At 38.5% G+C, this 135949-nt stretch overlaps 2 protein-coding genes and 1 long non-coding RNA gene across 4 annotated transcripts; all 3 read left to right on the top strand.

Annotated features, from left to right (window-relative positions):
• The first annotated feature begins 18018 nt into the window (after positions 1 to 18018).
• Positions 18019 to 71361, top strand: LOC123944606 (calcium-activated chloride channel regulator 2-like). Of its 2 annotated transcripts, none has more exons than XM_046009875.1 (14): positions 18019 to 18623; positions 19511 to 19648; positions 22251 to 22401; positions 24900 to 25008; positions 26077 to 26236; positions 28258 to 28485; positions 32299 to 32529; positions 33414 to 33591; positions 34610 to 34716; positions 37020 to 37244; positions 39977 to 40247; positions 43505 to 43675; positions 47425 to 47658; positions 71186 to 71361. In XM_046009875.1, the coding sequence occupies exons 1-14, from the start codon at positions 18438 to 18440 to the stop codon at positions 71308 to 71310; spliced, it is 2514 nt and encodes an 837-aa protein (XP_045865831.1). In that variant the 5' UTR covers positions 18019 to 18437; the 3' UTR covers positions 71311 to 71361. The 2 variants fall into 2 exon arrangements, with proteins under 2 accessions (XP_045865831.1, XP_045865822.1); XM_046009866.1 differs by lacking the exon at positions 71186 to 71361 and adding an exon at positions 56907 to 58067.
• Positions 71362 to 78468: 7107 nt separating this feature from the next.
• LOC123944619 (calcium-activated chloride channel regulator 1-like) lies at positions 78469 to 108540 on the top strand. Its single transcript, XM_046009888.1, has 14 exons — positions 78469 to 78674; positions 83500 to 83640; positions 84381 to 84528; positions 86881 to 86986; positions 90653 to 90830; positions 94233 to 94451; positions 95002 to 95229; positions 97863 to 98037; positions 99896 to 100002; positions 102228 to 102443; positions 103011 to 103272; positions 104336 to 104506; positions 106752 to 106991; positions 108048 to 108540. Exons 1-14 carry the CDS (start codon positions 78513 to 78515, stop codon positions 108422 to 108424), a joined length of 2730 nt encoding a protein of 909 aa, XP_045865844.1. The 5' UTR covers positions 78469 to 78512; the 3' UTR covers positions 108425 to 108540.
• A 270-nt stretch (positions 108541 to 108810) lies between these two features.
• On the top strand, positions 108811 to 109858 carry LOC123944665. The gene is made up of 2 exons (XR_006818827.1): positions 108811 to 108961; positions 109570 to 109858. It is a non-coding gene; the product is annotated as an uncharacterized LOC123944665 (long non-coding RNA).
• Positions 109859 to 135949: the final 26091 nt, after the last annotated feature.

Raw genomic sequence — 135949 nt, 5'->3', positions numbered from 1 at the left:
ACTAAGTCCTCCTTCACCCTATCCATGTGGCTCTGCAGGTGGCCAACTTGAGCTTTTGTTCATGGCAGGTATGTCCTAAGAGTGAGCGTCCCCAGTAGCAAAGGAAGAAGCTGCAGATGTAACGCCACCCAAATTACACAGAACCACTACTGCTGCTTTTTGCTATCTAAAATATATCAGAAAGCCAGCCCAAGTAGAAGAGAAAAAGTAAAAGATTCCATCTCTTGTTGGGATAGTGTCAAAGTCACATTGCGTCTATGGAAACACAATTTACTACACAAGACATTGAGGTATGTGCCATTTTCTGATCATCAGGTTCTGTCAGCACAATTAATGCATTAGATAAAAGTGATGTCCCATAAGGCGATGAAATGATCATGGTCTCTGCACACTATAGTATAACAGAGAACTAAAGAACTAACATACCTCTTACATAAAGCAATAAATTCTCTCACGTTTTCTCACTTCCAGGTTAAAAAAACAAGTTCAGTTGTTCTACACATATTAGGGTGAATAAAAGACATTTGCCAGAGCGATATCTGCATAGTAGATGGTAGGAATTGTACTTACTCACCTGATAAAAAGACTACATCCGGATCCACATATTAGATGACCCATTCATCTTTTACCCAGGGCAGACAGGTTAAAAGGGAGTGCGGTGAGAATCACTACCTTTGCATCTTTCAAGTCTTTAATGGTGGCATTAATCACTAGAATTCCTCTAGAAATATGGTATGAGACTTAGGTTAACTCTTTCAGTAGAAAAGAGCCATTCCATGGCCTACCAGTTGATCTTCCTATTATAATAGCCATGAATTAAGAAGCAAGGTCAAGGTGCTATAAATCTCCACTAAGGTAGTGAAGTTCCTGATATCTATCAGATCCAGCAATTTTTCATTATTATAGATCAAGTAAGATCTTAGTAGGTTGTCCATCCATTTCAATTACAGGAACACCATAATCACTTCTGCACCGCTAAAGATCCCTCCCAGTCAGACAACTATGATTACTGTTCTGGCCCTGCTGCCTATTATGGTAATCTGTTATCTCATCCCTGATAGTTTAGTGCTATCACTTGGCTTCTGCCATTTTGAGATCCTATTCTTTCCATTAGGGAATTAGAGGTCCTATTCAATTGCAGCACCTTCTAACTCATCCCCGAGCTTAGAGGACAGCAATTTCCTCTCCCAATATTTTCCCAACGCATTAGCAAAGAGAAGGTCCTCCAGACCTTCTCAGGATACAGTTGGAGATAGGTGACGGAGTCACACATGATAAATCCATTCTAACATCCTACCTCCCTAAGTCTTTTAAGTCAATCCTCTAAAATATATCATGGGATTTCTAGCATCTCAACTTTATATCGTGCAGAACACCATTGGATCTGGGTTTCAACTGACCAAGTAAACTTTGAACCACTTCCAGGTGCTTAGGCAAGCACAAAGTGTCCCTTATCTTTGATAAATATATCCATATTGATCATTTCAATCTCATCAAAAATTGTATTCCTTTGTCCCTGGTGTAACATTTCTGGAATTCATTGTCATATTCCATAGTTTTCTGTCAATAAAAATCAGCAAAATCACGCACACTTTTTAGTATGAAAGACTTCTCCAAAGTCGGAATTTTTACTTGTACCCTGGAATATATGGGATCAAACTCAATAGATATATAGATTTTGTAATACTGGCATCTAGTAGGTAGAGGTCAGGAATGCTGCTGAACATTCTATAATGCACAGAATAGCCCCTACAACAAAAAATATTCAGTCCAAATGTTAACAATTCTAACAATAAATTCTCGTCCAATATAGAGAATGTAAAGGCCACTAGCCACCTATAGCTACTGAACATTTAAAATACAAGTAGTCTTCGGACATCTGGGTGGCTCAGTTGGCTAAGCGTCCACCTTCAGCTCAGGTCATGGTCTTGGGGTCCTGGGATCGAGCACCATGTCAGGTTCCCCACTCAGCAGAGAGCCTGCTTCTCCCTCTCCATCTGCCACGCCCCCTGCTTGTGTTCTCTCTCTCTCAAATAAATAAAATCTTTAAAAATAAAGTGTGAGTAGTATTAACTGAGACATGTTTTGTGGGTAAAACAAACACTGAATTTGCATATGAAAAAAGAACAAAGTTAATTTTTATAATAATCATTTGTTGAAATGATAATATTTTGGGCATGTTGAGTTAAATAAGACATTTAAAAATTTAAATTGAGCTCTTTTTTAATTTAGTTTTTAACTTTGCTACTAAAATTCTATTTCTACTGGTGGTGCTAGCCTAGAAATATAAAGAAATGATAGCAGTGAGTTATGAGAAGAATCATGAACTCCTCACAAGGTAAATTCCCCAGATGAAGTCACTTCAGAATTTTCAAAGAAGACAAGACCGGCCTTGTAAGACAAGAAAGAAGATTTTTTCAGAAAGCAAAGGGCTCTGTAGGGTCTGTCTATCAAAATGATAGAATGATGCAAATTGACCCAAAGATTCTGCACTTCTCAAAATTCAACTACTCAATCAATGCCTTAATTTTTTAAGACCAGAAAGACCTGGTGAGTCTGTTTATTCAACTTACCTTGTAGTTTAACCTTTCACAGCATTAATCCTTGATTTGGATGTGTCATTCTAGCAACTCAGAGAGATACATTTTTTTTAAAGATTTTATTTATTTGACAGAGAGAGAGATCACAAGTAGGCAGAGAGGCAGGCGGGGGGCGGGGGTCGGGGGAGGAGGCTCTCCGCCGAGCAGAGAGCCCGATGTGGGGCTCGATTCCAGGACCCTGGGATCATGACCCGAGCTGAAGGCAGAGGCTTAAACCACTGAGCCACCCAAGTACCCCAGAGAGATACATTTTTAAGGCAATCATAGGAGCTCTCTGAACTTCTGAGCTTATCACATTTTTCTTTAAGCGTTTTAGTGCAGTTATAAATAGCAAACCCACCCCACCATCTTTTATTCTTTTTTCTGCCATTCGCATCAAAGACTTCCTTCAATAATTACTTAATTCCTGAAGCCTACAGGCCACTTTTAAATTGAGGTATAATTTACATTCAATAAAGTGCACAGATATTAAATGTTCAGAATATGAGTTTTGATAATTATACAACCCACAAAGCTACTACCTACAACAAGACCTAGAACATTTACATGAACCCAGAAAGTTTATTTGCATTTCTTTCCAGCCCGTTAACCAAAACTACCTTCATTCTTCACACATGCACTCTCCAAGACAACCACTTTCTAATTTCTGTCATTAGAGATAAATGTACTTATTCTTGATCTTCATATAAATGCAGAGCTACAATATATATTCCTTTACATCTGCCTCCCTTTGCTCAATATATATGTTTTTTAAATGGATTTATGTTGTTGCATATTTTAGTAGTTTATTCCTTCTTATTGTGGAGTAGTATTATTCAGTTATCTGAATATATCAATGCGTTTATCAGTTCTCCTGTTGACAGATATTTAGTTGTTTGCAGTTTTGGGTTATCATGAATAAGGCTGCAATGAACATTCTTGTAAAAGGCATTTTCTTTTAAAGTTTTATTTATTTATTTATTTGAGAGAGATAGAGAGAACACAAGCAGGAAGGAGGGGCAAAGGGGGAGAGAGAAGCAGACCCTCTCCCACTCACTGAGCAGGGAGCCCGATGTGGGGCTCAATCACAGAACCCTGGGATTATGAGCGGAGCCAAAGGAAGATGCTTAACCGACTGAGCCACCCAGCCACCAAGGTGCCCATTTTATAAATGGCATTTTATGAATATACATTTTCATTTTCTTATCTCGGAGTAGAATTGCTGGGTCATGAGATATACTTGTGTTTAACTTCTAAGAAAATGCTATATCCATCTTGAAAATGGGTACCCGTAGTGTATGTGGGGTTCAATTGCTTTAGACCCTTGCCAACATTGATTATAGCCACTTTTTAAAAAATTTTAGCTGTTCTAATAAATGTGAAATGGCATCTCATTTTGGTATTATTTACATTTTCCTGATGACTAATGACGTTGAGCACCTTTTTAATAGTTATGAACAGTAAGTGTATCTTTTATGAAGTGCTGCTCAGTCTTTTGCCCTTTTTATATTGGGTTGTCCTTTTACTACTGGTTTGTAGTCCTTTATATTTTCTGAAAAAATCTTTTATGAAATATATATATGATGAATATTTTCTCCCACTCTGTATCTTGACCATTTATTTCCTTAGTGATACCTTTTGGTGAGCAGAAATTTTAAATTTTGATACAATCTAATATCTTTATCCATTTTTCCTTTTATAGTTTTGTGAAGATAATTGTATTTTTTAGACTTTTTATGATTCTAAGCTTTTATATTTAAATGTATGATCAATTTTTTAAAAAAAGATTAATTATTTACTTATTTGAGAGAGAGAGCATGAGCAGAGGAAGAGGCAGAGGGAGAAGCAGACTCCCCGCTGAGCAGGAACCTGATGTGGGACTAAATCCCGTGACCCTGAGATCCTCACCTGAGCTGAAGGCAGACAATTAATTGACTGTGCCACCCAGGCACGCCCTGTAAGATCTACCCATCCTGCATTCATTTTTTTTTTTGTAAGGAATGAAGCAGGTATTAAGGTTTACTTCATTTTATATAGATATCCAGTCGTTCTATTATCATTTATTTGAAAGACTTTTTCTTTCACATTGAATTAACTTATTGCTTTTGCTGAAAATGATTAGACCATTCCTGAATGGATCTACTTCTGGACCATCCATTCTGTTCTAATAATGGATAATCTAAACACATGCCAGTGTCATAGTCTCTCTTTTTAAATTATGTTCAGTTAGCCAACATCTTAATTACTGTGGTTTTATGTAAGTCTTACAATTAGATAGACTCCATTTATTGTAAGCGTGGTTGTCCACAGGGTAAGTAAAAGACTGAGAAAAGTCTTGTGGAACAGAAAGGCATCACTTTCCCTAGAGAGTAATTCAGGCTGCTATGATAAAAGTACCATTAACTGGGTGACTTAAACAAAGGAAAGTTATTGCTCACAGTTCTGGAGTCAGGAAGTCCAAGATCAAGATAAGCTCTCTCATGTCTCTTCTTATAAGGTCACTAATCCCATAATGAGGGCTCCACTTTCATGACCTAATTACCTCCCACAGACCCCACCTTCAAAGGCCATCACAACAGAGATTAGGGTTTTAAAATATGAATTTGGGGAGAACATAAACATTTAGTCTATAGAAGCAGGCAACATGTTACCTGTTGTTGAAAGTGGTCCTTACCAGGAACCACTGAGACAGGCAACTACTCCAGTTCTGCACTATCTAAATCACTATAGGTTGGGCTGAGCATAAGTGTGGGGTGAGGTTGAAATGGGTTGTTATAATAACAGTGGTTAAGAACAAGGGCTTTGGGACCATACCAACCAGTATATATGTTTTCTAGCTACAAGTCTTGGGCAAGTTACTCTGCTTCTCTACGTTGTGTTTTTCTCAAAAAAAAAAAAGGAAAAAAAGTTAAGAATACTACTATCTGATAGGATTGTTGTGATCACTGAGGTCATGTCTACAGAACACATAGTCTTATAGGTGGTAGTATTGGTACACACTGGTTGCTCTAAAGTGTAAAGCACATGATAAAAAATCAAGAATGATTATCTCTTGCTTTTTTTTTAACATTTTTTTTTTTTAGAAAAGTTTTAGGTTCACAGCTAAATTGGGGGAAAGATTCAAAGACATGCTATATATTCCCTGTCCATACACATACACACATACATAGTCTCCTCACTATCAACATCTCCCACCAGACAGAACATGTGTTACAACTGATGAAGCTGGTTTGACACATCATTATCACCCCGAGTCCCTAGTTTACATTAGGGTTCACTCTTGGTGTTGCACATGCTATGAATTTCGGCAAGTGCGTAATGATGTTGTATTCACTATTACAACATCATAAGGAGTATTTTCACTGCCCTAAACATTCTCTGTGCTCTGCCTTCTCATCTCTCCCTGTCCCCAAACCCTTAGCAATCGTTGATCTTTTTGCTGTCTCTATAGTTTTGCCGTTGACAGCATGTCATATAATTGAAATCATACAGTATGTGTCCTTTGCAGATTGATTTCTTTTACTTGGTAACATGCATTTAAGTTTCCTCCATGTTTTCCATGGCTTGATATCTCATTTCCACGATGTTCCATTGTCTGGATGTACCATAGTTATTTATGCATTCACCTACCAAAGAACATCTCATTTGCTTCCAAACTGTGGCTAACATGAATAAAGCTGCTATAAACATTTGCATGGAGGTTTTTGTGTGGGCATATGTTTTCAATTCTTTTAGGTAAATACCAAGGAATGGGATTGCTGGATCTGATTATCTCTTTTCACCCTGATATTTTACATAGAATTTGAGGCTTCAGACATGAGCCTTAAAAACAAAAACAAAACAGAACAAAACAAAAAAACACAGTAAGCATATGTGAATCTACTTTTCCTTCTAAACTATAAGTGATTCCAGTAATTACCACAAACTGCAAAATTCTAGTATGTTTGACCAGTTAAATAAACTCTGTCAAATACAGCCCAAGTTGCAGCATATGCTCAATATTTACTCTCAGTAGAATTATTTCATGTATGGAACATTTAATATATTATACAGGTAATTTTTAAATAAAAAATTTGTTTTACTATCATGCAGAAAATAACACTGCTTGTCTTTATGTTGTAAGCTAGGTATTCTATCCTACAGATGTTACCATTTCTTTGACTGACCAAGGGAAAATGATACATGATTATGAAGTTTCCCTTGTAAAATATATTATTGTTTGGCTCTGATTATGTAGTAAAGGCTTTAAGAATAAATGTAAGCAATTTAGGTGTCATGGCATAAAGATATTGTGTGGTCATAGAGAGTATAGACACTATTTTATTATTCTTGTATTGTTTGAAAATCTATAATATAATTAGATAATATATAATATAATTAGAAGGTTATTTGAGAGTGCGTTAACTATTTAAAGAACACTCATAACTGCATAGCAAAGGAAACCATAAATAACAACAACAAAACAAGCAGTCTAGTGAATGAGAAAAGATATTTGTAAATGATATAGCCAATAAGGGGTTAATATTCAAAATATACAAAGAACTTACACAACTCAACACCAAAAACCGAACAATCTGATTTAAAAATGGGCAGAAGAACTGAATAAACATTTTGAAAGAAGATATGCAAATGGCCAATAGATAAATGAAGAGATGCTCAAAATCACTAGTCATCAGGGAAATCAAAACCATGATGAGCTATCACCTTATAGTTGTCAGAATGGCTACTATCAGAAAGACAAGAAATAGGTGTTGGAAAGGATATGGAGAAAAGGGAACCCTTTGTACACTGCTGGTGGGGATGCAAATTGGTGCAACCACTATGTAAAACAGTATGAAGTTTTCTCAAAAAATTAAAAATGGAAATACCATATGGTACTACCATATGGTAGTAATTCTACTACTAAGCATTTACCCAGAGAAAATGAAAACAGCCAGTCAAAAAGATACATCCATCCCTATGTTTATTGCAGCATTATTTGCAGTAGCCAAGATATGGAGGCAACACCAGTGTTCATCAATAGATGGATGGACAAAGAAGTGCTACACACACACACACACACACACACACACACACAGGAGTATTACTCAGCTATAAAAAAGAATGAGATCTTGTCATAAGTAACAACATGGATGGACCTCAGTGAAATAAGTCAGACAGAGAAAGGCAAATACCATATCATTTCACTTACATGTGAAATCTAAAAAATAAAGGAAACAAACAAAGGAGAAAACAGAGAACATTTGTCCTATTTGTCCTGGAGAACAAACTGGTGGTTGCCTGAGAGGTGGTAGGTGGGGGATGGATGAAATAGATAAAGGGGATTAAGTGGTTCAAACTTCCAGCTATAAAACAAATAACTCACAGAGATTAAAAGCACAGCATAGGGAAATAGTCAATAATATTGTAATAATGGTATGATGACAGATGGTGACTACACTTAAGAAGATTGAGTAATGTATAGAATTGTCAAAACAATAACCTGAAACTACACCTGAAACTACACCTGAAACTGATGTAGTATTGTATGTGAGTTATATTTCAATAATACATTAAAACAGAAAAAAAAAGTAAAAACATTCTGAAAATGAAGAACTCCTAGGTGTCAATTATGAAGAAAAAATATTCACAAGAAACAGAATGTGTTCCTTTGGAAATAGAATATTAATAATGCAGGGAAATAATATGAAATTGGTACAGTTAGCAGATTATGGTCTGGTATACATTTTAAGAAAATCGTAAGAAAGCTGAAAGATTAGCTTTGTTGTTTGCTTTTTTTTTTAATATTTATTTATTGGGGTGCCTGGGTGGCTCAGTGAGTTAAGCGTACGACTCTTGATTTCCAATCCAGTCATGATATCTCAGCATTGCTTGTCCCTCTCCCTCTGCTCCTTCCCCCTACTTGCTCTCTCTCCCTCTCAAATGAATAAATAAAATCTTTTAAAAATTTTTATTTATTTATTTATTTATTTGAGAGAGAGAGAGAGAGAAAGGATGAGCAGGAGTGGCAGAGAGAGGGAGAGAGAGAATCTCAAGCACACTCCTTGCTCAGCGCGGAGCCTGACACAGGGTTTAATCCCAGGACCCTGAGATTGTGACCAGAGCAGAAACCAAGAGTTTCTGATGCTCAACCAACTGAACCACCCAGGCATCCCTGTTGTTTGCTTTTTAAAAATTCTTTTTAACTGAACATAATAAGAATTTTTTTTTAATTAAAATTATTTTCTTTTCGGGGTGCCTGGGTGGCTCAGTCTGTTGAGTGGCCAACTCTTGATATCGGCGCAGGTCATGATCTCGCAGCTGTGGGATCAAGCCCCGCCTCCAGCTCTGCGCTCAGCACAGAGTCTGCTTCAGACTCTCTCTCCCTCTCCCTCCAACTTGCACTGTCTCTTTCTCTCCCTCAAATAAATAAATAAAATATTAAAGAAAATTATTTTCTTTAAAGCTTCTCTACTTTGGATGGGCTTTTTTCAATAGGTCTGTGTCCTCTGGTTTATGGAAGTTCAGCTTGACCCTTTTGTATGGAAGAGCAAACTACTTGGCCAAAATTTTATCTAGGAGATTAATATTATTTTTTTCCTCAAAATATCATACAACTTACATGTTGAACCACTTTATATACATGTTTCCAAAATTGATCAGCACTTTTTAGAAATGATCAATGCTATTTTTTGAAGTGTCTTTATCAGTTTGATAACATTTTGGGCTGAAAGTAACAGAATAGCTAACAGCTGCTTAAAAATACATCCTACTTCACACAGGAAGGTGTCTGGGGTTAGGCACTCTCCAGGCTGGCACAGCTGCCACCATGTCATCACGGACACGGGGCTCTTTCTTTCAGCTCTACTAACTTTCACTTTCTGGCTACCCTCCTCACCTTCCACCTAAGGGCCGCAGAGTCTCCCTCAGCTCCCGCACTCTTGTAGGAAAGAAGGGTGGGATTTTCCTAGGTATTTCTCTCTCTCTCTCTCTCTCTCTTTTTACAGGAAGGAAAATATTATCTATAAACAATCTCAACATCACCATCTCCTCCACCTCCCTCCTCTAGCAGACTGGTTATCAGCTTGAGTCAGGTCACAGTCATGCCCCAGTATAAGGGAGGCTTGGAAAAATGAGCATCAGACAAGTTTGACCTCTGTCACAGAAGATGGGTTCTGCCTGCAAGAAAGAGAAGGAGGCAAGCCTCTAGCTGGGCAATCAACAGTGCCTAAGCAGGTGCCAAGCACACCAAAGAACAGCCATAAATTAACATGGATTAATATTAATTAAACTCTTACTGTGACCTAAACAAAGTTGTAATCACCACATGTACTATTTAAATTTTATACCAATTTTACAAATGCTGAAAGTCAGACATGGAGATGTTGAATAACTTACCTAACGCCACATGGTTGGTAAAAGCCAGAGCTGGGATGTCAGTCTCATTAGCCTAACGTTCAAAGCCAAAAACTTTATCATTTAATCACTGCTTATACATGATTATTATAATACAAGAATGCCAACAAGAGTGTGTATAATTGAAAACAGACGTGGCAGAAAATTTTATTCTTACACTCTGGAATTTTACTCTTTTGGCTTTATCTCCTGCTCAGTAAGCAATTTACAGTGTGTGACTCACTGCAATAATTTGTATTATGATAACTCATCCAAGTGGAGATAAAACATGTATATGATATAATGACACTTAGGATAAATTATGACACTAAAAAATTGATCCTTCTATTCTTCTTTGAAAAAGACAAAATGCTTCCCAAAAAATTTCTTTTAAAAAATTTGTCACTTCTTATAACCACTGTTTTTAAAATACTCTTCATATTTTTATACTATGAACATCTGATCTTAGCTAAAATATATCATCCATTGTACATTTTTAGTTTTTAAGATGATTGTATTTTTCTGGGTATGTACCCTAAAGATGCAAATGTAGTGATCCGAAGGGGCATGTGCACCCGAATGTTTATAGCAGCAATGTGTACAGTAGCCAAACTATGGAAAGAACCTATATGTCCATCAATAGATGAATGGATAAAGAAGATGTGGTATATATATATATATATGTATATATATATATATATACACACACACACACACACATTCACACACACACACAGTGGAATACTATGCAGCCATCAAAAACCAAAATCTTGCAATGATGTGGATGGAACTAGAGGGTATTATGCTAAACAAAATAAGTCAATCAGAAAAAGACATATGATCTCTCTGATATGAGGAATTTGAGAGGCAGGGTGGAGGGTTGTGGGGGGTAGGGAGGGAAAAAACGAAACAAGATGGGACCAGGGAGGGAGACAAACCATAAAAGACTCTTAATCTCAGGAAACAAATGGAGGGTTGCTGGGGGGTGGTGGGGAGGGATGGGGTGGCTGGGTTATGGACATTGGGGAGGGTATGTGCTATGGGAGTACTGTGAAATGTCTAAGCCTGTACCCCTGGGGCAAATAATATATCATATGTTAATAAAATTTTTTTAAAAAGATTATTGTATTTTTAGTAACCAATTATGGCATTATATTAAAGAATTGATTGATTTTTCCTTTTTCCTAGTTTTGTGACTCTAAAGAGACCTTACTAAAAAAAAATTACTTTCTAATAGAGAAAAAAAAACAGCTATGTAGTAAAAGACATATACTGCTCTAATCATTTTGTTAAAAGTTGCTCCCTATTCTTTTTGGAGGAGAACAGGAAAAGGCAGGAGAGAAAAATACTCAAATGGGGGACAAAAAAGGAAAAAGAAAGGAGATCAAAGATGGTCTCAGTTCAAGCAGAGCATTTATTGGGATTGTCAAACAAGTCACAGCCAAAACTCTTGATACAAATATGCAGGTTAGTCAAGGAAACTGGGATCCAAGTAGGGAGCTAGCAGCTATGGGATATGAGAAGAACTCTGAGATCTTAGCTAGGCCCAATGAGTTAAAAGGAAAATAGCAACTTTCGAGAATGGAAATGACATGTTACAAGAAAAAGAATGGTAGATGAATAAATATTTTAACTTCCAGTTTAGAGAAAAAATAGAAATGAGCTGAAGTGAATTTTGAAGACATTTGGGAAGATGAGTGACTAAGCCATTTGGGAAGATGAGTGACTAAGCCAGAAGAGTCTTTAAAAACCCCCGTTGGCCAGAATTCCTCCTGGGGGGAACACTTTATTACTGTCTGAGGTTGAAGGAGAGCCCTTCCAATCTTCCCCTGCTGCTTTGTTTCTGAGTGGTGTTGAGGACTCTGAGGAATGGTGCACTGGCTGCATATGGGGCCAGGCAGGGATTTTGTCGGTGGTAGTTAGTTGGTCCTTTCACTGTTGAAAGTAAGGAGAAAGGAGAAAGGAGGAGAAACTAAGATTCCTCGGGATAGAAAGACACTGAGACAACAGGGGGCCAAGGATGCTCCACATTTGTGGAAAATTATTTCCAGAAGGCTGATGCTTTTGGTGATTGAGAAGTGCTTTGTTTTATTTTTCTGTGACACAAATCCTTCTCTAGTTCCACCTATTAACCCTTCAATAAAGTCTAAATTGTTCACAAACACGATATGTACATGTTTCTTTGGAACAGTCATAACACTGTATTTGGGACAATATAGCAAAGCACGGGAGCAGCTCGTGTGGAACTAGGAAATGGGAATTTTAAGGAGCCAAGCGTGCAGGTAGTTGGAGAAATCGAAGAGGGGGACTTGTTTTCCACAGGTCATGGAATTGACATTGATAAAAACCAACTGTATGGAGGTCTCTGAGGAACAAGGGGGTCCCAGCTGACAACAGAAGATAACTAAATTCATAATAACAGTAGTTACTATTTATGGAGCATCTGTGGACAAAACACCAAGAACCACAGCTTTCTGTTATAAGCTCGGACTATATTTTCATGTCATTTGTCTATGACAAACCTCAGATTATTTTCATGTCACTGCTGCTCATTTTATGTCCTCTACTGTCAGTCAGCATTATGCTCCACATTCCTGGACAAGCAAAACAGTCCTTGAGTCCTCTCTTAATAAGCTTCCAAGCTGAAGGGCTTTTTATTTCACCTTAACAGCAAAAAATATTCGATGGAGAGGAGAAAGGAAACTGCTAGAAAGCTGAAGGAAGGCTAAAGGAACACAAGCAAGAGTGTCATCTGAGCTCTGTCCACTCCATTGCCTCACCTGTGTTCAGCAATAGCCCTCACTGGCTCCCGCCTCCACACTTGGCCTCCTCACAGAAAGGAAATTTGAGAGTCAGATTGTATCACTCTTCTGCATCCATCACTGACTTCCCGTTTCACAGATAAACTGCAGTCTTTTCCATGATCTACCAGCCTGTGTGGTCGTACACAGGACATGGCCTCCACGCCACAGACCCCCAGCCCAGGGACCTGTCCCCAGAGTCTCTCACTTCAGGCCCCCTCCAGCCACTTGCCCTTCTCTCTGCCTGAACCATCTCTCTCTCAGATGCTTGCTTGCTTTCTTCCCTACTCCTGGTAATCTTACCTGTGAGGCCTTCCCCCAGCACCCGATACAAAATAACAGATCTCACCTTCCACCCTTTTATTGTTTCCTCCCCTTTACCTCATTTCCTATTTTCCATATACTTTCATTAGATATCCCATTATGTTTGCCTGCTGTCTCTCTCCCTTTTCTCAAATATAAACTTCATTAGGACAGAATGTAAATTCCATTTCGTTCACCCATATCCAGCACCTAGAATGGTGCCGAGTATCTAGCAGAAACACGATTTTATGTTCTTAACAGCATCGTTGAGGTGTATCTGACAGTTTTATTTTTGAATAAATAACTGATTGAAAAAAGAAAACTTAAAAGTTAAGGAAGCGATCCCCTGTTTAAATAAGGTCCATCCTTGGCAATGACTTGATTGGTGCTACATTTTGGAGATCATTAAAATAATCTTACCACGGCTCACAGAATGATCCCTAAGAAAAGAGATTAAATTTAAGGCAGGGGCTCTGATCATAGAAAGGTGATTTTGACTTTCAAGAATCTAAAACCTACACACCTGTGCTGTTGGTTTTTAAATTTTAACTCTGAACTTCATAGCTGTTTCTTTACAAAGAATATTTAAACAATAGTGTCACCACAAAAATGCATAATTAATGCAATGCTTTTCTCCTGAGATCTGAGGAAAGCAGAGGCCTTTCCCATTATAAAGTAAAAAAATATCTGTAAAGACTACATACACGGTCTCTTTGTCCTGTAGGAGCTGTAATCAGAAAGTAAAGCCCGGGATATGCCCCAGGAGACCACTCCAAGCGTGGATCAAGGACCAGCAGCCTCAGCATCAACTGGGAGCCTGTTACACTTGCAGAATCAAGCTTGGCCTCCCCTTGACCTACAGAGTTGGAGTTTAATTTGAACAGGTGATTCTTAGGTACATTAAACTTGGAAAAGTATTACTGTAAATAACATTTTTGTGCTCTGTACAGGTCAATTCTGCTTGCTGAGAGTTTTATCTGGAGATTCAGAGTCCCAGGTACCTGACCTGCCTCCTGAGAACAGAAGGGGGAGCCCTAATCTCCCAAATTCAAGGTCTTTCAACTGGTTGGAGCTGCTCCTTTTCTTTGCAGGGCTGGCAGAGTGAAATGGAGTATTAGAAGCAGCACAAGGAGAGGGAGGAAGACGGAAAGACCTGCTGCCCTTTGCTGGGATTGGAGGCAGCAAGGGAATCTGGCAGAGCCTTAGAGGTTCACAGATGGACAGACTCAGAGCAGAAAGGAAACAGAATGGGAGACTAGGAAGAACTATGTGGTCTTTGTGCTTCTACTTTCATTTATTGTCCTCTGAGTCTCCCTGGTTACTTTTCATCTCTTTAAAAAATTTCCACTACATATCTGCTTTCTCTTCTTGTTCTTCCCTGGAGCATAATGATAATAATAACGATAATATCTTACATCCACATGACGCTATATACTATCTGGTACATAATAGATATGAGTATTTTATAGAGCACAATTTTATGCCCATTTTGCAAATGAGAAATATTCTGTACACTTTCTCCCATGTTCTTTATTAGGTTATCATTAAAAGTAGTTGTTTTCCGTTCATTTTGGCAAATTTTAGAGGTTTTTTTGTTTTTTCAGGCATGAAGTCATCTGCAGGGTTCTTGGCACAGTGAGGATGGGGAGGAGGCTTAACAGCAAGCCTCGGGGTGAAAGACTGCATCACGAGAATTGAAAGAAGTAGAAGTGTAAGTGCTTCAAGTTCTGACACGGTGGTGACTCAGCAAAACTCCAGTGACTTCCCGGACTCTATCTGGACCACCCACTTCACTCACTTGCTTCGAAAATGAATGTAAGTTTGAAGAAAATGGGATAAGGGAGCCATGATATGTGCCGTCCGAGTCCTTGGCAAACTGTGCTCTATTCAGTTTCTTTCTCTTTACAATTTGTCTCACTTCCATTTTGATTTATCTCGTAAATGTTGCAAAACTAAAGTGATCCACGGGCTTTGTAGCCCTGCCCCATCGTGAGCTTTCCTGTTCTCAACAGGATTGCTAAAGAGACAAAACAAAAGCCTGAGAAGAAATCACTCGAAACTTCTTTGGACTCTTCAAGACGTCAGATCCCCTGACTTCTCCGATACCATGTTTCGCTCACTCTGTGGGTCTCTGCCTGCAGACTCCCTGAAAACAGAGAGGCCTTCTGGGGCCAGGAAGAGCTGCAAATTCAGACAATGCACAAAGATGTGCTCTAGATTCTTCAGTTACTGAAATAGAATAACTCTTATTTTCTTGAAAGCAGATAAAAGCAGAGCAGATTCCTAGAATTACTACAACTTGAAATAAATGCTTGAACATTGCATTCCCATTTTTCTTCACTTTGGGTATATTTCACTTTTTAGATATCGTAAAATACTATAGATATGAGTGGTGAATATTTTTGGAATGAAAGGATAAATTGTGGGATTTTGGGTTACAAAGTCACACTTTATCAGAAATGGACACTCACCTCAGGAATGACTTTTAAGTCCCTTAGCCAAGTCAATTTTAAGACTTTTGTCTCCTGTCAGGATGGCCAGGTCAAAGCAGAAGGCAGAAAAGAGATCTTTAGCTGGCCTAGCCCCAGGCCTAGTTGCTGAGGGCAAAACAGAAGTGGGAGAAAAGGCTTTCAGGAGTGAATGTGACACCCCCGACAAGGTCAGAGAATGGGTCAGTGACTAGAATCTGCTAGGGACAGATGAGGAAAGTGGATGCCAGTCGAGTGGCCAGATCCAGGCATTGGATTCTAAACCCAAAGATGCAAAAAGCAGGTAGACAAAAATGGACATAACTCGACCTTCAGTCTAGGAGGAGCAAAACCTGAGTGCACTTGTTCAGATGAAATGGGACAAGATTGCTCCCTGTAGCCGCTCTTTATAAAGCAGCATGCCATCCCAAGCCAACATTCTGCTCCTCGTGCTACAGCGGTCATTGTAACTATTGTCACGAACAAGTGGAGAGAGGGCTCTGTGCCAGTCCTCAGCAGCCCCTCAGCCAGAGAACGACTCACACAAGTGTGCACAGTGGCAAGAAGAAACGCTTCTCTCATCGTTGATGGAAAGCTACGCTCTGTACCGCTTCTGGCTTTCATTTTTAAGCATATGGTTTTACTGATGCCAATAATGTTTTTCTGAAAAGCACAAGAGACTGGCATAAGAAAATAAACTGTCAAGAAAAGTTGGAAATAAAGTTCATTGTTCTGTTCAACGAATCACAGTTATAGGAAGAGCCTTCAGCGTCCCCACATCTCTGGGCTTCTGTTCTGCCGTTCTGTCGCGTGGTGAGAGAGGGAAAGAATCCCCCAGGGCTGGGAACCAGCCCCCAGAGATGAAAAAGCTAAGCTGACCTGAAAGCTGACAGAGTGAGAGCCTATGGCAGTCACGCAGTTACCAGAGACGTCTCATTCTCCTACACACCCAGGGGGAGCACCAATACCCCAGGGCCTTCTGACAAGACAGAGCAAGAAGAAAACTGCTTCGGAACAGAAGAGATGCCTTCTAGAAGAGATACTTTGAAAGCTGGGGGGAACAGGGATGCCTGGCTGGCTCAGTCGGTTAGCATCTGCTTTTGGCTCAGGTCATGATCCCAGGATCCTGGGATTCAGCCCTCCATCTGCTCCCTGCTCGTCATGGAGTCTGCTTCTCCCTCTGCCTCTCCTCCCCACCCCCGCTTGTGCTCTCTCTCACTCACTCTCTCGCTCACAAATTAAAAAAAAAAAAAAAAAAACTTAAAAAAATAAAGTTGGGGGGAGCATTTCCACACTATAATCCAGGGTTCTTCCGTAACTAGCTTTTATTTCCTTCTCCTCGCTTCATTTATTCATTCATTCAACAAATATTTATTGAGAGTTTCCTGAGCTAGGTGCTAAGGAGGTAGTGATAAAAACACACAGGGTAGAGTCCCTCGTCTCATATGCCCTTCATGGGAAGCAGAAAACCAATTACACAAAATGAATGTGAAACCGTAACCATGATCATAGTTCAAAGGAGAGGTATGTGATGCTATGAAAGCATGAAAGAGGGGATTTGACCTAGTTAGGAAGCTCAGCTCAGGCTCCAGACCAGAACTGGAATTTGAAAGAAAAACAAGTGAAAAGAAGTCAGAGGAGAGGTTCCAAGCAGAGGGATAGCAAGAGGAAAATTTCCATCACTGTCGCTCAACGTTGAAGCTCTATATTTCTAATAAAGCTCACTTTATTTCCAGTTCCCTGGGAAAACAAGACAATGTGAAATCGTGAAAAACAATGGAAATGGGAACCTATGGGTCTCATTCTAGCATTATGATGATGCTCGCACAAGCCTGAAGAAGTTACTTAGATTTTCTGAGCCTTAGTTTTGTCACCCATAAAATAAGCATGATAATAATCATCACGCAATAGTTCCTTTCACCGTTGGCTCATTTTCAGTCTTCCTGAGACTCAGTGGCTTCATTGAAAAAGAGAAGAGTTATGCCCGCATCATAGAACTGACATTTAAATGGGGTCCTTTGTAAACTCTAAAGCATTAGGTAGTTATCAGGTAGTATTATAGCTCCTAAAATATTTGTGAGGCCTACTGTGTACCAGACCCTGTGATAGGTCCTTGGAAAATGGAAGGTAGACTGAGGCACAGCCTTGCCCTCAGGAGAGAGGTGCTGAAATAGAAATTTATTCTTTCCTCTGGTCTAACAAGAAGAGACAGTGAGAGCAGAGGGAAAGGCATCTGTGGTCTGCCCAGGCATCTAAGTTCCTGGCACTTGGCCCTTCCTGGGGGACATGTGATACCTTCCCCTCCGCCATCAGCTGAGAGTTTGCCCAGATGACCTGACCCAAGGGCCCCAGGGACAGGGCTGCAGGATAGATTTCCAAATATTCCGAAAAAGCAGACAAGGGAATCTTACAACAAACAAAAAATGATGTGGGTGAAGTAGAAAAGCAGTAGAAGTCAGAGTGCAGCTGACTGATGGAGGATGTTGTCAAGGATGAGGAGAGAAGAGTCACAACAGATTTCTGTCTTTCCGCTGAAAGTGGAGTGAACAATCCAGATTCTCTGATTTTTCAGCCCAGCCAGCCAGGCCTCCCTCTTTCAAGCTCCTTTTGTCTTATTTCCCTCCTCCTTCTGAAAAGATATACTGAATAAGGAGTAATTTCTTGCTCAACCGTGATTCAAAAGGAAGCTCAGCCACAGAACAGGCAAGTGCGGTGTTGCCTAGAGGAAAAGGACATGTAGAGGCAGGTCTCAGAGAGATCCACCCAGGTTTTGCAAAAAAAAAAGGCACCTCCTTCACCACAAGGTCTAAGACCTTCCAAGTTCAGGAAGAAAGTATCAGCTCCCCCATGAACAAACTGGTGCAATGTACCCAGTAGGACAAGTGTGAGTGAACTGGAGGCTTCTCTACAACATGACCCATATGGACAACATGGGTCCCCTTGGCAGCCTGAAGTTTGTGACTCTCCTGGTGGCCCTAATTCCAGAACTCCTATTCCTGGGAGCCGGAGTGCAGCTTCAAGACAATGGGTATGATGGATTACTCGTTGCAATCAATCCTCAGGTATCGGAAGATCAGAACCTCATCCCAAACATTAAGGTAAGTGACGGGTGTGAAATCAATACCATTATCCCATTAGAACAGGATTGTAGCCTTCTTTAAAGAGCTAACAACCTTACCTGGTCTGTGTTTGGATAGTAAAGAGATCAGCATTTCTTTTAAGCACCAAAAATTATAATTATGGCCCAGCCAGTTTGTTCACTTAATTATTCGTAGTCTTGGCTCAGAGTGTTGAGCTAGCCCTCCTTGATTTGTTCTTGCCGGTTACTACCACTTTTAGCTTTTTTTGTTTTCCTAACATGACTGTTTTTGGGATAGCAACTTAAAAAAAAATAACCTATTGTGGTAACAAAGACCGGATGTTTGACTGATGAATAAGCACAATTGTGCTTATTAAAATCAAGTTGTTGAATTCCATCCTGAGGCTGAGAATTCTCAGACAGAAAGAGAGTCTGGGTGGAGTGCGGAAGAGCAAAATTCTTTTCACCTGAATGTTCTATAAAGTAATTGACTATTTTCCCCTCATTATGGTGGAAGAGGGTCATAGCTCCCTTACTTAAGATCCTCCCATTGGTATTGCCTTAGAGAAATCAGTGTCATCATAAGGTGTGGTCTTGAACATGTCCACAGGAGTGATATGAAAGGGATTTCTTCGGTAAAAGCTTAAAAGTCTTTCACAAAACTGGGAAAAATTACATAGGCAAATCCAGACTCACTGTTAGTGTCCTAAAATCTCTTCCTGTTAACCATTTGAGGTTTGTTTTACTCCCAAGTTTTCCCATAGTCTAAGGCCATCTCTAAAGTAAATGGGCTGCTTTAAAATATTTTCATTATTCTTTACTGCTACTTACTCAAGTATAATCAGAAAACCAAAACATGAAAGATATAAAAGTGCCAAGATAAGCTTTTCTTCCATTTGATTATAGGAAATGATAACTGAAGCTTCTTTTTACCTATTCAATGCTACCAAGAGAAGAGTGTTTTTCAGAAATGTAAAGATTTTAATACCTGCCACATGGAAAGCTAATAATTACAGCAAAGTAAAACAAGAATTATATGAAAAGGTAAGAATTCAGGGTTTTCTTAAATGAGCTTAACTCCAGAAAAAAACAACCAAGATATGCTCTGTTTAAACTTTAACTGTGAGAACTTAAGCAAAAACAAGTCATTGATATTAACACACAACTAATATTGGGAAGATTGTTATCACAAGATACATGGAAATATAATAAATGAGTACAAATAATGGAACAAAAAATAAGTGAAATGTCATTGTCTAAGTAGCCTCTCAGAAGGCCTCTTTCCTTTGTAAGTCCTTTCTGAAATGTTTCCTTAACAACCAAAAGCTGGTTTTATCCTACTGCATATGAACTGTGCAGGGAACAATTCCAATTATGACTACCTTCTCCCATCCTGTCAGGGGCAGTAGACATGCATGTCCAGACAGAAATGTAAGCTATAAAATATGACTGACTTCTCCCGCCAGAGTGTAAATTAGAAGAATTTCACAGGAGCCCATGTCCAGGACACGGTTTTTGAGGAGTATGGTGATAAGAAGGAAGGCAGAAAGGGGGAAGAGGAGGAGTGGCTGCTTTTTCTTTTCCAATCAAAAAGAACTTAACCTTCAAAGGACTCTCATAAGCTGCAGGTCATAGTTAAGCATCCATGATTATGTCTGTATGCTATAAACAAATGTCAAATACATTTGGCACACGACTGTTTGACGTTACTGTGAACAAGAAACCGGGAAGCTAGCAGAAGGGGCAGGAGCAGACTGGAATCTCCACGCGGGGACTCAGTCTCAGACCCTGAGATCATGACCTGAGCCAAGTCAGATGTTTAGTGGACTGAGCCACCTTGGCACCCATAGAGAGAGCCAGTGTTTAAGCTTCCACTTAACACCAGGTGGTCTCCATATATTGTTTAGTTCTTATGCACCTTAAAATTAGTGGCTATCACAAATTATTACCATAAGTTAGGAAACAGAAGCTCAAATAAAGTAAGGATTTTGTCCCAAACAGTTAGTAAATTACAGAGCCACAATTTTGATCTATGCATATTTCCTTCCCAAACCCATGGTCCTTTGCACCAAGCTATGCCGTCTCTAGTTATCTATGTAGATAGTATTAATCAATTTGACCGTCCATGAAACAAAGATGTATTGGAGACAACTAGCCTCAAAACCAGGTCATACTCCTGATCCTAATGGAGGGCTGAGAAATGAATAATTAAAATAAAAATGAGAATATTACTGAACTGAAAGATTAAAAGAAAGAATAGTCATTGAGTGATATTTTTATACCTGTTGGATAGTGATTTCTTTAGCCTCAGATGTTAATTAAGCAAACAGTGAACTATCATTATCTACAGGGGCCATGCTAGGCACTGTAGAGAACCCAAGGACAAGCAAGGTGGCTCCTGTCCCTGTGAATCCACAGTCAAATGCAGGTAGGAAGCAGGAGAGGGGAAGGAGAGGTAGAAAAAGTGGGTAAGAGCTGTATTACTATGGTCTATAACAGAATGAAGCCCCAAAGAGCCTCTGAGTACTCCATCCCCAGCAAAGCTCTCCTTGCTTTTAGCTTCAGGACAAATTTCCAGACAGAGAAATGAAGTTTTGTCCGTGTGAAAACTATCCAAGGGCATGCCATTTGTAGCCCTTTTGTAGGTGTTGCTTTGCAAAGCCCCAGACTTGAATTCTTATCTTTCGAAACCTAAATGTTAATTATTATAAAAGTAATTCATGCTCATTGCAAAAACAAATCAAACACTGCAGAAATAATGGAAAATAAATATGAGAACATTTCCTTCCTCTACTCTGGGGTGTGCACGTACACACACATAAAACAATACACATATGGTACAGATAGTGATCGTGTGATGTCTTTATAGGATCATATTAGGTCTATAATTCTAAAATCATCTCTGTTTAAAAAAAAGTTAAGGACATAACTTCTAATGGTAAGTCTTGAAACAACATGTTTGTTTCTTCCTAGAAATAAAAGAAACAATGTTGTATATAAAATTGTATTCTCTAGATGGTTATTTGAATAGGTATTTTCTTTAGTTTTGGTAATAATAATTGAAATGGTCAGGGTACAAGATGAAATATAACTTCATTCCAATGATTGTACTGCTGATCTAATTGATAATGGGAATGAAAGGATACGGCTTAAAACAAATACAATTTATTGTCCCATACTGGTGAAGTAACCTACAGAAAGCTGATCACAACAGGCTGTAACACTTTACAGAACAGTCTGAATGACATTCATTGCCCTTAACATTTACTCAAGTATTTTTATTATATTTTATAGGGTTTTATAATGTCAGAATTTCACAGTGTGGACTTTTGAGAAAATCCTAATCTGGAAGATGGGAAGGTCAAATGGAAATAATCAAACTCCATGAAAAGTTACCAAGCTTTTAAAATATATATATTTTTGAAAGTGCCAAATAATTTTACCGATATTTAGTTGTGCATGCATTTTAACCCCACTTATAAGACATACCTTTTAAAAATATGTTATCAAATTGGAATACAATTAATACAGTAAAATGCAAAGATCACAAGAGTACAGTTTAAAGTGTTTTAACAAATGTATATGTCTATGTCACCAACACCACAGTTGGGATATGGAGTATTATAAAGCATTTCTTTTCATTTAGGCAAATGTCATAGTAACTGACGGGTATGGGGCACATGGAGATGACCCATACACACTACAATACAGAGGTTGTGGAGAAGAGGGAAAATACATCCATTTCACATCTAACTTTCTCCTAAATGATGACTTAATAGCTGGCTATGGACCACGAGGTAAGTGTGATCAATCCAGAAGCAGACATAGGACAATACTATTTACAATATTCTGTGCTTGGTGCTGAAAAGCAACTCAAAGAACCTGAAACTTGCTCAGGACTTACCATCTGGATGGGGAGAGAGAGACAGGATACATGTCCATGAAAAGATAAGAAACAAAGTGAGCCAGAAAAAAGTTGGACACCAGTATAGTGGCCCAGACGAGGAGTGCTATAAGAATTCAGCAGAAGGAGAGAACCTTTTGCACTAAGGGTGCTCAGAAAGGGCCCCACAAAGGAGAGACGCTCCAAGGTTAATGTCATGTTGGTAAATGGAAACACGAGAGAGAACGGGGCAAAGAGTATGAATAAACAGTGGCAGCAGAAGAATCCAGAGCATGTTTGAGGGACAGGAGCAGTAGCCACTCTAATGGTGCAGAGTGACTGTGAGTAGTGAAGTAGTGGAAGAAACAGCTGAAATGCATGGGGGATAGGGGATAGGGAATGGGGAGTCTCGACAGCCCAAGTTAGCCCTTCACTACTGAAGGTTTATGAGCACAGGAGTGAAATCAACATAAAAGTGTTTTCAGAAGACGAATCTGGCTGTATAATAATGATAATCTGGCTCCCTCAAATAATGAGAGGGAAAGTGAATATCATGAGAATAATTGGAAGTCCAGGCAGGAAACATAGACTTGAATAAGAATAGGAGCAGTGAGGTGACGATAGGAAAGAGTATTAAGAACAACAAGAACTTTCTATGTGCCGGGTGCTGTGCTATTTGTTTTTCAAATGTTGTTTTATTTAATCCTAACAACTCTAAGTGATGGGAGATATTCCAGAGGGGAAAAAAGAGAAATAGAGGTCTGACTGCTACAGAGTGAAAGGCAAGTTGATTGAGGGGAGCAGCAGATTGTCCTGGCAGAAAGATCCAGCTCGTGGTGGATTTGGATGGCTGGAGTTTTGAAGAGAACGCAGGGTTGTAGATTTAGGGACTGGTGTTTAGTGGATGAAATCTGAGGGGAAAACTGTCCAGAGAACAGATCAACAGGTCCAGGGCTAACTATCCCAGGCTTAATTTTTTGTTTCTGATTTTAACAGAAGTAATGCCTTTCAAATGATGTTTTCACTTAACTCCATTTAAATCTAAATAGATGTTGTTATCCTCTGTATGACTGGCAGGAACTGGGGCAACACTCTGTATAAAGCACACTTTAAAAAAAAATCTTTTCCCCCGGAACTATGAGGTGCTGATAATCTCTTCACCAGCACTTACAAATTCCCTGAGTAGGCACAAACTTTGCCTTAATTCCTTCCGCTTAGCTCCCTCCCTTCCTTTGTCCCCAAACTTGGGCAACACCTGCAGCCTCAGTCCCTCTGCAAACACTTCCTGGTTCCCAGAACTTAAAAGAATTCAGAAAAAAGGAAAAATGCACTTCTGGCAAAGAATTAGTCCAAAAAGCTTCTCCTGGGGAGTAGTTTTGATTGGAACACTGAAGGAAATCCAAGATTTAGAGAAGTAGAGATAAAGATATAAAGGATTTGATGCTGAGGATGGGCGTTTCCGTGAGCCAAGAGTTGGAGACAAATACAATCATGAGAATCAGAGATAAAATAAAAGAGAACTGACTGTCCAGGCTGGAGTGGAGGCCTATGATCTTTTTTACTCCTTCATCCTTCTCTGGCCCCAGGGTTTCAGTCACTGCTCTAGAGAGGAGGATTACTTACAAGGAAAAAGTAGGTGTGCTTGGATGACACAGACTAAAGAAGAGGAAAACTTTATTTGCTTGTTTGGTATCTCTGTCTGTTTGGGCTGCTATAACAATACTGCAGATTGAGTGCCTTATATACCACAGAAACTTATTTCGCACAGTTCTGGAGGCTGGGAAGTCCAAGATTGAGGTACTGGCAGATTTGGGGTCTAGTACCCACTTCCTGGTACATGGACAACCATCTCCTCTCTGCATCCTTACTTGATAGGAAGAGGAGGGAGCTCCGGGAGGTCTCTTTTATAAGGACACTAATCGCATTCATGAGGGCTCGACCTCTGTGACCTAATCTCTTCTCAAAGGCCCCATTTCCTAATACTATCACGTGAGGCATCAGGATTTCAACACAGGAATTTGGGCGGCGGAGAGGGGTAATAAGCATTCAGTCCACTGACTTAGATAAGCTTCTTTCTTTTCCCACAGTCCTAAAATGGTAGGCCTGTAAGAAGCTAAACAGAAATGTGTTAGGCAGCTTCACTGGGGAAATGAGACAATGTGGGGCTCATCACTAGTTTCAGATATTTACATTTACAGGACTAAATATATTTTCAGAGTGCCTCATTTAGTAGGGTAGAGGGTAAAGCAGGAGATGGGAATGGAAGGTGAGGAAGCGAAAAGTCGGAGAGAATTACACTTCAAGCCTTTGTAGTGAGTATATATATAGTCAAGTGATGTTACATCTTCACTAGTCAGCAAAGCCCACTGCTGAGATTTCAGGAACACAAAACCAAAGCTCTCTCTTCCACAGGTAGAGTATTTGTCCATGAATGGGCCCATCTCCGTTGGGGTGTGTTCGATGAATACAATGATGAGAAACCTTTCTACATAAATGGGCAAAATCAAATTAAAGTAACAAGGTTGGTACATTTCCTCGTGTTTAAAATTCATTGTTTATTTTTTTTTACTCTAAAATGAAGTTGATAATGGTAGCTAAAACCTAACTGACAAGGAAGAGATCCTTTCATTTTTAAACTTTTAAATTTTATTCCATTTTTTAAAAAGTTGGTAAATATTTGTGGTTCAAATATGAGAAGAATATAAAAAGTTATACTCTAAGATATTTTTTCCCACGTTTGTCTTTACCCTGTTCCTCTCATGCCCTCTAGGTAACCATTTTTATTAGTTTCTTGTTTATTTTTTAAGTATTTCTTCAGGCAAATCCAAATAAGTGTGTATACTTTTTTCATTCTTTTTTTCTTAAAAATAATTGCTTAGTGTCCCACTGTGTGGATGTACCATCTCACTCATTTTCAACCAGTCTCCTATTGTTGGACAAGTGGGGAGTTACCAGTTTTTTTATTACCAATAACACTGCAGGTCATAATGCTATATGTTATTTTTCATGTATGCAGGCAGATCTATATATCTATTGAATAACTTCCAAGAATTACTGGGTCAAAATGTACCCACAGCTATAATTTTGGTAGATACTGAACAATTATCAGTTGATCATCAATTGGAAGATACTTCTCTTCTAAAGGTTGTATAGTCCTTCATTCCCATTAGTAGGATTTGAGTTTGCTTATTTAGGAAAGAAACCCTTTAAATATCATCATTATATGTTCATCCTCTTCTGCTCTGATATCCAATGGCAATGAGCTCAAAGAAGCTGTGACTCAGGATACTGTCACTCATGCTCCTCCTGGGGACTCCAAAAGTTCCTGCTGATTTCCTGGCATCTTTTCCTTTGACCCTGTTTAGCTGGTAAAACCCTTGGCAATAGAGAATTCCTCATACAGATCAAATGCTTTAAAATACAATGGAGTGCATATCTAAATTAATGAACTTTCTTAACAGAGTAGTTTTTAAAATGTTTTAATGTGTATCTAGCAAGCTACAAGCCTTGGAACAAATTATTATATGAGCCAATGAAGAAGAAACAGAAGTATTTCTGAAATAGACCCAACTTCTCTTTCTATTTTTAGGTGCTCCTCTGACATCGCAGGCATTTTTGTATGTGAAAAAGGCCCTTGCCCCCAAGAAAACTGTATTATTAGTAAACTTTTCAAAGAAGGATGTATGTTCATATACAACAGCACCCAAAATTCAACTGCATCAATAATGTTCATGCAAAGTTTATCTTCTGTAAGTATGGCCTTGGAATGACAAACTCCTACAACATGCCATCTCTTCCCTAGATGGACTGATACATGTGAAGTATTTAAACAAAAAGGCAATTAAGATTCACTGAATTTTAGAGCTTGGGGAACTTAGAGTTCATCTAGTTTTTATTTCACAGATAAAACAAAGAAAGCCTCAAAAGATGATCACCCCCCCCCAAAAAAAAATTCCTTTAGAAAAATGGTTATTTGCTTTCTAGGGAAGGTGATTTAACAAGACAGCTCCGGAGACTTCAAAATAAATTGCTTATCTGGTAGTACTGAGGAAAAATATATTGAGTTACTAAGAGTGATGTAATACATGATTATATTTCTCCATTTGAAGTAGCAAACCATTTCCCAGCATCTCCACCAAAAAGAAAAAAGAAGAACAAGTAGCAAACCACTTTTATTTTAATTGTGTTTCCTAATTCTCTTTCCCTTGTTTTGCATCGTACAGAAATTAAAAAGGAAAACCAGGTGTTACCAAGAGAAATCAACTAACCCTTAGCTTTGCAGGTTCAGAAACTCAGCCTTGTCAGTATTCTGCATTAGCAAGAGACTAGTGTATGGATCTAGAACACCACTTTTTACATTATTATCTAAAAATCTTACTCTGTCATGGGGATCCAACACGTGCATTCTCTAGCCAGTTCATTTTTTCTCTGAAGGAAGCACCATGAAAAAGCCAAATTCTCACCAGAAGCCTGCTTGGAGGGAATGGAATCAGAAAGGAGGAAGACTGGTGATACAGAGGCTTACTGGCATCAGTCTTCATGACCTGATCTATCCATCCGTTCTCACAAAGACCTAAAACTCATGTCTGTGCATCATCTCCCCTCCACGGTGTTGGGAGCACATGAACACATGCCTCTGAAGTTTTCTGTTTCCATGGCTGACCAAAGTCCCTTAGATCGATGCATTCTTTTCTTTAAATACCTTTTTTTCTTCAGTCTGGTTTAGTCAAGGCTATGAGTCATTCTGTCATTTTAAAGTGATTTTTCATATTTGTCTGATCCATTATGTTTTTAATTTCTAGCTTTAATATTGGAAGCCAACTTAATTCCACGTATTTCATCCACACTGTGCACGATCCTTTGAAAGACCTGATCATTAATATCCTGTCAAAAAAATTTCACAGTCCTCTAACCATAGTCACAAAAGAGAGAAAAGAGTCAAAAACAAACAAATAACAAAGCCCGAAAATGGGTTATATTCTCATCTCCCCATGCTACTGAGAAAACCATGTCCTTGAGCAAGTATCACACTTCTGGAGCTTTAGCTTCCCTTTCTATCACGTTAGAGATGGGACTGGCAAGGTTTGTTCTAGCTCTAAGCTCCCATGGCTCTGCTAGCAGGAAGTACCTACTCCGCAGGAATACAGCCACTGAGAATAGGCAGTAACTTATTACTTTGCAATGCAAACCAAACTTTTAAAAAGGTGGCATATGTTTGGTATTATTAATTGAATTATATCTCTATTTCCAAATGGGGAGATCAGGAAGTAGGTTTAAGTTGGGTTTTTTCCCCTTATCCTATTCTTACAGAGATCAATATTTGAACTAGATCGATTTATGTTGACTGATCAATAAATAAAGGCACAGGTGGGCCATTAACTATGGTTCCAAGGAATAGGCTGACCCAGATAACATCTTGTAGAGTGTTTTCTTTAACACACTATCATACTAACAGAGGTGGAAGATTGTTTTGTTTTCTTAAGACTAAGATATATATACACGGTCTGCTCTCTGTTTTCCAAGTGCAAACAGACTAGAATTTAGATTGATCCCAAGTACCACAAGGGTGCCAATGTTTCAAGCAAAGGGTGTGAAGGTATATTTGTAAACTCACTGTCATTCTTGAAGTAATAAAGGACTGCTATAGCACTGCTGATATCTCATGTTTCAGCTTACCGTGCCTGTTTAACTTCAGTTGCTTGAGAAGGAAAATTATGTCTAATATGAGAGGAGTGCCTTTATTCTCTGATAGGCTTTATTCTTTTTCTAGGTGGTTGAATTCTGTAACTCACGTACCCACAACCAAGAAGCTCCAAACCTACAGAACCAAATGTGCAGCCTTAGAAGTGTGTGGGATGTAATCACAGACTCTGCTGACTTTAACCATAGCTTTCCCATGAATGGGACTGAGCTTCCGCCTCCTCCCGTGTTCTCCCTTGCTCAGGCTGGTGACAAAGTGGTGTGTCTAGTCCTAGATGTGTCCAGTAAGATGGCAGAGGTAATAATTTGAACCAAATGACTGCAAGCCATTCTTTTTTTTTTTTTTTTAAGTCTTTAATTCTTTTCATTTTCAGAGGTTAAGGGCAGAGGAGGAGAGGCCAAAGGTATGGAATCATCATGTATTTCATCTTTTCTTGGGGACAGGAGGAACAAATTTAGAATGTAGGTCAGAAATTGAGCTTTTTTGCTACTAATTGCAACTTTTTTCCAACTAAGACCCTTTTCCAAAACTCTGACATGTAAGAGAATCTCTTGTCTGGCCATATTTCGCTCACTGGTACACAACCCTTGCTGAGGTAAGAGATGGTGAGTTTGCAAAGAGTTTGAATATCCACTGTGTGTGTATTTTCCATGTCACCATGAATAGAAAACCATACCTCAGTCATGCAGGAAGCTCACAGCCTTCCAGAAACCCACTCCTGAAAACCCAGCACTCTCAGATAATGGTTAAAATTTTAGTCTCTCCTGGCTTCTTCACTTGCTGTCTATAATCAGGAGCAAAATAATCTTCCTGAACTGTTCTCTCATCTGTAAAATAGGGAGTATAATACCCACTTTTAGTGTTGTGACAGAATCAGCTTATACTAGTTCACTGGAGTCAACTGTTAAATTTTAGGAAATTTGCAAGCCAGTAGCTAAATATAGCCATTATTAAAAATTAAACTCTGGGGGCACCTGGGTGGCTCAGTTGGTTAAAGCCTCTGCCCATGGCTCAGGTCGTGGGATCTAGCCCCGTGTCTCGGGCTTTCTGCTCAGCAGGGAGCCTGCTTCCTCCTCTCTCTCTGCCTGCCTCTCTGCTTACTTGTGATCTCTCTGTGTCAAATAAATAAGTAAAACCTTTAAAAAAAAATTAAACTCTGTAGATTTAGAATTAAGTAAAGTATATTTTTTAAAAAACATAATACATGCTTAAAACTCATTACTTCCTGATTATTTTCCTACGATTTTCTACTGTTATCTATGACCAGAGTCAGTAAATAACAGTTCATGGGCCAAATTTGGCCCACCGCCTGTTTTTGGATAGCCCGTAGGCTAAAAATGGATTTACCCTTTAAGTGGCTTAGAAAAAAAAATCAAGAGAATAATAATATTTCATGATATGTGAAAAAATTACATGAATTTCAAATTTCAGTGTCCACCAATAAAACTGTATTGGAACACAGCAACACTCATTTATTTTCATCTTATCTCTGGCCACTTCAATGCAGAGTTGAGTAGTTGCAACAGAGACCATATGGCCCACCAAGCCTTAAACGTTTAACTTTCTGGCCCTTTTCTGAAAATGTCTGGTGATCTCTGATCTATGCTCTTAAGATTATTTCTGGTCTGTTGTATATGTATGGCCTACTACTACACATCTCTTCCCCAACTCTGACTTCAGTGATGTCACAGTGACAGCTTGAAATCAGCCATGGTGGGAATATTTGCCCCACAGAAATTGTCAACAAAGTCTCTCTCTTCTCTCTTTCTTTTGCCAGAAATCCAGTTTTTTAAAATACATTTTCCAGCATACCACCATCTACTTCATAAAGCTGTTGAGGGGGAATAAATGAGAAAATGAATATGAAGGTTTTGGTTCAGAAATGGTAGTTATTATTTTATTATAGTACTTATCCCAAGGAAGAGTTTATCCTCTTGTATTCTCTAGATCAACAGTCCCAGAAAATTTGCCTTTCTTGGCTTGTTTCTGAAATATTAGGAGCTCCAATAATACATTCAGCATCTGGATAATTTTGTAATCTTGCTTGCCTGCAGTTGACTAGGATATGATCTTCTAAAATATGGTCTCAGGGTAATTTATATTGGCTAGCTGCCTCTATTGAGGAACAGTAAGTGCAGTGAAAGTGATCATTTTATTTGAGAGAAGACATAATGGAAGCAGAAGAGAAATAAGCCTAAAGTAACACTCATAGCAAAACAAGATTCCTTCCCTTTTCCTGCCAATATTTTCCTTGAACCATCATGGCCATTCATTCATTAGGTGCCTGTACTGTTCTGGCTTGGGGGATGCAAAGATGACAGAACATAGTCTCTGCTTCAAAATGCTCACAGTCTGGGGCACCTGGGTGGCTCATCTGGTTAAGCGTCTGACTGTTGATTTCGGCTCAGGTCATGATCTTGGGGTCATCAGATGGAGCCCCACAACAGGCTCCATGCTCATCAGGGAGTCTGCTTGAGATTCTTTCCCTCTGCCCCCACCCCACTCTCTCTCTCAAATAAATAAGTCTTTAAAAAATGCTCACAATCTCATGATGGATCCACAACGTGCACATGTGAATAAATATAATACAATGTGACAAGACTCCAAAGAGGTGTGAGTTGCTGTGGGAACACTGATGACACAGTATCTAGCGCCACAGAAGAAAGTGACTGAGAAAGACTTCATTGAGAGGATGAACTTGGAGTTAATCTTGAAGAATGAGGAGGTACTTGCTAGGTTAGATAATGTGAAGGAGAAAATGTGAGGAAGGCCAGGGAAGGGATGAATTTGTGCAGTGGCTAACAGGCAAAATTAGAAAAATGTGTTTGGGGGAAGTTCATCTGCTAGTGTGGTTATAACTAACATTGGATGTGTCTAAGGAAATGGCAGATAAGTTGGAGGGATAATATGAACTTGAGAGAAATTTAAGACAGTGAGCTGATAGGACTTGTTTGAGAATATGGGGGCTGATAACAGAGGGGTAATAAAAGGCAGCTCCAGGCTTTTAACTTAACTAGTTGTGAGTGGAAATCCTATTAATAAGGGTGAATTAATTATAAAAAAGAATGATGACTTGATGACATGCTCAGCAAATAGGTGCTATTTACTGAGTGCTGACTATAAATCCGTTTTGCAGATGAGAAAACTGAAGCTACAAAAGATGAGCGATTTCTCTATGGTCACATAATTAGCAAAAGTTGAAGGCGGGAGTCAAAGTTCTTGCTTCATCCACTCTACCAACTTCTTTCCCAATACTGTAAGAGAAACAGCATTTGGGAAGGGAGGCAATGAATTCAAAGTGTGTCAAGTTTGAGACACCTGTGGGATGTTAAATTGGTGATGTTTCCTAAGCAATGTGAAATGTAGATCCAGATACTAAGGGAGATGTCTGGGTTGGAGACAGAGACTACAGTGATCCCTGAGTTGGTGGTCACTGCAGCTCAGCTTGCTGCTCTCACAGCCTTCAGAACAAGTGACCCTGCTGAACATCAGGATTATCACCTGCCCAAACCTGGTCGTTAATACTACTCTGTAACTGGTTAACACTTCGAAGTATTACTGTACTGCCATATATGTATCTCAGTTGATCCTCATAGCAATTCTATTTTCATAAATAAGAAAAATATTATTATGCCCACTTTACAGATGAAGTGCCCAGCCTAAGATGACCATAGTAACAGAGCATAGTTCCAACACACATATCCTAACTGCTACTTCTCTCTACTATCAGGTCTCTTTGTGGTGTTTCCTGTTACTCAGACTGGATTTTAAAAGAAGCAATTACAAATATGGTTTTAACTGGTTTCATAGGTCTTGAATTCTGAGTTGGAGAGAAAGAGTGGGATGATGTGTTCTTAGATAGTGGCAAATATAAACAGCTTATTAGGGGCAGCGTTCTAAACCACACCCCCTCCTTGAAAAGCATTTATTTTTTGCAATTAATCAAACAAGATTTCAGCATTGCATCACACTTTACAGCTCAAAAAATTACAATCTGACATTGCTAAATGATTCACATAAATATTTGCTGATGGAGTTGTTTAGTCATAATTTCATCTACAACCAAATGTTACTATTTTTCTTTCTTTTTTTTTTCTTTTTGGGACATAGGCTGACAGACTCCTTCAACTGCAACAAGCAGCAGAATTCTACTTGATGCATATTGCTGAAATCCTTACCTTTGTGGGCATTGTCAGTTTCAACAGCAAAGGGGAGATCAGAGCCCATCTACACCAAATTAACAGCGATGATGACCGAAAGCTGTTGGTTTCACATCTGCCTATGACTGTGTCAGCAGAAGCAGAAACCAGCATTTGCTCAGGGCTGAAGAAGGGATTTGAGGTACAGTAGAGCACTCCATGCCTCAAATCACCATCACTTTCTTTCCTTCATTTTGTGGTTATCTGTTTTGGGGGTATCTGTTCTGATAACAGATTCTGATTTGGGGTTATCTGTTACAGTGTGGTCTGGGGTTATCTGTTACAGTGTGGTCATAACATAACAGCCTTAACTGTAAGAGAGTAGTGACGGATTATTTTAAGGTCAGGAACCATATCTTATTTAGCATTAAGCCCTAAGTTAGCATTAAGCTAGGTACTTCTAGCAGAGTACCTGTCACGTAACAGTTGTTCAATAAATGCTTATTGAAGGAATGAGTAAATAAATAATAAATACAATGGTCAAGACTGGGGGACTTCAACATCATCTGGACAATTTCTAACACTGTCCCTATCCATTCTGGGACTGTCCCAACTGTAGCCATTTTTACTCGGGTTTTCCAGTCAAAATCAGCTTGTCTGTCTTCTGTGTGTAGTCATTCTAGACCTATCGAATTCTAATGCATAGCCAAGGTTGAGAACCACTGCTCTAAGTCCTCTTAGTAGTCATTCACTGGACATCAGAGGCAGTGATAACACATAAGAATGTGCCCCCATATCCTCTATCATGGACCCTATTCTAAACCAGGGGCATGCTGTGATGATTCGAGCAGGAAGAGTCCCTCTCTACAAGCAAACCAGTAATGGCATGTAGGGTGACAAATCCTGTGTCCTGGAATGGAGTGAGTTGAGGACAGAATGGGGATGGGCATGGAGAGCAGCAAGCCACAGAAGACCTCAAAGAGGCATATGCCTCACAGGTGGGGAATCTGGAATGAGTTAATTCTTCTGTTCAATAAGACGATTTGAATTGTATTTCCTTCCAAATGACTGATACTCTGTGTTCAGGTGGTTGAAAAACTGAATGGAAAAGCCTATGGCTCTGTGATGATATTAGTGACTAGTGGAGATGATGAGCATATTGGCAACTGCTTACTCACCGTGCTCAGCAGTGGTTCAACCGTTCACTCCATTGCCCTGGGTTCATCTGTGGTTGAAAATCTAGAGGAATTATCACATCGTACAGGTAAAGATATTTCTACAAACTTATAGTTTAGAGCACTTCCTTCTAACTTGAATATTTAAAGCACAATCATGAAGCTCAGATTATGTCAATAAAATGTGTGGCCTAAGTGAAAAAAAATAGAAACAGTTATCTTAAGGAAAACAACACAGAGATCATTGTTAAAATCTGCCAAAATTTTGCAGACTTTTTTTTTTTTTAAGAGAGGGAGAGAGAGAAGGGGGTGGGGAACGTGTAGAAGGAGAGGAAGAGAGAGAAGAGAGAATCCCAAGCAGATTCCACTTCCAGTGGACTATCTCAAGACCCTGAGATCATGACCTGAGCCAAAATCAGGAGTTGGATACCCAACCAACTGAGCCACCAAAGTGCCCCAAATTTTCCTGACTTTTAAACATTTTCCGTAGAAGGTGCCAATTATATAGATCCAATGAAAATACAATTTTATCATTTCTTTGTTAAACCAATCTGAACACGTATGATCACAGAGGTAAAAATATGTTTAAGATTAAATGCACTAACTTCCATGATAAGGACACATACCATATTCTAAGATACATATTTTTTTGTTCCAAATGAGGCATGGAATAATTTTATCTTCTATTCCTTATAATTAATAAAAATCACTATTGCTGACTTAAAAACTGAAATCTGGATTTTATTGAATTATTATTGAAAGCAATGTTTTTAGAATATAAACAAAAATGTAAATATGTAGCAATGATAGATAGCAATTACCCTAGGCTGTCTAGAAATTACCTTAATTAATAAATATCTATCTTATACAAGATAGAGGCTTAGACCTTGACATTACAGTTGTGAAAAAAAAAAAAAAACAGATAAAACCACTCACCTCTGCTGCTTACCAAGTGGCCCGTAGGATACCATGCAAAGCAAGTCAAGCCCAACTCCTTCCCCACAACTAACCCTCTTCCACAGAAAGGTTGTTGAAATAGACCTAACATGTTATTTTTTGTTTTATTTTATACATTTTAATAGTTAACATCCTAATCATGTATTTCAGGAGGTTTAAAGTTCTTTGTTCCAGATAACTCAAACTCCAACAGCATGATTGATGCTTTCAGTAGAATTTCCTCTGGAACCGGAGACATTTTTCAACAACATTTTCAGGTCAGGTTTTGCTTGGTGTTACACCTACAGATTGGGCTGGAAGGGCAGGGAGGAGGAAGCAAGAAAAATAGATGAATTGTGCAAACTGCCTCAGTAATCTTATCTGAATACATAATAATTCTTGCACAGAAGGCTTTCTTTATTTTAAGATTTTATTTATTTATTTGACAGAGAGAGAGATCACAAGCAGGCAGAGAGGGAGAGGCAGGCAGAGAGAGAGGGGAAAGCAGGCTCCCTGTTGAGCAGAGAGCCTGATCGGGGGCCCTGATCCCAGGACCCTGAAATCACTGACCCTGCAATCCCTGAGCCAAAGGCAGAGGCTCAACCCACTGAGCCACACAGGCACCCGGACAGAAGGCTTTTAATGAGCTTCTTGGTCTCACCAAAGCCCGGATTCACTTTTACCTGATGTCTGTTCTTCTTCACTCTAGGAGTAATCTCCAATTGCTATCTCAGCCTTTTAAGGTCTGGAAGCAGAACGTGCTCCTTCCTAGAAGCTCAAAATGAGGGTAGAGGTGGGGTGGAAGTAAGGCCAAGAAGAAAAGTAAGAAACCGTGTCTTCAGTTTTAGTTCTATAATAACTTTCATCAGTCATAATCTTTAACCATTTTTGGCTTCTTTAAAAACTTCTCTGGAGCTCCTCCCTCATATTAACAGTATCAACTATTTCATTAAATTCTAAAAAAAATTTAAATATCTCTTTGACTACTGCAATTTACTAGACTTTGCTCACAAAGGCTTCCTCGAATCAAGCCATTTTCAAAGGGCCAGAGTTTTTCTAGGTGCTTTAAAGATATTTTGAACCTAACTGAGGGTTTGGACAACATTTTATCTGCTGTTTCCTTACAGATGGTAAGTGAACCTGCCAAGTTAATGACTTGATGTGAACAACAGAGGCAGTTAAATTATTCTTAGAAAATATTTAACATGAAGATTATGTGTACACTGTAAGGCACATAACCACAATTCCATCATTAGAAGTGAGATAAGGTGAACCATAAATAAGAACATATATTATAAATTAGATGCAATGGGCTCTTCCAAATAATCTACCATGTAATTTCTTCTTTAATAATGTGAAATAAAAACAAATGTTCAAAAAAGTTTTTTTAAAAAATTTAACAAAATATTATTCATATGGCTCAAACTAGTCTCGTGTTCCCAAACTTGGCCACCTCTCCCCAGTTGTAGGTCATTAGTCTCACTAGACCTTGGGCAGAAACTATACCTAAATCCCCTTCAACAGCTCAGGCCCAGCACAGAATGTGTCCTGGTAGTCAGCAGTCCACAAACACTTGTAAAAGAGACTTGAACAAATAATCCACAGTGTTTTTGCTGTCATCTACCAAAAATTTTACATGCTTTCAAGTTTGAGCAATATTACAGAACATTAAACAGTGTGTTTATTTAATAAATAAAAAATTTCCAAGTTATTTACTGACTTGTGTCTGTTGTGACTACACAGTGATTAAATGTGGGGTCTCTGATGTCAGCTTGCCTGGGCTCTATCCCAGTGCCAGCTCATGTGACAACTGGACACATGACTTCTCTAAGCTGCGATCTTCTCATCTGTGGATGTGGATAACAACAGTACTCACCTCAGTGGGTTTCCATGAGGGTTAAGTGAGATAATATATGTAAAGCATTTTGCACAGTGCTGTCATGGGCTTGCACTCTGTATGTGTTGTATGCATACACACGCGTGTGTGCACGTGGCTTATTGTGAATGGTTAAGTAATTATTTTAACGTACCCAAGCCCCATGAAACTCTGTGTTTTATTCTTTATTAAAATATATAAAAGTAGGGGTGCCCAGGCGGCTCAGTCATTGAGAGTTGACTCGATCTCAGCTCAGGTCTTGATTTCAGAGTCATGAGTTTAAGCCTCCCACTAGGCTCCGTGCCCATAAAAGTATCTGAAGAGATAATGTATAAATTAAACCCTTCAACATATTCACAAACAAAAAAATTTTTAGAAGCTTGTTATTATAATTGCTGATCTGAGGCTAATGTTGATTTGGATGAGAATTAGTATGAGAACAGCTGAAATCTCTCCATAAAAAATAATGAAGAGACACTTGTATTAACTGTAATATAATATTTTATATCTTCTGTACTCCTATAGTATACAATATTTTGCTTTGGCGAGGTGTTTTTATGAAAAGCAATTTATCTAAATATAGTACATGTCAATAAATTATTTTTATTTTTGCTCACTTATTTGTTTGCCCAGAAATAAAGAAAAAGATGAAAAGTTTATGCCTACACTAGAAACTTTCACATATATGTGTATTTTCTCAAACAGCTCCAAAGTACAGGTGAAAATGTTAAACCTCACCATCAATTGAAAGACGCCGTGACTGTGGATAACAGTGTGGGCAATGATACTACCTTTCTAGTCACATGGCAGACCAGTGACCCCCCCGAGATTTTATTAGTTGATCCTAATGGAAGAAAATACTACACAAATAATTTTATTACCAACCCAGCTTTGCAGACTGCTCGTCTCTGTGTTCCAGGAACTGCTGAGGTAGGTACTGTGAGCATGTTCATAATGATGACTCGTAGTTAAGTACATAACTTTCAGCTGAATCACGTAATTAAGTGCACTGTATAAAGAAATCCTATTCTGATCAAAATTTTACTTTAAATTCATACAAACGCATTTTGTGAATGTTAAAAATTTAAGAGAAACAACTAAGGTATGTTAAAAACATCAAATAATGGATATCAAAATCTTCTCTCTTCAACAGTGGAAATTAACATGTGCATAGTTCAAATAATTGTTTTGCTTACTTTCTTCTTTGCAAAATTCACACAGTTATCTATATGCTTAGCAAAAAAAAACTATACCTAGAATTTATAATATGAATATATGCAATACATGTTTTTGAGAATCTGCTATGTGCTGGGTCTTGTTCTGGGTTCTTTACAGTAAAATACCCTGGTGGGAATGAGAACAGCATACTCAGCATACAGGAATGATGCACAGGCTTCGGGGGAAGGTGACTGCTTCCTGAAGTAGAAACATCAAAATGGAAATATGAAGGATGAAGAGGCCAGAGGTTCAACGACATTCTCGGCAAAGGAAATAGCACATAGAAAGGCTCAGAAAAAAGAGAATATAGCTCTTCATAGAAGTACAAGTAGGTCAACATGGATGAACTACACAGCAGCATGGAAGGTGGAGATTTAGGGGAAAGAAAGAGAGGAAGTGATGAGGTTAGGCACAAACAGGAGCCATGTCAGCAAGGGCTCTGTATGCCCATAAAGGCAAGAAGAGCTTGAGTCCTAAAGCAAAACAGAACCACTAGTGGTTCTCAGCAGGGTGGTGAATTAATGAGGTCCATTCGTACACTGCCCGAGTGCAGTCCTTCCTCAGCACCATCGGCTCTCTTGGGTCCCAGACCCCTGTTGCAGCCTTTGCTGGGGCTTCCCTGTGTCTGGGCTTCACCTCTACCCCACTGATTCTTCTGAAGCATGAATCTGATCAAACCTATCTCCTATTCAAAACTCATTGGTGGTCTCTGGATAAAATCCATGTGGTTACTGTTATATAACAGGCCGTTTATGTTCTGACTTTTGCCCAAGTTTATTTCTTAACCCTCCTTCCAAATACCTTCTGCTCTGCTCCTCCTTACTTTTCTCTCAACTCATCATGTTCTTTCCACATCATGTTCTTTGTATAAAAGCCAAGAACACTTTACCTATTCTTTTTTTTTTTTTTTTTTAAAGATTTTATTTATTTATTTGACAGCGAGAGAGAGATCACAAATAGGCAGAGAGAGAGAGAGAGGGAAGCAGGCTCCCTGCTGAGCAGAGATCCCAATATGGGACTCGATCCCAGGACTCTGAGATCATGACCCGAGCCGAAGGCAGCGGCTTAACCCACTGAGCCACCCAGGCGCCCCCACTTTACCTATTCTTTTGCCTTTGCCTGACCTCTTAGTCTGCATTAGGTGCCCTGTAGCAAAGCACACATTACAACCAAAGAGAAGGTTTTGATATGGAGATTTGTATTAAGTGTCTGTTACTGATGTTATGATTACAAAAAAAAAAAAAGAATAAATAGAGGATCTTGATACTTGAATTATGACCTCACAGGAAAATGGCCAAGCACATGAATCCCAATGAAGAAGGCTGGGTAGGATGTGGTGGCATCTTTACTTTCCACACCGAGTCACAACTTAACCATTTGCTGCTTTCTTTTTCCACTCAAGCTCTACTGTGTTCCTCCTGTTACTTCTAGGGTTTAATAAGAAGCAAGAGTGGGGTGTGTGGGTGGCTCACTCAGTTGGGCCACCAAGTCTCGGTTTAGGCTCAGGTCATGATCATGGTTGTGAGATAGAACCCTGCATTGGGCTCCATGCTGAGCGTGGAGCCTGCTTGAGAGTCTCTCTCTCCTCCCTCCTCACCATGTGCCCCTCCCCCCACTTGTGCATGCTCACACTCTCTCTCTCTCTCTAAAAATTAGAAAGAAAAAAAAAAGCAACAGCAAGAATGGGAAAAAAAGGATATTTATATTAATCTTACCCAAAGAACAAATTTCTGTGATTTGTAGTTTAAGCTTTTTTTTTCTTTCTTTCTGATATTCTTTTGCAGGTTTCCCCCAGGCAGCCTAGATAGGTAAAAACAATGGTAGTTAGAAATATTTCTATATATTCCTCAACACAGACATTGTAGAATCCTGACTTATTAAAAAACTCTGTTCCATTTCTTGGTCTGCAGTAGTGTATGCGGGTTTTGTTGCTTGAGATTTCTGGATATTCAGGGTGGGGGTTGAAGGACATGAAAGGAAGGAAGGATACTATTGCTTTTTAATCCAATTATTCACATAAATCATAATAATCAACTTAGTTTGCTATAATTTTCTCAATTGTAGAAAAGGAATAAAAACATTGAAATTTCTTTTGGGTGAAGGGGCTCAAATTAATATTTACAAAATACTTTAAAGCCAGACACTTATCATTATTTTCTAAAAATGTGAATTAAAATATGTCTTCCCCAAAAAGAAGTTCATGGTATAATTCCCTAAAGAGTTACCTAACAATAAAAGTGGGTTGTTTTGTGAAAGCCATGTAAACAGTGAATTGTTATCCCTTAACAGATATTACTTTTCCTGACATTCTTCTGTAGTTATTTCAGAAGATACAGCATCAACAAAATAAGATTAAAACCCGTAGGAGCTTAGACTTGTGCGCTAAAATTAAGGGTTGGTTTTTCCCTTCACATGTGACAAAACAAAAAGACTTTGTTTTGCAGGCTGGGCTCTGGACCTACACGCTGAACAATACCCACCATTCTCATCAAGCCTTGAAAGTGACAGTGACCTCTCGTGCCTCCAGCTCAGCCATGCCCCCTGCTACTGTGGAAGCCTTTGTGGAAAGAGATAGCACCCGTTTCCCCCATCCAGTGATGATTTATGCAAATGTGAGAAAGGGGATTTATCCCATTCTTAATGCTACTGTTACCGCTATAATTGAGCCAGAGGCTGCAGACCCTGTTGCACTGGACCTTTTTGACAATGGAGCAGGTAACTAGGAATGTCATGTCGTTTTTGTCTTTTTTCGCGTTCTCAAGAGCTGTTGTTGTGTTATAATGCTGCCATATCAATCTTAAACTTATCTGTAAAAGTCCTTCCGTTCGATGATTTTTCTCATTGAATCATTTGAGATTTTAAAATTCTGAAGAGAGTCACTGACATACTGAGTAGTTATGGGTCCCAACTGCACAAGGAAAGAGAATGTGAACTTGGGAAGTGTCCTTCAGGTTCCTCGGTGTGGCTGTGGGGTGAACAAAAGGGTGGGAGGAAGTAGCTTGACACCTAGGTCTTAGTTTTTATTTGGCCAGTGACACTAGCAGCTCATCGAGGTCACAGAGAATAGGATTTCATGTCCTCGGGACATGCCCATATTCCTCTAAGATGTGCCAGCTGTATTATTCACTGAAATAACAAGATTGGACAATTAAAATAGCAAATGAAAACCCAAGAAGTAAGATGCAGTGGTGGTCTCCTCAGGCCCAGAAGTGAAGGAAAAATTGGAAACTGCTTGTATGACCCAGGAGATAACCCCAGACTATTTTTTTTAAAGATTTTATTTATTCATTTGACAGACAGAGATCACAAGTAGGCATAGAAGCAGACAGAGAGAGAGGAGGAAGCAGGCTCCCTGCTGAGCAGAGAGCCCCATGCAGGGCTCGATGTGGGGCTCGATCCCAGGACCCTGGGATCACGACCTGAGCGGAAGGCAGAGGCTTTAGCCCACTGAGCCACCCAGGCGCCCCCCCTCCCCAGACTATTCTTTAGCCAAGCAGCAGGGACGATAAGAGGGAAGAGCCAGTGTGTTTATGTGTTTACACATGTGATTTGTTCACAAGATGATCAGGCCAGCAAGCCTAGTGGAATCATGCTGGAGGTTTTCCCACCACTGGGAAAACAAAGTCAAAGAAAAAAAAAAACCCTACTTCAAGCACTCATTCTGCACATGGAGTTCAGAGCCTCGTCATCACACCTCACAGACAGCACAGCATCAGGCCAGGAAATAGCAGCTTCTAGGTTCTTTCTGACTCTTTTCGACTTAAAAACCAACTCCTTTGTCGTTTTATCCTTTCTGTTCTGTTCTTTACCTAAATTAAATTCTCAGAAGGACAACAGACCTCAGAATCTATGTGGGTAGCCACAAGTGTTTGATATCCTAATAAACCATACTCCTGCACTCTGATGTGTGAAAGATAATGATTTTTCAAGAGTCTTAGTTTTGGCAAGCCGTTAGCATCTTGCTATGGCAATCCCCTATGACGTCTGTGAGACAAAAGTTCATTCAAAGGATTTTAGCTCAAATCTACCTCAGAGGAACAGCAGAGAAGTCCTCTCATTTTGCCTGTTGGAATGGATCCAAATGAATGACTCGTGCTCTGATTGCTTATCCATGGCCACACCTTTTATTTGCTGTATATAGTCCAAAAATACACTTTGCAGAATGCTTTTCCTTTGCTTCAGCCTGCGGGCTGGCCTGGAGAATAGATCCTGTTCTCTGAGGAGAGATCACCTGAATCAGCTCAGTAGCTTTTTGTATTTATTTCCTGGAACCATTTCATTTATTTGATGTCTAAATTTATATTCTAGGGGTGCCTGGTGGCTCAGTTGATTTAAGTGTCAGACTCTTGATTGTGGCTCAGGTAGTGATCTCAGCATGATGAGATCGAGCCCAGTGCTGGGCTCTGCATTGGGCATGGAGCCTATTTAAGATTCTCTCTCCCCCTCTCCCTCTGTCTCTCCCCCTGCTCACACTCTTTCACTCAAAAAAAAAAAAAAAAAAATTATACTCTAATGAAAGAAACAATGGAAAGTATTGCCTAGGCACCAAAGTATAAATTTAGGTTTGTTTTTTTTTCCCCCAATACTTAACACATAGCTAAAAACTCATTTTTATAATGGAAGTAGCATTTATATGCTGTCAGATTCATGAACAATAATAAAATGCACACTTATGAAGTGCCTTATACTTTAAAATGTGCTTTCTCATGAACACTCTGAGATAAAAAATGCAACAGTCTTTTGAGATAAGTTGTCCCTGCTTTATAGATGTAGAAACTGCGAGTCAGAGAGATTATTTCACAGCTACTAAGTCGTGAATCCAGACCTTAAAACCAAGTCCCACGACCTTCAAGCTAGTGTTCTTTACTATTTCTTTCCAAATCAGGGATTAAAAGAGGTGGATGTAGTAACTGTGGCTTAGAGAGATTTTCCTTTATCATTTCTTAAAAAATAGGTTGACATAATTAACCAGTAAACCACTAAATACCAAGATTTTATTTCTTTCCAATAGGTAAAAAATTTTTAGACCTATTATGAGAATAAGTTGCTCAGCACTTTTTATTTTAATTCAATATACTCCTACTTTTCTCACGTTAAGGAGTAGCCCTGCCTCTGCAGTGGGGAGTTGAGAGCACTTTAGTAGTGATACAGAGCTAGGGGCCAAGGCTGAGTATGTGGTGTGAATTGACTCCAAGATAGGACAAGCCATTTGCCTGGGGGGGCCAACTGCACTTGAAGAGTGAATGTGTTCTGCACCTGGGCTAAACTATACTTTGCACAGCAATCCTGAAGTCTGGGCCTCCCCACCATTTAGTCATGGACTTGGTTTGGAATTGAACTGCTCTTCAAGGAAAGTCTAGCACTGGCCAAGCTTTCCAAATGCCTCCTGAAGCAAAGCACAGTGGATGGAACCAAAGCCTGTCAAACCCCAAGCCGGCAAACCCCTCAGAATCTACAACAACAGTTGCATGTATCCTCTGATGAGGAAATCAATTTCACATTACCTTTTCAACTACCAGATTTTTTTTTCATCAGGGCTGTAGGATATTTATAAATCCCTTGAAATTATATGAAATGTGTATATATGCATCTATATTTATTTCCTGGAATCGAATAGCTTTTATCTTAAAGAGTCTATAATCATAAACAAAAAGAATATGCTTGATTTCCATAAGAAACTAGTATTTTCAATGGTAAGAAGGAGAGCTCTAAAGGTGATTATTAAATGTTTTACTAGCACTGAAGCCCAACTCATTCACCTTCAGAAAATAACTTTTTAGAGGTTAAGGAATCACAGGGAGAAGTTAAGTAACTGTTGGATTTTAATATTAAAAGTAGTTATGACCATGACTGGATTTGCTAAAATGGGAAGAAAGAAGGGAGTAAAGCTTATTATTTAATGATTTAATCAAATATTAGTAATCAACTGTGATGACAAGTGGTGACATTGAGCTTTCTTTTTATATATGCAGGTGCTGATATTATAAAAAATGATGGAATTTACTCGAGGTATTTTTTCTCCTTTGCTGCAAATGGTAGATATAGCTTGAAAGTGCATGTCAGTCACTCTCCCAGCCTAAGCGGCCTAGCCTACTCTATTCCAGGGAGTCGTGCTATGTACGTACCAGGTTACATAGCAAATGGTAAGAATCGTGAGCACCATTATTTGAGTAACATCATTTAATATATATATTTCTGGTGTGTGTGTGTGTGTGTGTGTGTGTGTGTGTGTGTGTGTATGAGAGAGAAAGAAGAGAATGAGAAAGAGAGATGGAATTTCAAAACCCTTTATGCTTGGGGCACCTGGGTGGCTCAGTGGGCTAAGCCTTTGCCTTTGGCTCAGGTCATGATCTCAGGGTCCTGGGATCGAGCCCCACATGGGGCTCTCTGCTCAGCAGGGAGCCTGCTTCCTCCTCTATTTCTGCCTGCCTCTCTGCCTACTTGTGATCTCTCTCTCTCTATTAAATAAATTTTTAAAAAACCCTTTATGCTCAAGTCAATATATAATTTGTGCTATCTCTTCAATCCTCAGTGATTCAAAGTAGTCAATCAGGAAGGCAATAGATAATTCCCACAGATATTTGGTATATTCATTTTAGTCATCATTTTGACCTCTTTCTTGTGGCTGTTTCATCAGAACTATTGACAGTTAAAAGAGATGTATTGTTTTTTTTTTCTCAGTCATAGCTCCTGTATTTCCTCTGTAGAGGTTTAGGCAAGAAAAAGAGGCAAAAGTTGATAGTAGTTGAAAGAAGGAAGCAAACAGCCCAAACAATCCATACAAAAATGAGTTCCTGAATAAATATGAATTTGGATGTCACAGACAACTGACTGATTCCTGAAGATGTGCTGTCTTCCTTTAAGGGAAAAGCACCAAATAAATAGAAGATTACATCTTTTCTTAACACCATTTTTATAGTTCCTGAAGGGAAGCAGTGGTTGAAGTATTTAGTGGCATGAAAACAGAGCAGCTCCCATTATTTAATGAAGTGTGTGAAGAATGAAGACAAACAAAAATACTCTATAATCATTTTAAACAATCTCAGAAAACATTTTTTATCATTCTTATTTCCAAAACTGTGGAATCTTTATGAACACTTTTCATGAATTTTAGCAGCTTATAACTAATCATAACTATTCCATAACATGATTCTATATTTTTGGTTTTTAAGTACTCTTAAGTAGAAAATAATCAAGATGTTCCAGTGAATTTGCATCTCCTGATAATTTTAGTTTTGCCTAAAATATAATTTACTCTCTTGTGTATTCACTCTGGTTTATATTGAAACCAGTGTAAATCAAATTGCAAGGTAATATGGCTTTACAGCGTGGATATGATTTCCCATATATACATAATACTTTAGTTATAAATAAATATTCCTTCTTTCATTTATACCTGAAACATTTTTGAAGGCTTACTAGGTGATAGGCTTAGTCCTAGGAACTTGGGATGGCCAGCAGAATAAGACTTAATTCCTACTGAAGAGCTTGAAGGCTTCTATTTTGTCTAGTATCTTTCTAAAATCTATGAGTTTGAAGGATACACATATCAGCATCTAGTATATAGTGAGACTGGAAAAGTAATATTCAACTGTCTTTTATCTCCGTATTTTGTGGAGGCTCTTAGCAGCACAGAAAGAAAAAGGTAGGCTTCCCTAGGCATGTCTACTAAACATAACATTCACTTTATCAGCTCACTTTTAGAAGACCACTTTGAGCACACACTTCATGAAATAATGGGAGCTGCTCTATTTTCATGCCACCAAATCTCCAGACACAAGAGTGCACCCTTCTCCTCTCCAAAGGCCAGTGTCTCTGCTGGATCTGCTCTGGATCCCATCCATAGGCCTTGAGAGCTCACCCTTTCATGGTCCCACTCTACCGACCCCTCTGAGCAGCATTCAAGCATGAATTATCATCCTATATTTTTAAAAAAATTTATTGTTTGTCTCCCTTCAGATACTGTCCACCTCCCCGTCATCAACTTCCCTGACATTAGTCTCAACCTGCTGCCTACATTTTCTCACCTCCAATTTTGACTTTGTTCACTGCAATCTGATTTCCACCCAAACCACCCCACTGGAATGGCTCTGGCCCTAGTCACCAGTGACCACTCTGCTGTTAAGTCCAAAGAATATATGTCAGTCCACAGCAGTGTCTTACACAACTGATTGATTTTTGTCTTTGTCATCTCTTGGCTTCTACAATTACCCCTTATGCTCTGGACTTTTTTTGGGGGGTAGGGGGGAGTCAGGCTCCTTTTCTGGCTTCTCCTTTTCTATCAAGCCTTTAAGTGTTGGCAGTTCTCAGAGCTCAGGTCTAAACTTCTTACCCTATCACCTGGAGCCACTCTGCCTGGGTTTGGAACCTCGCTCCTCCATCTACTGCTATCTGTGTGACTTTGGGCAAGTTATTTAGTTTCTGTTTGCTTCAGTTGCATCATCTTGAAAAGGGGGGCTGTAATAACTGTACGCTCTTCTAGCATTGCTAGGAAAATTAAATAGTCGATACATGTAAGATAAATAAGTACCTGGCAAGTAGTGAGCCAGGGACTCAATAAATGCTATTGATCGTTACAGTTGAAATTGTTATTAGGTAACCTCATTAACCTGTATGGGTATAATAATATCTATAGGCTTATACCTTCCCAATTCATAAGCTTAAAATTATTAAATCTAAATACAACCTCTTTTTTGAGCTAGAAATCCATGTCTAACTGGCTCCGTGTCATCTTCAAATAGATATTTTAAAGGAATCACAAACCAGTCTCCTTCCCTTTAGCTTGCTTCTCCTCCCAAGTTGCTCATTTTAGAAACCTGGGAGCGTTTCTTTTTCTTTTATTTCTTTTTTTTTTTTTCCTACCAACTTTCTCTCCTTCACCATTCCATACTCAAACCTATAACCAGCTTTTATTGATTTTATTTCCAAATCACATCTCAAACTGCCTACATCTGTCCTCCTCCCCACTGCTGTCACCCAGCCCACCCTGCCATGTTACCCTGTCTAGACTGTTGCAGTGGCTGTCTCAACAGCCCGGTGTTTGCCCATTCTCTAATGAGAGCAGCCACAGTGACCTGTTAGGAAGAAATAGGGTCATGTCACTGCCCTGCTTCCCCACAGCTTGTAAGATTAAACTCTAAAATCATTAGAGTAGGCTGCAAGGGCCTCTATGAGCCCCTATGAGTCTTCTCTGGTCTTATCTCAAACTACTTGCCTCCTTGCTTTAAATTTTTTCTAATTTTCAAGGCTCTTTAGGACCTCAGAGTTTTTACACAACCTGTTCCCTCTGCCTGAGATATTATTACCTCCACTCTGCCTGGCTGACTCCTACTCACCCTTTAGGATGCCTTTAAATGTTACTTCCTTGATAACACTATAAATTATGTACCCATGTTATTTTTCTTCACAGCACCCTGTCTTTTTTTCTTATGTTTATCACGACTTATAAACATAGTTTTATTAGTATGACTATAAATTCTAAGAGGGATACTCTTTTTTTTTTTTTTACGATTTTATTTATTTATTTGAGAGAGAGAGAGCATGAGAGTAGAGAGGTCAGCAGGAGAAGCAGACTCCCTGCCAAGCAGGGAGCCCGATGTGGGACTCGACCCTGGGACTCCAGGATCATGACCTGAGCCAAAGGTAGTTGCTCAACCAACTGAGCCACCCAGGCGCCCAAGGGATACTCTTTTATCTGTGATTATTACCCTCAAAGTATTTATTTAGTGAAAGGATGGATGAATGAATGAATGAATTGTGGGAAAAAAAATTCAATTATTCTAAGGATGTCGTAAAGAAAAAAGTTTTTAAAATGTCTCTCCAGAATCTCTCAAAAACAAGCTATTTGGGAAAGGGTCATTTGTTGTTTTGGCCATTCTTTTCTTGGTCACAGGCAACATTCAGATGAATGCCCCAAGAAAATCAGCAGGCAGGAGTGAGGAGGAGCAAAAATGGGGCTTTAGCCGAATAAGTTCCGGAGGCTCCTTTTCTGTGCTAGGAGTTCCAGCCAGCCCCCATCCTGATGTGTTTCCACCATGCAAAATCACTGACCTGCACGCTGTCAAAGTGGAAGAGGAGGTGACTTTATCTTGGACAGCACCTGGAGAAGATTATGACCAAGGCCAGGGTAGGTTTCTTGTCTCACTCCCTGTGTTTCTACCAGGTGGCATTTCTAATAATTATGTCAGTGGTTTGTTGCGTAAAAATAGCTTTGGAGGCTTCGAGCCAACCAAGCTGCAGAGGGTTGTTATGAAAAGCTTTGAGCTGTTGATAGGGCCTTATATGCTGGAGTGTAGGAACGGGAGCTTGTCAGCTCCCCCAGAACTGAGAAGGCCCTGGTAACAGAACTGACACTGATCATCTAGCAATCTTGACTGGAAACATAAATGAATATGTAAGAGTAGTGTAGTCAGCAGAAATGGGTTCTACATTACAGAGCACGGGCTTCTAAATACTGGAGGTTAGTTTTCTGAGGATTAGATAATGGATAGTGAATTCAAAGATTTACAAGTCACAGGGGAATAATTCCCATAAGTCATGCAAAACTTGGTCCATTTTCCACCCCATCACTTCTGGCCATCACTTTTGTTAGGGAGACTAGACCCGGTTCTGTTAGGTGGGCTTTCTTACCCTTGTGTGTGTGAACACTGATGAAGTTCTTTCTCAACATTCCTTTTTCCAAGGTCTACACTAGGTTCAGGCTTCCAGCATCATTTCTTGATCCCTGTAGCCAACTCAACAAAATAACTTTCCTTAGAGAATAATTTTTCTAACAGCTTTGCCATCACCAAAACATGGTTATCATTGATTATACATTAGATACTTTCTTTCCTGTTGCCTCTGATTGAGATGCCTGTAGGAACCAACCTTCTCTATTGAAAACTTACTTTTCCAATATCAGTCAAAGTGACCACCGTGGGCCTTTGCCAGTCTTTTTCCAACTTGGGTCATCTTTGTTTGGCTTACAATTCTTTACCCATTTACTACATTCACCGGAAAGCATCTCAGTTACAAATAATTCTGTGCTCCTGAGGAACATCTCTATTGTAGCTTTGTCTTCCTGCTCTTTTATCCAAAATCTATCTCTTCTGGTCAGAGAAGAAAGAAGTGAAATACTTTACACTCTGAATTAAGGATTCTCCTAATTTAAAAATTGGAGATGTGCAATGATTGAAACTCTGGGATGGGTATGTCCTTTGTATAAAGGAAAAAGCTGTAATTTACATGTCAGGAAAAAAATTGTTCCCACTCTGGCTTTCAGTCCAGCTCTTTGATCTTTGGCTAGTTGCTTAGCCTCTACTGGCTTCAGTTTCCTCACACAGAAAATAGGACTATAGGTGCGCCTGGGTGGCTCAGTGGGTTAAAGCCTCTGCCTTCGGCTCAGGTCATGATCCCAGGGTCCTGGGATAGAGCCCTGCATCAGGCTCTCTGCTCAGCAGGGAGCCTGCTTCCTCCTCTCTCTCTGCCTACTTGTGATCTTTGTCTGTCAAATAAATAAAATCTTTTAAAAAAAAAAAGAAAGAAAATAGGACTACAAATATTTATTTCATAAGGTATCGTAAAGAGGAAACGAAGTGACACATATAAAATCAGAGAGGGAAAAGAAGTATGCCAAGTTTCCTGGGCCGCTGGTTTGTTGCTACTGCCTTCTATCTAGCTTTTTATTTAGATTTAAGGAGCCACAAGCGCTCCCATGTATTTAAAGGTAAGAGTGGTGCCACCTAGTGGCACCTAGTGAGAACCTAGCGTTCTCACTCTTGCCTCTGCCTCCCTCAAACACCTAGTGTACTGAAAGAGACAAATGTGAATTCAGTCTCCCATTACTACTGGAAACTGTTCCTTTCAAGAGCCCTAGGAATTTCAACTACACTGCTGAATTAAAAGAGGAGAAAGTGTGCAGTGGTAGTGGTTTTTAACGTCTTGAAAAGAAGAAATACGATATGGGACTTTAGAATTGGTATCACAAATGGCATTAATCAAGGGAATAGAGAGATCTTCATGCCTCTTCACTGATGAGCGGGATGATTGAAGTAGACCTGGCTTGTTATAATATAAAAACCATAAACCACAAAAGATAAGGGGGGGGGAGGATGCCTGGATGTGAATTAAGTTGCTAAAATCATTGTCATTACTAATTTGATGACTCAGCAATGGCAAAATTGACCAATTAGTCATGAACAGACCAACTAACAAAGAGGTACCTGTTTAATCCATAAACATGTGCTTTCATTGCCTATTTCCCCTTCAAGTTATTATCTAGAAAGGCGTTCTCACCTTTATGATCAGACTTAAAAATAAGGGGGGTATGTCTCTGGCTTCACAATTATAAAAAACGTGACTATTCTTAGGAACCCTGTTAGCAATAAATGAATATCTCATATATGGACAAGTATATCAGTATTTATCCAGGTAGCAGCCCTTTACCATACACAATATCCTAGAAAAGATGACCCGTTGTATGGAATAAACAAAACATTTTCAGATCGCCATTATGTATACAAACTAGGCATTATGGAAATGGGTTACCTCATTGGGTTTTCATTAAAAGTCTGGGGTAAAATAATTGCTAAAACTGAGTACCAAGCATTTCTGCATCTCCTTTGTATTTCTTTTTTAGAAATTAGGGACACCTGGGTGGCTCAGTCTATAAAGCATCCACCTTTGGCTCAGGTCACCATCCCAGAGTCCTGGCATCGAGTCCTGCATCGGTCTCCCTGCTCAGCAAGGAGCCTGCTTCTCCCTCTGCCTGCTGCTCCCCCTGCTTGTGCTTTCTCTCTCTTTCTCTCTGACAAACAAATAAATAAAATCTTTTAAAAAGAAATTAAAGTGAAAATATATTTATTAAGCTACTATTCATGCCCACCACAGCACTAAACATTATAATTATATAACAACATAATTGAAGATGGTCATTGCAATCTAAGAATTTATAACCATACGCTGAGAAAAAAAGGCATAAAATGGTCAAAACCCACAGTTTAACACAGTACCATTTGTATGGCTTGGAAGCCACAGAAATTAAAAGGCTGTAGAGATCAGGGTGGGTGGGAGCAGAGGAGAAGCCAGGTTCTTACACCAGAGCCCAAGCAGAGCCCTTGGAGTGGGGCCAGACTCCAAAAAGTGCCAATCTTGTACCTCCTTCCCTGCACTGACTACCTTCCCTACGTGCCTAACAGCCTACATTCACACTCTTCCTCTGACATCGTTTCACCATGTTCTTATGTAACCATTGCTACAACTTACTATCTTTAAAAATCGTTGAAAATGTGCTGCTTCTGAAGAAGCTCTTCCATGACAGCAATTGTTGTTTCCACTAGCCCTCCTCTATCCCTCAAGCTGGAAGAAGACTTAATGTAGGAGAGACACAAAATAATCCTCAGGGGATGAACTGGATTTCAAACGAAGAGAGGAAGTTAGCAACTGTTAATAGTTGAGAGAGCTCCCTGAGGATGGGACCAAGTCTTCAGCTTCCTGTCCCAGACCACAGTCCAAGCTCAGAGCTTTCCCTATTAGGAACTTACTGATAAAGATGCTAATGGAGATGTAAGCCTCAATAACTGGAAAAGCAGCACAGTTACTGGGAAATAAGAAACAGAAGGGAGTGTAGCCTAGTGGGAGGCTGCACAGCACAGTGCTAAGATATTGGGCTTTGGAATCAGACACCACATTTTACCTGTGTAAACTGAGGCAAGTTACTTAATTTCTCTCAACTTCTGATTATTAATCTGCAAAAGCAGATAGAACAAGTAGCTATCTCAGAGTGTTGTTAAGAGAGTTGAATAAAGTAAGGCACAGAGAGGGATTACAACAGTGTCTGGTCCATACTAAGTGTTCGATAAATGTCAGCATTTGTAACAGTTTGGAGACAGAAGAGATCTTAAAGATGTGCTAGTTTGACCCCGTTGTTTCAAATGTAAGCGAATGACCCAGAGAGTCTAAGTGTCTTGCCCAAGACCATAGAGCTACTTTCATTGGCTAAAATACACTGTGAAAAAAGAGAGACCAAACCTAGAGATATATATCGAAGAGGTCAAAAATGCAGAACCAGTCTGACTTCTCTTTCTCACAAGGAGAGAGGTAACATAACAAGTACTGTAAATGGAAGGTGCTTCTCCATGAATGCATGAACTGAGTTTGAGTCTTTGCAGTTGTAGTCTTTGCAGTTTAATAGGTGCTCATAGTAGAAAGGAATAGGATTTGGAGTTGGAAGAAATGAATTCATTTTCAGCACTACTATTTCCTAACTATTCATCATGGTAGCACATTTAACTTCTTGAGTCCCTACCTTTTTATTTAAAATGAAATGATCAATTTCACACAGAGAGAGCGGCAGATGTGGAAAATCTTTGTCAATGCTAAGACTTAATGAAATATTACTTGTTTCATTATCTAGGAGAGGACTCTGGAAAAGTACCATGGAGAGGGCTTTCTCCAGAGAGAGCAATGGACATGTTCCATTGTGAGTGTAGAGAGGATGGTCAGCCTAGCTTCTCACCAATGCCTGTCCCCCTGTATTGAAACCACCTCAGGAAGCCCAGTGGGTTTACTCAGAGGGAATCAGCTGATTGATAATTTGAATATAAAGGTTATTTTGTTTTGACAACTGTCTCTAAGGGTGTTTTATTCTAATTACTAGGCAGGACTAGAAATATTCTCACTATCAAAAATTATTATAGATTTGGAAACTGTTCAAAACATAGTCATCAGAATATTTTCACTTTTTAACTAAAACTTGAAATGTCCTATGGTTTTCATTTCTCAGAACAAAATCCTTCTTTGAAACTGCTCTATTCATTATTAAGTTTATTTTTGGCCATTGTAGATAAGAATTATTATTAGAGTGGGTTAGTACTACAGGTGGCTTCCATTTTTGCATAATTATTTATTATTCATAATTTTAGTTTTGAATTGGTAATACATTCACATGGTTGAAAATCAAAATGGCACAACAATGTGAATGTAGCACTTAAAAAGCACTGAACTATACCTTCAACTGTACACATTAAAATTGTTAAGACGATAAATTTTATTTTATTTGTATCTTACTCCAATTTTGAAAAATCAAAACAATATAAAGAAAATCAAAATAATAAAATTTCTGCCATCAGCGTCTCCAAATTTAGCTGTTCTATAACATGCAGTTTTTTTTAACCTATCACAGACTGCCCTGAATTAATGTCATACCACTTCACATATAATGTGAGAATCTTTCAAAAGCATAATTCCATGTACCCTCCATCAGCTTTTGTGGTGCTGCTGTCATATATTGTGCTGCTCTATTTTTATAAAGACCACAATGCATTGTTATGGCTTCTGTTTTAAACAATTCATTGCCTTTTTGATATATTTTAAAGAGAAAAAAGTGACCCTTTTTAGTTACCCATATAGTCACCATTTCTAGTCTTCCTTTCTGAATTTTTCTCTATCACCATTTTGCTTGTAGCTCAGGTCTTCAAGTGAAATTCTCTCAGGATTCAGTTATTAAAAATGTGTTCATTTCACCTTCAGTTTTAAAGTACATTTTCACTCTTTAAAAAAAAAAGTACATTTTCACTAGATATAAAATTCTAGGGCAATAAATTTTTCTTTCAGCACTTTAAATATGTTATTTCATTGTCTTATGGCTCCATTTTTTTTTCTGATGAGAAGTCAGCTATCATTCTTACTGTTATTCTCCTGAGTGTAAAGTGTCTTTCTTTCCCTTTGGCTGCTTTAAATTGTTTTTATCTTTGGTGTTCAACAGATTGACCAAAATGTGCCACAGTGTAGTTTTCCTGATGCCTATTCTGTTTGGGGATATACCTATTCTTTTCTTTTTTTTTTTTTTTTTTTTGTTTATTTACAGCATAACAGTGTTCATTGTTTTGGCATCACACTCAGTGCTCCATGCAGTATGTGCCCTCCCTATTACCCACCACCTGGTTCCTCAACCTCCCACCCCCCGCCCCCCGCCGCCCCTTCATAACCCTCTGGTTGTTTTTCAGAGTCCATAGTCTCTCATGGTTCATCTTCCCCTTCCAGTTTCCCTCAACTCCCTCTCCTCTCCATCTCCCCATGTCCTCCATGTTATTTGTTATGCTCCACAAATAAGTGAGACCATATGATACTTGACTCTCTCTGCTTGACTTATTTCGCTCAGCATAATTTCTTCCAGTCCCGTCCATATTGCTACAAAAGTTGGGTATTCGTCCTTTATGATGGAGGCATAATACTCCATTGTGTATATGGACCACATCTTCCTTATCCATTCATCCGTTGAAGGGCATCTTGGTTCTTTCCACAGTTTGGCGACCGTAGCCATTGCTGCAATAAACATTGGGGTACAAATGGCCCTTCTTTTCACTACATCTGTATCTTTGGGGTAAATACCCAGCAGTGCAATTGCAGGGTCATAGGGAAGCTCTATTTTTAATTTCTTCAGGAATCTCCACACTGTTCTCCAAAGTGGCTGCACTAACTTGCATTCCCACCAACAGTGTAAGAGGGTTCCCCTTTCTCCACATCCTCTCCAACACACGTTGTTTCCTGTCTTGCTAATTTTGGCCATTCTAACTGGTGTCAGGTGGTATCTCAATGTTGTTTTAATTTGAATCTCCCTGATGGCTAGTGATGATGAACATTTTTTCATGTATCTGATAGCCATTTGTATGTCTTCGTTGGAGAAGTGTCTGTTCATATCTTCTGCCCATTTTTTGATATGATTATCTGTTTTGTGTATGTTGAGTTTAAGAAGTTCTTTATAGATCCTGGATATCAACCTTTTGTCTGTACTGTCATTTGCAAATATCTTCTCCCATTCCGTGGGTTGCCTCTTTGTTTTGTTGACTGTTTCCTTTGCTGTGCAGAAGCTTTTGATCTTGATGAAGTCCCAAAAGTTCATTTTCGCTTTTGTTTCCTTGGCCTTTGGAGACATATCTTGAAAGAAGTTGCTGTGGCTGATATCGAAGAGGTTACTGCCTATGTTCTCCTCTAGGATTCTGATAGATTCCTGTCTCACTGATATACCTATTCTCTTTGGGGATTGCTGAGTTTCCTGGATCTGTAGAGTATTCTTTTTGACCAGATTTGAAACATTTCCAGCTAACACATCTTCAAAAAACTTCCGTTCTATTCTTTCTCTTCTTTTCTTCCTAGATAATATTGATATGATATGATATGATATAATATGATATGATACGATATGATTATATTATACCCACATACACTAAATGGGTATGTCAGTAAACCACAAAAATCATTTAAGTTGTATTTAATTTTTATCTTTTGTTCTGAGTGCTATAGTTTGATTTTTATGAACTTGTCTTCAAGCTTACTGATTTTTTTCTTCTCTTGTGTCCAATCTGCTATTAATGTCAAATGAATTTTTTCATTGTTGTTTTTCCAATTCTAGAATTTCCATTTTCTTCTTTTTTTAACTTTCCATATTTCTCCTCAAATTTCCTATCTCTCCATTTGCTATATCCAACTTGTCCTACTGACTTTTCACATACTCATCATGGGTTTGTTTGTTTGTTTTTAAAAGATTTTATATATTTATTTGACAGAGAAAGAGCAGAAGCAGGTGGAGCAATAGGCAGAGGGAGTGGGAAAAGCAGGCTCCCTGCCTGATGTGGGGCTCAATCCCAGGACCCTGGGATTATGACCTGAGCTAAAGGCAGATGCCTAACCGTCTAAGCCACCCAGGTGCCCCTCATCGTGGTTACTTTAAAGTCTTTATCTATTAATTGGAAATCTCAGTCATTTGTGACTCATTTTATTTCCTGATATTTTCCTGATATTACATTTTCTACTTCTTTGCATGTCTAGGGATTTTTCTGTTGTATATTGGGCATGTGCTAGTAAATTATAGACTCTGGAATCTGTTATACTCTTCTGAAGAGTTTTGAAATATTTTCTCTTCCTTCTTTCTTTCCTCCCTTCCTTCCTTCCTTCTTTCCTCCTATCTTTCTTTTCCTTTCAGAGAGAGAAGAACACATGAGAGTGGGGAGGGGCAAAGGGAGAAGCAGGTTCCCTGCTGAGCAGATAGCCCAATGCAGGACTTGATTCCAGGACCCTGAGATCATGACCTGAGCCAAAGATAGATGCTCAACTGACTGAGCCAGCCAGGCACCCCAAGAGTTTTGAAATTTTTTGATATATAGCTTGGTTCACCTTGAATTTGAGGAGGCTTGGTTTTGCTTTTGGCTAGTGTTTGTCTATTTCAGTTTTGCTCTTAATCCAGGGCATATCCCTTAATTCTGAAACCCAATCTTTATTCCTAAAGCATGGCTCTTTCAGTGTTTTAATGGATATCTTCACATATTTACCATGCCCCTCTAATTTGACAAGACTCACACTCCAAACTCTATACCCTTGATGAGCATTAAAATAAAACTCTGTTCAGTTTTTCAGCCTTCTAGCTGTTGTTTGTCCCTTGAGCCCTTATTGTTTCATACATACATGAATAATTAGAAGTCTTCCAATGGTCTGAAAAAAGTCAACGCATAGATTTGGGGGTGGTCCCTCTCCAGCTCCCTCAACTTTCAGTTACTCAGGCAATCCCATATTCAGTCTTCTGATTTCTCAGATCCAAAAGGTAGCTGCTTTCCATTCCAGCTATCATATCTGTACAGGAGAGGGAAGTGCCTTAAGAGGAAAAGCTGCACAAACATGAATCATCCCTACTCTGATTTCCTTCTTTTAAGGATTGTAACACCTCTGGTTTCTGCCTATTTTTACCTGAATCCAGTGCTTTAATAGCTTTGTGGAGGTTTTTTGGTTTTTTGTTGTTGTTTTTTTGCTTTCTTCAGAGTTCGTACCTGTTATCTTCTGGAGAGTTAGTCTAAGCCATGTAGCCCTTACCAGAACTCAGAACTAAACTTTTATCTTTGACTTAAGTAACATATATTTTTTATTTTATTTTAAGATTTTATTTATTTATTTGAGAGAGAGAAAGCTAGAGAGAGAGGAGGACACAAGCAGGGGGAGGAGCAGAGGGAGAAGCAGACTCCCCACTGAGCAGGGACCCTAATGTGGGGCTTGGTACCGGGACCCCAGGATCATGACCCCAGCTGAATGCAGACACTTAACTGACTGAGCCACCCAGGCACCCCCTAGAGGGTTTAATAGAATCATGTAAAATTTACAAATAACTTAGGGAAAAGTAACATCTTTATTACACCAAATCTTCCTGTTCAGAAAACAGTAAGTTTTTCCTCTTGTCTAGGTTTCAGTATGAGTTTTTATGTAGTGTTTTAAAGTTTTCTTCATATGCAATTTTTGTTATGTTTATTTCTAGGTATTTTTAATTTTGTTGCTATTCTCATAGTCATTTCTAATAAACTAGAAAATTTACCCAAGTGACTTAACCTTTTCACTTATATTTTTTATTTTCAGCCAACAGCTATGAAATAAGAATCAGTAAACATTTACAGAATATTCAAGATGACTTTAACAATGCCATTTTAGTGAATACATCAAAACTAAATCCTCAGAAAGCTGGGACCAAGGAGGTATTTACATTCTCACCAAAGTTTTTCACAAATGGACCTGACCACCAACCTGATGGAGAGATGCAAGAAAGCCATAGAATTTATGTGGCAATACGAGCAATAGATAGGAGCTCCTTAAAGTCAGCTGTATCTAACATTGCCCAGGCATCTCTGTTTATTCCCCCATATTCTGCTCCTATACTTGCCAGAGACAATCTTATATTGAAAGGAGTTTTGACAGCAGTGGGTTCAATAGGAATCATTTGCCTCACTATAGTCATAACACACTGTATTTTAAACAGGAAAAAGAGAGAAGACAAGAAAAAGAATGGAACAAAATTAATATGAGCAAGTGTACAGAGTACCTTCCTCCTTAGATATAAAATCCATGGCCTTTACACTTTACAAAAACATACCAGTAAAGTCAAATTAACACCAGAACTATTAAAAATGCTTTGAGTTTTTGTATAATACAGGTCAGATTTTTACATGGCAAGCAGACAAAAATTCTTTTATAACACTATTTTTGGAGGAAGTTAGGAAACCCTTAAGCTTTGGTTATGGACAAAATAATAAAAATTATTCTCTAAGGTAATGTCTTTAAAAGCAAAGGCAAGGGCAAGGTTGAACCAAAGTAAAAAAAAAAGCTTGTTTTATTGAAGAGGAAAAATAGCCCCAGATAAAGGAAAGGAGGTTGGTATAACTGTCCATATGAACAGTTGCTTAGTTACTTTAATTTTTATTTCCCCTTATCTTTTCAGAATAGGTTGCTTTTTTATGACTAAAGACCAAGCTGCATTTTATATTCGAAGCCCCTATTGTAAAGTTCTTCACCTCTTGACATTTGGTTAATTATACAACAGATCAAATCCCACTGCTAGTGGTCAAAGAGATCTTTGGTCACTGTAAGAGTTACTATTAAAATGTGGGTATTATCCCTGTCCTATGACATTAGTTTTGTAACAGAGGTCTACTGAATTTATTGCGTATGAGATTGTATTCTTATCAAAGCAGGTTTCCAAGTTATTGCCTTGGTGCTATTCAATAAAAATGGTTATAACTCTCATAAGGCTTTAAATAAAGCATAAAAGACATAGTTCTGGGCTTATCTTAGTGCATACACAGGCTATATGGTTTTATTTTATTTCAGCTATAGAAGAGGCCATGGGGGACCATGGGGGAGGGAAAAAAGTGACCTTTGGAAATGGTTAACTGATTCTATCTTTTGTTCAAAGAAGAGTGTAGGAATCCTTTCTCCATCAAAGGTTATTTATCTATGGGTGTGGGGGGTGAATAGAGAGTGAAGCATGGGTCACAAGAAAATAAAAATCATCTTTCATCTAATTTTACTATCCTTATTTTTTTAAAGATTATTGAGCAATAGAATAATTTGCCTTGTATATTAAAGAATTTCAAACTTTATTGGATAATAGAAATAATAATGTGGAATAGATCTATTTTAAAACCAGGGCCAATTAAGAATGAAAATTTGATTAAACTCTGGAGAAGAAGGGAGGGAACTGTGGGAAACTGGGACAAGAGGAAAGAGAAAGAAGCCTGAGTGAGAGACTCAGAGCACTGTTGAAGAGTAAAATGACCAGTAAATCTCTGTTCCCAGGCTGCCTCCTTATAGCTTAGACTACATCCTAGGTCTGACTTGTTATTTTCTTTCATTCTCTCTCTCTTTCTTTCTTTCTTTCTAACATATAATGTATTATTTGCTTCAGGGGCACAGGTCTGTGAATCATCAGTCTTACACAATATCCTAAGTTTCACAGTGCCTAAATTTTTGTTGATGCAGACTCAAGTCCCTAGGCAGTGAGTCCCTCCTCCGTCATTGCCATTAAGCCTGCTAGCCTGGTATTTGCCTCTCTGTAGCTTCAGTGAGTTGACACTATATAGTACTGAGATGGGGTGTGGTGGCTTTTAAGCCTTTGAATGTCTTCCTCATTTTATAGATAGGAAAATTAAGGTTAAGGGAGTAATCCAAAGCACTGTGATGGTTAATAGCAGGGGTATGTAGGAGTATAGCCAGGTACTCATACTACTTCTTCATTTCTATTTAAGAAGGTGTGGGAAGATAGTGAGGATTATGCCTAGAAATACTTAACTCTTCCAAGGACCACAACCCCAGACTGAAGTTATGCCATAGAACAAGAGAAAAACAATATAGATCTGCTCTGACAAAGCCTAAAACTAAGTCTCCACAGAATCAAGATGATTTGTGAATAACTAAACTACTGCTAGAATATAACTAGGAAAAAGAAAACATATACAGAGTCTCTGCAACATATCATGCAGTACCTAATAAAAAATCAATAGACATGCCAACAAGCAGGAAATGTGTCCCGTAATTAATAAGAATAGAAATCTGTCAAGAGAATGTGCAAAATTTTTCCAGAATTGGAATTAGCAGACAATAAGTTGGATAATAGCTATTATAAATATGATTAAGAAATTATAGGAAATGATAGGTATAAGTAATGAAAAGAGAAGAAATTTCAGGAAAGACGCCAAAATTCTTTAAGAAGAAGCAAATGAAAATACTAAAACAGAAAAAATACAATATATGAAAGAAGATTTTTGTAATGGATTAACAACAGACTAGGACTACAGATGAAAGGATCAGATGACTTGAAAACAGGAACATAGAAATCATGCAAACCGAAACATTTCATTTTGAAAAAATGGAAAAGTCAAAATGACCCGTGGAACATTATCAAGGTGTTTCACATACATATAAATGCGTCTCAGAAGTAGGAGGAGGAAAAACAGAGCACAAAATATTCAAAGACATACCAGTTGAAATTTTTCCCAATTTAACTTAAACTCTCAACCCATGGTTCTAAGACGCTCAGTAAACCTAACATAGGATCTATGCAAAGAAAATAACACCTCAGTATATCATAGGAATAATGACTGATTACTCATCAGAAACAAGTGAGGCCAGAAGACAACAAAATGACATTCTTAAGTGCCAAAAGTAAAATCTGTCAATGCAGAACTCTATATTCAGCAAAAATCCCTTTCAAAATGAAGGTAGATAAATAAAAGTCAAAATCATGTTCACCAGCAAGAAATACCAAAGTAATTTCTTTAACCTAAAGGAAAATGATGTCTGGTAAAAATACAGAGCTACAGTATGGAATGAACATCACTGGAAATTGTAAATAAGTAAATGCAATATATTGTTGGTTTTCTTTACTTTTAATTCCTTTAAAAGGCAATTAATGGGGGCGCCTGGGTGGCTCAGTGGGTTAAAGCCTCTGCCTTCGGCTCAGGTCATGATCTCGGGGTCCTGGGATCGAGTCCCACATCGGCCTCTCTGCTCAGCAGGGAGCCTGCTTCCCTCTCTCTCTCTCTCTGCCTGCCTCTCTATCTACTTGTGATCTCTCTCTGTCAAATAAATAAATAAAATCTTAAAAAAAAAAAGGCAATTAACGGTTTAAAGTAAAAACAAAAACAATGTGTTATTCTATTAATAACATAATTAAGTAAGATGTATGACAGCAAGAGCAGAACAGACAGGTGACAGATGGACTTACACTTTTTTATTATTATTATTTTTTAATATTTTATTTATTTGACAGAGAGAAATCACAACTAGGCAGAGAGGCAGGCAGAGAGAGAGGAGGAAGCAGGCTCTCTGCAGAGCAGAGAGCCTGATGCGGGGCTTGATCCCAGGACCCTGGGATCATGACCTGAGCTGAAGGCAGAGGCTTTAACCCACTGAGCCACCCAGGCGCCCCTGGACTTACACTGTTAAAAGGTATTTACACTACTCTTAAAGTTGTATATTCAAGTACACTGGGATAAATTAAGGATGCATTTATAAACCCCTTGCCACACATTAATAGTAGAGAAAGATATATCTAAAAAGATAATAAATGGGATAAAAATGGTCACTAAAACTAACCAATCAACATAAAACAGGTAAAGTAGAATAAAGGAACAAAGAACAGTGATAATTAACAGAAAGCAAATAGCAAGATGGCAAGATGGCAGACTTAAGGCCAGCTAAATTAATAATTATATTAAATATAAATGAACTAAACACTTCAACTAAAAAGCAGAGATTTTTCGGACTTGATTTAAAAAAGCAGACTCAACTATATAGCATTTACAACAGATTCATTTTAAATACAATGACATAGAGGAGTCAAGATGGCAGAGGAGTAGCAGACTGAGATGACATCAGGTAGCAGGAGATCACCTAGATAGTTTATCAAACCATTCTGAACACCTACAAATCCAACAGAGGATTGAAGAGAAGAAGAGCAGCAATTCTAGAAACAGAAAATCAACCGCTTTCTGAAAGGTAGGACTTGCAGAGAAGTGAATTCAAAGCGATGGGAAGATAGACCGCGGGGGGAGGGGCCGGCTCCCAGCAAGCAGCAGAGCAATGGAGCACAAAATCAGAACTTTTAAAAGTCTGCTCCACAGAGGGACATCGCTCCAGAGACTAAGCAGGGGTGGAACCCTCGCGGGGACAGCGTGGTCTCAGGTCCCATGGGGTCACCAAAGGATCAGGAGTGTCTGAGTATCACAGAGCTCACATGTATTAGAGCAGGGAAACCGGTACAGAGATTGAGCCGAGGAGTGAGCTCTCAGCTCAGGGCACAGTGATCCGTGGCACAATCAGACTACTGCTCTTTGAGCAGGGACCCCACAAGTGGCAGATCCGGGGAGACATCCCTGGAAGAGTGGCAGTGATCTGCTGGGTTTGGAGACTCCAGGCAGGGCGGTGTGCCAGAGACAGAGACGCTTGGTCACAGGCCAGGTGAGCTCAGAGCGCAGCCAGAGGTCAGGGAGATGGGAGTGATTGAGCGCTTTTCTCTGAGGGCGCACTGAGGAGGGAGGCCCCAAGCTCTCGGCTCCTCTGGGCTGGAGATTGGGAGGCCGCCATGTTCATTCCCAACCTCCAGAACTCTATGGAAAGTGATCAGGGAACAAAAGCTCCTGAAAGCGAACCCGAGTGTATTACTTAGCCTGGCCCCTGAAAAGGGCGGTGCAATTCCACCTTGGGCAAAGACACTTGAGAATCACTACAACAGGCCCCTACCCAAGAAAATCAGCAAGAAATCCAGCCAAGACCAAGCTCACTTATCAAGGAGAACAGTGGAATTCCAGAGGAGGAGAAAGCAAAGCATGGAATTCATGGCTTTCTCCCCATGATTCTTTAGTCTCACAAAGTTAATTAATTTTTTTAATTTTATTTTTTTCTTATTCTAATTTTTTAACTTTTATTCTTTCCTTTTTCAATGTTTTTAACTAGTTTATCTTAACAATACCTTTCATAAAAAAATTTTTTTGAACCTTCATTATTATAGTCATATTTTATCCTTCATTGTATCTAACTTTATTTTTTGTACGCACATAGAGTTTTTTCTTCTAAAAAACTTTGGGATACAACTTCTAATAGATAAAAATATACTCTAAATCTAGCACAGGGCTTTGTTCTAGTTTCTAGCCTGAGCAAATTCTCTCCACTTTCTTTTTCTTTTTTTTTTCCTAACCAACTTATCAACTCCTTTTTTAGAATTTTTTTTTAAATTTTCATTTTTACAGTCATATCCCATCCCTTCATCGTGTTTACCCTTATTAGTGTGTGTGTGTGTGTGTGTGTGTGTGTGTGTGTGTGTGTATACACACACTCGTTTTTCTTTCTTTAAAATTTTGGGAGGTAGTTTCTTCTAAGAGACCAAAGTCTCCCAAAATTCAGTGGGTGGCTCTGTTCTATTCACCAGTATAATATCTATATTTCCTTTTTTCTTTAAGTTTTTTTAAACTTCTTTTTACCCCTTTTCTTCCCCCAACGATTTGAGGTTTCTTCTGATTTGGTTAACACACATTTTTCTGGGGGTATTTGCCACCCTTTTAGCATGTTATTCTCTCCTTCATATATTCTTATCTGGATAAAATGACAAGGCAGAAAAACTCACCACAAAAAAAGGAACAAGAGGCAGTACCAAAGGCTAGGGACCCAATCAATATGGACATTGGTAATATGTCAGATCTAGAGTTCAGAATGATGATTCTCAAGGTGCTAGTTGGGCTTGAAAAAGGCATGGAAGATATTAGAGAAACCTGTGTGGAGAAATAAAAGCCCTTTCTGGAGAAATAAAAGAACTAAAATCCAACCAAGCTGAAATTAAAAAAGCTATTAATGAGGCACAATAAAAAATGGAGGCTCTTACTGCTAGGATAAATGAGGCAGAAGAGAGAATTAATGATCTAGAAGAACAAATGGCAGAGCATAAAGAAGCTAGGCAAAAGAGAGACAAACAACTACTGGAACACAAGGGAAGAATTCAAGAGATAAGCGATACCATAAGTCAAAACAACATTAGAATAATTGGGATTCCAGAAGAAGAAGAAAGAGAGAGGGGAGCAGAAGATATATTGGAGCAAAGTATTGTAGAGAATTTCCTTAATATGGCAAAGGGAACAAGCATCAAAATCCAAAAGGCACAAAGAACCCCCTCAAAATCAGTAAGAATAGGTCCACACCCCATCACCTAACAGTAAAACTTACAAGTCTTAGTGACAAAGAGAAAATCCTGAAAGCAGCCCGGGACAAGAAGTCTGTAACATACAATGGTAAAAATATTAGATTGGCAGCAGAATTATCCATAGAGAACTGGCAGGCCAGAAAGAACTGGCATGGTATATTCAGAGCACTAAATGAGAAAAACATGTGGCCAAGAATAATATATCCAGCTAGGCTATCATTGAAAATAGAAGAGATAAAAAGCTTCCAGGACAAACTAAAATTAAAAAAAAAATTGTAAACACCAAACCAGCTCTACAGGAAATATTGAAAGGGGTCCACTAAGCAAAGAGAGAGCCTACAAATAGTAGACGAGAAAGGAACAGACAATATACAGTAACAGCCACCTTACAGGCAAGACAATGGCACTAAATTCATATCTCTCAATAGTCACCCTGAATGTAAATGGGCTAAATGCCCTAATCAAAAGACACAGGGTATTAGAACGGATTAAAAAAAAAAAAAACCATCAATATGCTCTCTATAAGAAACTCATTTTAGACCCAAAGACACCTCCAGATTTAAAGTATGGGGGTGGAACACAATTTACCATGCTAATGGACATCAAAAGAAAGCTGGGGTGGCAATCCTTATATCAGATCAATTAGATTTTAAGCCAAAGGCTATAATAAGAGATGAGGAAGGACACTACATCATACTCAATTTTAAATATATATACCCCTAACATGGGATCAGCCAATTATATAAACCAATTAATAACAAAATCAGAGAAACACATTGACAATAATACAATAATAGTAGGGGACTTTAATATCCCCCTCACTGAAATGGACAGATCATCCAAGCAAAAGATCAACAAGAAAATAATGGCCTTAAATGACACACTGGACCAGATGGACATCACAGATATATTCAGAACATTCCAACCCAAAGCAACAGAATACACATTCTTCTCTAGTGCACATGGAACATTCTCCAGAATAGATCACATCCTGGGTCACAAACCAGGTCTCAACCAGTACCAAAAGATTGGGATCATTCCCTGCATATTTTCAGACCACAATGCTCTGAAGCTAGAACTCAATCACAAGAGGAAGTTTGGAAAGAACCCAAATACATGGAGACTAAACAGCATCCTTCTTAAGAATGAATGGGTCAACCAGGAAATTAAAGAAGAATTGAAAAAAAATTCATGGAAACAAATGATAATGAAAACACAATGGTTCAAAATCTGTGGGACACAGCAAAGGCATTCCTGAGAGGAAAATATATAGTGATACAAGCCTTTCTCAAGAAACAAGAAAGGTCTCAAATACACAACCTAACCCTACACCTAAAGGAGCTGGAGAAAGAACAACAAAGAAATCCTAAATGCAGCAGGAGAAGAGAAATAATAAAGATCAGAGCAGAAATCAATGAAATAGAAATTAAAAAAACAGTAGAGCAAGTCAACAAAACTAGGAGCACGTTCTTTGAAAAAATTAATAAGATTGATAAACTCCTGGCCAGACTTATCAAAAAGAAAAGAGAAAGAACCCAAATAAATAAAATCATGAATGAAAGAGGAGAGATCACAACCAACACCAAAGAAATACAAAAAATTATAAGAATATATTATGAGCAATTATACACCAGCAAATTTGACAATCTGGAAGAAATGGATGCATTCCTAGAGACATATAAACTACCACAACTGAACCAGGAAGAAATAGAAAACCTGAACAGACCCATAACCAGTAAGGAGATTGAAGCAATCATCAAAAATCTCCCAACAAACAAGAGTCCAGGGCCAGATGGCTTCCCAGGGGAATTCTACCAAACATTTAAAGAAGAATTAATTCCTATTCTCCTGAAACTCTTCGAAAAATAGAAATGTAAGGAAAACGTTCAAACTCATTTTATGAGGCCAGCATTACCTTGATCCCCAAACCAGACAAAGATCCCATCAAAAGAGAGAATTACAGACCAATATCCTTGATGGACACAGATGCAAAAATTCTCACCAAAATACTAGCCAATAGGATCCAACAGTACATTAAAAGGATTATTCACCACGACCAAGTGGATTTTTTCTGGGGCTGCAAGGTTGGTTCAACATCCACAAATCAGTCAATGTGAAACAATATATTAATAAAAGAAAGCATAAGAACCACATAACACTCTCAGTAGATGCTGAAAAAGCATTTGACAAAGTACAGCATCCCTTCCTGATCAAAACTCTTCAAAGTGTAGGGATAGAGGGTACATACCTCAACATCATCAAAGCCATCTATGAAAAACCCACTGCAAATATCATTCTCAATGGAGAAAAACTGAGAGCTTTTCCACTAAGGTCAGGAACATGGCAGGGATATCCATTATCATTGCTGTTATTCAACACAGTACTAGAAGTCCTAGCCTCAGCAATCAGACAACAAAAAGAAATTAAAGGCATCCAAAGAAGCAATCAGACAACAAAAAGAAATTAAAGGCATCCAAAGAAGCATTGTGGTCTGAAAATATGCAGGGAATGATCCCAATCTTTTGGTACTGGTTGAGACCTGATTTGTGACCCAGGATGTGATCTATTCTGGAGAATGTTCCATGTGCACTAGAGAAGAATGTGTATTCTGTTGTTTTGGGTTGGAATGTTCTGAATATATCTGTGACATCCAAAGAAGTCAAACTATCACTCTTTGCAGATGATATGATACTTTTTGTGGAAAACCCAAAAGACTCTGCTCCAAATCTGCGAGAACTTATACGGGAATTTAGTAAAGTGTTTCAGGATATAAAATCAATGCACATTTTAAGTCAGTTGCATTTTACACACCAACAACAAGACAGAAGAAAGAGAAATTAAGGAGTCAACCCCATTTAAAATTGTACCCAAAACCATAAGATACCTCGGAATAAACCTAACCAAAGAGGCAAAGAATCTGTACTCTGAAAATTATAAAGTACTCGTGGAAGAAACTGAGGAAGACACAAAGAAATGGAAAAATGTTCCATGCTCATGGATCAGAAGAACAAATATTGTGAAAATGTCTATGCTACCTAAAGCAATCTACACGTTTAATGCAATCCCTATCAAAATACCATCCATTTTTTTCAAAGAAATGGAACAAATAATCCTAAAGTTTATATGGAACCAGAAAAGACCCTGAATAGCCAGAGGAATGTTGAAAAGGAAAGCCAAAGTTGGTGGCATCACAATTCCGGACTTCAAGCTCTATTACAAAGCTGTCATCATCAAGACAGCACGGTACTGGCACAAAAACAGACATATAGATCAATGGAACAGAATAGGAAGCCCAGAAATAGACCCTCAACTCTATGGTCAACTAATCTTTGACAAAGCAGGAAAGAATGTCCAATGGAAAAAAAGACAGTCTCTTCAACAAATGGTGTTGGGAAAATTGGACAGCCACACGCAGAAAGATGAAATTGGACCACTTCCTTACACCACACATGAAAATAGATTCAAAATGGATGAAGGAGCTCAAGTGAGAAAGGAATCCATCAAAATCCTTGAGGAGAACACAGGTATCAACCTCTTCGACCTCAGCAGCAGCCACTTCTTCCTAGGAATATCACCAAAGGCAATGGAAGGAAAGGCAAAAATGAACTATTGGGAATTCATCAAGATCAAAAGCTTTTGCACAGCAAAGGAAACAGTTAACAAAGCCAAAAGACAACTGGCAGAATGGGAGAAAATATTTGCAAACAGCATATCAGATAAAGGGCTAGTATCCAAGATCTATAAAGAACTTATCAAACTCAACACCCAAAGAACAAATAATCCAGTCAAGAAATGGGCAGAGGACATGAACAGACATTTCTGCAAAGAAGACATCGAGATGGCCATCAGACACATGAAAAAGTGCTCCGCATCACTCAGCTTCAGGGAAATACAAATCAAAACCACAATGAGATACCACCTCACACCAGTCAGAATGGCTAAAATTAACAAGTCAGGGAATGACAGATGCTGGCGAGGACGCGGAGAAAGGAGAACCCTCCTACTCTGCTGGTGGGAATGCAAGCTGGTGCAGCCACTCTGGAAAAACAGCATGGAGGTTCCTCAAAAAGTTGAAAATAGAGCTACCCTATGACCCAGCAATCGCACTACTGGGTATTTACCCTAAAGATAAATATGTAGTGATCTGAAGGGGCATGTGCACCCAAATGTTTATAGCAGCAATGTCCACGATAGCCAAACTATGGAAAGAACCTAGATGTCCATCAACAGATGAATGGATAAAGAAGAAGTAGTATATATATATACAATGGAATACTATGCAGCCATCAAAAGAAATGAAATCTTGCCATTTGTGACGACATGGATGGAACTAGAGGGTATTATGCTTAGTGTAATAAGTCAATCAGAGAAAGACAATTATCATATGATCTCCCTGATATGAGGAAGTTGAGAGGCAACATGGGGGGTGTGGAGGGGTAGGAAAGGAATAAATGAAACAAGATGGGATCAGGAGGTAGACAAACCATGAGACTCTTAATCTCAAAACAAACTGATGGTTGCCAGGGGGAGAGGGGTAGGGAGAAGTTGGTGAGGCTATGGACACTGGGGAAGGTATGTGCTATGATGAGTGCTGTGAAGTGTAAACCTGGCGATTCACAGACCTTTACCCCCGGGGCTAATAATACATTACATGTTAATAAAAAAATTTGTTTAATTATTATAAATAAATAAATGGATACAATGACATAGAAGTCAAAAATGAAACAAAGAAATAGTATATTGTGCAAATGTTAAGCATAAGATGGCTGGTGTTAATATATTACTATAAGACGAAACAGGCCTTGAGAAAAGAGAGAAAAGAGTGTCATTTTATAAGGATAAACATAAATTTGCTAAGAAGATATACAAATCCTACATATGCATATACCTATTAACAGACTTCAAAATACCAGAAATAAAAATTGGCTAAACTAAAGGGAGAAAGAGACAAACTAACAATCAACCTTGGATATATAAATCTCCCACTGTCAAAAATTGTGGCAACTAGATGGAAAGACTCAATAAGAATGGAATATCATTCAACAATGGAACAAGAATTTGAACATTATCAACTAATTCAACCTTGACATTTATAAAATACTGCGACCAACTACTGCACAGTACACATTCTTTTTAAGCACTCATGTAACAGTCACCAAATGAGATCATGAGGTAGGCCATAAAACATCCCAGAATATAGAGCCCAGAAATAGATCTATACACATATGGTCAACAGATTTTCTTCAAAGGTGTGTGGGGAAGGCAAATGCGGAAAGGCAACTGAATGGATAAAGGAGAGTTCTTTTCAATAAATGATGTTGGAATAACTAAATGTAGTTTGGGAAAATAATTTTACTCCTACCTTATAAAAATGCAAATTCATGATGAATCATAGATATAAAATACAATTAAGATATAAACTTCTAGAAAAAATATAATGTCTTCACAACTATAGTGTAGGAAGGCTTCTTAGAACAGAGAAAACACTACGCATAAAAGAAAAAAATAAGTTGGACTGCATCAAAACTAAATATTTATACTCATGAAAGGACACTGCTAATAATGAAAAGACAAGCTAGAGTGGAAGAAATATTCACAAGATGTATATATGATAAAGAATTCTTATCTAGAATATATCAAAATTATTATAAATAAAATGTTTTTTATAATTTTATAAATTATAAATAAAATATATATTTTAAAATACTATTATAAATCAGTAATAAAAAGGTAAAGAACCCAATAAAAATGGGCAAAATATTTAAATAGACACTTCTCAAAAAGTATATATAAATGGCCAATAAGCACATACACGGGCTATCAACACCACCAGTCATCAACAAATGAAAATAATAAATATCATGAAATACATCTCCATTACCACCAGAACAACTAAAGAATAAAGATTGACAATAAGAAATGTCAACAAGGATATGGAGCAATTGGAAGTTTCCTACATTGGTGAATGTGCAACCATTTTGGAATACTGCTTGGCAGTTTCTTAAAGTTATGTATGTATCTAACTCATGATCCAGCAATTCCACTTCCAAAAAGATGAAAAGATGTCCACCAAAAAACTTCCTCAAGAATTTTTATGGCCACTTTAGGGGCACCTGGGTGGCTCAGTCAGTTAGGCATCTGCCTTTGGCTCAGGTTATGATCCCAGGGTCCTGGAATGGAGCCCCATGTGAGGCTCCCTGCTCATTGGAGAGTCTGCTTCTTCCCTCCCTCCGCTGTTCCCCCTGCTTATACTCTCTATCTCTCAAATAGATAAAGTCTTCTAAAAAAAAAAAGAATTTTTATAGTCACTTTATTCATAATAACCCCAAACAGGAAACAATCAAATTTCTAGTAAAAGAATGGATAAAATAAATGTTGCTATTTATATGAATTCACAAGGAACTACCATTCAGCAGCAAAAAGAAACAAACAACTGATACATGCTACAATGTACATGAATCTCAGATTCATTATTTTGAGCTAAAGAAGTCAGACTCAAAGGAACACACACTGTATGACTCCACTTCTAAGAAGTTCAAGAACAATAATATTCTTTGGACACAGAAATCTAATAGTGGTTGGTTGTCTCAGAGCAGAAGTGTTGGAGTTGCCTGGAAGGGGCAGAAGGAGGCTTTCTGAAGTAATGAAAATTTATATATATTGATTGGGATGGTGGTTTACATGGGTGTATACATTTGTCAACATTCATTCATTTGTGTACATTTGATCTGTGCATTTTATTGTACATAAATCTTAACTCAAAGAAATATGAATAAAATTATTATATCCTTACCTTTATAGCAATGTTTATAGCAATTGGTCTCAACCAGAGGTGATTTTACCCTTTCAGGGAACATGTGGCAATACCTGTGGACATTTTTGTTGCACAGGCAAGGGAGTTCTCTGGTGACTACAATGCATAGGACAGCCCCACAACAAATAATTACTCAGCGAAAATGTCAATAGTTCCAAGACTGAGAAACCACGCTTTATAGTAGGAAAGTGAAAGGGGTCATTTGTAAGGATACTTGATACATTAATATAAGAAAAAGTGGACTTAGTGAGGTGGAAAGGGGACACAAAACTGTGAGGCAGATTTAAGTGTGGTTGAGAAGACAAGAATGAAGAGAAGAAATAATTTAAATAAAGAAGGTCTATGTTAGAGGATCCAGATTCAAAATGCTGGTAGAAAATCTAACTGATGAAAAAATTAAAAAGGGGAATGAATATAAAGTTGGGGGATGGCGCATTACATAATAAGATTTGTGTGATGATTTATGATTAAAATATAGGGAAATGAGGAATAGAAGCAGAGGGAAAGTCATATGAGAAATGGGCTCTGATGAAATGAGAATCTGATCTACTGTGTATCTTAGGATGTAGAAAAAGCATAGATCGGGCACAAAGAGGAGACAAAGTAATGTGAAAGTTAAGGATATTGATTATAGAATACATGATGATAGTGAGAGAAGCACTCAAGGGTACAGAAACATACGCTCATATCCATGGAGGTAATTAGAGCCTGATTCCAAGGCTCAAAAGGACTGCCTCCCTCCATAAATCCCTCTTTCATGTAGAATATCTAACTCTTATCAGCAAGATGGTTCCTGGGTTGGGCGGAGAGTGACCCAGATTGTGGCTAATTTTACTTCCCATTCCCTCTTATCTACAGGCGGTCTTATCAAAAATGCTGCTTCTGAAAACAACTGCCTCAAGGGCACAAGAAGAAGGAAACCATCCAGTATAGTGGGCAATTGCTTTCTACCTCCCTGGCTCTGTGGAGCAGAAGCAATATAAATTAACAAACATCCTAAAGGAACTTTTCTAGAATTGACTTGAGCTCATTTCACACCAATATAGGAAAGAAGCAAGAAGATGGAGAAGATAAAAGGAAAAAAAGAGAGTGGAATAGAAAAGTAATGAAAAAAATTAGAAATTTAGGGTAGAGAAGACAGGACTTTTATGAGAACATGTTAGGATTTCAAAATAATGGTCTTTAATCCAGAATTTTTATTTTTATGTATAAATGTGTTTCAATTAAAAAAGCAATACATGTTATCATAAAAATACAGATGGTCACGTAGGAAGTGATAAATAAAATAGATGTGAAATAAATAAGCTTAGTTAGTTATTCCTTTATTAAAGGAAATTTGAGTAATTCGGTTTCTTGCTATTATAAAGTAGGCTTTGAGGGACAAATTATATTATGCTTGTACATATAATCTTATGCACCTGTGTGAGTATATCTGTAGGGTAAATTCCTAGGAGTGGAATTGCTATGTTAAAAGATATACACACATAAAATTTGGTAAACATTTCCCTTCAAAGCATTTGTAACCAATTTTTCTACCATCAATAGTGTATGAATGCCTGTTTCTTAATGGCCATTACTAGAAGAGGTAACGAACTGAGAGGTAGAGGCAGGAGTCATATTGGGGTACAACATGGCAAACAGCTTAAAATTGACTCTTAAGGGGGCGCCTGGGTGGCTCAGTGGGTTAAAGCCTTTGCCTTTGGTTCAGGTCATGATCCCAGGGTCCTGGGATAGAGCCTGGAATCAGGCTCTCTGCTCAGCAGGCAGCCTGCTTCCTCCTCTCTGTGCCTGCCTCTCTGCCTACTTGTGATCTATGTCTGTCAAATAAATAAGTAAAATCTTAAAAAAAAATTGACTCTTAAGTATCCATGTCCTTAAAATATATACTGGTCATTCTTGATACCATCTAATATAAAGCCCCAGCTTTCTCCAGCTTGTTGGTTTTTCTCCTATCTCTCACCACAAAGTTAAGGTTTGGGTGAGTGGAAGAGAAGGGGAAGCACATTATTTGTTTGTTAAATAAATTTTTTGTTTATTAAATGCTTGTTTTTGTTTTTATTTTTTGTTTATTACATAAATTCTATGTACCAGGCATTGTGCTGACTGTTATATTTATTTTGCTTTATTTTTTCAATATTTAAATACCAGTATACCACAGCTAATGTCATAAAAAAGTAGATTTGATGCAAGAAATATTAGAGAAAATATAGGTACTATAGAAAAGGCATTTTATAATGACCATGATATAACAATCCTAAATTTTTATTCAGCAAATGACATAGCTTTAAAATACATAAAGCAAAAGTTGACAGAACTAAAAAAAGAGACAGAAAGAAAGAAGAAAAAAAGAAATAAACAAATTCACATAGTTGGAGATCTTAACACAACTCTATCAGTAACTGAAAGAACAAACAGACAAGTTGATAAGAATAAAGAAGATCTGAATAATGTGATCAACCAACTTGGCCTAACATATGTAGAATACTATTCCTAACAACTACACAATGCCCATTTTTCTCAAAAGCACATGGAAGATCTTATCAAAATAGACCATAATCTGATTCAAAAAGCAAGTTTCAACAAATTTCCAAGTATTTAATTTTACGTATGTTTTCTACTATAGTGAAATTAAACTAGAAATCTGTAATAACTTAAAGTAACCCCAGATGTCTGGTAAATTAAACAACATACTTCTATATGGTACCTATGTTTAAAAAAAGAACTTGAACGTTAGAAAATAATTGGAAATGAATGATAATTAAAATGTGACATATTAAAATTTCTTACATGATGAAGCTAAAGCAATAGTCAAAAGGAATTTTAAGAAGGAAATAATATCTGTTTCAGGCACACTGTTTCAGAGAATAGAAAAAAGGAAATTCTTTCCAACTCATTTTTTGAGGGAGATAGCCTTGATTCTAATACCCAGCAAGGACACTACAAGAAAGGAAGGGTACAGACCAATCTTTCTCATGAACATAGATGCAAAAATCCTAAACAAAATATAAGCAAATTGAAAAGGATACTATATCATGATCAAATAGAATTTATGCTAGAAATGTAATGTTAATTTAATATTGAAAAATCAATGTAAGTCACCACATTACCCAAACAAAGAAGAAAAATCACAATCATCTCAATAGGTGCAAAAAAAGCATTTGATAAAATTCCAAGATGCGTAGGTGGCTCAGTCAGTTAAGCATCTGCCTTCAGGTCAGATCATGATCCCAAGGTCTTGGGACTGAGTCCCGCACAGGGCTCCTTGTTCAGTGGGGAACCTGCTTCTCCCTTTGCCTTCCCTGCCTGCCTCTCTCCCTGACTATGCTCTCTCTCTCTCTCTCTCTCTCTCTCTGACAACTAAGTAAATAAAATCTTTAAAAAAAAATTTTTTTATAAAAAAGCATTTGATAAAATTCAACACTTATTCGTAGCTTAAAAAAAGAAAACTAGGAATAGAAGGAGACTTTCTTAATCTGGTAAAGGTATCTATAAAATATCTCTAGATAAAAGCATTCTTAATGGTAAAATATAGAATGCTTTCCACTCGGGATTGGGAACAAGAAAAAAGATGTTCATTCTCTTCACTTGTATTCAATATTATACTGGAAATCCTAGCAAGTATAATAAGTGAAAGAAACAAAATAAAAGACATAAGATTGGAAAGGAAGAAGTAAACAGGTTACTATTCACAGGCAGCATAATTATATATGTACAAAATCCAAAAGAATCTAGCTACTAAAAATAATAGGAATTTAGGAAATTTACTGAATATAAGGTCAATACACAAAAACCCATTACATTTCTATACACCAGCATAAACAATAAGGAAATGAAAAGTTATAAAAATATCATTTATAATAACACCTCCTCAAAAAACCTATAAGTAAATCTAATGAAAGACCTCTACCCTGAGAACGGTAAGACAGGGTTGAGATCAATTAAATAAAACCTAAAATAAGATAGGTCATGTTCATGGATTGAAAGACTCAGTGTTATAAAGGCGTCAGTTCCCCTCAAACTAATATACAAATTAAATAGAATCCTATTAAACCAGCAGATTTGGGGGGGGGGGGGACTTGAAAAGCTGATTCTAAATATTATGTCGAAATGCAAAGGACTTAAAATATCTCCAAATAATCCCGAAGAAAAACAAATCTAGAATGATACCAGATGTCAAGACAAGCAAAGCAGCAATAATTAAGACTCTATACTATTGAGGTGAGGAGAGTCACATAGACTAATGAAACAGAAAAGAGTCCAGAAACAGACACGTACATTTGCAACCACCTCATTCACAACAAAAGCACAACTGCAATCCAGTGGGAGGCAAGTATGGTCTTTTCAATAAATGGTCTGGGCCTACTGGCCACCCATAAAGGAAAACCAAACAAAGCAAGACAAAAATCTTGAATCTTACCTCATACTACGTAAAAAAAATGACTTGAGATAAACCACACACCTAATTATGAAAGGCAGAACAATACAGCAGAACAGAATACTGTATATTTTCATGAACTTGAAAAAGCTGTCCTAAATAAACACTGCCCATAAAAGGAAAGATTAAATTGGACTCCCTCTGCCTGCCACTCCCCCTGCTTGTGTTCTCTCTCTCTCTCTGACAAATAAATAAATAAGTAATCTTTAAAAAATAAAAAATTGAAAAGTGTTTGGCAGACCAACTAAAAAAAGCTGGACAGGGACGCTCTTCCTCTGTAGCTTCCCGCTGCTTGTGCTCTCTCTCTCTCTCTGTCAAATAAATAAAATCTTAAAAGTTAATAATAAATAAATATATATATAAAGCTAGACCTACGTATACCCTGTGACTCAGCAATTCTGCTCTTGGTATATATCTAACCGAAATCAATGCTTGTAGTTTTATTAATAATAGTCCCAAACAGGAAATAATCTAAATGTTCTACAACAGTAACCAGTGAGCAAACTGTGCTATATTCTTAAAATGAATATAATGGATAAAGAACATATTGCTGCTACATGCAACATGGCTGAATTTCATGCAGCAAATGTTATGTGAAAGTAGCCAGATACAAGAGGATGTACTGTGTATTTCTATTTACATGAAGTTCAAAAACAGGTATAATTAATCTACGTGGCAATGGAGGTCAGAATAGTGATGACCATTTGGGTGGGGTGTTCTGACTAGAAGGGAACAAAAAAGAGACTCTGGGATGCTGAAAATACTTTACACCTTTGGCAAAAGTTGTCACTCAGGGTGTTAACTTCCTGTACCTCTGCTTAGTGTCATCTGGCCCATCTGGGCTGTCTCTGACAAAACCAGATCCCATGTGCCATCATACAATGTTTTATCCGAGCCAAAAACTCTGTGAATCTGTTTAGGCTGAACGTGGACACCAGCGAGAGTGGAGCCGCCACTCCGGCTCATACTAAACTAAGCACTCTCCCTGGGGAGACAAAGATGAGACGAAGATGAGGAAATGAGGCAGTCACGGCAGCTGCATGGACTCTCCATTGAGCAAGGAGCCAAGGCCCAGTCAGCAGAGAAGGCCAGGCAAATCTGGGGAAGTGCCTAAACTGGTTCTATCACATCTTTGTCACAGACAACTGCAGAAGCCACAATCTAATAAGAGCAGGGCAACTAAGGGATCAGGTCCTTTAGGAATGAAGTCTCTGGTTACACCAATGGGCAAACAAACAATAAGATGAGCCAAAATGCTGGCTAAAAGTGAGGGAAATTGGAGATAAAGGAAGGTGATAAATATCCATAATGGCCGTGAAAATTAATATAGGGCAACATCAATAAATGGAATCAGGAGGACAGGAGGGGAGGCTAGAAGGGGGAACCATAGCACTCAACATCAATTGCAGGAAGAACTGTCAGTTACAGACTCCAAAAGAAAATCACCAAGAGGAAAAATATAATCCATTACATGCCTCAACCAGGAAAGATGTACATGGCATCTCCTATGAGAAATCAACTACCCCTGCAACTTGGTCAATTTCCCCAATGGATGGACTTTCTTTCAAAACAACTCTTCCCGATTTCCTCAAATAATGTTCCCTTCCCTTCCTTTTTTTTTGGAGTTGCCATAGCTTGCATGCCCCAAATTACAATTCTCTATTATTCCTGAATAAACCCATTTTGCTGGCAACAGAACTGATTTTTATTTTAAGATTAACATGCTTGATCTACATGCTGGTCTACATGCTTGAGACCGGCTCTAGCAGCAGACTTTAATTTATTTCAGTATGTCTCTTGCTTTAGGTATTTTAGGAGATTGCAAATGGTGACCACTTTGAAGGAGATTCTACGAATGATTAGACTTCTACCTTCTTTCAGAGAAAAAAAAATAGCTTGGGCCCACACATACAAAATGTAAACTTCACATTATAATATAAGAGCTAAATATTATGGAAGGACAAGAGTGGATCCCAGCAGTTGAAGGGGTAAATTATGTTGGATTAATCTTACAGAACCCCCTTAGATTTTCTTGGCCCCATCTGTGCAACTGGACCCTCAGTTACTTACTCCCCCTCAGTCCCTACCTCCTACTTGAGTGCCCGAATGGTTCCACTGCCAGAGGCTAACCATTCACCACTTGGAATGTACCTCCTTAAGCACCAGAAGGCAAATGATCTCTGTTTCTAAGCTGCTGCTGAAGGGGTTGGACAACACAGCCATAAAGTTCAGGGAGCTGATCACCTATAGGAGATGAGAAGCCAAACACTTCCCCTTCCTTCCTCCCATAGACTATTCTAAGGCATGGTTTCTTTCCATAGCCCCTTAGTAGACATCCCAAATGTCAGGGCGCGTACAGTGGTCAGCTTCAATAACATTTCACCTTTCATTGCTTCCCAGCCACCCTGACTATTTTCCCCTTTCCCTCACTCTCACTGTTCTGGGATTAAATTCTCTAATTATTAGCACATAAGCTTGCCTTAGGCTCTGTTTTTTATGGAACTCAGGAAAAATGTATATAGTTGTGGGTGTGAGATGTTTTAGATATAAATTTTTATGTATAATAAATGCATATGCTTATTCAATTATTGAATAAGTTATTTTTGTATAAAAGCATATTTAGATCATCTGGACAACCACTTTATAATTGAGTATTTCCACTCTATCTCAATGACTCACTTTGTATTAAAGATTATGTATTTAAGCAGGAAGTTCTATTTATTAGCTATAAATACTAATAAAATTTTTATGAGCCAATGTCAAAGAAAGGGGGTGGACAAGGTGAAATTGATGCTTACTACAGTGTGAAGACCAAATGAAGCCACAGGATGAGCAGATATTTCAACTAATTTGAATACAGTGAAATGGTGGACCAATTTGTGTCTCCATCTGAGGTTCAGCAAACTTAAAAATGTTTATACGGTAGCTGGCAGTCCATAATTCATATTCTGAGAGACATTTAGTTTCAATAAAATAATTTAATGTTGTTAATTTTCACTATATTAACCAATGGGAGCTTTGGAATAGAGAAATAGAGGTCTGATGAGGAAACTGGAGGGAGTTTGCTTTGCACAGTGATATGTAAATTTTATCTTTTCTCTCCATTATAAAATATCCAATAGTATGTTGCTTTCTAATGTTTTTTGGTGCAAGTGGATTCTATAAGGGAGTACGAAGAGGTGATGAGGCTATGTCAAAATCAATGAGGGTTACAAAAAAGGGGGGGAACACCTTTTAGTTATCTAAAGGATAACTGGGTATATGGCTTACACTTAATAAATGCTCACTGAATATGCACAACAGTCAAACCTCCATGGGCAGGTGAAGGTTGGAGGTGGTGTTGGGTGGGTCAGTGTCCCTGGTCGGCAAACATTTGTAATAAGTAAATATCTTTCAATGGCCAAGCTGCTTGTCACCTGTGAGTCCCTACAGGGAACCGGATGTGGGCTCCCCACCCTCATTCCCAGCATCTGGCACAGGTGAAGGCAAGGCTAATAATCCTTTCAAAATGAAACATTTGAAAGTACACAGAATTTGAGACCAAGTTTTATTTCCTTATGGAGGAAATAAATGCAACAGTGAAAGAATTTTGGGTCAAAGGGTTAAATACTTTGATAAACTACCTCTGATAGCTTGGAAAAAATGTGTGTCTATATATTCATGATTATATATATAGATATATATAGGGGTAAAGAAGACCTCTAAAAGCATCATTCTCCAAAGAGAGAAATCAAAGTGCAATGTACAGCAATGGGGTCATTTAAGAGTTCTGTTTTCATCTTGGTCTTTCATCTCCTTGAAGGGGCCCTGAGCAATTCACTCATTCAGCTCAATAATAATGGCTATGAAGACATTGTCATTGCAATTGACCCTAATGTGCCAGAAGATGAAACACTCATTCAAAATATAAAGGTAAGTTCAGGGGCGCCTGGGTGGCTCAGACTGTTAAGCCTATGCCTTCTGCTCAGGTCGTGATCCCAGGGTCCTGGGATCAAGCCCTGCATTGGGCTGCCAGCTGAGCAGGAAGGCTGCTTCTCCCTCTCCCACTCCCCTTGCTTGTGTTTCCTCTCTCTCTCTCTGTGTCTCTTTCTGTCAAATAAATAAATAAAATCTTTTAAAAAATCAATTAATCAATCAATCAAGGTAAATTCAAAATGGTAATTATCCATGCTTTAAAAAAAAAAATCAAGTGTAATCTTGTGATAGAGCAAACGTGAGTTCTCTAACTCCAGCTGTGTGACATTAGCAAATTATTTTCGTATCAGAGCCTGTTTCTTCAGCTATAAAATGAAAATAGTAACATTAAACTACTAGGATTCTTGTGACAGATGAGATTATAAATGCAGTCACATAACTCAGAGTTTGATACATGTGGGAGCTTAATAAATGACAGGTTATAGACGATATCATTGAAAACTATTTAGCTTCACACTAAGGTAGGGCCAGCATTATTTGACAGATATTGTTAGATATGGGGAGGTTAATTCCTTTGCTTAATTTCACCATTGGCTTATATCACATTCTCCTTTTATGGTCCTGATTGTAACCCCCTTGTCTGTTATCCTAATATAGGAGCCTAGGAAGCAAATCTCTGATTTTAGAACAATCCCAACCCTTCCAATGAGAGGAAACTGTGCATTTTACCAGCCCTAATGAAAAGGAACCCTCTCACTTCACTTACTGCTAGGCGGCCTCACTTCACTTACTACTTCTCCTATGAGAGAAGGAAAAACTAGAGAAAAAGACTCTTTGTGTTCCAGCAGTGGCATCTGACAGCTATAAGGTAGAGTGATTAGGGAGGTCGTGTGCAACAGCAAACAGCTAAGAATAAAAAGGAAATGCCTTATAAAAGGCTGTAGCACACATCCAGAGGCAGTGTTGTATAATGAGCAAAAGTGTTAGTCTGTAAAATGGGAATAATGATAAGTACCTTCCTCATAGGACTTTGTGAGGATTCAACGTAACAATGCATGAATATAAGGGAAGCAGAGTGAAGGGTATATGGGAACTCTGTATAATTTTTGTATATCTTCTGTAGGCCTAAATTTATCTCAAAATTAAAAAAAAACCTTCAAAAACATATGCATAGTGCCTAGTATGTAATGAGAGCCCAGTAAACCGTAGGCATAGTCATCAACCACCAGTACCCCTTTTAATCCTTCTAGATCAAGAGTTCCTCCCTCTTAACCAAGTCAAAGGGACTGAAACTTGTTTCTGGGCAAAGTTCTTGAGTGTGAGCTTAGAAGTTAGTAGGACAAGGGCTCCAAAGGTCACCCTCAAAGGTTCTTTGCTCTCAGCAGCAGCAAGGCTAAAAAGATGAGTTTGGAGAGAACCATTTCTATCACCAAGAGCATTTTAGGGTTGAAGAAGTGCAGCAGTTGATGGGGGCAGGGAGCTTACCTATTGAACTAGAAGACTATTGGGTTTACCACCATTGGTGAAAGAAATTCACATTTTGAAATCTCCCAATATCAGAAACCTTGGGTAAGTGTTTGATTACCTCTAAATTTAGAAATGGCTACTTCAAAAGTGAAGTAGTCACTTGGAGCAACAAAGTATGGAAGAAAAAAGTGGCCAGTGATGTTTCTGTCTCTGGCTGGACAGTGTAAAGGGCTCAGAAAATGCCAGAAGGAGGATACAAATGACTTACCTTGAATGACAAAGGTCATTTGTATTTATATGGCGCCTTAGAGCTTTCAAAGTGCTTTCACCCAATATCTCTCGGGGTTTTCCTCCTGAAAAAAATGCACTTCTCACTTCAGTTCGACTTTATGGTTGAAGTCCTGAATGTGCTGGCTATAGGTTCGTTTCTACATCTTCTCTATAAAAGGAACACTAGGAAGGGTAGTAAGTGTGCTCAGTGTCCCTGAGTAGCTAATAAAAGTGGTTTCCCCTATTTGATGTTCCAGATCCGCAGAGTTGAGAGAGCTCACTGTGGGCTTTACCGCCTTTCCTGGCCATTCCTGACTCTGTGCTTTCTGAGGGGATTTTCTCCCTCCTGCCCTCATAGGGACAGAAGCTGCAGATCTTAAATACCAGCTTCCCCAGTCCCCAACTTTTTTCCACCTACAAGGCCAGCAGATGGCGCTGCAGCTGTTCTAGCGACCGCACCTACACTCTACCCAGCGTTAGAGAAGCAACGGGAGCACATCTACAAGATGAGGGAATGAGAGTCAGAAACTCACTCTCTGTGTGTCCTCTCTCTTTTCCCTCTTCTCTCTCTCCCTCTCCTTCGCGCTCTCTCTCTCTCTCTCTCTCTCTCACACACACACACACACACACACACACACACACAATCGGAGTGGTTTGGGGTCTCCTCAATGTATGGGAGCCCAGGCATCTCCTGACTTGGCACTCCAGGACAGTTTACCACTCATCATAACCACTCACTTCATTCATTCAACAAATATTTACAGAGCATTTACATTATATTGGCACCAGGAACCTAGTGATGAATGATATGATATCCTTGTCCTTAAGGAATTATCAGCCCTTCCTATAAACTGTCATCCTCAACTTTCTCCAAACCTCAAAATTTTAAATGTCTATTTGGATATGAGGTCATCTCAAAACCTGGAACAGATGCTGAAGCAAAGATCCCTTATTAATGGTTCCATTAAAACATGGAAGATAGAGCATTTCATGCTGCTTATTCTTCCGGGAGATACTGAAAATTCACATTTCACAAGTCAAATTGTGATATAACATCCTAAGGGTGGAAGTTTTATACCGACTTTTCAACTTTTTGGTGATCTTGAGTCGGTGTTTTTCTTTCTTTCTTTTTTTTAAATGGTTAGTCAACTTTTTTTTTTTTAAGTTTTTATTTATTTATTTCACAGAGATCACAAGTAGGCAGAGAGGCAGGCAGAGGGAGAGGGAGAAGCAGGTTCCCCACTGAGCAGGGGCCCCGATGCAGGGCTCAATCCCAGGATCCCGGCATCATGACCTGAGCGGAAGGCAGAGACTTTAACCTACTGAGCCACTCAGGTGCCCCTCAGTGTTTTTATTTCTAAAAATGATACAATGTTAAATTCTCCTAGTGGATTGTTAAAAATCTGTCTTTGGGGGAAGGAGGCAATGCAAATCATTACAAGAACTTTTTAAATAATATCCAGGCAGCCATAATTATTATCGCTATCTGAAAGGAGGGAAACAGGCTCTTAGAGATAAATTCCCCAAGTTTATCCTGTTAGGAAGTGGCAGAGCAGGAGTCCTCCTGTATCAATGCTCAAGCGCTGCTTTCCCATGTAATGATGAACTGTTCCTGCCTCTAAGGCCAGCCCCACCCGGCACTGGGGGCTAGTCACTTTGGTCTGCTCCTGCAAGGACTTTGCTCCTGCAACAGTCTGTTTTCTCTTACATTATCTGGGTTTGTTTGTTTGTTTACATTACCTGTTTGTTGTTGTTGTTGTTTTTCCCATAGTGTACATGTATAATAGTTTCCATTTTAAAAAAACAAACAAAACAAAACCCCTTACCCTGAAGTCCTCCTTCAGCTACTTCTTCATTTCTGCATTCCTCTTTAATTCATAGGAAAACTTCTTGATCTGTTGTTTTCACTGCCTCTGCTTCCTCAGCTCCTATTCATTTGAACTCACTCATATGGAGCTATCATCTCTCTTCCACTAAAACAGATCGCTCAGGTTGCTAGAAGCATTGCTCAGTTCTTAGTCCTCACCACACTTGATTGCCCAGGAGCATGAGACACTGACAAGGCCTCTCTCCTTCCTGAAACACTCTCACCCCAGTGCCTTTTGACTTCCTCCCCATGCACCTGCTGCTCCCTGAGTCTCCTTTGCTGGCTCCTCCTCACCGCACTCTAATGCTGGGGGCCTGAGGCTCAGTCTTCGGCCCTCTTTTTTCTTCTATCTGTACTCGCTTTTGCGCTTTTCAGTGGGTTTTGGTCCCAGTAGACCCAATGCCCCCTCGTATAATGAATCTCCTGTAATACCCTCTCTACTCTCTTGTCATGAAGCAACTCAGGGAATCTGCAGAGGCATTTAAAATTTAACACTATGGCTCTTTCATTTCAGAGAAATAAAGTTAGGTATAATTTGAAGATAAATTAATTTATGCCACTTCCTTATATTGAACACTTGGTACTATACTTAAACTAAATGCTCTCATAACATTTAGTTAACCCCCAATTTATTACAGCAACGTCCGCAGCGCTAAAGTCGTACTCATTTTAATTGGGGTTTCTCTCCCAATACTACTTGGTGTGTGACTTTGAGCCCTATACTCTAATTGTCAGTTTCTCTCTGAAAGGTTTATTGATACTCCAAAGAGCAAATGAAATGAAACCAATAGCTAACATTTCATAAGCACTTGTGCTAAGTAAACATGGTCTGAAGTGCTTTCTTGACTTCCTTTGACCCTCACGACAACTTTATGAGCGAGTCACTAGAATATTTTCCACTCTATACCTGGAGAAACTGAGGTTCAGGAGGGCTTGAGAAAATTGCATGATGTGCTAATGTAAGTGGTGGAGCTAGAATTAGTGTCTGCCTCTGGGGTCTGCACTGTCAACCATTACAGCGTCACACAGCGTATGGTAAGTGCTCAGAAAAGGTTAACTATTATTATTAATAAAAGGTAATTCCACATTTCCCCTTCCCAGCCTGATAAATAGCTAGTCTTTGGAGATGTGAAATACATGTGTAAATTTGAATGATTGGCAGCTTTGCCTATTTTCTGTCATAATTGTGCTGGTTACATATGTTTTCTTTTTTCCCAGGACATGGTGACCCAGGCATCTCCATATTTGTTTGAAGCTACAGAAAAAAGATTCTACTTCAAAAGTGTTGCCATTTTGATTCCTGAAAAATGGAAGACAAAGCCTGAGTATGTGAGACCAAAACTCGAGACCTACAAAAATGTGAGAATCTCAAGTTCTTTTTTTCAAATTCAATTTCCCTCTCTGATTCAGATTTTTTTCATCAAAATATTCTAGAATCAAATGAAATTGTTTCAAAATCCTCCTGTGTGAATAAAGTCATTTATTTGCTGATATTGATGTGGGAAACAAAAGTAGAAGAAAACTTACTAACTTCCTTACTACCTACAGCCCATGGACAAGTCCATAAAACAGGCAGAATGACATTCCTCTAGGGACTCAGCCATCTTCGTTGATACTTCGCTAGGGGTAAATGCAACCTTAGCCCAACTTCCTGGAACCCATAAGTCTACTTTAACATATAAAAATTCCTTTGGAAACTTCCTTATCTCTACCCTCCCAAGATACTTGGGATACGTCCCCCAAGCATATGACCTACTGATATACATTTGAAAAGTCTTATGTCTAGTTTTTACTAAATAGGAATAAATGACCTTTCCTAACAATAGCTATCCCCTTCAGGATCCTGGAAACCTTGTTTCCAAAATACTGGGGAGTCTTACACTATCCCTAACCCCTTTCCAACGTGAAAGTTTATAAAGAGCCACTCCTCATGACCCCAGTGCAGCTTGTTCTGCCCACAGGTTCTGTCCCTGTGCTTTAATAAGACCACATTTTTGCATCAAAGATGTCTCAAGAATTCTTTCTTGACCACTGGCTTTGAAACCTAATGTCTTTCTTACATCAATATTTTGTAGTAATGACTCTTTCTTAAATTTCAGGCTGATGTTCTAGTTGCTGAACCGAATACTCCAGGTGACGATGAACCCTACACGGAGCAGATGGGAAACTGTGGAGAAAAGGGTGAAAGGATTTATTTCACTCCTGACTTCCTGGCAGGAAAAAAGTTGAATATATATGGATCACAAGGTAGGGGTAGAAATAAAATATTCTGCTATATTTCTCACAATTTAATAATTTTATGTTCAAAGTAGATCAGCAATCAACATGATCTGAGTGAGCATATATAAGCAAAATAAAATACTATAACTTTTACTTAAAATAGGGAATAAGAATAATGCATTTCTCAGTTAAAGTTTAACTTCTTTGTATTTAGCATAAATATGTAAATGTAATATTTTTAATTTTTAGAGACTGTTATCTGGTAATATTAGTATAAGATAATAACTGTAAGATAGTTTCATATGTATTCTGGGGTGGGGGGTGAACACCTGAACAAATTAAACCTCCTGCCTGCAACTCAGGTAGTAGCCACCAGATGGCAGAGATGCACAGTGCGCTCAGACTCTTCCCTGCATTCACTTCAGAAATGGATTAAAATGCAGATGCTGTTGAGTAGGTGTGGGACCAGACTCAAGAATCCACATTTTTAATAAGTTCCTAGATAATGCTGATCTTGTGAGGCCATGGACCACACTTTGAGTACCAGACAGAATATACAGACAAAAACCTGTGACTAAAGAAAAGGTCCAATTTTCCTTCACAAAATAAACTACCATTCCCATATGAGCTATGTAGAGCAACCTTTGGAGAAAATATTAAAAGAAACAAGCAATGGAGTATACATATTATGTCCTTTCCAAGTATAATAAAATATGAGTCCTTTTAGATAATTAGGTTAACTAATAACTAGTAGGTTCCTTCACTATCTTGAAAAGGTTAGAACCAGTTTTTCTTCATTTAAATGGGCAGGGCAGAGAAAACAAACAAAAGAGTGCTAGCACCTCCATACCCCACCCCCAAATACCCTAGAACACCAATGGGCCTTATCAGAAAGAGGTGTCAAACAAATGTACTTCTCTGTTGTTTTTTCACAACACTTGATCTCAACTCCATATCAAAGAGAAAATTCCCAACATATGGCTCAATGTGTTTTGAATAGATTTACCTAACTGCCCCCTCCCACTCCTGAGCCCACCTTAGCCACCATGGTCACATTTAATGCAATTCCTTTATAATCTTTCCTTTCTGTACTGTGACTCCATGCCTGCTCCCCAACAACCTACCCTTTCCTTTAAGGAGCCACGAGTTATACGCCAGCACTGATAGAATAGTTTAAATCTTCAATGTGATATACAAGGTCTTTCTTAGCATGTGCCTTCTCATTTAACCTTCCAAATTCAGCATACCTAGGAATTTACATTCCAGAAAAACTGAGCTGAATATAAGTCACTAAGATTCATGCAAATTTAACAAATATTGAGTGCCTATTTATTTCTAGGCACTATTTCCAAGGCAAGACAGTGAAGAAATCATGGTGTCTGTTCTTATGAAAACAAGTGTCTAGGGGAGAGACTAGCATGTAAGCAGCATGAAAATATAACATGTTAAGTGCCATAATGGAATGTAATGAAAGTACAAAGAAGGAATGTCTGGACTAGTCTGAGGATGTCTGAGAAGGCTTCTAGGTGACTATGAGCCTGATTCTAAAAGAGAAGTAGGAGTTATCTAGATGGAGAAAGAGAGAGAGAGTGTGTTCTGAGACAGAGGAAAAATATGTGAAAAGAACCAGAGATGGGCAAGAGCATGGTGTAACCCTAGAAAGTAAAAGGGAGTTTAGGAATTCACTGTGCTTGGAACTGGGTTAAGAACAGCAAGAAATATGGCTACAGAGAAGAGCAGGGCCTGGATCATCAGAAACCTTGTATGCCATGTTGAGAAATGGGATTTAACTTGATCACCATGGGGCAGCCACGGAAGACTAGTGATATGGAGGCCAGGTGGGTGTCTACTGCAGTGATTCAGAGTAGGTGGCGGTAAGACTAGAATTATGAGACTAGGTCAAAGCAAAAAGGCAGAAGTATAGTAGGCAGGCCTTGACAGTTAACCAGAATGAGCCATGAGGGAGAAGGACACACTGGTAATGCAGCCCAGGCTGCCTCATGACTACCTCTGGCTCCACAGCAGCCTGCACTGACTTCCATCATGATGCTTACACAGCTTGGGATTTAGTTATCTGGTCATCTGTGTCATCTGCTTGACCATGATCTGTGTGAGGACAAGGCAGTTGTTTCATCTTTGCATGAGCAACTGCCTGGCACTCACTAGTGTCTAATTAACATTTGAGGAGCCAAAATAAGGAGTTACATTTTTAAGAAATGTGCAGTTGTTATCTGATTTTTTCCTAAGGAAATCAAACAATTAATTAAAAAAATTAACATAGCAAAGTATAATGATGTTTGGAAAAATTACATTCTCCCAGCATGAGAAGATAATCTTGCCATTCTTATTATAATTGGGTGTTTCAAATATTTCTTACAGAAAGGGTCTTTGTCCATGAATGGGCTCATCTACGATGGGGGGTATTTGATGAGTACAATAATAACCAGAAATTCTACTTACTCAATGGAAAAAGAGAAGCAGTAAGGTATGTATATTTTGATTTAACTTCTCCCAAACGGTTTTAAATTGATACCAATTTTTTCAGGAATTGATGACATTGAAAGTATCAGGTTTTTTAATCTTATTTTTGATCTCTCATTCTTAGTGTCTTCTTTTTCAGCTTCCCAAAAAACTACCGATTTTGTTCACATTGTAAGTGCTTCAAATAGTTGAATTCTCTACTGTGTAGCTACAAATTATTTGCTTCTGTGTGTGTGTGTGTGTGTGTGTGTGTGTGTGTGTGTGTAACTATAAGAAATCCACAGGTGCTATGTTCAGTGTCTCCATCAGAATCAGGGACATAAACAAATCTAACGCATTCTTCAGTGCCTTCACGGCAGAACGATATCTATGCAGACTTCATTATTATGATTGGGCCTGGGAGAGAGAGTAGAACTTAAAAGAATGACAATCCAAATACTAAAACAAAACAGAATTTATCCCAATTTAAAGATTTTTTTTTTTTTAATTTGGAAGAGAGAGAAAGATAGTGAGAGCATGAGCAGGGAGGAGGGGCAAAGGGAGAGGGAAAAGCAGATTCCTTGATGATCAGGGAGCTGGGTGCAGGACTCAATCTTAGGACTCCAGGGTCATGACCTGAGACAAAGGCAGACACTTATCCAACTGAGCCACCCAGGTGCCCCCATCCCAATTTAAATTAAACTTTCTGTGGTGTCAATAGAAAGCAAACTGAATACTTGTAAAGTACTCTTGGCTGCCATTATTTTATGAGTGAGATCGGTCTCAGTGAATATAAACTTCTTTAGCACAAACAGGAAAGACAGGGAACTTCCTAATCTACTTTGAAGAGCTAGCATAATTCAGAATATTAAAACCTGACAGGCGGGGCACCTGGTTGACTTTCTAGATGAATGGGTAAAGAAGATGTGGTATATATAATATTATATATTCCATTCCATGTATATAATATATATATTCCATTCAAACTCTGTTATATGGAATGGAATGATGGAATAATATATTCCATTATATATACACAATATGCTGTTAATACAATATATAAAAATGGAATACATATATGTATACATATATATATACACACAACACACACACATATACATATACCTATAATGGAATACTACTATTCAGTCATAAAAAATGAAATATTGTCATTTGCAACCACATGAATGCAGTATAATGCTAAGTGAAATAAAACAGAGAAAGACAAAAAAATAAATAAGATAGAATAAATTAAAAAAAGACAGAAAGACAAATGTTATATGATTTCACTCATATGATTTCACTCATATGTAGAATTTAAGAAACAAACACATGTGCAAAGGGAAAAAAAGAGTGAGAGACAAACCAAGAAAGACTCCTAACTAACTGAACAAACTCATGGTTACCAGGGAGGAGGTGGGGGTGGGGGAATGAGTGAAATAGGTAATGGGGATTAAGGAGTACACTTGTCATGATAAGCACCAGGTAATTAAAATAAAAACGTAATAAATAAATAAAATAATTTTTAAAGTAGGGGAAAGTCTAGGCAATGTGAAAATCAATATGAAGAAAACAACAAAATCCTTCTAAAGGGTTTAAAAGAATATCAAGATAAATTGGGAGACTTTCAATTCATGGAAGATGTATAAATTCAACCCAAATTAATATATAGGTTTTATGAAATTATTTAAGATGCTAACAAGATTTAAAAAAAAAAAGAATGATAGTAATAATAAAGGGAAATTCTACTTCCTGAATTTAAGTATACACTAATGCTACATTAATTAAAACAATATGGACTGGTAGACACATATATAATAATTAATTATTTAATATGGCTAGAATTACAAAGCTATGAGGAAAGGCAGAATTTCTTAAGAGAGCAGGACAATTTTTAAATATGTGGGGGAAAAATTAATAGACCCTTCTCCAATTGGATAGAGTCATCATATAGAGAGAGAGTAGGAAAAACTAGATGAATATTAACTCTTTGGTGGTGAAGGTCTTTCTATGCATTCAAGAGTTAGAAAAAGTCATAACTAAAAGAATAACAAATTTGGCAACCTAAGAATTAAAATTGTTATTGTATACAAATCAAACATAAACTAAATAAAAAGATAAAAACAGAACAAAGTATTTAGAAAAATTAAGAAATCAGGCTTTTAAAAGCTTAGTATTATAACTCAAAATGAACTTTTGAAAACCATAAGGAAAACAGTAACATTCTCATAGAGAAATGGACACTGGAAAAGAAAAAATATAATTCACAAAAGAAGAAATAAAAATGGTCGATAAACATACAATGAATGTTTAGACTTACTAGCAATCAAACGGCACAAATTTGTCAAAGATGAGAATTGTTTATTATTACATCACAGTGGGATGAGCACTCCCACAGATGGCTGTAAGAAGCGTGAACTGGCACAGCTTTCCTATAAAGCAATTTGATGACACATAAAATCTGTGAAATTTTTCTTATTTTTTGATTCTGTAATTTCATATTTAAAATTTCATTTTAATGGGCACCTGGGTAGCTCAGTCAGTTAAGCATCTGCCTTCAGGTCAGGTTATGATCCCAGGGTCCTGAGATCAAGTCATGAGTCAGGCTCTCTGCTCAACAGGTAGCCCGCTTCTCCCTCTCGCTCTGCCTGCTGCTCCCCCTGCTTGTGCTCTCTCTCTTTCTGTCAAATAAATAAATAATAAAATCTTTTTAAAAAATCCATTTTAAGGGAAATCATAGAATGGGCTGTATCAACAGATTTTACAATGTTCAAACTTTTACTCTGGGAATCAATCCTGCAGCAAACTTGGAAACAGTGTCAAAACTTTATGTGAATTTTTATTTATTCACTGAAGTTTTACTTTTAGTACTGACAAATTGGGGGAAGCATATTAAGTAAGTTAGACTAGATTCGTATTATAGTATCAAAACATATAGCTATTAAAATCACATTTTAAAGAAAACTATGAATTTTAATAATAATTAAAATCTTAAATATACTAATATACCAAGTTTTTTAAAGCAGGAAGCAAAGTTATATGTACAATGTTATGCTGATATATAGAGAAGAAAATACTTCAATATGTTAACAGCAGCTTATTTCTTATGGTGGGACATGATTTTTTTCTTCTTAATATTCTTGCTATTTTACAAACTTCCTCTAGTGTTCATATATTGTTTATATACTCAAAAAATAAAATGTTGGGTAAAGGCAGTCCATTTATAATAGCCGCAAACTCATAAGCATATAAGGAAAAATCTAAAATACCTATGAACATACAAGAACTATGCAAAAATTGTATGACATAAACTAACTGGAAAAGAAAACCAGGAAATGTTTGCAAGCCTTTTAAGGGAAACAAAAGAGAGCTCCTGATTTATGACCTAGGAAAGAGGGTCCTAGATGAGGACGTGGCTAAGGATGTGGATCCTTATTACCTGATGGTGATCATAAGCCAGACTTAGCTTTTCTGCTGCAGAGAAACAAATTCTGATACTGTTTTGGGAACCCTTCTGTCTGGCAAACAAAAATGACACTGATGTGAATTTAATAATTTTGCTATTTAAGGTGATGTATTTGTTCATTGAATTATAAGAGTAAGTGGTAGACATCAGAACAACCTGACCACAGAGTCTAGCCCTCTGAAATGATTATAGTACCTAAACTTACTAACTTTAATATATTTTCAGATGTTCGGCAAGTATCACTGGTAGATATGAAGCACTACGCTGTCAGGGAGGCAGCTGTATCCCGAGACCATGTCAAATCGACCCAGCAACAGGGCTGTACAAAGAAGGGTGTGAGTTCATACCTAATAAAGGCCAGACTGAGAAGGCTTCCATAATGTTTTCGCAAAGTATTAATTCTGTAAGTACCCTGTTCTTTTGCTTTCTTGGCCCTTACGAATTTAGTGAGGTTCTTATTCCTGATTGCTGCAAGGAAGGATCTTATTTTAGGAAATCACCAGTGAGCAGCTGATTCTCTGTGGGACAAGCTGGAAGTACAAAATCAGGGATAAAGTCGTATCTTCCCCCTCCCCTTTCCTTAGGTCGATTCCTGCGGCTCCATTATCTCCCTCCCAGAAGCTTGGAGTTGTTTTGTTTTGTTTTTTAAAAGATTTTATTTATTTATTTGACAGAGAAATAGCACAAGTAAGTAGAGAGGCAGGCAGAGGGAGAGAGAGAAGCAGGCTCTCTGCTGAGCAGGGAGCCCGATGTGGGACTCGATCCCAGGACCCTAGAATCATGACCTGAGCCGAAGGCAGCAGCTTAACCAACTGAGCCACCCAGGCACCCAAGAAGCTTGGAGTTTCAGTGCTTAGAATTACTTCAAATATCCTTAAAGGCAGACAAGCACAAAAATTCTTAGTTAAATAAGAAATTTACCCAAAAGGATCAGACACTTCTTTTTATTTCTTAATAAGGACACGATTAATAGCCTTAAATCTGACTTGCAGAGATCTTTTCCGCCTGCATATTTGTTTTTGGTTGTTAACTGTATTTTTCTATCTTTTTTAGAGCATTGGTGAAGGAGTCTGTAAGGAGTTTGTACATAGTTTTAATAGGTTTAAGTAGTTTTAAGATACTTCCTAATTTTTTTTTAATGATGAACAGATGATAAAATAAACTTGACAAATTATCCTTATTAGTGCTAAATAAACATTTTGGCAAATCTGCACAAACTAAACCCAAATGCATCAGTTATCACTGACTAAAGTCAGTGGAGAGACTTTGTGGGGAGTCTCTTATCTTTCAGCCTCTTATATAAAATTCTGTTTTCCTTTTGGAATAGAGGATGAAGTAACTTATCAGAGTTACTGGTGGTCTAAGTTTTTTTTTTTTTTATTTTATTTGAAAGACAGAAATTACAAGTAGGCGGAGAGGCAGGCAGAGAGAGAGAGAGGAGGAAGCAAGCTCCCTGCTGAGCAGAGAGCCTGATGCGGGGCTCGATCCCAGGACTCTGGGATCATGATCTGAGCCGAAGGCAGAGGCTTTAACCCACTGAGCCACCCAGGCGCCCCGGTGGTCTAAGTTTTAAAAATGTGATTTACCATGCTTCAAAAGGCCCATCCTTCGGTCTGGCTTTGCAATCCATTTCTAGACTTACTCAGAAATTTGTAAGAGGGTGATGCCTGTGTGGCCCAGTCGATTAAGTGTCTGCCTTCAGCTCAGGTCATGATCCCAGGGCCTGGGGTTGAATCCTGTGTTGGGCTCCTTGCTCAGTGGGGAGCTTGCTTCTCCCTCTGCCTGCCCCTCCCTGGCTTGTGCACTCGCTCTCTCTCTGACAAGTAAATAAATAAATAATCTTAAAAAAAAAAAGTGTGATATAAAAAAATAAAAAGAAAAACTTTCAAGAGGGGGCTCAGATTTTGTGTTTTTGTGTTTTAAATTAACCACAAACCTGCACAGTCAGGTTTGGGAACCTCTGTCTACAGTTTACATATAAGTTTTTCAGATCCCCTGCTAAAATATAGCCTTATGATATTATGGAAACACAACCAAAATGACCTGGGAAATGCCAATGAAGAGGAAAATAAGTGTTTTACAGCTAATGATTACTTTCTAAGTTACTAGAATCTTGGATATTTAGGATTTTTAATTGAATGATAATACTATGAATAATAGTCTGAGAGGAGGAATGCAATTACACATGATTTGGGTACTGTGGTTCCTTTTTTAATCCCTCAAATGCTAGACATACAAATCTTAAAGAAAGGGGAGGAAACTGTCATTTATCGGCTGTGTTAGTATGGACCCTATTGCATATGTAATTCTTGCATAATAACTATTGCCCTTTTGTAGATTAAAAAAAAAAAAAAAAAAACCTGACATGTAGATTTTAGGTTACTCAAAAAACAACAAACTTATATTAAGCTTTTATTATGTGTCAGACACTAAGCCAAGTTTTAAGGAAGCAAAATTTAATGAGACAATTTTCTACCATCGATGGGTTTGTAGCCCAATAAGTGTACTAACAATGTTAAAGAGGTCTTACTGAAGTATCTCTAGGGTACTGTGAAGCCACAGGGCTGAGTGAAAATTCTTTGGGGGGAGTAGGAAATGAGAAAACATTTTGAAAATGACCTTTTGGGGGCGCCTGGGTGGCTCAGTGGGTTAAGCCTCTGCCTTCAGCTCAGGTCATGATCCCAGGGTCCTGGGATCGAGCCCCACATCAGGCTCTCTGCTCAGCGGGGAGCCTGCTTCCTCCTCTCTCTCTGCCTGCCTCTCTGCTTACTCGTGATCTCTCTCTGTCAAATAAACAAATCTTTAAAAAAAAAAAAAAAAGAAAATGACCTTTTGGCTGAAACATGAGGGTAAAGTTCACGATGCAGAAGACAGAGGAAGAGGAATTCCTTGACAAAGGGGGAAACCATGAGCAAAGGCGAGTTTGAGAACTTATGGATTACAGTAGGGGAAATTAGAGACGTGGTATGCACAGCCAGAGTGAGGATGGATAGTGAAGCAAAGTCTGAATCATGGAGATTACTGCTTGCTATGCGAATAGTCCAGAAATAGTGTGTGAGAAATGAGGAGCTGCCAAAGGGTCTTGAGCACAGAAGTAAGAAAGAAGCTGTTTCTGGAAACTTGGAGTGGACCAATTGGAGGGCAAACAAAATGGAAAAGTCAGATAGGAGACGAAAATAGTCCAAGGAAGGGACCATAAGTCCTTGAATGATGGAGATTCCAATGGAGAAGGAGAAAGATGATGAACTAGAGAAGCAGTGAAATAGATGGATCTTGGTTATTTTGTAGAAGGAGGAAGATAGGATTTCCTGATGGAGGTGACTGGGTGGACAGGAGGAGGAGCAGAGTTAAAGGAAAGGTGGTAAGTTCAACTGCGAACACATGAAGGTTGAGGAGCTGGTGGGACGTCTTAGTGGAAAGAGCTGGAATGCAGGGTGTTGGTAAGTGAGTGGGAAGAGGGAGTGGGAAGTAAAAGGATGGAGAGATAAGATGTTACCAGCAGAGAAATGTTAGGAAGTGGGTGGTTTGAAGACGGTGGTGATGCTTGAAATGGCAGTTTGAGAAGTAGGAAGGAAGCCAAGAGCAGATAAATAGATTGCTGAGGAGTACTAAGGGTCCAATAAGGTTGAAGATGTGGTATGAGACAGGATGTCTGAATTATGACTGTGAATTTCCCCAGCAGTGCCCTGTAGTGATTGTGGGATTAAGCCAAGTTTATGGGTTAGCAGGGCAGACTAGGAAGGAGGGCAAGGGATTTAAATATCCTCTCTACTGTTTATCTCTATAATTTTATTGACAATTTCAGGTGGTTGAATTCTGTACAGAAAAAAACCACAATAAAGAGGCCCCAAACCCACAAAACCAAAAATGCAATCTCCGAAGCACATGGGAAGTGATACGTGATTCTGAGGACTTTAAGAAAACCACTCCTATGACGACACAGCCACCTGCACCCACATTCTCACTGCTGCAGATCGGACAAAGAATTGTGTGTTTAGTTCTTGATAAGTCTGGAAGCATGACGGTACGTTAACTGGTCTTGGTCTTCAGGATGCTGCTCTCGCGTTTGTGTATGATATGATCTGGACCACAATTTGTAACAGGCTGGGAATAAACACAACCCTTAGGGTCAGAACAGTTACAGCAATAACATTACCATTAGAAACACCCACCTCAACTCTATTCAACAGGAATTCAACAGCAAGAGTCTCATTTGCCAAATAAAATTAGCTTTTAATTTGTGAGCAAGATCTGCTGAAGTACATAGCCTTGACATTTTTTAATGTTTCACATCTATAGAACTCTTACTAAAGCAGTAATGATCTAACTAATGCCTAATCTGGATTGATCTTTTAGGGCTATTTAAACAAAGGCCCTAAAATAACCCAGATGTTACTAATTATAAAAGAGAAATTTAATATGGAAATTTGATTTAATATAAAGGCCCCTGAATAGGCTTGTTGTCATTTACTCGATGTTAAAGCAGCCATTTTCAAATTTCCTCTACACTGTTTTGTTATTAGTCTGCTCATCTAAACCCAACCTGACTGCTTTTCTTTTACTTTTCCATTCAGAACGGTAACCGCCTTAACCGACTAAATCAAGCCGGCAAACTTTTCCTTCTGCAAATAGTTGAGCAAGGCTCCTGGGTTGGGATGGTGACATTTGACAGTGCTGCCTATGTACAGAGTGAACTTGTACAGATAAACAGTGCTGCAGAAAGGGATGCCCTCACCAAAAGTTTACCGGCAGCGGCTACAGGAGGAACGTCCATCTGCTCCGGGCTTCGATCAGCATTTGCTGTAAGACAAGTTGCCCTGTCATTTGTCAATGTTTACAATTTCTGTTTCCTAAACTTACCTCTGTTTTCAACAAAATTAAGTCAAATTTTCTCCAATATTTAAATTCTTTCATAATAGAGCACCACCTACCTACCTTTCTAAGGTCCCAAACCAGGAACTCTCTTCCAGGTGTCCCATATCTCAGCAACTTGGATCACTTGTCCTTCAGCACTTCTACACCTTTGCCAGGCTCCCCCCTTACTATATGTTCTCCTTCCTCTTCTGTCCCTCAAATCACAGTCACTCTGTGATCTGATCCCAGACATCACCTATTTCTGGACATCTTTCCTGATTCTTTCAGTTGTATAGAATCACTCTTTCCAAATCCTGTGTACTTTAACAAAAAAATTTCTTATGACTTCTAGGCTCTTCTGTCTGATTTTCTAATCACGTGCTTCACTCAAGCAAAATTTCATTAGGGATAAGACTTACCTCTTGACCTCTGAGGCTGCTGCACAGTATCTTTTATACAGAAGGGTCTCAATAAAATTGAATTATTTGATAGCACCTGATGCCTCTTTGCTCCAAACACATAATCTAATATTCCATAGTTATTTTGAAGATCTTTAGCCCCATGAAACAAAAAATAAGAGGCTGAAAGAAACTGGCTGATTAAGGTCTCAAAATCTCTGTGACATCTCGGGCAGGTCAGCCTTCTGTCGAATAGGGGGCACAACACGCCCCGGGGCTGTTCCAGATTCCCAAGCAGCAGCAGGAACATTTAGTTTCCAGCTCACACTATTGTATGTGGACCACAGACAACCATTTCCTCAAATTCAGTCTGTCCCCCCGGGACCTTTTATTCCACCTTTAAGTTCAGTTCCCTAAAAGTGGTTTCCACTGTATGCACAGTCAGCGGCAGAACCCTTGTCTGCCTTGTCTCTCGCCTCTGCCACTCACCCAAGCTTTGATTAAGGAAGCAAATGAGGGAGGTGAATGGACAGTGAAATTGCTGACATGTTATATTAAACTCCTGCTATGCAAAATCTTAGGGGAGATGAGTAATGCCAGATGGCCTGATGGTGAAGAGAGAACTTCTGGCTCTGCATTTTCCACTTAGATGGGTGAGAGAGAGTGTGAAAGATACAACTGGAATTTAGATGCTCCCCCCTGCCCAATGGAGTCCAGATATGGGATGGGAGGAGCTTGTGTGTGATGAGGTAAAGAGCCTTGGGTCCTACACTGTCCCAAGTCTCCCATTGGTTCCTACAGCAGGGCCCTTGTCAGGTCTGTTTTGGGTTCCTGTATCTGCTGAGGTGCCCACTGGACTTTGTTCTCGGGGCTTGATTCGGGCCCAGTCATCTTTTCTGCTGACTCAGCCGCACCCTGGCTCCCACCATTGAAGCAGAGCCCTGAGCACCACTTTGTCCTCCGTCCAGCTCCTGAGCAGACTGAACACCCCTCAGCCTGTCTGGTGAGATGACCTCTTCTCTTTCCTGCTGACTTCTGTCTTCCACCTGGGATATATGGGAACTTATACACATTTTCCACATCACACAGCAGTGATAGGGAGTAAGACAAAGGAATTCAAATTAAGGCCTTTCTCTGACCTCTCAGTTAAGTCAGATCAAGGCCACGGCCATGGTTGAGAGGATCCTGGGCTCTAGGCTCTATCATGCTATCATGTAGCAGCAGGCACAGTTTTGCTCTCTTCCCTTGTGTGGCAGCCCCTCAGAGTTCAAACAGTGCAGCAGAAGTACCCTCTGCTCTTAGCTTTCCTTTCAACCTACTGAAGATACTTTCCTTTTCTGAGTCTGGTCCAGGGAAGAGAGGTTATTCAGGCTTGATCACTAGTTTTCCCTTCTGGGTCTCTCTTTCTACCCTTTTTAGGGGAAGAATGGACTGTTGCCTTCCTCTTCTGAAATGAGTAACATTATTTTTTAAATCTAATTTTCCTTCTATCAAAATCCTATCCAACACTGGTAAAAAAAAAAAAAAAAAAGGTCTGTGCTTTCTACACAATGTAAAAAGCTATAATCCGTGTTAATCAGGGATAGTTGAAACATCGATGCGATGTCATAAGACAATTAGGAGCTGGGGTTAATAGAATAAAATTATATATTTTAATCAGAGGGAATATTAAAAATTTTAAATCCTGTGACCTGGGTACTTACCAGTCAGAACTAATGCCAACCATAAACAGCTGGTATAGTCAGATGGCAAATATCAGATGGTGAATATCATGCAAGCTAACTCTACCCTGTGTCTAATAGCTCCCATATATTATCCCTATTCAATGAGGGTGGTTTCTGAAAGCATCTGGGAACCTCCAGAAGCCTGTCAAAGAGAGATCATATGAAGGAAACTAGAAAAACCTCCTTTGCTGCTTCCCCAGTGCTATGAATCTCTGTAACTAACCTGACTTTTTTTACATAGCCCACTCTGCAGTAGGGTAACCAAGAGAAAAGACTATTGTCAAATTCCATTAGTGTTGCTGACTTAAAATTTTATCACTTCAAGACAGAGAGCTATTTGACCATTCTCAGGCACTTTTGTTCAATCCCTCTGGAATTTCTCTTCTCATTCCTGTTACATGCTATTCTCCCAAATACCTTGGCCACACTGATAACTCATACCCTGCATTATGTTCTTAGGTCATTAGGAAGAAATTCTCAACAGATGGATCTGAAATCGTGCTGCTGACTGACGGAGAGGATCACACTATAAGCTCGTGCTTCAACGAGGTGAAACAAAGCGGAGCTGTCATCCACACAGTCGCGCTGGGGCCCTCTGCAGCACAAGAACTAGAGGAGCTGTCTAAAATGACAGGTGAAGGATGGTCTGCTGCTGCCATGTCCCACTGAATTGCTGAACTGTCTCTTCCACTGTACTGTGAGCTCCAGTGAACAGGGGAGAAGGGGAAGGGTGGGCTATATAGAGAGAGGGGGAGTCTTATTAACCAACTACCTGCCTTTTCCTCCAAATGACCATTAGAATTGACTCTCCCCATTTCTTTTAAGGCCTCAGTTCTGGGATTATGGCAGTCTGGAGAAAGATGGGATCAGCACAGCACTCTAGTTAGGGCTCAGGTCTCTTTTCCCAGACACTTTGTAAGTAAGGACTGCAATATAATATAACTAATAATAGATTAGCCAGGAACCACTCTTTTCCAACTGGCAGCTGGTCTACAGACCCAGTGGGGTGAGATGATAAGCCACTAACTATATAATACCATGATACAAGTACCCTATTAACAATAGAAAGCACACTAGAATGGAAAGCCTTTGACCTTATTAAGGGAAGGAGAAGGCCCAGAAAGGTGACCTCTAAGTCGAGACTTTAATAAGGAGTAACAGGGGAAAAGCAAAGAACCCGCTGAGTCCACAGAAGGTCACTCTGACAATGTAGAAAACAATGCAGTTTCTCCATAAAATATTAATATATTGAGCTTCTTATCTCATACACAAATGGTTTAAAAAGATTCCATATGTGCCTGACTTCTTTAGCAGAGTAAGTGGGCACAAATTTTTTTTTTTTAACTTAGGGCCAGCATTATGGATATCAATTATTATGCTGAGTTGCCTCCTGAGGGAGCTAAAATGATGGACCGCTTATTCCTAATACCACATGTCTTAGGCTGGGTTTCTTAGCAGCAGAGCCTGAGACAAGGATTTGGGTGCATGTGATTTATAGAGGGAGAGCTCTCAGGAGAACAGGAGAAAGGGAAGTAGGATAGGATAGGGGTAGGACTCAAGCACAGAAGTGGACTTAGAGTCTAGCTGAAGCCTAACACTACAGGGAGCTCTCAATCTGGAATTGCATCACACACTTGGTACAATCTTGAGGCAAAGAGCTGACCTTTTGTACCATTGTGTCCATCAGTCAGCGGCCATGGACAATCAAGGCAAGGTGGAGGTGAGGGAGCATGTTACTTCTCCAGCAAGCATAGCCTCTTTTGGTAAGGCAATTTTCTGGAAAAAGGAGCAGTTATATGCCATTAGCAGCTAACACTTAGAGCAGCAGGGGAAAGATTCCATTGCCTCGGTAAGGGTATCTGGGTGGGGCCCCAAGAGCATTACCAAAGTACTTACCTTAAACCTTGGATGGCATTAGTGGTTTAAAAGTGTTTTCACATCAACTGTCTTAGTTACACATATTCTAAATAGCCCAAGACTGGGAGACCTGGTGTATAATCTATTTTTTTACTATATATTATACTTTTCTGTAACTGTCCCTTGCAGCTGTTATTTCTTGCTGTTGTTAACATACATATGTTTTATGATTTAGGAGAAAACCCAAAAGTCAAGCTTGTTAAAATTATGTCTAAAATAAGAATAAATCAATAGGCTTGGAATAAGGCTTAATGAATTCTCTTATATGAAGCATATGACCTTTAAAACATGAAATTTATGTTATTAGTTTTGACCTATCAGAGATTCATGGCTGCTTTGCAGATAATTGACCTAGCTGGGCAACTGAGATGTTGCTGAAGCTATTATTTAGTAGGATTAAAAATTTAGTATCAACTTCTGAATTAATCTGGATGCCTGGTTGATGGTGATTGAATAATATTTTAAAACTGCAAGAAAATATTCATGTCATGTATTCTGCTATCTTAACAGTAGCTAAAATGATGCAAATACTTGCTTTCTAGAAAACAACTTCTGATAATATAATTGTGTTTTAGGAGGTTTACAGACATATGCTTCAGATCAGGCTCAGAACAATGGCCTCATTGATGCTTTTGGGGCCCTTTCATCTGGGAATGGAGCTGCCTCCCAGCGTGCTATCCAGGTCAGAATTTTTACTTTCTGGTTTTTCATGTTTCTAAATAATTATAGCCGAAATGGAGAGTTTAATGGTTAAAATTTTTAAGTGCTACATTCGTCTAGTAGTAAGTTAAAACTAAAAATAGATGCTTCATCCTGATATTGGACATTATTCCTAAAATAAAACACTACTTTTTAAAGCAAAGCAATTAGTATTTACTTGTTTGGAAACAAAACTGACTTCTCCACAGAAACCAGCAACATACAATATAATGGGTCCAAAAATTCTTTTTTTTTAATATCTGTTAACAAGCACCCACAGCAATATAATTGGCTCAAAATTTTCTTCATAGTAGATCAACTTAACACAAATTTTCTGGGAAAAGTCAGTGTTCATGGATTATGTGCTTTATTTTTCCATTACCTCAAATCTCTGATATTTGCCAAGATTTCCTTATGGATGAAAAGTGTTTTGCTCTGTGAAAAGCCCATGATGTCAGTCAAGACACCTGGATTCTGGTCCTGGGCCTGCCATTAACTCTCGAACTATAGGTTAAGAACTTCACCTTTCTGGGCCTCAGTTTCTCAGCCAGATATGAACCAGAACCATGGGCCCTTCTGGTTCTAAAATTTCAAGAAAACCAAATTTTCTTTCAAAAATTTTGGGACTATTCATTAAGAAAAGGACAAATGTATTTTAAATGTTCTTCTTGAGTTTCAAAAGCTACTCTTATGAATTTTAATATTTTATTTATTTATTTGACAGATAGAGATCACAAGTAGGCAGAGAGGCAGGCAGAGAGAGAGAGGAGGAAGCAGGCTCCCCGCTGAGCAGAGAGCCTGATGCGGGGCTCTATCCCAGGTCCCTGAGATCATGACCTGAGCTGAAGGCAGAGGCTTTAACCCACTGAGCCACCCAGGCGTCCCATGAATTTTTAAGCTTGAGAGTAAATAATCAGAACTCACATCTCTGTGAATTATTATTTTTATTGTGATAATTTTATTGTGAAAATTTGGATGAAAGTAAAAAAACAATGTCATATTAAAGCCAAATATTGACAGATTTTGAAACAATAGGTTTTCTGAACTACCAGGGTAGCATTTATTCAATCAAAGAGGATAGCAATTATACTCATTTGGGTTATCCTAGCTCTGATTTAGAAAACTGAACTCAAGAGTCCAATCTGGAAATTGAAGGAATGTGTCTGAAAAAAATGATTAAACTGATGAAAGGACAAGTTCATGGTCAGGCAATTTCTGCCCATTACTTTTTATTTAAGAAGCCTAACAGTGAGAGAGATAGAGAAATGAGCACTCATTTACTCATCTGCCTTAAGAATCAGATTTAGGAGCCCTTCACTTTTTTAGTATATGAGCTGCCAAAGCAAGCACAAAGAGCCCTTTACTTTTTCCACATCCAAGATCAAATCTACCTATGAAATTAGAAATCTGACTCTATGACCCATCCACCCTATCTTCTCTTAGATATCAGTTTAAGGATAAGAAAAAATTATTTAGGAGACAATCCTCAAGGTCACATTCTCTGTAAAAGTCCTGTTAACCCTTCCCCACCTCAGTCTCTGTTCTAACCACTTCTTCATTTTTCTCCAAACAACAAATCAGCCTTGGCCTTTGACTTATTTTCATTTATCTTCACAGGGACTACAATAACACTTGATCTAGCATTGGTTATTTGCAAAAAGTCCCAGTCAGGCCCCTAAAGAGTTAAGTTTATAGTCTAGTAAACAGGATGAGATATAAACACAAGTAGGTATAAAGGAAAACAAGGGGAGAATATCAAAGGGGTGACAGAATCAATATTCCATGAGAACTCACAGGAGGGAGAGATAATTCTCAGTCAGTAAGTGAGATGGACTTTAGAGAAAATTTCAGAGGGAAAGTGCCATTTGAACCGAGTTTTGAAGGATTGGTAAGGCTTAGATAAATGGAGATGAATGTGTAGACTTCCAGGAAAAGCAGAGAGTATGATAAAGTCAGAGTCAGGGATTAATGAGTGTCATTTGGGAAGTGGTCTAGTTTGGGTGTAGGAATAAACACTGTGGAAGCTAAGGCTGGAAGAAAGGTAATTTAGAACTGGATAATGATAAGACCTAAATACCAAGCCAAGGACTCAGGCATCACGGAAGGCTTTTAATGGGGCAACTGGGAAATTGGAGGCAGAATGGAAGAGACTGTGCGATGGGGGCTATATTCTCCAGAATGTAAAGAGTTGCTTTTCTTTCTTAACAGCTTGAGAGTAGAGGCTTAACCCTCCAGAACGATCAGTGGATGAATGGCACAGTGCTTGTGGATAGCACTGTGGGAAAGGACACGTTATTTCTCATCACTTGGACAACACAGCCTCCCCAAATCCTTCTCACGGATCCTAGTGGAAAGAAACAAGATGGCTTGGTAGTGGACACAAGCACCAGAATGGCCTACCTCCAAATCCCAGGCACTGCAAAGGTATGGGCTCAGGTTTTATCCTTCCCACAATTTGACAAGATAAATTGAAGTTTTTACAAAATATTCATAGTTTTTTCAACGTGGGTGGTTGCTAGAAGGAGAGTTAGTATTGAATGAAAGAGAGAACAAGGAAAATTCTCTATCCAATTCTCTATCTCATTAGTATGACAGCAAATCAAGGGAAAGGAAATTGATGATATTTTCTCCAGGTACTAAAAGGAGAAGTTTCAAATTACATAGAAGTCAAGATGGTCCTTGAAACTCTGGGATCATGAAAAATATCACCTCAGGAACCCATTGATTTGATACTGCCTTTTAGAAACCAAGGAAATAAGGACACAACTTTCTGACTTCATTTTCCCCAACTAGGATTTTCTTGACAGTAAGAACCATGTAGTTAATCCAAATGTACAAGAATTTCCCTTGGCTGACAAATATCAGAGATCTTCTTAGATACGCTTTTGTAACATGCTTGTACTAGATAAGCTCTTTCTATAGGTAGCATTAAAGTCGGGTCTGTGTCACCTATAGTTATTAATTGGAAATCTCTCCATTTGTTTTGGTCAGGTTGGCACTTGGAGTTACAGTCTGAAAGCAAGCTCACAAACCCTGACTCTGACTGTCACCTCCCGTGCTTCAAGTGCTACTCTGCCTCCAATTACAGTGACCTCTAAAATGAACAAAGACCAAGGCAAATTTCCTAGCCCTATGGCCGTTTATGCAAAGATTCATCAAGGATCCTCGCCAATCCTCAGGGCCACTGTCACAGCTGTAATAGAATCGGTGAATGGTAAAACAGTTAACCTTGAATTACTGGACAATGGAGCAGGTAACCATTCCAAAGACTGGAAAACACATCTTTCGTTTCCAAAAAGCAATCAAGGAACAGAAGGAGGGCATGTCCTCTGGTGAGGACAGTTAGAATCAGGGAGTCCGCCACTGGGGGTCTGGATGGGAGAGTTCTCTGCTTCCCCACAATTCCTGTATTTTAAAATGTTAGACAGCATGAAGAAGGGCTTACCTTTAGCTTCTGCAAAGACCAAACACATTGGTGGCTCAAGTTTTATACACTTAGATACTCTAGGGAGTTGTCAGAGGATATTCCACACTCCCCAAAAGGGAAGGAAGAAAATTAATAGCTATTTTATGTTATATTATCTTCATTTTTACCTTTACCACACTTTTGAGATATTATTAACCTTACATTACAGATGAAGAAACTGAGGCTTTCACATTTAGAAAGCAGCAGAGATAAATTCAAGTGCAGTTATATGTGCCTGCTATATGTATCCAGACTCTGCATTAGTTTGCCCCAAAAATGAAAATCCTGCCCATTATTTTTTAAAGAAATCTAACAGGGAGTGAGAGAAAGAGAATTCTACATTTCTTTATAGAAGGCACATGACTGCTTACTCTGATGCAAGTAACCTTATTAGAACAAATTCTGTAAATGGATCTCCTACCCAAATCTACCCTGGTGAGAAGTCATAAGTTTTAAAAAGAAGATAATCATATAACTTTTTTTTTCTACATAGTAATGTGCAACAGTTCAACTCAGTTCGACAGATACTTAATGAATAGTTACCTTGCGCTATGTTGGATGTAGCAGACACATGGCATGACCTCTGATTTCAGAAAGAAAGACAACAATTCAGGAAGATAAAATATAAACATATGAAGCTAAACACATACCTAGACATATACACGCACGTGCATGTGCACCTAAGAGAAAAAGTAGATTTCATCTTTAACGGAATCAAATCCTAAACTCTCTTGGAGATAGTGCAAGGTTATCTTTGCTTTGAAAATTTTTAACCCACATGTGAGTTGGAAATATACAAATGCCCATCCGCCTTTCAGATATTCATCAATTTCTTCATTTTCCTGTCAAGGTGCCGATGCTACTAAGGATGATGGTATCTATTCGAGGTATTTTACGGCTTACGATACAAATGGTAGATACAGTGTGAAAGTGTGGGCTCTGGGAGGAATAAATGCAGCTGGACAGAGGGTGACACCCCAGCAGAATGGAGCCATGCACATGCCTGGCTGGGTTGAGAATGGTAAGTAATCTATAATAACACCTGACTTGAGTAAAAGGCTTGGGATCAAGAGAAAACCGATAAGCCTGTGGGGAGAATGGTGTGATTTAATATCAGGGTTTTTCAGTCTGAACACTACATTTTGGGCCAACACTACATTTGTGACATTTTGGGCCACATAATTCTTTGTTGTGGGAGCTGTCCTGTGCATTGTAGGACGTTTACTAGCATTCCTTCCTCTACTCACTAGCTATCAGAAGCATCCCCCACAGTCATGGCAATCAAAAATGTCTCCAAACATCATTCACTGTCCTCTAGAGGCAAAATAACCCTCAGATGAAAGCCGATAGATTGAAAGCAGCTTTCTACTCCCTGGGTTCACATTCCAGCCCTCTACCAAAGTATTTTAGGTAATCTCTTTGCGCTTCACTTTCCTCAGTTATAAAATGGGAATAACAATGGTAACTGCCTCATAAGGTAGTTATGAGGAATGGACAAGGAAATACATCTAATGAGCCGTTGCTGGTAAATAAAAGTGTTAAATAAATGTTTGCTATTATTTTTAATAAATTTTAAAACATTCTATAATAAAGCTCTTTTCACTGATAGTGGCATTTCCATAGAATAAGGGAATTTATGGCTTATTATATGCATTAATATCACAGGCCCCACTGTTTGCTTTCTCTTGCTCAGACCAGGGAGAATAGTAGATGAACCTAATATCAGCCAGTACACTGAGCCCACATGTAAGCAGGTGGGGAAATTGTGCTCCAAGAAACAGACAGTCCTATACCACTCTTGGTCATAAACACTTGCCCTGGATTAGAGCTGGAATTGGGACCAAGACTAGTACTGATGGGTTCCAGGACCTGTTTTCCATCAATCTCTTTTCTTAGCACCTGGTGTATTGTAAGAATAGCTTCTCCAAGAAGCTTCCCATCATCCTGTTTACTTCGGTGTGTGCTCAGTAAAAGGAGGATTTTAGGACATGTGGTGTTTCATGCAAAGGTGATCAAAAAAAAACAAAAAACAAAAACAAAACAATGCTTTAAAGACCTTCCTTCCAAAGCTCTTTCACATATTTCGGCTTAGTTTATTTTCATTTGTTCTTTCTGAGTTAGGGGGAAAAGACAGGAGCTTCTTGGTTTAATGGCTATACCTAGCCTCATGCTCAGTGTTTTGCTCACATTAGGACATTACATTCTTCTAATTATGCCATTTTACAGAGAAACAGAGGCTAGAGTAGAGAGGTTATTGGTCTGTGATAGGACTTGGCTTGGCATTGGAGAGCCATATTTTTCTCCTCTATCCCTTGATAAATACCAAGAGAGATGGTCTCTATTGGTGAATTGAATACTAACTCTGAACCTGCTACAGTATCTACTTTATCTTTGCTCAAGACCAGATTGCTGGGTATAAAGATCAATCTGTCTTTACAGGCAAAAATTTTAAGGGTTAAAGAAGTAGGTTTTAGGAAAGAGGAAATTCTATGTAATGCCATGTTAGGGTATTATGGAATATTTTTATTGAAATGAGAATTGGAGAACCCTAGTGGTTGAGCAGATCAGGGTATTCTTTGAGTTCCAGGATTATTTTTATACAACATTTCAGCAAGAATGTGAAGAATGAAATGGCTACAAGCACTAAGTTCCTAGGCATTCAATGGAAAATCAGAAGTCTCCCCAAAGCACAAAATTTTAGAACCTCTAACATATAACAGTTTATGAGAAGCTGCAATCTAATAAGAATGATAAAACACAAACATAGAGAAAGAGGGGGAAAATGCATGGAAGAAATAATCAGGGCAATTCTTGATGGTCCAAATGATTAATTACCAAATAAATAGGAAAAATAATAAAACCAACCATATTAACTAGGTGAAAGAGATTTCTTGAGGCAGTCTAAGAAGACTTAAAATAGAGGTAGGATTTAAGCTGATCTAGGAAGAGTAAAATCAGGATGGGCAAAAAGATGGGAAGAGAAACAACTTCAAGACAAATTTCATGAAAATAAATTACGGGGATCATTATTCCAGAAAATATCTGTAAGATAAAAAAAAACTGTGATTCTCTCTTTGCTTTATTTCCTCTGATGCAACCTGATTTGGGATCTTTACACCAAATAGTTAAAATTAATTTTGTGTGTGGAAGGAAAGAAGGCAAAGGCAAGAGTAGGAAGAGGGCAATCTGACAACAAAACAAAGGGAGGTATTGTCATATAGTTGCTTGTAATGTAATGTAATATAATGTAATGTAATGTGTTGCAGGTGAAATAAAATGGAATCCACCGAGACCTGAAATTAGTAAGAATGATCTTGAAGGCAACCAAGTGTGTTTCAGCAGAACAACCTCAGGAGGTTCATTTGTGGCCTCTGATGTCCCACAGGCTCCCATACCTGACCGCTTCCCACCTTGTCAAATCACTGATCTAAAGGCAAAAATCCATGGGAACAAATTTATTAATTTGACTTGGACAGCTCCTGGGGATGATTATGATCATGGAAGAGGTAAGCTGAATGTGGTGTGAACCATGTAAAGGAATTTTCCAGCCAACAGGGGTGCAGAAGGAGGTGAGGCAGGCAGACATGTTATGATGCATGGGGAAGACAGGAGGCAAGAGGGATTGTGAATGTCCTCTGAAATGAAAGGTTAGGATTTTTAAATAGGAGAGGTTTAGAACCTGAAAAGCTGACCCACTTTTATGTTTTAAGAGGTTTCAACCAGTAACAGGCAATCTTTTGATTTTTTTTGAAATCTTGCCAAACTGTCTTTTAATAAACCCCATTCTTAGCAATCACTCTGGAAAGGCTTGGGAATACAGCATAGATCTCTATGGAGCAGAACTGACCTTTGGAAGAAAACTCAGGTCCTACTAGATTTTTGTCTTGAAGTATAGTCTTCAGATGGCAGCATGGGCATCATAGAAATGCTTGTTAGAAATGCAGAACTCCAGTCCCCAATGAGACCTACAAAACCAGAATCTGTCTTTTAAGGTCCCTGGGTACTTTTTATGTACATGAAAGTTTGAGAGGCACTGATACCCAAAAACTCCTCTATAAGTAATAAGCAATAAGCAATAGTTTAAAGACTTCCTCTCTCAGCCAGAAGCATATACAGAAATACTGATCAAGGCTTTAGTTCATGCCTGCCCAGTTTTATTTATTTATTTATTTATAGAGAGAGCGCGCGCATGCACATGATGGGGACAGGTGGAGACAGGTGAAGGAGTGGGGGCAGAGGGAGAGGGAGAATCTTAAGTAGGCTCCATGCCCAGCAGGAAGCCCTTCAGGGCTTAATCTCACCACCATGGATCATGACCTGAGCCAAAATCAGGTGAAGATGCTTAACCAACTGAGCCACCCAGGCACCCCTTGATCCAGTTTAAATTTATCACTCTGTTAAGATACATAAACAAGAATGTAAAAAGAATACTAATAAATATAAATATGGACCATCAATTACATTTATTCACTGGAACTTTATGGAATGGTAATATAGTTTCTTATAGACTTAAATCTTTAACACTTGAGAATTACAAGTCGCAATTTTTTTTTTCTTTTTAGCTCTCAAGTATATCATTAGAATAAGTCCAAGTATTCTTAATCTCAGAGACAATTTCAGTGAATCACTTCAAGTGAACACATCTGATCTTATCCCAAAGGAGGCCAACTCGAAGGAAGTCTTCGTGTTTACACCGGAAAACATCCCTTTTGAAAACGGCACGGATCTCTTCATTGCAGTTCAGGCTGTTGATAAGTCCGATCTCAAGTCAGAAATCTCTAATATTGTAGGAGTGTCTTTGTTTATTCCTCCACCGACTCCTCCAGAGATACCTACTCCTCCTTGTCCTGATATTACTGTCAATAGCACCATTCCTGGCCTTCACATTTTAAAAATAATGTGGAAGTGGCTAGGGGAATTGCAGCTGACACTAGCCTAAAGCTGAGTTTCATGAGAAGAACAAATCATCCACCCTTCTTTTGATTATAAAATTCTCCAAAATGTATGTTAAACTTTCCTGTAGAGGGTGATATAATAAAATCAAATGCTAAACAACTGGTTACATATGTATAAAGACTATCATTTAAATCCAGAAGTTTAATCATCACATAGGCATTTATTAATGATTTTTTTAAAAGTTTTTAAAAAGATTTTATTTATTTATTTGACAGACAGAGATCACAAGTAGGCAGAGAGACAAGCAGAGAGTCTTACTGTCAGGCTTTTTTTTTTTTTAAGATTTTTATTTATTTATTTGACAGACAGAGATCACAAGTAGACAGAGAAGCAGGCAGAGGGAAAGGAGGAAGCAGGCTCCCCGCTGAGCAGACAGCCCGATGAGGGGCTCCATCTCAGGACCCTGGGACCATGACCTGAGCCTGACCTGAGCCGAAGGCAGAGGCTTTAACCCACTGAGCCACCCAGGTGCCCCTATTAATGATTTTTAAAGAAGAGGTGCTTGCATCAATAAACAAAAGTATGTTTAATTCATTTTAAGGAGCTTTGCCAATTAAAAAGAACATGTAATTGCATGTGAAAAGTGCCAGATGCCCAACTAGGTCCAGCTATCTAAATATAAAAGGCACAGTTTGCTATTTGTATCAACATTACCAGGAAAATGAATTCTCTTCTCTAAATTTGCAAGGATTACGCATTTCAGGAAGAGATTGCATTGCTGAAAGAAACAGTAGGATGATGACGGCTCCTTAGGCATAGAAATGTATGTTATGTGCATGAAATTACAAGTCAGTGATGCTTAAAGCCACAGTGGTGGGAGATGAGGTAGGAAATGTAGGTTCAAGCCAGATGTGAAGTAGAAGTGACTAAGAAATAAATGTTTTTTATGTGTGTACTTCGTGCTAAATGCTCTACCAATGCCCCATATGCATTATCTTATGTAATACAATTCAGTTCATTCAACAAATGTTCCTCAGCTGCCTATTATATTCCAGGCCCATGCTAGGTCCAGAGTACAAAAAAAAAAAAAAAGAAAAAGAAAAAGAAAAAATGAGTAAGAGTTGGCTTTTTTCCTCTAGGTAATAAAGAACATCTGAGAGTATCTGATTTCTTTTTTTAAATTAATAGGTATAATCAGAGCTATGCTTCAGAAGAGAAGTATTTTGAGGACCACGTGAAGAACTGAATAAAGGTTGGAGATGTGTGACAGATTAAAAGGGAAGGAGAAGAAAAGGAAAAAAGGAGCCAAATAAACTTAGCAGTATGACAGTCCCGACAGAGACTGATCACAAATTGCAGGGCCTCCCAGAAGTATTCCTGCAAAAGACATTTCAAGTTCTCAGTTCGTTAGCATAATGAGTTCAAGATGTGGGTGGCTCTCTGATTGAAAATAAACTATTTTCAATAGATTTTTCTACATAGGCCCCAAATTTATTTCTATGTAGATATTTCTTATTTCAAAATAGGATTTCAGGTACCTTAGAGATACATTCAATAAACACAATAAAAATTTAAGAAAAATTAAGAATTAAGTGAAATAAGTATATACTAAAAATGAAAGGAAGGTTCAGTACATCCAATGCCTAACATAATGTTCTGTACAATTGCTATAGCCTAGTTGCACACTTCATTTTGAGCTTCCAAGCAGGCAGAACAAAGGAAATATACAGAGTAACAAAATTAACAGAGTCTACAGTGAAAAACACATCAGAGGCTCAGGAGGAGCCAGGTGAAGTTTTACCCATGGATTCTTAATAAATTAGGGAACTTGGGGCGCCTGGGTGGCTCAGTGGGTTAAGCTGCTGCCTTCGGCTCAGGTCATGATCTCAGGGTCCTGGGATCGAGTCCCGCATCAGGCTCTCTGCTCAGCAGGAAGCCTGCTTCCCCCTCTCTCTCTGCCTGCCTCTCTGCCTACTTGTGATCTGTCAAATAAATAAATAAAATCTTTAAAAAAATAAAAATAATAAATTAGGGAACTGTGATATTAAGTGCTGCAGCCTCAGTGGCATCTATATCATAATCACAATAGCAAGTTTAACAGAGTGCAGATCATGGCATTCTTCTCTGTAATCCCACGTCACTGTGATGTTACAGTGGAGTGATGTCCCAGCATTATTTAGGAAAGACAGTTATATAGGGGGAATGAAGCTCTTGAGTTTGCTCCAAAGATAAATTTTGGAGTAATGGCTCACCTGTCCTTCAGAACATTTTCTAAGTCAAACTTTCATTATAGCAAGTTTGTTATAATAATTGAACAGCAGAGAGTTCTGAGGCTAGGAAAACACTGATGTTCTAAAATTCAGCATTGCTTACTAAGGACACATCCAGGTACTCGGCCAACCAAATGGACAGAAGGTCAAATCAAAGTCTTCTTCTGAAAGTTACAAAACCAAACTGAGACACACATATGACCAGAGGGCCACTCACTTGAGCCATGTGGAAAAATGGACCTGACGTCTCCAACTCAGCTCCATAGAACTTGGCTGCTATGGGTTTCACTTGGAAAATGTCTAAATCACTCATTGAGATTTTAATGTCCCATTTGGGCAAACTCAGTGGAATGTACCATGGGATAAGGCCAGGAACTGCACAGGGATGTATAGTGTTAGTTCAGAGAAAAGATAAATGTCAGCATGTAAATAAGAAAGCAGAGAATGGCAAAGAAAAACGTTTTTATGTACTCTGGGATGTAGGGAAGCTTGTTGCAAAATGAATCTGGAGTCATATGTGGTAAAAAAAAAACAAACAAACAACAACAACAACAAAACCCCCAAAATTTTGCCTTATGCCATTACTACCCCACAACCACCTTAGTTTTTTTTAGTTTCTCCTAAGCTACTTAAGTGAGTGGGTTAATCTGGTGAATGTATCTAAGACGTTAGTAACTTAGGACTTTCAAATAAAGGCCTGTATCCTATGTAGGCTTTTTCATCTGAACCAGAGTTTTACTCTGCTTCCTCTGTGCATCTTCTCTCTGCCTTTGTTACTTAACTGAATCTGAACTCTTATTGGAAGACTCCCTTTCCTCTAGAAGATACTACTCTCCCAATACCCAAGTACCAGGGCTGGGTAGGGAGCAGTATTCTCTAAGCTCCCCTTTGCAACTTCCAAACTAGTCCATTACTCCTATGGTCTCATGTTTGTTTTTTCATGGGTTTTTGGAGAAAGGCTTCATCCTAATCTATCACTGATCTATGTCATCATCCATCTGTTTTCTTCACTGTCATCTACCAATCTCACCTAAGACAGGCACCTGGGTAACAATGTTTCCCCCTTGCCTCCTAAAATCATACTGCCTAGTATCAGAATCTATATGAATGAATCCATCAATATCTTAGCCTCAAAATTCTTTGATCTTCACCCCATCACCACTAAACTTTAGCAAACTATTGGACTGAATCATGCCTACACACACACACACACACACACACACACACACACTTTTTTTAAGATTTATTTGAGAGAGAGAGAGAGACAGAGAAAGAGCACAAGCAGAGGGAGCTGCAGGCTCCCTGCCAAGCAAGAAGATGGATGTAGGACTCTATCCCAGGACTCTGGGATCATGACCTGAACTGAAAGCAGATGCTTAACTGACTGAGCCACCCAGGTGTCCCATATATATATATATATATATATATATATATATAAAAGATTTTTATATATTTATTTGATAGAGACAGCAAGAGAGGGAACACAAGATGGGGGGGGGGGTGTATGAGAGGGAGCAGCAGGCTTCCTGCTGAGCAGGGAGCCCAATGAGGGGCTCTATCCCAGGACTCCAGGATCATGACCTGAGCCAAAGGCAGATGCTTAAGCCCCAAAAGTGCCTTTTTATAAGTAAAAAAATGAGAGAATATTGACAATTCCACATGGTTTGATCTAATACTTCTTTTTTTTTAAAAGATTTTTATTTATTTATTTGAGAGAGAGAGAGAGAGAGTACATGCACATGAGCTGGGGCTCAGGAGAAGAGAGGGAGAGGGAGAAGCAGGATCCCCACTTAGCAGGGAACAGGATGAAGGACTTGATCTCCTAATACTTCTAAGGCCCAATCCAGGACTAATAATGGCATAGAACAACCTCACCTATGAAATGTTAAAATCCAAAAACCTATTCTGACCACAGCGTCTTAACCTCTGAGTTGTTCACTTCCTAACCCACTAAACTGGCTTTGCAACTTTGTGATGACCTCTCATTACTCAATAGCCTGTATTACCCAGCCCATTCTCTTTTTTTCTGTACACCCTGCCCCTTGACAACCCCTTCCATTCCGTCATCTACTTCTACTTATCTTGTTACCATACCTGCCCTGCAAGTCTCTAGATTTGCATTAAGCGTATTGTCTGTGTGCTAGAGGCACACAGACATTCAACAAAAAAAATTTTTAAGTATCTACACAGTGTCCCAAGTACTGTGCTAGATGCCAAGGATACAATGAGTGAACAAATCAGGTAATGGTTTCTGCTCTCAAGGAGTTTATAGCCAGCTGGCAATAAACAAGCAAGCAGGCAAGAAACAATGCACAATATGTAGGTGCTGTTTTGGGGGAAGCATCTATTTTAAGAACATATGGTTTGGTAGCCAGTCCACATGTGATGTCTGCCAAAGGGAGTGATATTTAATGTCATAATGTCTGGCTAAAAACTAAGAGAAGGAAAAGAAACAAAATGATCCTAAACAAACTTCCATTTCTCCAAATATTACTACATCTTTCCAGTTGGTCAAAATCTATTGCCAGATGGAAGCTGGAGTGACTCTGGAATCAAGTTCTTTTCATTCACTCAATGATAATCCAGTGAGCAACATCAGCAAAAGAATGAGAAAGAAAATATAAACACCATGTTTTTGAAATTATACTTTAGCTACCTGCATGTGAACCCAATGAATTCTACATGCTCCCAGATAATCCTATATGGTTTCAGACTTTTAAGGAAATATCAAAATCTTTCCAAAGAACGTGCTGTCTAACCATGTTCATTAAAACAGAAGACAAATCAGTGAGACAATGTTCAAGAAGGCTTACAGTAAAATTTCACCAAAATAGTCAAAGATGACAATCCTGATAAGAACTAAATAATGAGGGCAGGAAATTCATTGAATTAGGAAACCTAAGCAGTGCATAGTTATTGTAATTGAGAAAAATCTATTTAACCCAGTTCTGGGCACCCAATGTGAAAAGGGAAACATGTTAAATTGTTCTTCTTAACCTATTTAATTGTTAGTAGAGATCAATCTTTTCCTAAATATCAGAAGTAATCCCAAATCCATTAGAAAAACAACAAAACATATGTGATGAGCTGCAGAATCGATAGCACAATGCATACTGTAGAGGGCAGAGCAAGCTCATGCATGATTCCAGCAGGACCAGAACTGTAGCTAAGCCTACTCTTAGGGTTTAGCTGTGAGACCCAGAGCAATACTTTAAGAAACCAGACAACCAGTCTACTTAGAGGAAGCCTTATTCAGTATCTGGGGGTTAGAAAGCAGAATACTACCATGACCATGATTATCCCACTGACTTGGGGGTGGGAAGAGGTGTTGGAGGGAGTTGTGAGCAGGGTTTCAGGGCTTTGAGCACAGAAAGAGAAAGGTGTTACATTATCACTATCATCATTTGCTCTGTTACCTGATATTGATAACAGCCATCATTTACTGGATTTTACCAAGTGCTAGGCACTAAGTGCTTTCCATACTCACAACCTGGCCCTCCCCTAATATTTGAGAGGCCTGGGGGCAAAAGTACAAACAAGGGACCCACCTAAAATATGTCTAAATATGCAAACATTATAAATCAGACTAACGAGCTATTAAAAATGGTTTTTTACCTCCTACCTTGACAAATACACCTTCATTATGACTTGGAAAGCCAGATTCAAATTTAAAATTCTTGGACTCCTCTATGGGTTGCTTGGGTGGCTCAGTCAGTTAAGCGTTCAACTCTTGATGTCAGCTCAGGTCTTAATTGCATGATCATGAGTCAAGTCACATGTTGGGGTTTGAAAAAACAACAATAAATAAAATAAAATCCTTGGACCCCCTCCCCCCCCCCAATGTCATGCTGGAGTATGGCAGGTCAGGAAGAGATGGGCCATGGAGCACCCTTTTTTTCCTACTCTTCCCACCGCCAGTCCTCACCCTGAGGGACCTCATGTTCATGGGTGTGGACCCTTCAAGCCCATGTACAATATCAACAGCAGCCTTTTACCCATTTCTCTAGCCTGAAAATGCACACACGTCTGATGCAATCTGCTCTAGGGAGAACTGACCCTGGTACCCAAATCAGTTCTGGGCCATATAGATCACGGAAGGAGGATCATTAACTAATCAGGGAATTTCCGGTTTCAGGCATGAGTGGTGTGTTCTAAAAGTGGGGAAGAGGGTCATTCACTTGAAGGGTACAATTCCTTAGCCCTTTGGACTCCTTACCCCATAGAAAGGGCCAGTTACATAACCATGGGAACCCAGCACAAAATGGAAATGCAGGACTCCTTGTTCAAGCAGCAGTAACTAATGTTATTAAATCTACCAAAATGCAAAGCTTTTTCCTTTCTTCCATAGTTTTTCTCAGCTTGTCCTGGTGTTTTTGTTATTTAAAGTTGTTCTAAATAAAAATAAATTATAATCTTGGGGCGCCTGGGTGGCTCAGTGGGTTAAATCCTCTGCCTTCGGCTCAGGTCATGATCCCAGGGTCCTGGGATCGAGCCTGGAACCTGAATTGGGCTCTGCTCAGCGGGGAGCCTGCTTCCTCCTCTCTCTCTGCCTGCTTCTCTGCCTACTTGTGATCTCTGTCAAATAAATAAATAAAAATCTTTAAAAAAATAAAATAAATTATAATCTTAAAGTGCTTATATGACTTTACTATTCATCTTTCTATGTACAATGGGAGTCCTAAATGCAAATATAAGAACATCTAGCTTGTATGGGAAACACACATAATCTGTATTTTGTAGCTTGTACATGCATGCATATTTCATTCTTGCCAGAATGGTGAAAACAGTGCACAAAACCAAGTTGTATTTTTTTTTTAAATTTCACATCTTATTATATGTGCTCTACCTTTAACTTCTTTGTAAGAACTGAAAGAAAAAGGAACTATGGGTGGCCCTATTTTTCCCTTTCCTTCTATACCATCATTTTCAACATAAGTAGTTGGCTAACAAAGGGAAGTAACAAAAGTAAGAAAAAATACATTTTCTTCCTTGTTTGTATTTCTTAGATTATCATTGCCTTTTTTCTTGTTCAAAGAAAGTTCTGGGTTGAACTGAAAGCTCAGTCTCTCAGAGCTGTCAGGGAGACACCTACTCGATTGTAGACATAACATGTTCACCTGGTACTCACTTTGAGTCTCACTGAATTCCAGTGCGTTGTGGGTCTACTCAGAATTCTGTGTTTATGGGATATCATGAATGCTTTATGCAAACCGGGTTGCAAGGAATGGTGCATGCTCATAGTGCATGTATTTCCTCTACTTAAATGCATGGCTTCATTTACAAAACACAAGCTCAAAGACAAAATTAATGAGAATTTCAAGACAATGACAGGAAAGCCTTAAACCAAGCACAGGACATTTCTGAGTAGAGGGTCATTTGTGACTACACAGATCAGGCCTGTGAAGCCAGACCTGGGGGAGATACAATTTTTTTTTTAATTTTTTAAAAATTTCTTTTCAGCGTAACAGTATTCATTGTTTTTGCACCACACCCAGTGCTCCATGCAATATGTGCCCTCCCTATTACCCATCACCTTGTTCCCCAACCTCCCACCGCCCCCCCTCCCCCCCGTCAAAACCCTCAGGTTGTTTTTCAGAGTCCATAGTCTCTCATGGTTCATCTCCCCTTCCAATTCCCCTCAACTCCCTTCTCCTCTCCATCTCCCTGAGGGAGATACAATTATCAAAGAGCCAGAGCAGGGAACTCTAAAGGGAAGAAATGTCACATTAAAAGGCTATAGGTGGTTAAGTCAGTTGGGCACCTGACTCTTGATTTTGGCTCAGGTCATGATCTCAGGATCGTGATATGGAGCTCTGTGTTGGGCTCTATACTGGGCATGCTTAAGATTCTCTCTCTCCCTTTTCCTCTGCCCCTCTACTCCCACACTACTAATACTCTCTCTCAGAAAGAAAGAAAGAAAGAAAGAAAGAAAGAAAGAAAGAAAGAAAGAGAAGAAAGTTAAATAGATGGGCAACTAAGGCTTGGAGTTCAGTAAGCTGCCTGAAACAATTGGTAAATGACTTCGGTAGTATTTAAGCACAGTAGTTTAAAATCTGGACACCAACCTCTTTAATCAGTTTACCTTAGTCCCTCATGAAACAGACACTTAGTTGTGTGAACTGGATCAACACTGTGCAAGCCTCATATTTTCAGACATTCTTTTCCCCATAGCCAAGAACTTCCAGGTTGATTCAATGGCAGACTGGTTCCAGCAACATAGTGGCAATGATACTATTGTTATGCATAAAACATTAGCTTGATGAAGAGAGAGGAGGCAAGTGACTTTCCTAAGTAGTAATAATTAGAATACACAGAATAATAAGAATAACAAGAATACTTATTATTATTTAGTAGTAATAATGAGAAAAGCAAACATTTACTATGTGCCAGGTACTGTTCTAAGAGCTTCTGCTCTGTTATCTGATTGTCTTCCCAGAAAGTTTATGAGGTTGGTAATATTATTATCCACATTTTATAAATGAGGACGCAGAGGCAGACTGGTCCAACAAATTGAGTATGGTCACACAGATAGTGACAAAGTTAGCGTCTTGAACGCAGGCAGTTCTGCTATTTTGAATCATCTTTCTCATTTCATGGATCCATCTTTACATTAGTCAGGTCTGTTTGCAGACAGTGGAACTAAACCAACTGACCAGTAAAAAACCAACTGATCAGTAATGTTTCTAGAATAATAGTACAAGGAACTATTTTATCTGACACAACTAAAATCTCATGTTAACCAGTTTTTCTTGCTTTTTTTTTCCAGAAAATAATTTTTAAATGTTCCCCTTATAGACCTAATTTTTTAATCATGTAGCCAAGGCTCCATACGGAAACACATTTTATTTTTAATTCAACGTCCTGTGTACCTTCCTTATCTACACTTACACTATATCCAGGAACCAGGAAATAGGAGGAAAACTCTGCAGGCTCATAGAACTATTACAAGAAACTGTTCTCAACACAGCTATTAACTTTAGAATTGAGTGTCAATCAAATTTGCTACCTTATCGTACAGAGGTCATTGCCTAACTTGTTTTGTTTTTCTATTTTATTTGCTTTTATAGTGTTATGTTAGTCACCATACAGTACATCATTAGTTTTTGATGTAGCGTTCCATGATTTATTATTTGCCTGTAACACCCAGTGCTCCACACAATCTGTGCTCTCCTGAATACCCATCACCAGGCTCACCCATCCCCCCACCCCCTCCCTTCTAAAACTCTCCATATGCTTCCTGAACTCCATAGTCTCTCATGGTTTTATCTCCCACTCTAGTTTCTCCCTTCCAATGTCCTCCATGCTATTCCTTACGTTCTACAATAAATGAAACCAATGATAATTGACTTTCTCTGTTTGACTTATTTCACTTAGCATTCAACTTTTGCATCAACTTAGATGGGACTGGAGGAGATTACACTAAGTGTTTTTCTGTTTTAACACTGAATAGTGTGTGGATCAAATTTGCTAATATAACACAACCTAGTTACTATCCAGTAGTTTGTACTATGGCTCTGTTTTACTACAGGACAGGACTGGGCATATGTGGGAACTCATGTATCAGATGTGCATATCTGGTAGTGAGCTGGCAATTCTGAAAAAAATGGGCTGTAACAAAGGTAACCAAGAATAACAAGCAAAGATTCCAAGCACCAGGACTCCATTCAATTTTCACAACTGGGAATAAGGGTATGTTCTAGTCCTAATTTTCTATGTGCTGTGAGCAATCCCACTGACTGATAACAGCAACAACAAAATCCATACTACTAAATTAAAAATATATGGAACACTATTTTTACTTTTAAAACTAACATGATGTTTTTAAATGTTAATATTTATAAAATGCAATGAGGTATATACTCTCAGATACTATCTTGTGAGTTATAAATTATATGTGGGCACTGTCTTTCTAGAAAGCAATTGGCAATGTCAAAGGCCACAAATTTCTTCACCTCCTGACACATCAGTTTATGTCCAGGTATCTGTCATGAGGAAATAACTAAAAGTGCCAATAAAGATATTTATAGCAGCATTATCTGAATGATACCCAAACTGAAAAACAATTTCAATGTCTAACAATAATAGTAAAGTATGATGTGTTCATGTGGTGAAATTGTATTCAATCATTTTAAATGGGATTTATAAAATATTTTGACATACGAAAATGAATGTCGGGGCACCTGGATGGCTCAGTGGATTAAGCCGCTGCCTTTGGCTCAGGTCATCCTGATGCCCTGGCATCAGGGTCCTGGGATTGAGCCCCGCGTTGAGCTCTCTGCTCTGCGGGGAGCCTGCTTCCTCCTCTCTCTCTGCCTGCCTCTCTGCCTACTTGTGATCTCTCTCTCTGTTAAATAAATAAATAAAATCTTAAAAAAAAAAAAGAAAATGAATGTCAATTTAAATATATGTATATAACCACTCACTAGTTACAGAGTATTGGGCATGTCACTTATTTCTCTGTACTATAGCTTCTTTATCTGTAATGGGGATAATAAGTCCTATCACAGGACTGGTGATAGAAGATTAATTGAACAAATGCAAATAGAGTGGTTAGAGCAGGGCCTGGCACACAGGAATCACTAAGGCAATATTAGTTACCTCATTACTTCCTTCATCTTCATCCTTATTCCAAATACCACCAGCAATTTTCACAGAGCCAGAACAAATAATCCTAAAATTTGTATGGAACCACAAAGACCCTGAATAGCCAAAGCAATCCTGAAAAAGAAAAGCAAAGCTGGAAGCATCATGATCCTAGACTTCAAGCTCTATTATAAATCTGTAGCCATCAAGACAGTATGGTACTGTCACAAAAACAGACACATAGATCAATGAAACAGAATAGAAACCCCAAAATAATCTTTTGTAGAATGCTTATAGTATGTCCAGTTTTTAAACGTTTACAAAATTGAATGTATAGTATAGTCTTAATAGTTTAACAAAAAGGGGTATATGCATTTATAAAATAGAAGGTGATTAAAATTTCCTTCTTTAAACCTTATAATTTTTCCAATTTTTAATAATAAATATTACTTACAATCAGAGCAAAGATTTTAGACATAAAAAGAATCTACATAGTAAAAAAGCCAAAACATTGAGGAAAAAAACCAGGAGAGTGATCTTAGAAATTCAAAATGACAACAAAGAATAAGCACTGGGAAGACAGAACAGAACCAGAAATGAGAAAAATGGAGATTTTACAACTCTGCCACATAAGGACATCTCAGTAGTGCCTTCAGGGGCCACCGTGCCATGTTAAAGATACCTGGGTCACCACACACCTCTACAAAGATAAGCAAACTTCCAAGAATATCGTATTGGTCTCCAGAGGAGACTTCAAAGGTTGATTTAGAGAATGAGGATCTCAAGTTTGCAGCTAAACAAATTCTAACATTAACTAGAAGATGCCACACAGAGGCAAGCCCAACCACTCAGAACAGATGTCAAGGAAATGAGTTTTCTCCACTCCTTTGCCCCATTACTGATTACCATATGAATTTATTTGATACTGCTTACTAAAAATAACTGAAAATATGTCACTTCCCTCTGTAAAAATATGCTTGTGCCTCCATAAAATCTGTTCCTGTTGATAAAGACTTATCCTGGTGCCTATTGGAGGACATTCATAAAGACTCTTGCCATATGCACTCACTCAGGTCCAATTATATTACCTAAATTATCTTGAACACATCCTACTCAAGGTATTCTCTTTTAGAAAGATAGGCATGGAAATAGTTAAAACTAAGTTTTCAAACTATATGAATTAGGCTTTAGTTATCTGGAAGTTTCAATGACATTATTCCTGATTGGTTACAGACCATTAAGGTTATCATGTACTCTACAAATAATAGCAAGGATTATCAGATTTGCTGGCACTGCCTATACCACAACATAAAGCATCTGCCAACCAGGGTGTTTTCCATTCCAGACCTTGGAAAATCATTCCCCAGATAGTTTCAGAATCTGATTTGGATTGAAAAAGTTCCCAGCAAAACTAATTATGCATTGGTTCCTTAATCTGCATTGAATTTTGTATTTTACGAGTTATTAGTCCTGCATTATCCTTCATCTGAAGTCAGGCTGGTTCCAAGTTCTCTCAGGGACTTAACTTCTGAGCAAGAAATGATTCAGTTGCCTTTCAGTAAATATTTGGATCAAATGGAAAGGGCTCTTGGCTACTCTAGTTTCATTATAAATCAAATGGAGAGGTGTTGCTTTGGAAATCATACCATGGGTTCAGAAAATGAAAGAGAAATGATTCAATATAGGACAAACCATGACTTAAAATTACTGTACCAGTGGCATAATCCAGGTCAGTGTGATTTCAGGTCACATATATAATTCAACCAAGCTCAATGTTATCTATTTCTTCAGTCTGTCTATTGCAATACGGTTCCTTTATCTTTCACTTCTTACTCTCCATGAAGTGTCCTATAAATCATAGATTCAATGGCACACAAATAATAAAAATAGTATCATTTGGGATGCATCCAACATAACTGGCTTCCCTTCCACAGGTTTGAACAATGTCTCCCTAAAGTGGCACAGAGCATTTGGTGGCTTTATAGCCAATTGTATAAGGCATGAAAACTGGAGAAGGCAGATACAAAATTGCTCATTTACTGAAGTTCAGAAGCTTATTTTGTTATCTAGAAAAACTCTCAATATCCCATTTATCTTTGTATACAAATGAATCCCCTCGAAAGTATGCATTTAAAACTAGCCTGATTAGCCCTCCTGCCACTCCATAAAGTTATTAAATAGAGTTATCTTAATAGATATAATTCTTGGGGTACCTAGGTGCCTTAGTCAGTTAAGCATCAGATTCTTGGTTTCTGCTCAGCTCATGATCTCAGGATTGAGAGATCAAGCCCATGTGGGGCTCCATGCTAGAAATGGAGCTTTGCTTAAAATACTCTCTCTCCCTCTTCCTCTGCCCCTCCTCACCAACTCATGCACCTTCTCTTTCTTTCTTTCTCTCTCTCTCTCTCTCTCAAAAAAAAATTAGATAGAATTCTTAAATCAGGATACCTAGCATTGTGCTAAATCCTTATCACCATGGGCTAGCTGGTAAGAAAGACTAATGAGTCTTTGAATCAGATCCTGAAGTGGTTTTAGATACTTTACAGTCTTAACAGTTCTCTGGTTGAAAAAGCAAAAAAAAAAAAATCACCATCTAAAATGATTTCAATCATCAACTAAAAAAATAGGTCTAATGGAAAAAAATCTATCATATTTTGATTAAATTCATTAACAATAAGTGACATAAATAACTATGTAAAAAGTCAGTGTTCCTCAGGAATTGTCCTTAATCATTTGGAAACTTTTTTTTTAATTTTTTTTTAAGGATTTTATTTATTTATTTGACAGAGAGAGATCACAAGTAGACAGAGAGGCAGGCAGAGAGAGAGAGAGAGGGAAGCAGGCTCGCTGCTGAGCAGAGAGCCCGATGCGGGACTTGATCCCAGGACCCTGAGATCATGACCTGAGCCGAAGGCAGCGGCTTAACCCACTGAGCCACCCAGGCGCCCCCCCCTTTTTTTTTTTAATTTTATTTATTTATTTGACAGAGAGAGATCACAAGTAGACAGAGAGGCAGGCAGAGAAAGAGAGAGAGGGAAGCAGGCTCTCTGCTGATCATTTGGAAACTTTTAATTGATGCTTATTTGACTAGTATCCAAGACGCAATCTGATAATTTTAAAAGTCCTGATATGCAGAGATGATAAAGAAAATGGTCAATTCCTAGAAATGTTTCTTGCTCTACCCAATCAAAGAACAAATTCTTTGTTCAAATAGCATTTTTTAGACCTCATCTGGAATACACTAGAAGATTGGTAAATTCAACAAGCTATTATGCGCTTGATGTACAAATGAATTCTTCCCTTTTATTCCTCCCAGAAGGAGCCTCTATATCACTAGACACAGTCCTGAGTACTGAGGACTCAGAGTCTCACACTTGTTGACTGGTTGACATAGGTCACTGTTATACAAGTCCAGAAAGAATGTTCATACCACCACAGGACCATTCTAGGAGTCACCATGGTCAATGCCCATAATGTTTAATCAGGACCATCTGGGGAAAACATAGGAGGAGTGGGGCCCAAGGAGAAAAACAGGTCACTGGTAGAGAAATCACTATTTTCAGGAGACAGTCATTAGTCTACAGGATGCAAGATAATAGTAGGTAAGTTTGCTATAAAAATGATGGAACAGTAAAGGAGGCTGAAATGTCTATTTCTTCGCATACGTGGTAAACTATCCCAGAGAAAAATAGTGAATAATATTTCTCTATAAAATTTGCCCCCGTAAAAGAAAAGTCCAAAACTTTTCAAAATACTGTATTTTATGTGCAAATACGTGGGATGATCTCACAGACATCTCCTTGAAGTACCTCCAACAATTTAAAACCAGTACTAATTTTCCCAGCCTCAGAAGTAAGAGAGAATAACTGTTGCTAGTTAATGGGTCCTGTGATTCTCAAATTTGATAATTTTAAAAGTCAGTTATGGAGCTAGCTAAAATGCAGATTATGGTTCAGTGGATTGAGGGCCCAAGATTTTTCATTTCTAACAACCTTCAGATGATACTACAGGACCTCAGTTTGAGTGGCAAGGATTGAGACTGCCCCACACTTCTCGTATCTTTGCTGACTGCCATCCTTGCTGTTGTTGATTCACCCAGCATAAGCACTTGACTCAGAACAAGCTTATCAGAGCCCTTCTCCAGCATTTCTTTGAACTGGAACTAGGGAGGAAGATCATTGTCTCTCTGGCCCAAAGCTATATATTCTGAGACTTAGGACTAGTCTCTGTCCATTTTTCCTGCTGAAAGGGGAAGTTGCTCTGGGATGATGACGCCAGTAGAACAAGAGATGGGCAAAAGCCTGGCTACATTCATATCCCTAGTTTCCCCAGTTCCCATGAATCTGAGCTCTTAGGGGCAACCTCTCACAACACTATGTGAAATGTGCCTAATATTCTTTTATATATAAATATATATGACTAACTTCTTTGAGTTGGTTTTCTGTCACATGTAATCAAAGAGTATGCCTAAAACATTCATACAATTAATATTTCAGAACATAATTTGTCTCAATCCTCTTTTTTGAGTTGAATAAACCATTCATTGTAACCTTGATACACAGAACCTATTTCATAATTTTTTATCCTTACCTACTGGTCTGAGTCTAGTACCATCTAGCACCTGGAATATATTTGCTGACTTGGATTCATTTATTCATTGAGCACAATTTATACTGTATAACAAGTACCATGCTAGAGGCTGGGACCACATGGTCTCTGCTCTTCCAGTGACTTACAGTTTACTCAGAGAGAGAGACAAAGTAATTTCATGTGATGTGGTATGAAGTGATATAAAGACAGGAGCTAAAGGAAAAAGCATTACAGAAGAGGTGGCACCCATCTAAGTCTTGAAGGACAAATAGAGAAGAAGGAAATTTCAGTCAGAAAGAGCCAAATAGGCAAAGGCATAAAAATGAGAGTTAGACTGTTCCCTTTAGGTAAATGTAAAGGTTTCTGTATGCCCAAAGCAGAAAGAAGAGAGGGCAAGAGGCTAAGTAAGGAGACAATGAGGAAGTAACTAAGCTACAAATCAAGGAAGGCCTTAAATAAAATGACCAAGATCTAGTGCTTTTTCCTGTATGCAATAAGGGAGTGATGGTAAAATAGCTGTGACTATTTTTTATACCATGTTTTATTTAAAGAGACTGTGCTGGGGCACCTGGGTGGCTCAGTGGGTTGAACCTCTGCCTTCAGCTCCGGTCATGGTCTCGGGGTCCTGGGATTGAGCCCTGCATTGGGCTCCCTGCTCAGTGGGGGTCCTGTTTCCCCCTCTCTCTGCCTGCCTCTCTGCCTACTTGTGATCTCTCTCTCTCTGTCAAAATAAATAAATAAAATCTTTGAAAAAAAATAAAGAGATTGTGCTGTAGAATATATTGAGAGGAAACAGGATACAGACAGGAATTCTGTGAGGACAGAGATCACAATCTGAGCTAGTGAGCTAGTATGCAAAATTATAAAGAGGCAAAATAAAATCTTGCAGGGTCAAGCTTTTGTCTTTTTCATTACCTGTTGCAAATACTCGCTTTTATTACATTTTCTTTAACACACAGATAGTTTGGGAATTGTTATAACATTATCATTTAAAATGTGTCTCTGTGGACAGCATATCACTGCATCTTTTCAATTCTTTTATATTTTCTATTTCATGAATTTCCTTTTTGTTTCATTTGTTTCCCTTCTTTCCTAACTTCCATTAGATAGACTGAATTTTGCTCAGCTGGTTTGAAAATTAGACATTATACATTTAGTCTTCCGGTGGTTATCTCTACTTAATAAGAACAATTCTTATTATTTTTATTCATCTATTTGTTTCCTATAGTAATAGAATTCAAAAGCTTATCAATATCTGTAGTCCCCTTATCCCTCCCACTTTCAATAGAAATGCCTTAGCAGGTCTTCATCTTTCTCTGCACTCCAACAGCAACCTGCCTCTTGATATTTTCTAGAGTTTAAATTATAAATAGACAGGTTTTTGTTGTTGTTATTCTTTGTTTATTTAGGCAAGAAATTTAACTAAATTATATATTAGCCTTTAGTTCCCATATCTTATTTTTTTAATGCCTTAAGTTTTTATTTAAATTCTAGTTAGTTAATGTATAGTATAATATTGGTTTCAGAACTAGAATTTTTGATTCATCACTTATATACAACACCCAATGCTCATCACAAGTGCCCTCCTTAATCCTCATTATTGATTCATCTTTATTTGTTTTGCTTCTTGTTGGAAAATTTCCTCCAAGAGAGTTTTTAGAGTGTTATTAGGTAATCTAAGGCCTAGTATTTCTGACATTATTTTTACTTCACTCTAATATTTAAGTAATAATTTAAAATATTAGGTTTAATTTTTTTCTTTCAATATTTTGAAAATAGTATTCCATTGTTTCTTGCATTTAGGATTTCTGTTGAGAAATCTGAGCTAGATGTGTAGTTGGTCATCATCAGAGTACAAAGGATAACTGAAGCCATATGTGTGAGTGAGATCACCCACTGGAACATAGAGAGGGGGAAGAGAAGAGAGGCAAGAAAGAACTCTTGAAAAAAGCCAACATTTCAGTGAGAAGAAGGAATAACAAAAGAGGCATTGTGAACTAGACTGAGAAGGAACAGCCAGAGATTTGTCAATATATTCAGGAATGCATCATGTAGACCAAGAAAGGAGGCAGTGTCAAAAAAGACTGAATGGTCAATAACATCCAATATTATAGAGAGGTGGAGTAAGATTAAATATTCAATGCTCACTGCATAAAACAGTATGTCCAAATTATTGAGTTTTCTTTTTTAAGATAAGAAAGGTTTGTCTCACTTTCAAATGCTGCTGAGAGGGAGCAGAGATCAGAAGGAAACCAAAAGAGAGGAAGAAAGAGGAAAGAGAGGGGGAAATGATGGTTTGTTGAGGTTCTGGAGGAGACTGAAAGACAAGAGCACAAGTACATGGAGATCAAAAAGTGATTATCAGTGTTTTCTGGGCTATGAGGAAAGGGACAGTCCAGATAAAGGTATATTTGTAGATGTAACGGAAAGCATTTGGGGGAGCATATCCTAGTAGCTTCTATTTTCCTTGTGAAATTAGAGTTAAGGACTTTTGTTGATAGTTAAGGAACTAAGTGAGTTAAGACCAATACTTTGGATATCCCTTTAGACTAGAACAAAGAACAAAAACATCTTCTAGAACAAACAATATGTTCTTAAACATGCAATTGAAGCATTATATTTCTTTTTCACAACTCTTTCTTTAATTTTTTTAAGTTGTTATTTTAATTCCAGTTAGCTAATATACAGTGTTATATTAGTTTCCTGTGTATGATACAGGGATTCGACACTTCCATACATTACCTGGTGCTCATCACAAGTGTATTCTTTAATGCCCATCACCTGTTTAACCCATACCCCCATCCACGTCCCCCCTGGTAGCCATCAGTTTGTTCTCTATAGCTAAATGTCTGTTTCTTGGTTTGTCTCTTCTTTTTCACAACTCTTGAAGGAAAATGAAGCAACATTTCTTCCTGTAGGTCCATTTTGATTTGCGATTCTGGTAAGAGAAGCCTTCAAGTATACAACTTACTCCCTGTTCTTGGCTCTGTTCTTGTCATATGGACAAAGTCAGTCTTCATAGGAGAGAAAGGAAGTGACTCTGAGAGAAGTAGCAACAAAAAAAGGAGAGAATTTTTAAGTCCCTGGTTTTGGCTGCTCCTAAACTTCATTTTCACCCTCCCATAATTACATGTTCAATCCTTTTTTGGATTCTCTGACTCAATAACTTCCACTTAATTCTTTAAGCCAATTTGAGGTAAATTTCTATTTGTTGGAATGGAAAGTTTACACTAGTAAATTATTAGTGCAAATGAATAAGACAGATAGAAACATTATAGGAGTTCAGAGGAGAGACATTTCTTAGGCCTGGGAGCTCAAGAAAGATTTAACGACCTTACTCAAGGTCAAGGGAACAAGGACTAGTTGTAGTTTGTAGAGCTACATAAGCAGCCATCATAACAAATGGGAGAGGCATCTAAATACTAAAGGTGAAGGTGCCTCGTTAGCGCAGTAGGTAGCGCATCAGTCTCATAAATACTAAAGGTGAATAAACTCACAGGGCGCCTGGGTGGCTCAGTGGGTTAAAGGTGAATAAACTCAAAATGAACTTGAACTCTACAAATAAAAGGAAACGTGGAAGACAGAATAATGGCCTCCCAAAGATGTCCATGTCCCCACAACTGTGAATGTGTTATCTAATACAGCACAGGGACTTTGCGGTTGTAACTAAATTAAGAATCTTAAAATGGGGAGATTATCCTGGATTTCCAGATGGGCCCAGTGTAAATCACAGGAGTCCTTATCAAGGAAATATGGCAGTGGGAGAGGCAGAGAAGATGTGATGATGGAAACAGAGACATACAGAAAGAGGAACTTAAAGATGCTGTACTTTGGGCCTTGAAGATGGAGAAAGAGGCCATGCATGAGCCAAGGAATGCAGGTCATCTCTAGAAGCTGGAAAAGGCCATGAAACAGATTTTCCTCTGTTTTTTGTTTTTTTCCTCTGATTTTTGTCTGCTCTACTGACAGCTTAGCCCAGTGAAACCCATTTTGGATTTAGGAACTGCAGAATCATAAGATAATGAATTTGTGTGGTTTTAAGTCACTAAATTTGTGGTAATTTGTTACAACAGAAAGAGGAAACTAATACAGTAGGATAGGAGTGATTTGACTTTAAGAGATAGGTCTCCATTCTTATTTTATTTAACCCTTATATTCAGATTCTTCAACCCAAGCCAAGATGCTACACATATCCACTGGCAAGAACTTCACATATCTAGCTTCAAACACAGAGCTTGGTTTATCAAAGGACATTAATAAATAGATTTGTTGGGTAAGTAAATGTGTGCTATATTACTTCCATATCTCTGTTTCTAGCAATAACTCCGCCAAGTACCAATTCACATAAATACACACAACAGATTAATAAGTGTGTGTGTGTGTGTGTCTGTGTGTGTGTCTGTGTGTGTGTCTGTGTGCGTGTGCACGCATGTGCATGCATATGCTGTACAGGTCTTTTCCATCTAGATAAGCCTTTGATACCTCAAACATAATTTGTCCAAAATTGAATTACTGACTTTGTCTCTGCCTCTCACTCTCTAATCTACTTTCTTTTTTATCTTCTTCCTTAAATGAGTGGGAGTCAGGAGTCCCAACTCTCCACCTAGACAGCCAAGTCAGAAAACTGGGAGTCATCTGGTTTTCTGTCTCTTCACTCTCAGTCACCAAATCATAGAGAATGAATCCGTATCTCTCCTCTCTCCCTGCTGATACCACCTTAGTCTGGGCATTACATTCTCTTATCTGGGTCAGAGCAAAACCTCATCATGAGTGGCCATGTAAGCAGCACCAGCAGCAGGACACCCCAGCCCCGGCCTGGCCCATCCTCTACCTGATCCTAGAGTTCTACCTATAACGACGTTCTAAGCAAGTCATATTTTTTCTTAAAATCTTTTTGGGCTTCTTTGTCGACTCCATAGTTAACCCCATAAAGTCTAACTCTTGTTGCATGGCATTCAGTTCTCTCACATGAGCTCTTGAGGATTCATTCTCTATGATTTGGTGACTGAGAGTGAAGAGACAGAAAACCAGATGACTCCCAGTTTTCTGACTTGGCTGTCTAGGTGGAGAGTTGGGACTCCTGACTCCCACTCATTGTTCCATGGTCACCATTTCAATCCTGACACCTGGCACACTGTCAGGCAAATAGTAATGACTAAATAATTATTTAAATATAAAATGCTCTATTTTCCCAGGCTCCTCTCAGGCCATTCCCCACCTAATCCTTTATAATATGACAGTACCAAACTTATCATTATTCCCCAGATGGTCGATGCTCTTTCAACCACATGACTGCAGTTTGGTTCCTTCTGTCAGAAAGCCTTGCTCCCCATTGTTACAAGGAAAACAGAGTCAACTATCAAATTCTTTGAAGTGCTACTTCTTCTTGATTTTTTCTCAAGCCACCTACCCCACAGCTCTCAAACTCTCTTCTCTGTATTTGTTCTGAGCCTCCTTTTCTCATCATAAAATAAAAAACATTTCTTCAGCACTGTTTATGTGTCAAGTAATCTCCTAGGCACTGGAGATCCAGCAGAGAAGAAAAAAGATAAAATCTCTGTCTTACATTCTACTGCTACTTCCGTCCTATCCATGATGCTGATGCTGGTTAGCGTTAAAAAGAATTCATGTTTCGGGGCACCTGGGTGGCTCAGTGGGTTAAATCCTCTGCCTTCGGCTCAGGTCATGGTCCCAGGGTCCTGGGATTGAGCCCCACATTGGGCTCTCTGCTCCGTGGGGAGCCTGCTTCCTCCTCTCTCTCTGCCTGCCTCTCTGCCTACTTGTGATTTCTCTCTGTCAAATAAATAAAATATTAAAAAAAAAAAAAGAATTCATGTTTCAGGTAGTATTCTAAGCACTTTACAATATAAACTCATTTAAGCTTCACAATAACCCTGTGAGGTAGAAAGTGTTACTACTCTCATTTTACAGATGAGGAAAGTGAGGCACGGTTTTAGCAACTTGTTTAAGATCTCCAACTGGTAAAAGTGACTAATCCAGCATTCAAATTCAGGCAGTCTTATTCTAGAATCTGCATTCTCAACCACAACCTCATATGTATTTCTATAACATATTGCACTGCACTGAATTGTAATAATTGATCTCCACATCTAACATGCTAATCTGTGCCTTCATTAAAACCAAGGACTATATTTAATTTGCTATGTATTGCTATGGCCTACCATGCCTGGTTTATAGTCAATAGGGACTCAACTAATGTTTGTTGAACTATTGGCAACCCCAGTTGCAGTCAAATTGCTGAATAAAGGAAAGAACACTGTAGTAAGTGCTAAGCTTATGAACTTAAATATGTGAGATAAAAGAAAAATGTTAAACCTTCATCCTCTTAAGTTCCTAATTTTTTATTGTGCCAAAATATGTACAACATAAAAAGTTATGATTTTAACTACTTTTAGGTATACCGTACTGTCACGTTAAGTACATTCATTTTGTTCTGCAACTATCACTACCATCCATATTCAGTATTTTTTCATATTCTAAAACTAAAACTCCATAACCATTAAACAACAATTCCCTATTCCCTGCTCCTCCTAGCCCCCAGACCACCATTCGATTTCCTGTCTCTATGAATTTGTCTATTCTAGGTACCTCTTCTAAGTGGGCTTATATGGTAATTATCCTTTGATGACTGGCTTATTTCACTTGGCATAATTTCTTCAAGGTTCATCCATGTTGTAGCATTAAAATTGAATAATATTATTCTATTGTATGCATACTCTACATTTTGTTTATCCATTCATCATCCATTGATGGACACTTGGGTTATTTCTACTTTTGGATATTATGAATAATACTGCTATGAATATGAGTGTACCTATATCTGTTCAAGTCCCTAATTTAACTTTCGGGGTACATACCCAGTAATGGAATTGCTAGATGATATGCTAATTCTAAGCTTAATTTTTGAGGAGTCACCGTAGTGTTTTCCATAGCAGCTGCATTATTTTACAGTTCCACCAGCAATCCACAAAGAAGGGTTCCAATTTCTCCATCCTACCAATAGTTATTTTCTGTGTGTGCATGTGTGTCTATGTTTGGATAATAGCTATACCAATGGGTATGAAGTGATACCTCATTGTGAAGTTCCTTGGGTTTTTGAACCAATGTTTATGTTTCTGGTCAATCTAAGTCCCCTCTAAATCTCATACTACTCTTGAGTCCTAAACTGAAGGAAAACTTCTTTGAAATCATATGAATGAGGGACATTTCCCACAGAATAATATTTTCTTCATTTCTGCAATGTGATATGGAGGTGCTGAAATACCTGATATTTTGTGGTCAATATACCATGTGGTCAATATACTGTCTCAGTCCTAAATTAGCCTTTGTCTTCTCTTTAATGATATAGTTAATTTTGATCCTATTCTGTTTCTGTTCATCCAATTCTCCAGGCAACTGTATCCAAGAGTCACTGGCATGTTAATGAAAAAAACATATTAGTTATCAACTGCATATTTTTAAATCTAAGAGCAAATTTTAAAACATTTTGTATTATACTGTTGTCATAGCTTTATGAAGTTATAGGTATATTTGCTTCGATCACTATTCCAAGAAAATTTACTTTTAAAAAGAAAGGGAACAGAGTTTATTGATTTCATGTGTGAAAGGCACTTTGCCTAAAAGAAAATTAAAATCGATCTTTTTTTGACAACTTTCCTAATAAAATATCTCAAAGTATATAGCAATAGGCTAAATAGAGGAAAAACCCAGTGCACAGAACAATATATTTCACTAAATAAGGAGCTCAGTAACTTTGAACTTGTTTACTTTGAAGCACATAAATGCAGAAAGAAAACAAACAAGCAACTCAGCAAATAATTAATTGCACAAGTGTTTCAGTGAAAGAGGACTATTCCTCCTCTTCTAATCATCCCTACCTTGGGTGGCAAGGATCAACCAGAAAGAAGAGAAGCATAAAAGGAGGTTTTACAAGAATATTTAGAAAGTCATACAAAGGCATCGATGGTACAAGTTGACTCTGTACCAAGAACAAGGCCACGCCTACCAAAGAAACTAGGTTAAGCATGAAGGATTATGTGGGTGCCAGGAATGCCACCATAGTCTATTCTACCTTATCATAGAGGTGATTAATAAAAATGCATTGGCATCAAAGTCAGACCCATAAAGTAAAAATGCACCAGCTATGGTCAATATAATGAACACCAGTTCTCAAATTTTATGTGCGTATTTATCACCTGGAAGTCTTGTAAAATGTAATTGTAAAATCATTGTAAAAATGCAGATTGTGAGTCAGTGGGTCTAGGATAGTGCCTGTGATTCTCCATTTCTAACAGATTCCTAGGTGATGCTAATATAGGTGGTCCATAGCCCACAGTTTTAACAGCATAATGTATACAATCAGAAGGACTGAAAAATTGGGTGGAAATTGAACTCTTGAGGGCTTTTGGTAAAGTATTTGCTTTGTTGATAGTAAAGCAGACATTGTTAAGGCCACCATATTCCTCTGATTATAGCACAGATACAGGACCTGTCTCTGTAGCAGCTACTTGCAATCATGAGTAAAAAGCCACCAATCTAAGGTTGGTAGAAAAGAAATGTAGAAATTGCCTGTGGCTTTGATGTCATCTTTAAGCCACTGTACCAGCCTTGGACTGCCTTATAAAGAAGATAAATCCATATTTGGTTAAGCAACTGTAGAGGTCAAAGGCAGGATACACCAAGATAGGGTACTTTAGCATGAATATTATTTGGAGTTAGAAGTCATCAAAATCCTGCAGACGCAGAAAAAGCTCTCCACCTCCCCCTCAACTACGTAAATTTACATTGGAGAGGAGAGCTATTAACAAGAGAATCCCATTTACCTAAGAGCTTTATCTGCATATAGGGAGACCTCAGCTTTTCAAATCATCTCCCTTCACCTTCCTGCTATGGCCTTCCTCCCCTTTGTAACCCCTCTCCTTAGCTCATGTAAGCTTCGTATTGCTTCATCTTTGGAATTTCATGTTTGTGTGGATTCCCTCTATGTATGTCTATTAAATTTAATTTTCTCCCGTCTCATATCAATTTGATTCTAAGTCTAGCTAGAAGGACCTTGAAGGGCAATCAGGTCTTCCTCCCTGACACCACTATTAATTAGGTGAAAACATTCCTAGTTAATACATACAGGTTAGAGGTACCAATGTGTAAACTATGGACCAAAAAAACAGACAAACAAAACAAAACAAGAAGGAAAGGAAGGGTGTAGGAAGAGGAGCAAAGGACCTGGGGAATCCACTGAGATAGGCTTCTTTGAAAAAGCAAGGATCTACTGTAGACAAGTGAGCCCTGGCTTTTTCAGAAATAACCCACAAAGAATTTCTTTTAATGTCAAAATAATGTCAGTGATCTGCCTTCCCAACTCCCATATATAATAACTGATATTTACTGAGTAGTTACCATGTGTCAGCCACTGTTCTAAGTGTCCCATATATGTTTATAATTCATTTAAGTATTAAAACTATTCTTTGAGGCAAGTTTAATATTCTCCTCACTACTAATGAGGAAATTGAGGCATGGAAATATTAAGAGGCTTACCCAAGTTCACTCACTTAATGATAAAGCTGGGATTTGAATTCAGGCAGCACAACTCCAAAACTTTGTGTTCTCAACCACTTTGTCTTATTGCAACCACACAAGATAAGACCTCTGGTATCTGTGGCTTGGAAAAGGAATACATATGTGCATATGGAGTTGAACATCCATCTCACTAAACTTCCGTCCCTGAGGGGCTTAGTCCACAGGTAGGAAATTACTCTCCTGATCTGGTTCTGCCATTAACATCTCTAGTTTGTCTTCTCCAGATAAGAAACATTTGAAACTTTAAAACTTCAATTTTAGAATCAGACATTTAATAGAGCTATGAATATAACCAATCCCTGTTTGGGCACAAAAATTCTAATTATAAAATAATTTGGGGTCATCTTAAAGACAGTTGTGACCCAGACTACTCTATCAGTCAATTAGAGAAAGAACCATTGTTATTCAGACTACAAGAGCAAACACAATTCTGGTAAGTGTTCTTCCTTTGTTTAAAAAAAAAAAAAAAGAAAGAAAGAAGAAGAATAAATAAAATTTAAAAATTAAACAAAAAAATTAGACTAGTAAAATTAAAGTAAGATAAAATAAAACATTAAAATCCTATCCATTCTTTAAGAGTCAGATTGATTCCCTAAATCCGTCTTTAGCCCTGACTCAGAATTCCTTGTGTAAGGACCTATTTTAGTCAGAGCACTTCCATCCAGGTTAAACAATAACCTTGTTGTTTAACCCTTAAACTGTCCCTGCTCCCCTTCTCCCAGGGGACTTACTTAAAAACAAGTCCCAGAAACCAATTCCAGGTAACAAAGCCCAAATACAAGGGCAGGTCAGGCCAGGTGGAGACCTCCGATGGGGGCGGGGGGGTGCATATTCTCTCCCTAGTTACCAAGGAGTATGGGCCCTGCCCCTTGGGTCACCTTTGAGGCGCCAATTCTGACCAAGGTGATAGGCTGGTTCAAATATCTACTAGGGTAAATTATAATTCAATTGGTCACTTATGTGTGACCTAACATGACTGTACAGTTTTTTCTGGGTGTTACAATTTCATTGGCCACCTGTGCGTGGCCAGGCCCAACCACATGGCCTTTGCCCTTAAAAGCTAGTCTGTGAAGCAGAGAGAGGTCACCCCCTCTGTAAGAGGCGCGGGCCCCGAATGTTTGGTTTGATTCTTGATACTTGGCGCGAAATAAAGCTTTGCTTGACCTTCGCTTTGTATCAGTCTCACTCCTTTAATCACAGACCCATTATTGGGGGACCTAACACTTGTTCCTTCTGTCCGTCAGCTATCACATATTTTTATTGCCCCATTTATCACTTTGTATTCTAGAACTCCATAGGTCAATCTCCTTCACTGAACTATAGATTTCTTAAGGGCAAGCACTTTTTATCTTCTAGTTTATCACAAAGCAAATCCCCTGCAAAAATTCCGGGAACAAGTCTAAAGCCTGTATGACATGTATATATAGTCATAACCTATTTACGTGCTTTGTTTTATTGCACTTCCAGATATTGTGTTTTCTACAGATTGAAGGTTTATGGCAACCCTGAATTGAGCAAGTCTATTGTCACCATTTTCGTGACAGCATTTGCTCACTTCATGTCTCTGTTGTCACATTTTGGTAATTCTTGTAATCTTTGAAATTTGTCCTTACTGTTGTATTTGTTACTATCATCTGTAATCAGTGAACTCTGATGTTAATATTGTAATGGGGGGGCAACATGAACTGTGCTCATATAAGATGGTAAACATAATAAATATTTTGCATGTTCTGGCTCCCCAAAGACTGACTGTCCTAGCCATTCCTCCATCTCTCTCCACCTCCTCAGGCCTCCCTGTTCCCTGAGACACAACCAAAATTGGGTTAGTCCAGTTAAGAATCCTATAAGGGCCTCTGGGTGTTTGAGTGAAAAGAAGATTCACGTGTCTCTGACTTTAAATCAAAAGCTAGAAATTATCAAGCTTAGTGAAGAAGGCATGTCAAAACTCAACACAGGTTGAAAGCTAGGGCTCTTTTTTTTTTTTAGAGATTTATTTATTTATTTATTTGACAGACAGAGATCACAAGTAGGCAGAGAGGCAGGCAAAGAGAGAGGAAGAAGCAGGCTCCCTGCTGAGCAGAGACCCCCCCCCCCACCCCCGCCCCATGCGGGGCTCAATCTCAGGACCCTGGGATCATGATCTGAGCCAAAGGCAGAGGCTTTAACCCACTGAGCCACCCAGGCACCCCAAAAACTAGGGCTCTATGCTTAAGAGTTAGCAAAGTTGTGAACACAAAGGCAAAGTTCTTGAAAGAAATTAAAAGTGCTACTCTAGAGGACACATAAATGTTAAAAAGTAAAATAGCCTTATTGCTGTGATGGAGAAAGTTTTAGTGGTCTGGATAGAAGATCAAACCAGCCACAACACTCCCTCAAGCCAAAGCCTAAGCCAGACAAAGCAAGGCCCTAACTCTCTTCAATTCTGTAAAGGCTGAGAGAGGTGAGGAAGCTGCAGAAGAAAAGCTGGAAGCTAGTAAATGTCGGTTTGTGAGGTTTAAGGAAAGAAGCTCTTTCTATAATGTAAGAAG

Source organism: Meles meles, chromosome 1, assembly GCF_922984935.1.
Source record: "Meles meles chromosome 1, mMelMel3.1 paternal haplotype, whole genome shotgun sequence".
Taxonomy (NCBI): Eukaryota; Metazoa; Chordata; class Mammalia; order Carnivora; family Mustelidae; genus Meles; species Meles meles.
This window is presented reverse-complemented; position numbering and strand designations above follow the sequence as displayed.

What these genes read in the sequence shown, in the direction of transcription:
- LOC123944619 (XM_046009888.1), top strand. Translation starts at nt 78,513, where the DNA reads ATGGGGTCATTTAAGAGTTCTGTTTTCATCTTGGTCTTTCATCTCCTT. An exon ending in GGAGCTGTCTAAAATGACAG is followed by an intron (nt 98,038 to 99,895) that starts GTGAAGGATGGT and finishes ATTGTGTTTTAG; the next exon opens with GAGGTTTACAGACATATGCT. An exon ending in AAATCCCAGGCACTGCAAAG is followed by an intron (nt 102,444 to 103,010) that starts GTATGGGCTCAG and finishes TGTTTTGGTCAG; the next exon opens with GTTGGCACTTGGAGTTACAG.
- LOC123944606 (XM_046009866.1), top strand. Translation starts at nt 18,438, where the DNA reads ATGACCCATATGGACAACATGGGTCCCCTTGGCAGCCTGAAGTTTGTG. An exon ending in AATCAAATTAAAGTAACAAG is followed by an intron (nt 25,009 to 26,076) that starts GTTGGTACATTT and finishes TTCTATTTTTAG; the next exon opens with GTGCTCCTCTGACATCGCAG. An exon ending in ACCAGGTTACATAGCAAATG is followed by an intron (nt 43,676 to 47,424) that starts GTAAGAATCGTG and finishes TCTTGGTCACAG; the next exon opens with GCAACATTCAGATGAATGCC.